Source organism: Hyperolius riggenbachi, chromosome 4 (assembly GCF_040937935.1).
Source record: "Hyperolius riggenbachi isolate aHypRig1 chromosome 4, aHypRig1.pri, whole genome shotgun sequence".
NCBI lineage: Eukaryota > Metazoa > Chordata > Amphibia > Anura > Hyperoliidae > Hyperolius > Hyperolius riggenbachi.
In genome coordinates this window covers 191,171,887-191,316,065 of record NC_090649.1, presented here as the reverse complement: position 1 = coordinate 191,316,065, position 144,179 = coordinate 191,171,887, and the positions used below count along the sequence as shown (strand labels likewise).

Below are 144,179 nucleotides of genomic sequence, written 5' to 3'. Positions count from 1 at the left end.
ATCTCTTCATGGGGGATTTGCAGGGTTTTCTTTGTTTTCAACAGCATTTCCTGAACAGCAGTTGTAAAGTCTAACTGACATAAAAGTGTGCAAGTGATTAGGGAGGCCGGCTGGTATCCTACTATTTTGGCAGTTAAACCGCTGTTCAGGAAATGCTGTTGAAAAAGAAAACCCTGAGAAACCCTCATTAGGAGATGTACTGGCACAAAACCTGTTGGTTCTGTCAGATTTTAACTGCCTACTTTTTTCGTGATAGTGGTCCTTTAAAGAGGAACTCCAGTGAACATTTTACTGTTGGCAGATGATGTAGCTGCTGCATGGTTTTTGCCAGTTGGAAAGAGCTGTAACAGCCATTTCCCACAATGCAACAAGGTTCACAGACAGAAAACTGCCAAAAAAGTATGTACTTTTCTTGTGGGAGGGGTTTCTTGTGGGAGGGGTTTCACCACAATATCAGTCATACAGCGCCCCCTGATGGTCTGATTGTGAAAAGGAATAGATTTCTCATGTAAAAGGGGGTATCAGCTACTGATTGGGATAAAGTTCAATTTTTGGTCGGAGTTTCTCTTTAAGGCAGGGGTCACACTTGTCTTTCAGTTTCTACACTTTTCAGAAAACTGAAAGACAAATGTGACCTCTACCTTACAACAGCTAATGTAATTTATAGAGAAAACTGACAAATTGCGCAAGATGTTTTTTTTCTGCATGCGAAATCTACATTCAAGTGTGACCTAGCTCATTGATTAACATGAGTTCTCAGTTGAAAACAGTTTTTCTATGCAGAATACGCGCACGAAAGCCGACAAGTGTGACCCCTGCCTAACTCTAACCGCATCTACCAGTCAGGCTAGTACAGTCCAGGAAAGCTGAGTAAACAAGGTTAGGTTCCACACCCTGCACAACACCAGCCCAAATAATTCTCAACATGGAAACACACATGTACTGCTTGCTACTCCCAATTCCGGCAGCTTAACAATTACTAGCCACTCCTTGTTCAAGACAGCGGTAAAAAGATTTTTGGGGTAATTATTGCCAAACACAGCACTTCTTTCCAGTCTCAATGATATGTAACCAACATCTTCAATAAAAAAAAAAAAAAAAAAAGAATAGATATGGCATAGTATTAGGCAGGGTTGTGGTTTTTGGTTATCTGGAGTCTGAGTTGGGACCGACTCCTAATGAATTTAAACAGTAATTAAAATAGAAAATATGATAAAATTTTCTGTTTCTCAGATAATAGTCATCATAAATAATTTATATATACAGTAACAGCTGTGCTTAGTCCACAAAAGTGACATAAACCAATCAAAAAATAGTTACTTGTGCTGCTTCAATAAAAGCAGTTTACGTATTTTTTTAAAGTCAGATATACATATCTGCTTGTGACTGTATATATTATGTGTACACAGGATTCTTTTATATATACTAAATAACACTATGCTGTAAGAATAAAGCCTGATGTGTAGCTGTGCCACTAATAGAGATGGTCAATGACATGGAAATAATTCTGTGCTGATGCTGGTTTTTGCAAATGTATGCACTCCCTTTGCTCATGAAATCAAATAATGTGATATGTTGTTCAAATTTGGTTTGGCGACTACGAATTAAAGGGTACCTGAGACAGATGAAAATAAAAGTTTTATACATACCTGTGGCTTCCTCCAGCCCCCTTCAGGCCAATCAGTCCCTTGCTGTTCTCCTCTGCCACCTGGATCTTCTGCTATGAGTCCCGGTAATTCAGCCAGTCAGCGCAGTCCGTCCGCGTGTCGCTTCCACAGCCAGGAGCGTTCTGCATATGCGCAATAGTGCTGCGCAGGTGTAGTACATTCCTGGCGGCAGAGTGTGTGCATGCGCACTGCGCCCGACTGGCTCAAGTACCTGGACTCATAGCAGGCGATCCAGGTGGTGGTGGTGGAGGACAGCGAGGGAATGATTAGTGTGAAGGGGGCTGGAGGAAGCCCCATGTATGTATAAAAAAAACTTTAATTTCCTCTGTCTCAGGTTTACCTTGTTACACAATAGTACTATACTCTACATATGCACTCTCCACAGAGCTGCAGGGAATCCACTGAGAATGTTGTGCACAATGAACACAGAGGTGTTGTGTATCACCCATAAACCTGGTTCAGATTGTGCAATTACAGCCTAAATGCTGTTCGTAGCCTTGCGCTCAAATATCCACGGTTCAGATTGTACATGAAGAATGTGTAATAGAGGAAGAATCTCCTCATTCCCCTGCAGAGTACCTGCACCTCATTCTTACATGCACCCACACTTACATTGCCTAGGGTCTGATAGATGTTCTTTGTTCCGGCCTGTACCTTTTACAAGTACTCTTACCAAGGACTAGTTTTAGTCCATGACTAAAAGTATTAGAGACAGAAGATCAGCCGGCTAGCCAAGTAACTGGTATTGTTTAAAAAGGAATAAATACGGCAGCCTCCATATCCCTCTCACTTCAGTTGTATTTTGAAATTCCTAAACATTGGCAGTTAAGAGATGCATTTCATGTTACATACTTTCAATCAAAAAAATTGTAATATGCAAATTAGAGGAGTCGGAGTCGAGATCAGTTTAATCCTAACCTGAGGAGTCGGTGGATTTTTGTACCAACTCCACAGCCCTGGTATCAGGCATCCACGTGTACTACTGCCGCCATACAGCTACACAGCGCTTCAGTGCGGAAGAACACGGAGACCTAATGCAGTGTCGGGATGGGATACCAACAGGTCCGGATAGCATCCGATTGATGAAGTAGCGCGAGTAAGTGCATGGTGCACAAACAAACCACCTCCTAAGTGACTAACTGGACAGGTGAGATAACTACAATTGAAAGTTTTTTGTTGGCTTAAACGAGCATCTGCTTCTTTATATCCACTGGCTGGGCTTCTCTGCATGATGCAGACCTTCAAAATGCAAGGCAATCTATGCCGCAAAAACTGCCTATTGCTTTGCTTTACTATGGATATTACTTCGATACTATTGATTCTGCCAGCAGAAGTGAGCTATAATTAACCATCACTTTGCCAAGGATTAAAGTCTATCCTGCATTGACTTGAGCTAAATCTTATCAGTTGTTTGAATAGCAAACAACTTTTTTTGGTTTGTTTCAGCAACAAAAGGTGTTTGATAATTGTGCAATTGTGCATTTAAAAGACATTAGTTGAGTGTGTGTATGAGCCTTAGGATATCTGTAGCAAGGAGATCACACAGTACTCAGCTGAGAAATATAAGCTCTAAGGTTGTCAGAATTATATTATCTAAAAGCAATATCAAACAACTCCAGTTAAAGAACTTTGTACTTCGTGGAAAATCAAGGCTAGGTACAAGAAAAATCTTATTGACGAAATCACAAATGAATGTATTTGCTCAATCTAGCCAACAATAGAAATGACATAATAAAGAGCATGAATACATGGAAAATGCGCACAAAGCCCCATACTCTTTGCTCAATTTATCACTTCCCATCTGGGGACTTGTGTTTTGAGGCAGCCTTTTGTTTAGTGTTTAGACTTTAGGAAGACTATTGTGTTTGAGGAGACCTAGCCACAAATATATTTACATTTCATGAGTGCCGAATATTACCTACAAAAGGGAAAAAGAAAAAGCTATAATATAGCTTCCTGCTTAGCAACAGAAGAAACAGTAAATGAGTGTGTTGCCTGGCTTATACATAAACAGAACATTTCATCAGATGATAAAAAAACAGAAATACTATAAACTGGGAGACATCTAGATGTAGTTAGGCTAATATTTCTAACAAATTACCATATACTTTTCTAAATCCATATCCATCAACATAATACAACATTGACTCTAAAAAGGTACCCACACACTATGTCGATTTCCCACCGATATACAGCAGATTTGATCACTGTGATCGAATCTGCTGTAAAATCATTAAAGCAAATGTTGACAGATTTCCATCCAAAATCATCGATCTGTCCAGGCGGAAAATTCTGCTCAATCGCCGGCGGGTAGGGAGCGCGTCGTTAGCAGCGTTTGATTCGTGACGACCAACGTAACAATACATCACCTGTCTGCTGGCGCGAGTCCTCGGGTCTGTGCTGTCCCTTTCTCCAGCTGGGCTTCTCCATCTCCTCTTCACTATCTGCCCAGTCCTGTGAGAAGGGGGAAGTTCAAACAGTAGAGCGCCCTCTACTGTTTGACCTTCTGCTTGGGACAGGAAATGAAGATGGAGAAGAAGGCCAGCCGGAGAAAGGGACCCGGGGACTCGAGCCAGAGGACAACTGATGTATTGCTGCTGGCCAGGGGAGGCGAGGCAGGCAGCGGCAGCTCCACAGGTGGTGAATCGATTTCATGCTGAAATAGTTTCAAAATCTGTGTGCTGTGTATGGGCAGCCAAATAGATCCTTCTCTGATCAGATTCGATCACACAGGCATCCATCTGTTGATTGATCTGGTGGCAATCGACCAGTGTATGGCAGCCTTCAGTTATGTACTCCTATAAAAGGATGAACACCTGTAGTATTGATATAATGAAATGTATGTGTAGTATAAATACTTAATAGAACATTATTATTTTATTTTTATAACGCTGCATCATTCTCTGATATTTGCAGTGTACAAACCACACTCTGCATTTTAAACTATGAAACAGAGCAGAGCCAATTACCCTTTGAACTTCTCTACAGTCAAATCTTATCTGAAGTTGTCCTTTATTGCTTATTTGATGTAGAAGTGCTCCAGAAAATAGCATTGCTCTCTGACTAAATTAGTCGGAGAGCTCAGAGACGTTCTTTGGCATAGATAAGTGAAGTTTCTTAACTCTTCATATACTGGAAACCATAGGAGACTTGTATCTGTGATACTAATGTTCTATTTCTTAGCTGTACTAGAAAAACAAAAAATTGCTTTCCTAAAACAGAAAGAATTTGCGATAATTCAGGTTGGAGTGAGCTCGATATGTCTCCCAGAGCACCACTGCTGAATATATGCAAATTAACCATTGTACCCCTAGAAGCTAAACACACCTCCAGAACCGCTGGAATGCAATGATGTGTCAGCTTGTTAATATGTACAGAGCCATAATAATCCAACATGCATACAGACTGTTTCGGATTGTTTGATCCTCATCAGTGCATGGCATGGATTAATTTGGCTCTATGGAGTAGGGCTTGTAAACCGAGAGGTACAGACTAACCAGCAAGCTCATGGTGACCCAGAACTCATTGGAGTGTGTAAGGGACTACAATGGTCTACACATACAATTCATTATATCACAATTTTATTTTCACTTCAGATTCTCTGTAAGAGAATAGTTGGACTGTACTTAGCACTATAAATCATTTTCCAGTGCCAGCATGCTGTTTTAAAACCAAACCAGCTTCTAAAAAGGAACTGGACAATGTAATGCTCCAGAATGCATCCCTGGGAGGCATTCACAGCTGAATTCTACTGTATCTACTTGGTCTGAAAATCCAACCTGGCACTATACAAAACTGTCTATGGAACAGACTGAGCAGGAGACAAAAATCTGAAAGGCTATACTCTAATCCTATGTATAGAATTCAATATTCTAGACCCAGGGACCTATATAAACACCACAAGGAATTACACATTAGCGTAAAGTCAAAAGTACCATTTAAACTGCAATATATTTGAATTAGTTTCAGATGCAACAACAAGAATTTTGTCCGGGTCCTTTCAATTTTTTATACCGAAACATTTACTGTATATTTGGCGTTTTCACAAATTTTGTAAAGTTCACGCACATCTCCATTTTGCCAAAGCAAGGAAAGAAATGGCAATCCTCACGAAGTTATCTCCGTATAGTTGTGCTATAGCACAGACATACCTGGGAGCACTATTGACTTTTCTCGGGTCACTGCTTGTGAAAGCTGCCTTTCATGGCTGTGACAGCCGTTACAGAGGCGAGAGTAGTTACTCCCAAATACGTGTACACAGAATCAGCATCTCTGCAGTTGTGATGGATCCCTCATGCCTGTAATGAATGTGTCATTGCAGTAAGTCCAGGGAAGTAGTTGGAGTGTGAAGGGATGCAAAAAGTTATTTAGCCCTTTGTGCAGACCTATAAACCAGTGAGAAAAGCAGGAAAATGTAAAGTCTCTCTGTGACACGTTGTCGTGGTTAAAAAAAAATGGTGTGTGTGTTCATCAGTGCAAGGACTGGACATGATTCTACACATGGGGTCAGCAAATATATGTGTGCTATAAAAAAAAAAAAAAAAGGAAATGGACCAAGACATACATTTGTTTTACAAGGGCATGAAAATGATTTGCATGGCTTCAGACACTGTTCTTAAACCATGCACTGTGATTTGTTGTGGGTGAAGTGTGTACTTTGTACAAATTTAAAACAAGACAGAATACAAATGCTATCCTCCTGCTGTCAGTTAAGTCACTGTCCCTCAGAGGAACACAGTATAATTCCAACACAGATCTGATTAACGGTGTGTTTTGGGGATGTGGAAGAAAACCTATGCAAAAAACATATAGATCATACTGTAAAAAACTCCATGCAGGCAGTGTACTGGCCAAAAAGTCAAACCTGGAACTCTAGAACTAGCTAATACATCATTCACAATGACTTATATGCTACCCACAAACTCCTAGTTCAACTTCTCACTTTTCTTATCCATATTATAGTAAATTGCCAATACAGACAGTTTTGTGCATTGCAAGTCTGTATTTTTTGCAATAGACATTTGAAATTGTTCGGCAGCCTTTTACGCTTTATTTTCCTGTTGAGATAACACTACAGTTAGGACTCTGGTCGCTGTGCAAACCCCTTCCCCATCCATAATCAACCACGTAAGGTAGTCATGGAGGAGCTAGGGACTGAGCTATATGAAAAAAAGGACGCCTGGAAATTTGGGCACCCAGAAATAGCCAATAATAGAATATCAGTAAATTTACCAATATTCTACTCTTTCAGCGGTAATGACAGTAAAATAGCAGTATTAGATAACCTTTTACTACAGCTAAATATAACCCTACTCTCACGCTGAACCGTCCCTCTACTGACGCCTAACTACCCCCCCCCCCCCCACTCAAAAAAGCACAAGTGTTCGGGCGGGCAGGGCCAAGGCGCCCACATAAATAGCAACTAGAACCGGCGCCGGGGCCGCATGCAATGCAAAATACGGCTACAAATAGCAGGCCCAAGCAGGGAACACAAAATTCCTGTTTCTGGGACTGCCTGCTCTGCTGGCAGCTGCCAGTTTTGTTAAGGAATCCTGGTCTGGAAGTTTTTAATCAAAGGGAATTTTTCTGGAAAGGCATCAAAATATAAAAATCAGGGCTGTGGAGTCGGTACAAAAATCCACCGACTCCGAATCCTCAAGTTAGGATTCCTCCGACTACCGACTGACGCCTAATTTGCATATTACAATTTTGTTGATTGAAAGTATGTAACATGAAATGCATCTCTTAACTGCCAACACTTAGGAATTTTAAAATGGAGGCTGCCGTATTTATTCTCTTTTAAACAATACCAGTTACCTGGCTAGCCGACTGATCTTCTGCCTCGAATACTTTTAGTCATGGACTAAAACTAGTCCTTGGTAAGAGTACTTGTAGAAGAAAGGAACAAAGAACATCTATCAGGCCCTAGGCAATGTGACTGTGGGTACATGTAAGAGTGATGTGCAGGTACAATGCAGGGGAATGAGGGGATTCTTCCTGTATTACCCATTCTTCATGCACAATCTGAACCAGGTTTATGGGTGATAGACAACACCTCTGTTGCATGTGCACAACATTCTCAGTGGATTCCCTGCAGCTCTGTGGACAGTGCATATGTAGTGTATAGTACTACTGTGTAACAAAGTAAACCTGAGACAGATGAAATTAAAGTTTTATACATACATGGGGCTTCGTCCAGCCCCCTTCAGGCTAATCAGTCCCTCACTGTCCTCCTATGCCACCTGGATCTTCTGCTATGGGTCCAGGTACTTGAGCCAGTCGGGCATAGTGCACATGCGCACACACTGCCTCTGGGAGCGTACTACACCTGCACAGCACTATTGCGCAGGTGCTGAATGTTCCTGGCTGTAGGAGTGGCACACGGCCAGACTATGCTGAATTACCGGGACTCATAGCTGAAGATCCAGGTGGCGGAGGAGGACAGCGACTGGATTAGCCTGAAGGGGGCTGGAGGAAGACCCAGGTATGTTTAAAAACTTATTTTCATCCGTCTCAGGTACCCTTTAATTTGTAGTAACCCAAACAATTTTAACAACATATCAAATTATTTAATTTCATGAGCAAAGGGAGTGCATACATTTGCATAAACCAGCATCAATGCAGAATTATTTCCATCTCATTGACCATCTCTATTAGTGACACAGCTACACATCAGGCTTTCTTCTTACAGCATAGGGGTGTGTGTGTATATAATATTCCTGTGTACACACCATATATACGGTTGCAATCAGATATGTACAGTATATCTGACTTTAAAAAATACGGGGACTGCTTTATTGAAGCAGCACAAGTAAATATTTTTTTGTTTGGTTTCATTTTTGTGGACTAAGCACAGCTATTACTGTATATATAAATTATTTATGATGACTATTATCTGAGAAATTGAACATTTTAACATTTTCTATTTTAATTACAGTTTAAATTCATTAGGAGTCGGCGTATTTTCTCCCAAATTCAGGTACCCAAAAATTGCCCAGACCCCACAGCCCTGATAAAAACACTGCAAGTAAATGCACAGTCCCCTATTCTCCTTTATCAGCAGTTAAAATCTGAGAGGATGAACTTGTGGTATTTGTATCACTTCATAACATTTTTGCGCGAAAAATCGTCAATATTGAAAATTTGCGTTTGCGCGCAAAAACGTTATCGTTTCGTGTGCAAATTCACGAAAATTTGCCTGAAAAAACGGCCGTGCTATCAGTTAGCACTCTTGTGAATCAAGCCCCATGACTTTTAAAAAGTCTGGACAATCAGATTTTTGTGCAACGGATTGACTAGATCTAAAATGTATTATTTATCCCATTTGAAAAGACAAGCCAAGAGTACCAACATCAAATTCTTAGCTTTTCCAGTTCCCTTTTGCACAGATGACATCCCCTATTAGATCTACGGTATAATGCCATTGAAAAAATGCAACTGAATATGCATGGCTAGCACAAGTCTTTCTGTCCGAGTTATAACAGAATGAGCAAAGTGACATTCTGGACTATAACTTCCTCTTACAGACAAATTACTCAATAAGCAGAAATGCATTTCCATCTTTAACTGATTTAGTGTTAGGGCTGGTTCAGACGGGCGTTTTAGTGGCGTTTAACGCAGCGTTTCAGACGCAGCGTTTTTTGGGATCTACTGCCATCCCATGCAAGTGAATGGGAGCGTTTAGAGCTGGCTTTTGCAGGCTTTCATGAAAGCCTGGCAGTAGATCCCAGCGTTGCGTCTAGTCTCAAAAGCAACATGCTGCTTTCAGAGGCAGTAAGGGCTGGTTCACACGGGCGTCTGCTGAGCTTTTGCTTGGCATTGCGTTCAAACGCCAGCGTTTAAAAGCTAGCTTTTGAAAGCTTTTGAAAAGCGTTCAAGGCTAGCAGTTCTGGTCTCTGCTATTGTTTCCTCGCGTTTACTGCCTCTGAAAGCAGCATGTTGCTTTTGAGACTAGACGCAACGCTGGGATCTACTGCCAGGCTTTCATTAAAGCCTGCAAAAGCCAGCTCTAAACGCTCCCATTCACTTGCATGGGATGGCAGTAGATCCCAAAAAACGCTGCGTCTGAAACGCTGCGTTAAACGCCACAAAAACGCCCGTCTGAACCAGCCCTAAACGCGAGGAATCAATAGCAGAGACCAGAACTGCTAGCCTTGAACGCTTTTCAAAAGCTTTCAAAAGCTAGCTTTTAAACGCTGGCGTTTAAACGCTGGCGTTTGAACGCAATGCCAAGCAAAAGCTCAGCAGACGCCCGTGTGAACCAGCCCTTAAGGATACAATATAGACTCCGTCTGTGCGCACAGTGGAGATTATTTCCAACCTGAGGCAGCATGTACTTGCTGATAATGGCAAATATGTGAATGCAGGCCAAGTTTCAGGCCCCTTTCACACAGGGCTGTGGAGTCGTTCCAAAAATCCACCGACTCCGACTCCTCAGTTTAGGATTCCACCGACTCCGACTCCACGACTCCGACTCCTCTAATTTGCATATTACAATTTTGTTGATTAAAAGTATGTAACGTGAAATTTGTCTCTTAACTGCCAACGCTTAGGAATTTTACAAGACAACTGAAGTGAGAAGGATATGTAGACTACTATATTTATTCCCTTTAGACTAAAACTAGTCCTTGGTAAGAGTACTTGTAAAAGGTACAAACCGGAACAAAGAACATCTATCAGGCCCTAGGCAATGTAAGTGTGGGTACATGTAAGAATGATGTGCAGGTACTCTGCAGGGGAATGAGGAGATTGTAAACAGACAACACCTCTGTGTTCAATGTGCACAGCATTCTCAGTGGATTCCCTGCAGCTCTGTGGGGAGTGCATATGTATAGTACTACTGTGTAACAAAGTAAACCTGAGACAGATGAAATTAAAGTTTTATACATACCTGGGGCTTCCTCCAGCCGCCTTCAGGATAATCAGTCCCTCGTTGTCCTCCTCCACCACCTGGATCTTCTGCTATGAGTCCAGGTACTTGAGCCAGTCAGGCGTAGTGCGCATGCACACACTCCGCCGCCAGGAGCATACTACACCTGTGCAGCACTATTGCGCAGGTGTAGAATGTTCCTGGCTGTGGGAGCGGCATGCGGCCGGACAGTGCTGACTGGCTGAATTACCAGGACTCATAGCAGAAGATCCAAGTGGTGGAAGACAGTGAGGGACTGATTAGCCTGAAGGGGGCTGGAGGAAGCCCCAGGTATGTATAAAACTTTACTTTTCATCCGTCTCAGTTTCCCTTTAATTTGTAGTCACCAAACCAAATTTTAATAACATATCAAATTATTTTATTTCATCAGCAAAGGGAGTGCATACATTTGCATAAATCAGCATCAATGCAGAATTATTTCCATCTCGTTGACCATCTCTGTTAGTGACACAGCTACACATCAGGCTTTATACTTACAGTATAGATGTTATTTAGTGTATATAAGAGATTCCTGTGTACACATCATATATACAGTCACAATCAGATATGTATATCTGACTTTAAAAATACAGGGACTGCTTTATTGAAGCAGCACAAGTAATTAATTTTGATTGGTTTATTTCATTTTTGTAGACTAAGCACAGCTATTACTGTATATATACATTATTTTTAATGACTATTATCTGAGAAATAGAACATTTTATCATATTTTCTATTTTAATTACAGTTACAATACAAATTCATTAGGAGTCGGAGCATTTTTTCCCGACTCCGACTCCAGGCACCCAAAATTGCCCGACTCCACGACTCTGACTCCGACTCCACAGCCCTGCTTTCACACCTACCTAGGATTCCTGCATTGCATTCCTCTGTTGCCCTAAGTGGCTGCAAAGGCAACGCAAGGCTATGAAGCCTTGCATACTTAATTGCATTGTGCCGGAAGTGCCCAATCCGCCGCTCAGGATTACACTGGGGCAACATCGATTTACTACCAGACTTCCACAGCGGAAGGCGTTGAAGTCAATGGGCGGCTCACACATATAAGAATGTTGGCGGCGGTGCGCATTCACGGAACGACGGAAATCCTAGTGACCTACTTCCTGTCCAGCAGGGACTCTCCACAGCAATCTTATGGCCCATACTCACGAGGGACTTTTGTCGCCTCAACACGCGGCGCGCGCGTGTTGCAGCGACAGGTCGCCCGTGAGTATGGGCCGTTGCACGCGCGCGCACCCCGAACTGTCGCCCGTCGCTCATGTCGCCTTGCGATTGAAAGTTTCAATCGCATGGCAACAGTCGCCGCCGCACCTCCGCCGCAACTGTCGCTAGTCCGCGTGAGTACGCGGACTAGCGACAGCAACATGATAGTAAATAAACGGCGCTTCCGGCGGGGGGAGGGACAACGGCGACAGCTTCCGTCGCATCAGTTGCCAGGTCCCTACGCCGTGTGTATGCGGAGGGACCTGGCTACTAGCTGTCGCCAGCATGTCGCAAGCACGCTCCCGTGTGCTTGCGACATGCAAAAAAGTTGCCCGTGAGTATGGGCCATAAGTTTAAACTCTAGTCAGAGCTCCTCCTTCCACCTATAAAGCATACCAACCACCACACACACACACACACACACACACACACACACACACACACACACACACACACACACACACACACACACACACACACACACACACAGAGTCTAGAGAGCAAGCCCTCTTCATAAGTACCCCCAACTTTCAACTGGGAACAGTCACTAGTGTTGTGGCAGCCTGAAACTCAAGCCTTCAATAGAGTTGCTGAGTTGTTTTTTTTGTTTTGTTTTTTTTAAAATAAAAGAAGAGAAAAATGAATTGCTCTCTGGATACTCAGTTCCCATCATGCTGTGCAATGTAACACCAGAAAAATTGACACCACAGTAGTAGATTCAACTGGTGTCTGAAGCCTGGAGGTTTGGTTAACCACTTCCCACCCACCCGCTGTTTTAAAACGTCCTGTTGGACCCTACTAAAGGAGGTTTTAAAACGTCTCTCCTCGCCACCACTACCGGTCGCGATCGCTTCCACTTACCGACGCGCTCACCACCAGGGCCATGATTGGAGAAAGGGACGAAACCTTCCCTGAATCAGAGTGCTCATAAGCAAAATCAATGAATAACGAGAAGCTTATGAGATTTACTCTTACAACACCCTGTCTGAAGGTGCGTACACACACACACTACTTCCGCCAACGACGGGTCCGTCAGACCCTCCCGCTGGGCGGACGTTCAGCCGACAGTAGAACGTGTGTACGCACTGTCGGCAGACTGATAAGGCTGTTTCTGAACGATCTGCTTCGCGATTCCGATTTTAATTCCGATTTGCAATTTCCGATTTTCCCTGAATGCTATCAACAGAAAAACACAGAAAACGCAGCATGCAGTAATGATTAAAAAGAAAAAAAAAAAAATCGGAATTGCATGTAAAAAACGATTAAAAATCTGAATCGCAATCGCATGTAGTGTGCAGGAAGCCTAAGGCCATGTTCACAGTGGCGCAGTGCAACAGCTGCTTCGTACCACGGCACAACCTATGTGATATAAACAGTGCGGTAGTAGCACTGCGGTAAATTGTGTTGTGGTATCGCATGACATGTACAAGCATACTTTTCCTTATGTTAACATCTGCGTTATGCAGTACCACACTTATGCAGTACCACACTGAATGCTTTGCTAACGCACCTATGTTAACGGTACCATTACAATATAATCAGAATGCGATTATATTGTCCGATGCAACACACAAGTGTGAACGTTGCCTCAACTCTTCGCAATCCTATGTTGGACTATATCAGACATTGGCATTTTACCTCCATAGGACCAATGTTGGACATAGGAAAACTGGCTGCCGTTAGATTGCGATGTTGCCGAATAAAATCCATCACCGCATATCTAGTCCGACACAACATCACCCTATGCGGTTTAAAGTGTCAGTTTGATCCTCTCCAGAACCATGCAGCGCAGCATGCTAACAAAATCATGCTGGCCCACATGCAAGGGGCAGAGTTACAGCATGTGACCTGGTGCTGGCATAGCTCCTGATGCCGGGTCACCTCCTCGCTCAAGTGTGAGGAGGTACAGACCCTCTGGATCCCTGCCGCTGCACCTCCCGATCACTCACATCTTGCCCAGCACACTGGAAAAAATGCTGGGGGAGGGGGATCATGAATAAGGATTAGAAAGGGTTAACAGTCACAAATGCATTTCCTGAAAAAAAACTTAGTCTTGGGCAACAGTCTGCCCAACAAACTTTCATACACTCTTGGCATAGCAGAACTTCATGTTCTGTCCTATGGATAAGAGAAGCAGCAATCCATTGCAAAACAAAAAATGAATCAACGACACAAGGAAAAAAAAAATCTGATCTTGTCAATTACCAGTTGTCAGGCACATGACATGGGCAATGTCGGTGCACACATAATAATGTTGATTACTCTGAACACAAATAGTTGTTTCAGGTAAAAGTTTAACATCGGTATGGCCCTTGACTTGTAATTGCCCAGATTAGTGCACTTTGCTGCTCACATACTCGTTAAAGCAGCAGGGACAGCCATACTCCCAGGGAGGAAAAAAAACGAACACCTACACAAATAAATAAATACTTGGTCTACTTACATATGTATTGTAATGTCCATGTTTTTATTTCAGTGAATTGTATATAGTAAATAAAGAGAAAACCGTTGCAGGCATTTTCCATCTTTACTGCCTCTGACTGAAGGCAATCCTGTTTCCTCCAGCTTCTGCAGAGGGGTAAAGTGCATTCCCCTTCTCAGCCTTGACCACTGAAATGCATTAAGCCAATCAGTGAGGAGCAGGAATGTGGGAGGGGAGATGACAAGCTTCCCTCTCCTCCGCAATGTACCAGAATGGAGTAAGGCTGACTAAGATTCATTACAGCAGAAACATTTATGATTATATTGTAATGCTTGCAATGCTAGGTCAGGTTGTAGACTGAACAACAACCACAGACCAGTGAGTAAATGGAATTTGATTTTATGTCTGACGATCCCACTTTAGAGGGAACCTGATGTGAGAGGGATATGGAGGTTGCCACATTTATTTCCTTTTAAACAGGGCTGTGGAGTCGGTACAAAAACCCTCCAACTCCTCAGGTTAGTATTCCTCAGACTCCTCTAATTTGCATATTACAGTCTTGTTGATTGAAAGTATGTAACATAAAATGCATCTCTTAAATGCCAATGCTTAGGAAATAAAAAAAAAAAGAGACAACTGTACTGAGAGGGATATGGGGGCTGCCATATTTATTCCCTTTTAAACCTCCTTAGTGGTATGCCTGACACTGTCGGTCATACCGCTCTCTGTCCTCAGGAGTCCCCCAAAATTAAATAAATTTGCTCACATGGCTGTAAAACCTTTAGCTAGCATTAGTCTGGCTAGTAAAGGTGTCCGGCACCCCCGGATCGCCTGCGATCCCCCTGTTTATACATTACACAGCCTGGATCCAGCAATCGCGCAGCCTCCCTGCACAGCTCCGGTCTCTCTATGGGGAGCATCGGGTTTGCGCATGACATTGGCGACGTCATGTGCGATCCCCCCCATAGTGAAGACCGGAGCTGTGCGGGGAGGCTGCGCTGATCTCTGGATACAGGCTGGGTAATGTATAAACTGTCTGGATCAGGGGTGCCAGATACCTTTACTAGCTAGACTAGTGCTAGCTAAAGGTTTTACAGCCATGTGAGCAAATTATGGAGGCAAAAACTAACAAAACCTCCTGAGCGGCGTAACGTTCAGGAGGTTAAACGATACCAGTTACCTGGCTATCCAGCTGATGATCTGCCTCTAATACTTTTAGTCATTGACTTGGGCCTCGTTCACATCATACACGCTTCCATATGCATTTGGAAGAGTGTATGACGTGGTAACATGCAAGAACGGCAGAAGGGTATAGACAGCCCTTCTGCTGTTTACATCAAATGTGCTGTGCAGCAGTACGATGCGCTATGATGCGCTTGCGTACTGCTGCTTGCACAGCTGACCCATTCACTGTCAATGGATGGGATCAGCAGTGCAGAAGGCGTGCGATCGTACACGTTGCGTTTTGATCGCACTGCCATCTGCACTGCATAGATGAGAACGAGGCCTAAAACTAGTACTTGGTAAGAGTACTTGTAGAAGGTACAGACAGGAACAAAGAACATCTATCAAGCTCTAGGCAAAGTAACTGTAGATACATGTAAGAGTTCAGGTATCTCTGCAGGAGAATGAGGGGATTCTTTCTCCATTACACATTCTTCATGTACAATCTGAACCAGGTTTATGGGCGATAAACATCTCTGTGTTCAATGTGCACAACATTCTCAGTGGATTCCCTGCAGTTCTGTGGGGAGTGCATATGTAGAGTATAGTACTACTGTGTAACAAAGTAAACCTGAGACAGATGAATGTTTTAGGGAGGCCACGAACCATCCAATCTTTTTCATTCAAGCTTACGAAATCTATGTAGTAGAAGAGTAAACAGAATATATTGAATATATACTATAGGCAGTCCCTTATATTACATAGAAATGGTAAGATTGGATGAAAAAGATTGGATAGTTAGTGGCCACCCTTATACATACCTGGGGCTTCCCCCAGCCCCCTTCAGGCTAATCAGTCCCTCGCTGTCCTCCTCCGCCACCTGGATCTTCTGCTAAGGGTGCAGGCACTTGAGCCAGTCGGGCGTAGTGCGCATGCACACACTCCACTGCAAGGAACGTACTACACCTGCGCAGTAACTATTGCGCAGATGCTGAACGCTCCTGGCTGTGGGAGCGGCACGCAGCCGGACTGCGCTGACTGGCTGAATTACCGGGACTCATAGCAGAAGATCCAGGTGGCGGAGGAGGACAGCGAGGGACTGATTGGCCTGAAGGGGGCTGGAGGAAGCCCGAGGTATGTATAAGTTTTTTTTCATCCATCTTAGGTACCCTTTAATTCGTAGTCAAACCAAATTTTAACAACATATTAAATTATTTGATTTCATGAGCAAAAGGAGTGCATACATTTGCATAAACCAGCATCAATGCAGAATTATTTCCATCTCATTGACCATCTCTATTAGTGACACGGCTACACATCAGGCTTTATTCTTACAGCACAGATGGTATTCAGTATATATAAGATTCCTGTGTGCACATCATATATACAGTCAATCAGATATGTGTATCTGACTTAAAAAATATGGGGACTGCTTTATTGAAACAGCACAAGTAACTATTTTTGATTAGTTTATTTCATTTTTGTGGGCTAAGCACAGCTATTACTGTATATATAAATTATTTGATGACTATTATCTGAGAAATTTTATCATATGTTCTATTGTAATTACAGTTTAAATTACTCTGACTCAGCTGACTTAGGTTTTACTGGATTAGCCATATGCGTGTTCCAGGGTTTTAACTTGTACACCACTTATGCCGGAAGATCAACAGGCCTGCCAAGCGACTGGCATTGATTGTTTACAAGGAAATAAATATGGCAGCCTTCATATACCTCTCACCACAGGTTCCCTTTAACCATTTTAGTGTCCTAACTACCAACAATACCATCCTGGGCCTGGCAAAACACTGCATGCAACAAAATAAAGGAAGCTTCTATTTCATCACTGAAAATAGCTTTTTCCTGCTAAAGACCTGACCACCTACCAATTCTTTCACTTACACATAGACCTATGTGGACCTGATAACCCGTAAACTTTTTTTTTTTTTTTTTTCCACAAAACGTGGTGTTTTTTCTGCAAAAAATGTTACGTTGTCTACCCAGAAGGCAGTAAAAAGCATGCTTGTCCTGTCAGGACCCTATACTTTACTAAACATTCTGTACAAGTAGCTCAATATCATTGCTGATATTCCAGGAAAAACCCCACGGTGACAAAAGAAATTAAAATACAAATAGCAATTAAAAAAAAGGTAGATTTTACAGTACTGTACTGCCAAATTCATTCTTGAGCAATAACTATCAACTGTCACAAAGAGGATCATACAGTTTTTCACTGTGGAAAGAGTGAATGAACGGTATTTCACAATAGACTATTTTCTCTGTAAAACCCCTCCAACCCCCTCTAGTGGACAACAAGGTGGAAGGATTAAACAGATTATCAAGAAAATTTGAAATCCTATTTCTTGTTTCAGAAAAATCTACTAAGCCAGAACTCAAGACATCGCATTAGAAGCACTTTACCAGTGCCTGCCGATAGCCAGCGATCAGCTATGCCAGTGGATCCCTATGGGGATGGTACCACTAGCAGCAGTTGTGATCGCAAAATTTACTTGCAGCATATGGAAAGTGATCGCATCGGTGGCTACAGTAGCCAAATCATGATTGCTCCTGTAAATCGCAGCACTTCCACAAAGCATCTGTAATGGGTCCCAGCACTAAGGCCCCTTTCAGACAGGCAGAGGACAGGCTGTGAATTCGCCACCTGTTAGCTGCTCAACTGCACCGACCGGACACTTGTTAGCACTTGGTACAGTAAAGTGACCCCAAAGATTCCCATCTGAGCACTGCTGTGCTTAGATGCGACATGTCAGTTCTCTTCCACTGTAGGGTTCTCCGCATAATGTTTTTCCAGCCGGGTAGCATGAAAAAGTAGCCGGGTGGCTTGAAAAAAAATAGCCGGGTGGGGCAAGATGAGATAATGCAGGGCTGGCGCTTCTCTACTTACAGCAGAGGAGGAGAGAAGATGACAGCCGGGTGCTCGCCAAAACTAGCCGGGTGGAGCACCCGGCTAAAAAAGCCTGGGGAGAACACTGCACCGGTTAATACTGTTAATAATATCAAGTACGCAATACTGTTAATAATGTCAAGTACGCATTGTGCTACAAACGTTGCCTTTCAGCTGCATTTTAACTGAACCCAAATGACATTCCTGGGCGGCAGACAGGACGCTGAACTGTTCCGCAAGCATGCAGTTCTGTCATCTGCCTGAAGAAAGCCTAAAAGCAGCCATACACTGGTTGATTGCCACCAGATCGGACAACAGATAGGTCCCTCTCTGATCTAATCTGATCACAGAGGGATCTATTGGCTGCCCATACACTGCACACAGATTTTGATTCTATTTCCACGTGAAATAGATTCACAATCTGTGGAGCTGCCGCTGTCCGCCGCTCCCAGCAATACATAACCTCTCTGCCAGCGCAAGTCCCCGCTGTTCCTTCTGTCTGCGCTGGGCATCTTCTCTTTACTTCCTGTCATGTCCTGTGACCAGCACTCTGAACAGCGGGGATTCGTGCCTGCGGAGAGCTAATGTATTGCTTTGTCGGTCGACAGCCAATCGAACGCTGCTATCGACGCTCTCTCGAACCGCCGGCGATCAGAGAGGAATTTTCCACCAGGACAGATCGACAGGATCGATTTTGGATGTAAATCAGTAGATCGGTCAGCGTTTGCATTATCGATTTAATAGCAGATTTGATCACAGTGATTGCATCTGCTGTATATCAGCGGGAATTTGAAGCAGTGTATGGGCACCTTTACTCAGATTAAAATCCCACTCGGGTCTACACTGCAAATGCTTAGCAAATGTCATTGCTAATTCTTATCTACTATGAGGTTTCTTTCACACGGAAATGTCCTGTTGCCAGGGATCACAGCTTCAGGTTGCAAAACAATGTAACAGAATAGGAGCGTTTGTAACTCCACTCTTGTTACCGTTTGACATGCAGAGGATTTGAACGGTGGTAGAAAGAAAAAAAAAAAAAGTGGCCACGTTCGGTTGTGACTCAAATCGGTGCCTGTCCACGGCACTGCCTTCAGCCTCCAGCGCAAAAAAAGAACTTAGGCTAGGAACCCACCACAAGTCGCAAATGGCAATCGCTGGCGTTTTGAATTTGCATTATCTAAGCAATTTCATGAGCAGTGTTTGGCGATTTTAAAAAAGAATAAGCTTTTTGTCAGCAATTGTGATGATCGATTTTTTTTTTTTTTTTACGGTTTGCATTAATTCAAAATCACCCCCAAATCACTCTGTGTAGCGATTCAGAAGCAATTTGCCAGCGCTTCAATACCTTACATTGGAGCACAAACGTTCCCAAAATGCTGCATGTCCTATGATTGCAATTCCCATAATCACAATTGGTCCAGTGGAATCAGCCACATCCACTTACAAAGCGTTTTAGGACATCGCTAACAATTTAAAGCAATCCCTAAACACGCAAAAAATGCTCTATTGGGGTCCTACCCTAACACAGAATTATGTTAAGTGTGCAGCAGGTTTAGTGCAGTCAAGGAAAAGGCACATCATTTTGCTTCTGCTTTTTAATACAACCTCCCTTGTAATACAGCAAAAGTAAATTAAAGACATTGGAAGGGATGCCAAGTGTTACTTAGCACAAGAGACGGGTTTGCCTTTTGTTAATTCATCTATCAAAGCTTTTCCTAGTGATCAGAAGATCAGGCTTCTCTGTAAAAAAAAAAATAAAAAAAAAAAATTGCCTGGCAGTCGTCCTGATCCTGTGTCTCTGATACTTTCAGAAGAAGCGAACAAAAACACAAAACCCTTGAGTTTTCGATTTTAGGTGTGAACGAGGCCTCAAAGGTTATTATGCTGTTGCGCATCTTTTAGAGCGGAAGTTCTGAGTTCAGGTCCACTTTAAATGGTCTGTAGGGAAAGCCTGTCAGCAAATTTAAAGGCACAGCAAGTGCACCTGCAATACCAAATCTAGCAAGGTCTGAACCGATTACATTATCTCCTCTATCCTAGGAAGGCAGCAATTTCACATAACGCAATTATGTGTCTCATGCTCCTTCCTAGCCACTGCTATGTGTCTTGGGAGCTACATTACCTGTGGGGTGATCTAAAGCCCAATCTACACGATATGATTCTAAATAAATCCGACATGTCCGATCAGGATTCAATTCGATTTGCCATTGCAACAATGGCAAATCGGATTGAATCGTATCCCATGTCGGATTTAATTGGATCGTAAATAGAATCATAATCGAATTGCACAAAGAATCGTATCGTGTAGATGGGGCTTTAACTTCCAAATGGGGGTGAGCAGTACAAGCGGGATACCAAGCGCTCACACCGCCTGGTACCACCACCCGAGGGGAGTGTGAGCAGAGCAGGCAATGCCCCCAAGTGCCCTCACCACCTGGAAAACATCCACAACTACTCTCTAAAAATACAAAAATGTTTGTATTTTTCAGGGCTGTGAAGTCGGAGCAATTTTGGGTGCCTGGATTCGGAAAAAATGCACCAACTCCAAAAGAATTTAAACTGTAATTAAAATAGAAAATATGATAAAATGTTTTATTTCTCAAATAGTCATAAATAATTTATATATACAGTAATAGCTGTGCTTAATCCACAAAAATGAAATAAACCAATAAAAATTAGTTACTTGTGCTGCTTCAATAAAGCAGTCCCCATATTTTTAAAGTCGATATACATATCTGATTGTGACTGTACAGTATATATGATGTGTACACAGGAATCTCATATATACTAAATAACATCTATGCTGTAAGAATAAAGCCTTGTGTAGCCGTGTCACTAATAGAGATGGTCAATGTGATGGAAATAATTCTGCGTTGATGCTTTGCTCATGAAATCAAACAATTTGATATGTTGGTAAAATTTGGTTTGGGGACTACGAATTAAAGGGAACCTGAGACGGATGAAAAGAAAAGTGTTATACATACCTGGGGCTTCTTCCAGCCCCCTTCAGGCCAATCAGTCCCTCACTGTCCTCCTCCACCACCTGGATCTTCTATGAATCCCGGTAATTCAGCCAGTCAGCGCAGTCCGGCCACATGCCGCTCCTACAGCCAGGAGCATTCTGCACCTGCGCAATAGTGCTGCGCAGGTGTAGTACGCTCCCGACGACGGAGTGTGTGCATGCAAACTAAGCAAGACTGGCTCAAGTACCTGTACTCATAGCAGAAGATCCAGGTGGCGGAGGAGGACAGTGAGGGACTGATTAGCCTGAAGGGGGCTGGAAGAAGCCCCAGGTATGTATAAAACTTCATCTGTCTCAGGTTTACTTTGTTACACAGTATTACTATACTCTACATATGCACTCCCCACAGAGCTGCAGGGAATCCACTGAGAATGTTGTGCACATTGAACACAGAGGTGTTGTCTATCACCCATAAACCTGGTTCAGATTGTACATGAAGAATGTGTAATAGAGGAAGAATCGCCTCATTCTCCGGCAGAGTACCTGCACATCACTCTTACATGTACCCACACTTACATTGCCTAGGGCCTGATAGATGTTCTTTGTTCCGATCTGTACCTTTTACAAATACTCTTACCAAGGACTAGTTTTAGTCTATGACTAAAGGGAATAAATATGGCATATGTATGTCCACATATCCTTCTCACTTCAGTTGTCTTTTAAAATTTCTAAGTGTTGGCAGTTAAGAGATGAATTTTATGTTACATACTTTCGATCAACAAGATTGTAATATGCAAATTAGAGTTGAGGAGTCGGTGGAATCCTAAACTGAGGAGTCGGTGGATTTTTGTACCGACTCCACAGCCCTGGTATTTTTAGGGAGTAGTTGTGGATGTTTTCCAGGTGGTGAGTGCACTTGGGGGCATTGCCTGCTCTGCTCACACTCCGCTCGGGTGGCGGTACCAGGCGGTGTGAGCACTTGGTATCCCGCTTCTATTGCTCACCCCCATTTGGAACAGTCTATACAACCATGTTTAGGTAGACGGCAACCTTTTAAATGGTCTGCAGGGAGTCAGGTGTGCCTTTAAATTTGCTGACAGGCTTTCCCCGCATTTGGCTTTTAAATGGTTTGCGGGGAAAGCCTGTCAGCAAATTTAAAGGCACACCTGACTCCCTGCAGACCATTTAAAATTTGCTGTCTACCTAAACACAGAATCCAATAATTTAGTCCAGGAGTGCGCTGAAATTAAAAGTTTCTGGGAAGAGATGCTGCAGATATGCAGTGTACAGAATAGTATTGTAGCCTATAAAGAATTGTGTATTAAAATGTGCTTGATAACTTGAACCCATGCATAGATACCAGGGCTGTGGAGTCGGTACAAAAATCTTCCGACTCCAACTCCTCAGTTTATGAAAACACGACTCCGACTCTAGGTGCCCAAAATGGCTCAGACTCCTACACCTTGACTCCCACTCCTTAGTCGAATACTTAACAGGGCTGTGGATTTTGAACAAAAATTATCCTACTCAGACTCCCGACTCCTCAGTTTATGAAATAAACGACTCCGGGTGCCCAAAATTGCCCCGACTCCACAGCCCTGATAGATACATTCACACTGCATCTGACAGCCATAGGTGACGTATCAGGTTGTTTTTACATAAGCACACTAAGGGCTGGAACCCACAAGAGCGGTTTTGTGAGCATTTCTAGAGCGATTCAAAACGCTAGCGTTTTGCAAAAAAGCTAGCATTTTGCAAAAAAGCTCAGCTAATGTTAATGGATGAGGCAACTTCCACTGGAGCGTTTGCGATTCCTCAAATCACAAACGCAGGACATGCAGCATTTTGGGAGCGTTAGCGCTTCAATGTAAAGTATATAAACGCTGGCTTAATCCCTCATTAAAACCTGCATGGATCGATTTTGCTAGCGTTTTAACCTTACCACACACTGTAACAAAATTAAAATTAATTGAAAGGACCAATCAGACTTTAAAATGCTAATCGCTACACAATCGCTGGCAAATTGATACACTTTGTAAAATCACTTCCTAAAACGCTCATGAAACCGCTGACAAACTGCTCATACAAAATGCTAGCGCTTGTGATTAGCAATAGCGTTTTGCAGTGGGTTCCAGGCCTAATAAAGCATGCCATTTGTGTATTGGCAAAAAATGAGGTAGTGGGAATGAGACAATGCATGAAAAAGTAAGAAAAATTATCCAAAGATTTTACACAATATCAAATGGCACAAATTTGTTTTGGGTTCTAAGGACCCCTTCTATAATTATTACAAAGCACATTAGCATTGGGGAGGATCCTACAAGATAAAGTCAGGTGTAAGCTCACTGGTAAAGGAGGCTAAAGCAGGCCACACATGCTTTGATTTTCCCCAGCAGAGTCGATAGTGCAACAATTCACATAAATCCTAATTTCGCTCGGTTCACAGGTAAAACCAAGCAAAGTTATGTTTAGATGGGAAATTTTGGTCAATAGGAAAGATGAACCTATAATTGGATGGCCTATAGCGCTGCACTAAATCAAACATTGCATTGGGGGGGGGGGGGGGGGTGGCTTGATCTGCTTACCACAGCACAGTGGCAATCTAAGCAAGTTTGTTGATTATTAGATACATGGATTTTTTACTTGTTACTCTTTGTATGTAGTGTATCTATTGAAATGCCTTTGTGGGCTGGCTTATGTTGGCGAGACCACACGGCGGCTGCGTGAACGTATTTCCTCACACAAATCGGTCATATGGTCAAAAATATGGAACAATTGGTTTCTGCCCATTTTACTCAATTTTAACACACCATTTCACAGCTCCAGGTACAGGTGATAGAAGGGGTCCCTATGCAATTCAAGGGTGGTGATAGGCAAAAAGAACTACTCAGACGCGAAGCAGGTTGGATCAGACGGTAGAGTACGATTGGGAGGGGTGGGCTTAATATGGATTATGATTTATGCTTTTACATTTAATTCTCAATGCTTGCTGCGGTTATGTGGGTGGCTGTGTTCAGCGTGGGTAGGTTTTTTTTTTTTTGCTGTCATGTCTGGGTGTGTGTTTACCCCAGTGGGTTGCATTATTAGTCCACCATCTCTGCTGTTAGATGGTTTATTGCTTGTTATATTTACCACCAGCACCAATCTAAAGCCAGGATTTAGTTTTGATTGCAGTTGGGGTCTTTTCTAATTCTATTTAGATTTAGTAGGCATTTCCCCTTTAATTACAGCTGGGGCCTCCTTACTGTGTTATATGGGTTGGTCAAATGGCCATTCTTTTGTCCTATTGGGTAGTGGAATCTGCACAGTGGGTGTCCCGAGGATGGGATTTTTCCTGTGTCTCCTTATCTTATACGTTTTTATTGATGCAGTGGTTGTTGTCATATGCTCAGTCACCTAGCAGCAGGAGGCTTGATTCCGTTTGCAGGTGACAAGCATTGCGATGCTAGGAGGCGGGTTTACGCCCTTGATTCGTTGGTTGGATGCGGCTTGGGACGTTTGGTCGCATTGCAACAGGGCACGCAGCTCTGAGTGCTGGGAACCAGTGTCATTATGCTATACGCCATACACTTGTTTGCATGGGTGGTGACTTTCTCCCTGTCGGGGGCTTCCCTGTTCCTAGGCAACTGTTGCGCAATCAGGAAGGGAAGCTGCAGCGAGCGGGCACATCTGTGGGGCGGTTTTGCTCCTTACATCTAGCTAAGTACACGTTAAGGGCTTTCTATTGGATGGCATTTAGTTCCTCATCAGGTCTTCCTCAGTACTTACGTTTTTTGATTTGCTCTAACGGTTGCTGTTTTGCATTGCAGTTCCTTATCAGGTCCTCTCATTATTCCAGGTTCCATGATTGGTTGCTGGAGGTTTTTAGTGGTTTTGATTGGTTCATGTGGCCTGATTGTGAGCGTATATAAATGCCTGTGGTGTTTTGTAACTTCAGAGAGAACCTATACAGCTTGAAAGATACACTTTCCAAAACTGCGTCTGTCGCTGTTGAAGGCTACCTCTCTTTTCATGTGATAAAGAGCTTAAATACTTATACATGGTGCTGCTGACTCCTTGTTTTGCATTTTGGCTCCTAGGGGCTATAGGACTATATCAGCGCGGAGCACACATCTGTCCACAGCTGGGTGCTAGTCAAACTTTGCTTAGGTGATGTGTTGATCACCACAGGATATTTTTCTAATCGCCTTACTTGTCAAACAATAATGACATGCAATAGCTTTTAGAAGGCACCTTTACTCCAGGGTGCATTCTGTAGGTTTCTTTTCAGTTTACTGATAAGTTTCATAATTTATTTATTTTTTAACTATCATTCATATAGTGACATTCAGGGCTGTGGAGTCGGTCCAAAAATCCACCGACTCCGACTCCTCAGTTTAGGATTCCACCGACTCCGACTCCACCTCCTCTAATTTGCATATTACATTTTTGTTGATTAAAAGTATGTAACATGAAATTCGTCTCTTAACTGCCAACGCTTAGGAATTTTACAAGACAACTGAAGTGAGAAGGATATGTAGACTACTATATGTATTCCCTTTAGACTAAAACTAGTCCTTGGTAAGAGTACTTGTAAAAGGTACAAACCGGAACAAAGAACATCTATCAGGCCCTAGGCAATGTAAGTGTGGGTACATGTAAGAATGATGTGTAGGTACTCTGCAGGGGAATGAGGAGATTGTAAACAGACAACACCTCTGTGTTCAATGTGCACAGCATTCTCAGTGGATTCCCTGCAGCTCTGTGGGGAGTGCATATGTAGAGTATAGTACTACTGTGTAACAAAGTAAACCTGAGACAGATGAAATTAAAGTTTTATACATACCTGGGGCTTCCTCCAGTCCCCTTCAGGATAATCAGTCCCTCGTTGTCCTCCTCCACCACCTGGATCTTCTGCTATGAGTCCAGGTACTTGAGCCAGTCAGGCGTAGTGCGCATGCACACACTCCGCCGCCAGGAGCATACTACACCTGTGCAGCACTATTGCGCAGGTGCAGAATGTTCCTGGCTGTGGGAGCGGCATGCGGCCGGACAGCGCTAACTGGCTGAATTACCAGGACTCATAGCAGAAGATCCGGGTGGTGGAGGACAGAGAGGGACTGATTAGCCTGAAGGGGGCTGGAGGAAGCCCCAGGTATGTATAAAAAAAACTTTACTTTTCATCCGTCTCAGTTACCCTTTAATTTGTAGTCACCAAACCAAATTTTAATAACATATCACATTCTTTGATTTCATCAGCAAAGGGAGTGCATACATTTGCATAAATCAGCATCAGTGCAGAATTATTTCCATCTCATTGACCATCTCTATTAGTGACACAGCTACACATCAGGCTTTATTCTTACAGCATAGATGTTATTTAGTATATATAAGAGATTCCTATGTACACATCATATATACAGTCACAATCAGATATGTATATCTGACCTTAAAAATACGGGGACTGCTTTATTGCAGCAGCACAAGTAACTAATTTTGATTGGTTTATTTCATTTTTGTGGACTAAGCTATTACTGTATATATACTGTATATATACATTATTTTTAATGACTATTATCTGAGAAATAGAACATTTTATCATATTTTCTATTTTAATTACAGTTACAAATTCATTAGGAGTCGGAGTCTGTGCATTTTTTCCCGACTCCGACTCCAGGCACCCAAAATTGCCCGACTCCACGACTCCGACTCCACAGCCCTGGTGACATTGTTTTATTTAGTGCTGTTAGTAACTGGTGAGCAGAAAGGCTGCCTTTCAGCAACCTTAATAAAGACTACCACCTACTGCCTTCCCACTGATTCTCCTTCGAACACCCAGGGATACACCTTTTCACCCCAACTTTACTGTATTCATAAAGAGAAGAATGCCTCCCAATGCAGGGACATATAGGAAAAAACAGCTTTTGTAAAAAAAACTTTAAAAAAAAATTAAGTTTCAAAGCAACACTACTATAGTAAACTGGACCATTCTAAACTGATAAGTTCAGGTGACAGAACTCTACTTTCCATATGAGGCTGCATTTCTGACAAGCCTTTCAAGTCTATGAGCAGCTATAGTTATGTCTTATTTCATTTACAAATCGTACTGATCCTGACGATTTCATAAAACAAAAGCAGTGAACTTTTATTTAACTCTGATCATTAAATCTAGTCAGTTAAGCTTCTGTGCATATTTTATTATTTTATTTTACCAGTACCTGAATTGATTATTGAAGCAATGTTTACTGCACATTGCATTTCCTTTAAATTACTTCCATGGATTCTTTATTGTGCATACAGTCCCCAGAACAGCATAACAGTCTGCCCCTGCCACTCCTGGGCTTCATCTAAAGACTTACAGTAAAGTAGTACTGTAAAACTGTTGTATTTTGACACATAACTGTGTAGGGTTTTGGCACAAGTTGACTGTTGCTAAGAAGAAATCACTTGTGGCAAGGTGCCTGAATGCCCGACAGTACCCACTACAGGAAAACAACTAAGCTGTTTGTTCACTAGCAACTGACTTGTAAGCAGTCTGGGTAGTGATCAATTAACATCCCTCCCATCACTAGAAACACTACTGCCAACAATGACATAAGCATTAATGATAGAAGCAGAGTTGCCTTAGTGCCATAGCCACTAATAATTTGTGGACAGCTGGCAAGAGAGTGATAAGGAGGTTGCCATATTAATTTTCCTTATAAACAATACCAGTTATCTGGCAGTGCTGCTGATCTTTCTTGTAGTGTCTGAATAACACACCTGAATGCAGCAAATAAAGCCAGACTGCAAAAACATCTGATCTGCAGGTTTGTTAACGTGAACCTAAACTGAATGGAAAAAAAAACGAGTTTAACTTACCTGGGGCTTCTACCACCCCCCTGCAGCTGCACTGTAACTGCACCGTTGCAAACCAATCCTCCAGTCCTCGCAGGGACCTTCTGTCACTTGGATGCGCAGCCCTGGTTCACCCGCCTCTTGAGCACGCTCCCATGTACAGGAGCTCTCTGCACATGCACAGTATGCAAAAATGTCTCCTTCGCATGTGCAGAACGCTCCCGGTGCAGTGGCAATCGACTCGCCAGTCGGCCGGCAAGAAGAGGGTTGCTGCAGGGTACTGGAGGATCACTTTAGTGACAGTGCAGGCACAGGACCGGTAGAAGCCCTAGGTAAGTTAAACTTGTTGTATTCCATCAGTTTAGGTACACTTTAAAGAGACTCTGAAGCGAGAATAAATCTCACTTCAGAGCTCATAGTTAGCAGAGGCATGTGTGCCCCTGCTAAACCGCCGCTATCCCGCGGCTAAACAAGAGTCCCTGACCCCCCGAAATCCCCTCCGAGCAGCGGGGAATCTCTTCCGGATTGAGGCAGGGCTAACCACCGCAGCCCTGCCCCACGCGCGTCTGTCAGCGCGCATCTCCGCCTCTCCCCCGCCCCTCTCAGTCTTCCTTCACTAAGAGGGGCGGGGGAGAGGCAGCGATGCACCGATGATAGACGCGACTGGAGGCAGGGCTGCAGCCGTTAGCCCTGCCTCTAGGAGCAGCAAAATCTACGACCAATTTGGTCGTTGATTTTGCGGGGGGGTGTTTGGGGGTGAAGGGACCCCCATTTAGCCGCGGGACAGCGGCTATGAGCTCTAACTATGAGCTCTGAAGCGAGAATTATTCTCGCTTCAGTGTCTCTTTAAGGGTCTATAACTAAAAGTATTAGAGACAGATACTGGAAAGGCAGGCAATGTGCATGTTTTAAAAGTAAGTATATGTCAGCCTCACTATCCCTCTTACTTCAGGGGTGAATGCTTTAAAGGAAACCCAAGGTGAGAGGGATATGGAGGGTGACATATTTATTTCCTTTTAAACAATGCCAGTTGCCAGGCAGTGGTCCTGATCCGGTAGCTCTTATACTTTTAGCCATAGACCCTCAACAAGCATGCAGAAGATCAAGTACTCGGGTTTTATTGGAATAGCCATACGCTTGTTCCAGTGCTTTGACTCAGACACTATGTATGGCAGAAGATCAAAAGTGCTGCTAGGCAACTGGCATTGTTAACAAGAAAATAAATATGGCAGCCTCCATATAACTCCAAAAGTAATGGGACAGAAGAATAATCAAACTTTCACTTTTTAATACTAGATCCCAGAAAGCTTGCATCATTTAACTCTATTAGTTAGCCATTAAAAAGGTATTATTTTTTACAAAACTTTTTTTTCTACCTATATAATTTGTTTGGCTAACACGGTACAGAAACTTTTTTGCTACTAATACTTGGTTGCAAATCCTTTGCAGTCAATTACAGCCTGAAGTCTGGAATGCATAGACATCCCAAGACGACAGGTTTCATCCCTGGTGATGCTCTGCCAGGCCTCTACTGCAACTGTCTTCAGTTCCTACTTGTTCTTGGGGCATTTTACCTTCAGTTTTGTCTTCAGTAAGTGAAATGCATGCTCAATCGGATTCAGATCAGGTGATTGACTTGGCCATTGCATACCATTCCATTTCCGTGGAATTGCACAATAGGTACACCACCTGCAAGTCTCCCATAGCTTTATAAGACATCACAGGTCATTCTCCTGCCTGCACAGTGCTGCAACATGCTATTATTCAAACCTGGAAGATATTTTTTGGGGTGCTTCTAGCGGTGTAAGGCCTCACTTAGGAAGCTAAACTGCTGCACGCTTGTTGGGCGGTGCAGTGTCCCATCTTCGAGTCACATGCACCATTCGACACCCTTCCAAATTGCAGCATTTGTAACACCACACCTGTCTGCGCTTGAAATGTGGTAGAATTACCTGGCAGAAGGGAATCACAACAGGTTGCATCTAAGGACTGCTGCGGCCACTCTCACGTGACGCTATGGGGGGGGGCCCTATCTGTCTACCACCAATACAGAAGGCTAACAAGTGCCCGGCCAGTGAAGAAGAGCAGCCGACAGACTGTAAATTCACCTCCTTCAGCTGCACCTAAGAAAAATCCCTAAAGGTCAAAGCCATAACACAAAACCAATCAAGTTTCAGATAGAAGAAGATACACTGATTCCACGTTGGGTAACTACACCACTTTTGGTACAGTTTTCTTTGAACCTGTGTTGATAATAAAAAAAAGTCCAAGTGTATTTAGTAAACAGGGTGTCTATTTTTGTAGCAGAGACCAAAGTTCAGAGATCTCCAGAGCCCTGGATCTATGTAGCCTACATACCATATGTGCGCTTTTAAAGAGACACTGAAGCGAAACAATTATGATATTATGATTTGTATGTGTAGTACAGCTAAGAAATAAAACATTAAGATCAGATACATCAGTCTAATTGTTTCCAGTACAGGAAGAGTTAAGAAACTCCAGTTGTTATCTCTATGCAAAAAAGCAATTAAGCTCTAAAGGTGGCCATACACTGGCCCGATTTGCGCCCGTTTCGACAGCAGATTCGATCACTGGGATCGAATCTGCTGCCAATCGTTAACGCTACACACCAATTTCGATCCATTCCGTCCGATCCCGTCAATCGCGCCGTGCGGAAAATAACCGTCGATCGCTAACGGGTAAAGAGCGCATTGCTAGCGGCTTTCGACTGCCCGACGCAATAGAGCTGCATACATTACCTGCTCCGCCGGCGCGACTCCCGGGTCTCCGCTCTTCTCCGTCTCCGCTCTGGTCTCCGGCATGCTTCCCTTCTTCCTGTCCCGGCAGGAAGTTTAAACAGTAGAGGGCGCTCTACTGTTTAAACTTCCCCCTGACAGGAAGAAGGGAAGCATGCCGGAGACCAGAGCAGACCAGAGCGGAGACGGAGAAGAAGAGCGGTGACCAGGGGCAGTCGCACCAGCGGAGCAGGTAATGTATGCGGGCAGGGGGAGCACCGGCAGCACCACCACAACAGATTGTGATCGGTTTCAGGCTAAAATCAGTTCACAATCTGTTTGCAGTAAATCTGTATACGATCCCTCTCTGATCAGATTCGATCAGATAGGGATCTGTCTGTTGGTCGAATCTGATGGCAAATCGACCAGTGTATGGCTACCTTAAGGCTTTCAAAGTCGTGGAGAGGGCTGTTATCTGACTTTTATTATCTCAACTGTTATTGAACTATTTACTTTTTATCTGCCAGAGGAGAGGTCATTAGTTCACAGACTGCTCTGAAAGAATCATTTTGAATGCTGAGTGTTGTGTAATCTACACATATTATAGAATGATGCAATGTTAGAAAAAACACTATATACCTGAAAATAAAAATATGAGAAGATTTTCTTTGCTGCTAAACTTCTAGTAATTATTCATAGTAAACAACCAATTCATTATATCATATTTTTTTCCCGCTTCAGTGTCTAACTGTATTATCAGTACATACATATTCTTATGAATAAACTGTCATCAGGTATGAGCTCCGGATCAATTTTGCATGAAATCCGAATGAGTTTCATTCAGATTTCATCCTCTAATTAGTGCAGCTGAGTGGGTGTGTGCGGGGGGAGTTAAACTTACCCAGCAGCCTTCTTTAACCCGTCCCACAGTGCGTTCTAAGCCGCATCACGTGACTACTACACTTCCTCCTTTAACCTAGAAGGAGGCAGTGTTTGTAGTCATGTGACTGTGTCTTGGAACGCACTCTGGGACGGGTTAAAGAAGAAGGCTGCTGGGTAAGTTTAACCCCCCCCCCCCTGCACACACCCACTCAGCTGCACTACTTAGAGGATGAAATCCAAATATAACTCCTTCGGATTTCATCCGAATTTGATCCGGAGCTCATCCCCGGCTGTCAACCATGACACACCAATGGACTTTAGAAGCCCAGCAGTCAGTGGTTATAAACAAATGACCAATGAGAAGGTGCACTTTTACCAGGTACAGTATGCAATTTTTTTTTTTTAATTATAGCTACAAAAATTTGCAAACCTCCCCCCCCCCCCCTATGCTTCTTCCTGGAAGCCACAAAGCCTTGACATAAGCCTGCTATCACTCAGCAATTTGGTTATCTTGTACTATTTTATTATGAGTCAGATGTGCAAAGATACACAATGTCACACTGCCTCATGCTTGACATTTTACTGTATCTCAGCTTATTACACATTAATAATAAACACAGAACTCTGTCCATGGCTGAGGGGACAGGTAGCCAGTGCAGAGAGACTAGCAGTCCTGTGTGGAGTCCCACCATACATGCTTACACTGTGCGTAAGAATATAAAGTAGCTACAATAGTGTGCCAATACAGGAATGACAAAGTCAGCCTGCCATAGTGGACAAGGTGGGCCCTGAAGGTTGCACTGAATGATGTCCTCTCAATGGATTCTGATGGCGGCTGTGAGGGTATGCATGTTACAGGCGAGGAACTTACACCACGTGCACACCACACACACTGCACACTGACACATAACTGACATCTGTGCTGAATGCCTGTCCCCAGCCATGACAATACGTACTACTAGCAATGATGAGGTAATGGGCACATGTGCAGCATCACTACACCCAGCAACCCCCCACCACACAAGTAGCACACATACTATGACAGCATGTCACCCATGCGCACACCTGGCTGTCACCATTCCCGGACAGAGGAGACAGCAGGGGGAGGCTGAGAGACATGACTCTATATGCGGGAACTGACCCGGTGTTGAGGCCCCCGGTGCGGGCGGTGAGGCCCGGGATCCCCGCTCTCCGGTAGCTCTACTTCCCGCCCGCTGTATCCGGCGGCCCGCTGGTTTTATCACCTGAGGCCCATGGTGGCTGCGAGGCCCGGAGCCTGTGTCGTGCGGAAAGTGACAGGAGGGGACAGCACCGACACAGGCGGGAGACACACGGCAACGGCGAGGACCCGGGGAGGCGGAGAAACCATAGAGAGATGGAGGAAAGTGTGACTGTATCTGTCTGTGCGCTCACTGGACGGGGCGGAGCGGGGGAGGGGCAATGACACTGCGCTCACTGGACGGGGAGGGAGCTGTGACACTGCTCACTGGACGGGGAGGAGCGGGGGGAGGGTTCTGTGACGCTACGTTTACAGGCCGGGGAGGGGCTAGGACATTGCCCTGACAGGAGGGGGGGGAATAAGAGGTAGAGATGGGAAGTTCGGATCTTTTCAATGATCCGGATGATTCGAATCGGATCATTGAAGAGATCCGGATCTTTGATTCGAATCTCGGATCATTTTACTACCGGAAGCATTCGGGGTGAAATGAACAGCAGGACAGGTCTGTGGACAGGAGAAGGGGAGGGAGTGGACACACAGAGAAGGGGAGAAGATGGACAGAGGGCAGGGAGTGGACAGAGAAGGGAGGAGGGACGAGCAGAGAGCAGAAATGTTTGCACGTAATACCCACATGCTGAAGTCATATGCTTTACATATATTTCACCTATATGCTCATCTGTACACTTTGAAAGAAAAGGTCGCACAGTGAAAGAAACCATTCCCAGAAGATAAGTGCAGCTGTTTAGTGCCGAGTGCAGGAGGATTATATTGCCAAGGCTTTCAATCACACTGTCTGCAAAGTTACTGAGCTGTGCTGAGCCAAAAGCTTCCAATGTGTTCACTGTGCAGCACTACGGAACAGACAGCCTGTAATGAGCAGCACACTGTAGCCAGTATGTGTTTTCTACACATATCTGGCAGTGGCACCCATGTCCCCTCTCTCTCATCTACCTGTCTCCCTGCAAGGCTGGCTCCTCTCCAACTCAGCAATCCATCCCTGCTCTGCTTCCAGGACCCCGCTGAGAGGGGGCGTGTCGCTCCTGGCCCCGCCCCTTTTTGCGATCCGAATCACTCATTTTGATGATTCGGATGATCGACTCATAAAATAGATTCGGATCAAAGATCCGAATCGTTCATGATCCGGACAACACTAAGATGCAGGTGGGAGGTAATAAATGGCGGGGCCGGGGAGGAGGGAAGGTAGACGAGGGAGATGGATGGAGTGCTGGGCAAAGGAGAGTGGAGGGGATAGGTTGGCAGATGGATGAAAGAGGAGGGAAGACGCTATGACGCTACGCTGGCAGGCCCGTCGAAGTGGAGCGAGAGGCAGTAAATAGAGTTGGAGGACAGGACTAGAGAGCTGGGGTGAGGGACTCAGGGAGGTAAATAGCAACAGGGCGGGGGGAGGACTGGAGTAGTTTGGGGAGATGGATGGGCAGGGGAAGACTGGGACCTTTTGGCCTGGAGGGAAAACACAAACTAGAGGCCTGTTCTCACCGCAGCCCAAGCCCAAATGACAACACACGTGCCCCACTGCTATATGCCAGTAGTCACATGGGAAATACAGTAAGAACACTTGAGGGACAACGGGTGGGGTTTCTGTCGCATTCAGAATTTATCATCAGAATTCACCTGCAAGCAGCCCTTTTGGAGTCTAAGGACTGTCTGCAAGCAGCACTTCTGGAGTCTAGGGACTGTCTGCAAGCAGCCCTTCTGGAGTCTAATGACATGCAGTCATTTTAACAATGATGAGAAACTAGACAGATTTTTTTTCCCATGGGCCCTGCAAGCAAGCCTCTGCTCTGCATCATGCTGTGTATATTTACCAGCTTGCCGGCCCTCTAATAGCTCTGAAATTGGGCGTTTATTTCTCTTAGGCAGCCTAGTGGTTCACATTGCCTTATACAAAAACATCAAAGCACCAGGCACTGTACCAGCCCTAAATCATTAAATGAGAGGCAGCCTGGGGGGAAATCTCCCCCTTTCCCCCCTGGCCAGTCCTCCCATGTGGATGGGGAGGGGAGGAGTTGGATGGATGGAGAGGGTCAGGAAGAAGGGGTGGTAGTCTGGTAGAGGGCAGGTGGGACTGGGAGATGAAGGAGGTATGTGGAGAAGGACTGAGTGGAGGATGGGTAGATAGCTGCAAAGGACAGGGAGGTGGATGGATGAAAAGAGGGCAGGCAAAGTGGAGGCTAGAGGAAGTATATTGATGGAGAATGCATGGGTGGAGAAGAGGGTAAGTACGGTAGATAGATGGAGAGGACAAGTGAGGAACTGATGGAGGGGAATTCATTGGATTGGATTGAAGGTCTATGAGATGCAAATATTTTGAAGTTGATACAGAATAATGGGAAATTAGAGGGGAGAGGGATGAGGCTGACATATTTATTTCCTTTTAAACAATAACAGTTGCCTGACAGCCCTGCTGATCTTTCAGGCATCAGTAGTGTCTGAATGACACCTGAAACAAAGAACTGGTCTACAGGTTAAAAAAGCCATGCACAAACTGCTTTGCTGTATGGGCATGCACATACCTTTACTCATACATGTCTAGTCCGGGTGTACACCGTGGGAGTGCGGCTACAAGAAGCATATTCGACAAGCTCTTGTTTAATACATTTATTAAAGGGACCCATCACGAATGGTGAGCTGCAGGAGGATCCAGGAAGCCTCAGGACTATCCAAGGGCATCTCACTTTTTTACATTTTAGGTATGCTTGCGTGGAATTTCGTGTTAGCAACTCACTGGTTTGATCATCCCAGGCCATCCAACAGTGGCAGATGGTGTCACGTGACCCAAGCCTGAGAGAAGCATCAGAAGTACACCGGGTAGTGACGCTCAGAGCAAGCAGAAGCAGATCTGTAGGAGGCATGGAGAGACCAGGAAGCTACCGAGTGATATGCTGGCACTGGTGAGGCTGAGTGGCAAGAGAATGGATCTGGTGACAGATATGCCTGGCTGCATAAGTATTGTGACCGACTTGTGTGCAGTTTCTGGCCAAGGTACAGTTAAGTGCACAGAGGGAGATTAACTGCTTCTGGACCAGCAGTCTCTGGACCCTTATGGACCAGAGACTTTTTGGTTAGAAAACGGGGCTCACTGATGTCATGCCTCATGGACCTGTCTGTATCGGTGTTTGCGCCGATCTCCCATTGCTGGAGTCCACTTGCTCTGCTGTCAGCAGTGCTCCGTAAGCCAGTCAGGAGCCAATTAAATCAGCCCTGGCAGGGATAATGGCAGTGGTGTAGCTAGGGAGCTCTGGGCCCTGGAGCAAGTTTTATACATTGGTCCCCCTTCAAGCACTCCATATATAACTGATATGGTGCACCAAAACCTGCCAAGGACAACCACAGTGTCAGAGGTGCAAGAAACGGATGGGGAACAGTATTGGGAGCGCCAGAACCTTTCCATTGCGCAAGATTGCCAACTCATTGTTTGTTTTTTTTCTTCACTGTTATGTGGTCAACCATTTGCATTTTGATTTTAACTTTAGTTGTGCACATCACCAGGTTATTTCAAAACTGAAGTGAGGGAACAACGTTCTGTCCCGTTGTTCCTGTGCTGTCCCCATATGAAATTATTGTACTTGCTAGGATAAAGTTATTCACCCTGCTCCATACCGGAGTAATTCCAAAGATGAGCACATCTGTACTGCGTGTGTCCTTACCCGTGTGCATTCTGTACAAATGCGCTCATCTTTGGGGTTGCTTGAAAAGTCCTGAAGAGCTGTTCGACCTAGTAGGTCGAATAGTTTCAACCGGGGCTAGCGCAGGAATAATGGGAAGGCTCTATGGTATTCCGAGCCTTCCCTCTACTTAGTCTTAGGTGCTAAAATGAAATAAAATAATGTATTTAAAATCAGTTTAAAAAGAGGTAGTAGATATGAACTTACCTCCTCTCAGGGAAAACACTCAAGAGTCAGTAAATAATTTTAGTTTTGGTGTTCCAAAAACAACTCTTATGCATGCAACATTTTTCTCAGGACTAGGTTACAGTATCATTTGGCTAATATAAAGAGCAAAATCTCAAAAAGTGAGAGATTTGTATGGTGGGGTAGGGATAGGAGAGCTTTGCAGCTCCACTTGCTGTGTGTGTGTGGGGCGGGGGGGGGATGAGATTTTATTGGTAACGCTTGTTATTGGGGGGGGGGGGGGGGGGCGGCATTTCTAGCACCCGATGTGGGGGATTCAAAATGTCCTCCGGGGGGCATATGGTTGGCAGTTAAAGTGTACCCGAGGTGTAAATCACTACAAAAATCACATACTTGCCTAATGAGGCTTCCCTTGCTGTCCTCCTGTCCCCCATTGCTGCTTGCGGACCCTCCAAAAATTATCAACAAGGGCTTGTCGGTAATCGGGTTGTGGCCGCACTCCTCTCCAGGCACAAGCATGGCTGTACTCTGCCTGTGTGAGTACGACAGTGCCTGCGCAGTAAGCCGGAACCGCTCGTGCATGAGTAGCTCTGTGCTACTGCACAGACACCACCTTACTCGTGTCAGAAAAGGAGCGTGGCACCAATCAGCTGGAGGGTCTACAATCAGCAATCGGGGACCAGAGGACAGCGAGGGAAGAATCATTAAAGTGAACCTAAACTGAGAGGGATATGGATGTTTCCTTTTAAACAATATCAGTTGCCTGGCAGTCCTGCTGATCTCTTTGGCTGCAGTAGTGGCTGGATCACAGATCTGAAACAAGCATGCAGCTAATCCAGTCTGACTTCAGTCAGAACACCTGATCAGCATGCTTGTTCAGGGGCTGTGGCTAAAATCATTAGGAGACACAGGGTCAGCAGGAGAGCCAGGCAACTGGTATGATTTTAAAAGGCAAAATCCATATCCTTCTCAGTTTAGGTTCCCTTTAAGATCTAGAGGCCTCCCTCTCCTTAGATAAGTATGTGATTTAAAAAAAAAAAAAAATTTGTAGTTCTTTACACCTCAGGTTCTCTTAAAACTCCTGTTTAATTTACTTCAATTGTGTTTATTACAGCTTGAATCAGAAGGAGAAAGGGATTTATTCTGCTGTGAAGAATTTGAGAACCGTTACATCTCTCTGTTGATTTCCACTAGAATAAAAAATACTCTTCCAAACATTTCTTTGGCTTTTCTTGTTTATACATTTCATTTATTTTCCAGCCTTCCCATTAGACTTTCAGTTTGTATCCTAGAAAGAAAAAGTGGCTTCATATTGTGGGTCCAAACACTTGCAGGTCGGTGGCAGGTAAGTGATCCTCCAGCAAAGTAGGCTCAGGTGCGGGTAGCAGGCTGCAGGTGTGGGTTGGGTGCAGATCTGAAAATTATCTCTACTACATGTGATAAAACAGTTGACCATAACCATATACAGCATACAATATTTAATTTCCAACAAGTTTAACTGAAGTGAGCTACAAAGCTCTTCATCTGAGCCAAGAATAGAAGAATATAGAGGGTTTGATGCATTAAAGTGGTTAGGTTCTCAATTTGTTGGCGTTCATTGGCTCTTGTTTCATTTGTGTTTCGACTTGCTTTTCAGACACATTGGGCTAGGCCAGGCATGGGCAAACTCGGCCCTCCAGCTTTTTCGGAACTACAAGTCCCACAATGCATTTGCCTTTGAGTCATGACTGTGGCTGTCAGACTCCTGCAGTGCATTGTGGGACTTGTAGTTCCTTAACAGCTGGAGGGCCAAGTTTGCCCATGCCTGGGCTAGGCTATCAAGAGGGGTACCACATGCCACATAGATTTCTCTTGCATGCATACCAACAGGAAATTTGTTACCTCATCTTCTGAGGGAGCTGACAAAAGTTATTTCTGTAAGGAGTCATTCTCAAAATCATTGATTCAACATGAAATCACCCAGTTTCCAAAGAACCAGGAATTCAGGGAATCCTTGATTCACAAACCTTTGGGTAAATTACACCTCATTATCAATCTAAGAACATGCAATTGCTCTCATACAAAAGAAATTCATATTGGAGAGAATCTACTATGTCAAGCCAATACTTTTTAAAGATGCCTTTATGGTGAATCTAGACTTGCCAGATGTGTATGTGCAAGAGACATCAAAGATTCTCCATAAGAGGATAAGATAAAAGTACATCACTGTAAATTCCTGATACTTCCATTTGGCTTGGTGGCAGCAGCCAGAATCTTTACACCGGTTATGTCAGAATGTATATTTCCATTCACCTTATGCACATGAAAATAATTCTTTAGACATAATATTGGCATCCTCAGGAGACATGTAAAGTCTGTAGTTGTAGCAACTCTGAGGAAGGTGTAATTCGGGGACTGACAATCGCCGGATCCTCTTATTACTTTTGCATGGGGCACTCAGCATAGCACTAGTGCTATGACAGCCCAGAAGTAACCTGCTTCGTGTTTTAGAGAACTTCCAAAAATTGGGCTGGTTGATAAATCGGAGAAAGTCCAGTCTCTTTCCCACGTAAGATCTGTTTTCTTGGTTACATCATTTCTAAAGAGTGTCAAGATGTTCCTTACCAAAAAGAAAAAAAAATGACAAGATGAACTCCAGTCTCCAGTAAAGTCATTGGGTTTAATGAACTAAGAACTGTTTGGTAAAAAAAAATTATTGGTTGCTAAAGTACCACATTCGATATTTCAGACTTTTTTTCCAAATTCACTAAGATTTTAGACTTATTACAGTTCGGTAAGTTACTGAAAAACATTACTTAACTAATACCTGTTCGGTAAAAAGTAGAAATCTACCCAGCTTTGGAGTATTTCACGGTAGTAAGCTGCATTCTGCTATGGTGATGTTCTCCAACTTCTGGCCAAAGTTGTGATGATTCTTCATGTGGTCTGCCTAAAACATGAACCTTACTTTTCAACAGCCGCTTGTGACAGCCTACAATAGTAAATGGTATCCCTTTACATCAGCATGCATGCCACTAGAGGGCCCTCTCTCTGTATCAGTCTATACATGTGCACATCTAAAGTGATGCAGAGAAACCTCAATGATGTGCCCTGCTCCTGCATCCCATGTTTTTTATTTTCATTTTTTTAATTTCTGATGTCCGTTTGGTACTAATGCAGTGAGTAGTAGGGTGGAGTGGCTTTCCCAATTGGCTGTTTCCTTTGCCTGCCCATTTTACCTCCCCCCCCCCCCCCCCCCCCCGAGACCCCGTGCGCTGCCTGGCCAATCAGTGCCAGGCAGCACTGAGGGGTGGATTGGGAATCCCGATGACGTCACGACGGTCGTCGCCATGGCGACGGGGGTTTTCCGGACGGGTCTTTGCGCCGGCGGCGATCGGAGGGGTGGGAGGGAGGAAGCAGGGAGGGGGGAATCATGTAGCTAGCGCTAGGCTAGCTACATGATTAAAAAAAAAAAATTTGCAAAAAACGTTCCCGGGAATCAGAACGCCAGGCAGGGGGGTTTAAGTATTTACCACTCAAGTCTGCAATTTACCTAACTGGTCGGTAATTATTTTTCATGCGGTAACAGCCTTAGCGATGTTCGGTAAAATCAGCTTCTTTCTTTATGCTTTAATGCTTAGTTACGTGAGCCCTAAGTCCTTTAAATATTGTATCACTTTTGGGCTTAAAGGGATACTGTAGGGGGGTCGGGGGAAAATGAGCTGAACTTACCTGGGGCTTCTAATGGTCCCCCGCAGACATCCTGTGTTGGCGCAGCCACTCACCGATGCTCCGGCCCCGCCTCCAGTTCACTTCTGACTTTAAAGTCAGAAAATCAGAATCAGAATCAGAATCAGAATCATTTATTTCGCCAAGCATGACTGGGTCATACCCGGAATTGGTTTTAGCAACAAAACAGGCCTCACTGGTAGTCAAAGCGAGAAAACAAGACAGTGAAAGACAGATGACAATGCTCTATAGGTACAATGATGCAATGACATTACAGAAACAGCGGGAGACCACTGAGACAAAAAATAAAAGATATAAACACACATAACAGTAGTAGTGCAGAACCCACTCGGTGACATGGGTGCGGCCCCTAAAGGGGTGCGACTATAGGGGGGGTCCTGGTTTGGAGGGAGTTCAAGAGTCTCACCGCTGTGGGGAAAAAAGTGTCCCTGTGCCTCGATGTCTTGGTGGGGAGGGCCAGGAACCTCTGGCCCGATGGAAGTCGTTTGAAGAACCGATGGCCTGGGTGCGACTGATCATTTACAATTTTCATTGCTCTCGACCTCATCCTGGAGTTATGAATGAGCTCCAGCGGGGGGAGGGGTTTACCAATTATTTTCTCTGCTGTTCTGATAACCCTCTGTAGTTTGTATCTGTCGCTGGCCGAGGCGCCGGCATACCAGACGAGGATGGAGGAGCAAAGGACCGACTCGATGTCTTGGTGGGGAGGGCCAGGAACCTCTGGCCCGATGGAAGTCGTTTGAAGAACCGATGGCCTGGGTGCGACTGATCATTTACAATTTTCATTGCTCTCGACCTCATCCTGGAGTTATGAATGAGCTCCAGCGGGGGGAGGGGTTTACCAATTATTTTCTCTGCTGTTCTGATAACCCTCTGTAGTTTGTATCTGTCGCTGGCCGAGGCGCCGGCATACCAGACGAGGATGGAGGAGCAAAGGACCGACTCGATGGTGGCAGAGTAGAAAGACTTAAGTAGTTCATGGGTCATGCCAAACTTTTTTAGTTGGCGCAGGAAGAAAAGTCTCTGCTGAGCCTTCTTTTGGGTTGAGATGGTGTTTGCTTTCCAGTTCAGGTCCGCGGAGATCGTGGTGCCCAGGAGACGAACACTTGATACTCTTTCAACTTCAGACCCATCAATATGGATCGGACGGGGGGTGGTGTTTTGCCTTCTGAAGTCAATGAGCATCTCAACGGTTTTGGTAGTATTGAGGACCAGCTTGTTTTTCCTGCACCAATGGCAGATTCTTTCCACCTCCTGACGGTAGGTGCGCTCATCGTTCTTGCTTATGAGGCCAACAATGGTGGTATCGTCAGCAAATTTGATGACCTTTACTGAGTCGGCCATGGATGCGCAGTTGTTTGTGTAAAGCGAGAACAGGAAAGGTGAAAGGACACATCCCTGTGGGGCTCCAGTGTTGGTGATTTTTGGACTGGAGGAGATGTCACCCAGCTTCACAGTTTGGGACCTGTTTGTGAGAAAGTCCGTAATCCAACAGCGGAGGGTAGGGTGGACGTCAAGTGCCATGAGGTTGTTGTGCAGTATGCGTGGGCTAATGGTATTGAATGCTGAGCTGAAATCCAGGAGGAGCATTCTGGCGTATGAGTCCGGTCTGTCCAGGTGGTCCATTATGTACTCCAGGCAGATATTAATCGCATCGTCAGTGGACCTATTTGCTCTATATGCGAATTGGAACTGATCCATTCGGTGCAGTGTGGAGTGCTTAAGAAGGGATAGGACCACTCTCTCAAAGGTTTTCATGACAATAGAAGTGAGGGCCACTGGTCTGAAATTGTTAAGGTCTGAGACTCCTTGCTTCTTTGGAACAGGGATAATGGTGGACTTTTTAAAGCATGTGGGAACCTTGCCTTCCTTTAAGGACTTGGAGTATATGGAAGTGAGGACGGGGGCCAGCTGCCGTGAGCAGGTTTTCAGACAGGCTGGAGACACACCATCCGGGCCTGAGGCTTTCCTGGCATTCAGCGTGGAAAGGTGCCGCAAAACTTCAGCCTCGCTCACTGCTAGAGGGGGAGCGTTCGGGGTTGCGGAGAGGAGGGCAGAGGTTGCTGTCTGCCTCTGTGAGTCTGCCGGGTCCTCGAACCTGCAATAGAAGTTGCTGAGTTCCTCGGCTAGCTCAGCAGTTGGTGTTGCATGTTGAGGGGAAGGCTTATAATTTGTGGCCGACTTGAGCCCCTTCCAAACGGCCCGTGGGTCGTTTGAGCTAAGGTTCTGTTTTATCCTTTCTGCGTACGCCCTTTTTGCAGCTCTTAGTTCCTTGTTGAGGGAGTTCCTAGCCTTCCTGAAGTCCTCTAAGGAGCCGGACTTGTGTGCAGCTTCTTTACTCTTACGCAGCTGGCGTAGCTTATTCGAAAACCATGGTTTATTGTTCGGGTAGATTTTAAAGGACTTTGAGGGAATGCAGGATTCCTCGCAGAATCTTATGTAGGATGTGACAGAGTCTGCCCACTCGTCCAGGTTTGGTGATTCCAGAGCTTTCCAGTCTGTGCTATCAAGACAGGCCTGGAGCTGGCTTTTTGCCTCGTCTGACCACACTTTTGCAGACTTTAGGACCGGCTTTGCTGAGTCCAGTCGCCTCCTGTAGGTGGGGACCAGGTGGATGAGGCAGTGGTCGGATGAGCCCAGTGCTGCCCATGGGATGGCTTTATAAGCGTCTTTCAGGATTGTATAGCAGTGGTCGAGTGTGCTGGCATTCCTGGTGGGGCAGGATACATGTTGATGAAACCGTGGCAGCTCCCGGCGGAGGTTGGCTTTGTTAAAATCGCCCATAACTATGAACAAGGAGTCCGGCAGGGTCGTTTCCCACTGCATTATGATATCACTAAGGTCACGTTCAGCAAGTTTGACGTCGGCATCAGGCGGGATGTATACTCCTGCGAAGACATAGGAGGCGAACTCTCTGGGTGAGTACGTCGGCCTGCAGTTGACAAGTAGGAGTTCAAGTTCGGGGGTGCACTTCCTGGCCAATACCGATGTGTTCGGACACCATAAGGAGTTAATGTAAAGACAGACCCCTCCGCCTTTCCGTTTCCCTGACAGTGTATGGTCTCGGTCCGCTCGGATGAGGTTGAAACCCGGGAGAAGTAGAGCATTATCTGGAATGTTCTCGTGTAGCCATGTCTCTGTAAAACAGAGTACTGGGGTGTTGCTGCCGATCTCCCGCTTATCGCCAAGGAGGCGAAGTTCATCTAGTTTATTGGGAAGGGAGCGGACATTTGCCAGGAGGGCTGCGGGGATGGATGATCGCATACCCTTTTTCCTCAGCCTAACAAGGGCGCCCGCCCGACAGCCACGACGTCGCTGGGCTGCACGGACCGCTGGAGCAGGGCCGGTAATTAGCTGGATGTGCCTCCAGACATAATTGGATAGGAGCCTGTCTTCAAGTTGTGGGGCCCAGCAATGCTCCCACTGGATAAGCTGAGACCTGGTGTAGGAAGTGCGTGGGGTGTGGTATGACATGGGGGTTCCTGCGCTTGCGGACTTAGTGTGGGGATTTAAGGTGGCAGGCATGACAATTTACACAGTCTGTAAAATGGTACAGCAAAGAGCATATCCAGCAACCAACCAGATTGCATGTGCTACAACAGTGCTACAACAGCATAGCTGATGACATCCAGTCCACAAGGAAGAATTCAGTTCAATAGTTATATACGTGGTACATAATTAAGCGTAGAAGCAGCAAGGCAATATGTAGCAGTTCAGGTTAGTGCCCATTTTAGCTGGCTAATCAAGCATAGGGGTACCGGATAAGCAAGCAGGTAAAACCCAAAAACCGACCTTCAGACTCTTGTAGAGGCAGCAGACAGGCAGAGCAGCCGCTGGAAGCAGCATCAGGAGCGGTGGAGCAGTCATCAGGCGGGTGTTGCTGGAGCTTGGACTGGAGCCAGAGGAGGCGGGTGATCAGTGATAGCTGCAACTGGCGGTGACTGTGTCTGATGGTGGCCACGGCTGGCTTCGGAGGAGGAGCGGCTGGCGGGTGCAGCAGGGAGCTGGAAGTCTGGACCACACGGAAGGAGCCAGAGGAGACGGACGTCCAACGAGCCTCGTACCGGGAGCAGTGGAGTGGAGTCGCGTGCAGCTGGAGATGAGCGGGGGGGGGGGGGGGGGGGTCCGGCGCTATTCTGTGCCTGCTCTATTGTCGGCAGACTGGCAGCCGGTGGGTTCCTGTGGCTGGCGAGCGGCGTGCAGATGCGCGCATATCCCCGGTTCCTGCTTGTTCGGGTCTCACCACGTGGGTGGCCTGTTTACTTCTGAGTTACCGGAGGTCCTGCTGGCTTGCCTACAGCGCTACCTACACCTGGCTAAACTTAATTAAACTTATTTAAACTAACTAAAACTAAGCTAACTTAACACACTAAAGTAACAAAAGAAAACTAACCAAACTAATAGAAAAAGAGGAGAAGTTGTGGAGCCTGTGTGCTGAGGCAGCCATCCATCGGCGCCTGCACGCCCGTGTCCTCGCTCCCGCTGATGTCACCAGGAGTATACTGCGCAGACACAGACCATACTGGGCCTGCGCTGTGCGCTCTTGATGACATCAGCGGGATCGAGGACACGGCAACGCAGGCGCAGTGGTTTTCAGACTTTAAAGTCTGAAATTCCAGAAGTGAACCGGAGGCGGGGCCGGAGCATCGGTGAGTGGCTGCGCCAACACAGGATGTCTGCGGGGGACCGTTAGAAGCCCCGGGTAAGTTCCGCTCATTTTCCCCTGACCCCCCCTACAGTATCCCTTTAATGTTATAGCTTCCAGGAGCTTGTCTTCAGTTCATGACTGGTGGGATATAATGTGAAATCCTGAATTCAGGGATGGAACTGCTCTCTAATCAGTCTATTAAAATTACCGCATAGACATGCTCCAGTAGATACGTTGCAGTTTGTTCACGTTAGCATACCTAAGGTATATGGCCCCAGGGATAGGAGATCTTCCTTCAAAAATAGAACTTAAGCCATAAGCCCCTTTGGATCCCGTATTGAGGGGAAAGAAGTCTTGATTCTGTTAGACCATAAACCTAGCATAACATTCTTTGGTGCCTATTTATGTTTCCTTATATTCTCCTAAACCTAAGTAGGATGTTAGCGCCACATAATCTTGTGATCCTCAACATTTTTTCATCAGTTCCATTCCAGATTATTATAAATATGGCACACTGTTTCAAAGTAGTGGAAACTACCTAATCCTACTAAATGGAATCTTTTACCAAATATCTGAGGGTATTGATGTTTACTGTTGCTCACAGTAGAGTCTGTTCAGAATAAACCAGCACAGTGTATGTAGTTGGATGGGTCATGGTTTTCCTTTTTTTTTTTTTTTTTTTTTTTGAGACGCATCCCATTTAGCCAAGGAAATACAAATTCACAGCTTCCTATTCATCTCTCACTTGCTCTCAAACATCATTATTTTGTAGCAGTTTAGCAGCTATTGTACTGTAGATATATTTAACACAAATGCATTACATAGATGGCATGTGGAAACCGCATGTGGAAAGACAGAATTTAGCTCTTTATAAAAAATAAATAGGCTTCTTTTCATGGTTGCCTGTTACGTTTTTCTGTTAGTATGAAAATGTTACATAACTTACAGCAAACTTGTCAAAAATGTTTAACCACTCGCTGCCAGTACATTCATCTGTCCCGGCCTTGAGCATAGATCTACATTGTACTGTCACCACAGTGACTCTGTTAGGCCCAGGGTTATCATTAGAAATTGCTGTGCACCTCAGCAAAACTTTGGATGCCCTCCCCCAGTTACCTGTATAAGGCCTCTTGCACACTGCAAGCAATTCAGATTCAGATTCCGCTTTTTAATCAGTTTTTACCTCCGTTTCAGATTCAGATTTGCAGTGTGCAAGGAGCAAACTGCAAATCTGAATCTGAATCGGAAGTAAAAACAGATTAAAAAGCGGAATCTGAATCTGAATCGCGTGCAGTGTGCAAGAGGCCTTAGATAGCCTTTGTGCCCGAAGATATCAGTATTAGGTAGTCTTTGCCTCCCCCTCTCCCCCAGATAAAAGTACAAGGCTGTTTGTAGCGCCACCCTGGGCGTAACAATAACCACCACAGCCCCTGTGATTGCGGGGGAGGGGGGTTTGGGGGCTGCCAGCAGTTTGTGAGCAGCAATGCATGCTGGCAGCACATGGTACTACTGCCTTCAGGTCTCTGTCAAGTAAGACCAACCTCCCTGTTTTCAGACTAGCTAGGGGAGGCAGGGCTAGTAATACCACATTGTGAAAAACTGTGCCAGCAATAAGTGAATGTCATGCTGTGGCTAGTGTTGAATAACTCTCCGGCTGTGGCTCTGGCTGCCTTAACCTGCTCTTCAGTTACACAGCTACTCACATGACTCTACCCACCTGCTTGTTGCCAGCCGGCACTCTCAGCCTCCACCCAGAACTCTCAGCTAGCAACATTACATCCTTATCTGTCTCTATCCATCCACCCAGCACACTTAGCTGGCTGTCCTCACCTACCCAGTGCCCTCATTTGCTTCTCATGCCCTTCAGCACAGCCATTTGCCTTTCCTCACCCACCCAACATCCTCATATGTCTCTATACACCCTTCCAGCACCTTCAGTTGGCTGTCCTCACCCAGCCAGCACCCTCATCTGCCTCTCCAAACTCGCCCAGCTCTACCCACCCAGCACCCTTATCTGCCTCTCCCCACCCACCAAGCACCCTCATCTTATTCTCCACACCCACCCAGCACCTTCATTTACTTCTATCCTCCCACCCATAACCCGTATTTGCCTCTCCAAACCCACCCAGCACCATTATCTGCCTCTACCCACCCATCCATCACCCTCATCTGCCTCTCCAAACTTTCCCACCACCCTTATCTGCCTCTACCCACCCACCCATCACCCTCATCTGCGTCTCCAAACCCACCCAGCTCTATCCATTTAGCACCCTCATTGTGTACGTATTATCGTGCCACTGTTGAGCTGGGCGCAGGGTGAGCCAAATGACGGTTCACCCTGCTGCCGCTCAAATACCCAGCGGCGTTAAATACCATTCTCTATCCGAGTTGTAGCAACTCAGAGGGAGATGTAGTTTGGGGTCTGGCGATCACCGGATCCCTGAATTACTCCTGTGCGGGGCGCGCAGCATAGCACTAGTGTTATGACGGTGCTCAGTTTCAGCACTGAGCAATTCATCCTCATCTACCCAACCCAGCACTCTTATTTGGCTCTCCCCTCCCACCCAGCACTTACACCTACCTCTCTCTGTTGCCTCACACTCATCACAAGCAAATTAACCAGGCCCTCTGTTATGAGCACTTTGCTAACGGAAGTGACACATTTATTTTCCTTTATCCACCCCCCAATACTCTCATCTGCCTTTGCCACACACCCAGCGAGATTTGCCAGAGATGGCAGGGTAGCCATACAGAAACGTGCTTTAATAAAAAGCAACATGAATCCCAGAAATCATAACCTACGGGAACAGCTGAGTCTCTATGGCAATTTGCTGATGCCATTGTACAGCAGTGTCTTTCTTTTCTAAATCTGTAAATCTCTCTGCACTTACCCAGCAAAATGTATGAAACTGAACTACTTGCATTCCACATTTTGACTGTATTGATCTCAGAGAAATGTGTTTATCTAGTGACATGAATATAATGTTATGTTAAGGCCACATTAAATCTACACTCCGCACACATTTCATGAGCCAAACATAATACAGCAGACTTCATAATCTCACTCCAAAGGCTGGCGAGCGACAGAACAGCATGCTTCTTAGTGACAGCCATAACATTGCTAACAGGATTTACTGCTGCAGAAAAATCAACTATTTGCTGCTCAGCAATTTTGGGTATTCAAAATATTGAGACGGTACTTTCGGATCTTCCGTTCATTGCAAAAAAAAGTAAACTGTCTAGGGGTGATTACAATAACAGGCTGTCCTACTATTTGTAGCATTTGTATCATATATTTTGTTTCCATGCTTGATTTAATTTGACTCTTGCAAACTAAATCTCATTCGATCAGCCTTTATGTAAAGTAAATGTGTCACTTCCGTTAGCAAAGCTCACTAACTGGAGGGCCTGCTTTATAAAAACAAGATAATGCATTTTGCAACCCCTTAGCTTGGTGTGGCTGTGATGTGTACATGAACAAGGGTGGCGGGGAAATTGCTGATAGTAGACTATCAGTACATTTATTATTATTATTATTATTATTTAGTATTTCTATGGCGCCAACATCGTCAGCAGCGCTGTACAGAGTATATAGTGTTGCCATAAATTATTTAGTTTTATTGTCCCACCTATTAGGTTACCTAGACATACTATAAACTGCTCTGATGCTGAACAGACTGACATTTGCTGTTTCACTTTGCTGCACAATGTGGTTGGCCAGGTTTTGCTGCAGCTATCCTATATACTAATCAAAGGATGTAAGTATGCACAGATGCAGGAATACACCTCCGTGGGCATAACAAGCTAAGCTGTGCTACAGTTGTGGTGTGCGTTTTTTTTTTTGTTTTTTTTTTTTGAGAATTGCAGATTTACTGGCTTCAATGTAAGTGATGCCTGACTAGACTGCACCAAGGGAGCATTTAGGGCAGCTTCTAAAACTGCTATCAAGGTTTATTTGCTGCTGTATGTGACATTGAAGTTTGCATTGTAGTAAAGTACTGTAATGATAGCTTCCACTTAGCCATTCAGCCCTGCAACTAATATCTTTGTTTGTAATGAAGTTTAGGAACAAATTTGCAGAACTGAACCTCATTTTTAGGTCTGGCAGATCTCGTCTTCCTTCAGCCTCTATACGCCAATCTGACACCACACTCTTCACCTAAAGCCAAGCTCCTGCGTGAAAGGGAGACAAGTTGCGCCTACCAGACTAATGTTACCCCCAGGAATTAACATGCAAGGTATAGAAGCAGAGGCCAGGAAGACAAGAGTACTACCGTAACCCACTAGGCAAGGACAGGTAATTCTCGGTAACATCAGGAAGTAGTGAGGGATGCACTGTGGAGGAGCCAATTCAGACCACAGCTGGAGTAGATAGACAGGAAACATGAAGGAAGATTGTAACCTTCAGATAACCAGTACAATAAACAAGACAAACAGGAAGGTACATTTACCAATCCAATCGCTACTAAAAGTGATGGCAAACGGCCACACAGAAACAACAATACTGGACAAGACAGGAAGGGGCTTTATCAATAGCATCCGCAGGTATTGTAATGTCCATGCTGCAAGACTGGAAGGAGGGTCTGCCAATCACAACTGCAGTGATGGCAACATCCAGACAGGCAAGACTAGAAGGAAGGTTACCAATAGCAACCACAGCTATTGTAACGTCCACAAAGCAGGACTGGAAGGAGTGTCTGCCAATCACAACCTGCAGTGATGCCGATGTCCAGACAGGCAGGATTAGAAAAAGCATCACCAATTGCAACCGCAGCTATATGTCCACACAACAAGGCTGGAGAGAATGCTATTATCCACCAGCACAGGAATAACACGTTTACACATTATTGATTTATAAAGCGCCAACATATTCTGTGGCGCTGTACAAAGTAAGAAACAAACACGAGGTACAAAATAATACGGACAATGGTGTACTCCAGTATACAAGATACAGAGTTGGTACAGAGTTGTTACAAGATACAGAATTGGTAATTACAGTAACGACAGTAATATGAATAAAATGTGTAACAAATTCCAAAACCCAAAGGGTGAAAGAGCCCTGCCCTTGTGAGCTTACAATCTAAAGGAATAGGGGGAACAAGAGGTGGGGTAGTATACAATATTCATACCTAGAGACAGTGTGTTTTAGGTTATCTAGTAGGAGTACAACTTGGCCAGAGATCAAAGGGGAAATGGCCTAAGGTAGAGCATATGCTTGACAAGAAAAGTGAGTTTTGAGGGCATGTTTGAAGATATCAAAGGTTGGAGAGTGCCGGATGTGTTGTTGCAGGGCATTCCAGAGGAAGGGTGACACATGAACAATGCAAGGTAACAAACAGTAACCACACAAGACCCAAAAATGAAGCTATGGCGTAAGATAATCATTATGACAGGCAAAGAGATTGAGCAGCAAGAAACGTTTATGAGGACATCCACCAATGAGAGCAGACATGCAAATTCCAACACAGCTGAATAGTAATTAATCAATCCTGTGCTACTCTAATTGAAGACTGCAGGCTGATTGCAGATGACACTCATTGCAAATGCACCTGCATGCAGGCATCCGTAGCGTTTTGCTGTCCAGTCTTTTTGGCAGAGGGTGGGCTCACCCTGCTACCGCACAAATTCCAGGGCAGTGTTAATTACTATTCCCCCTCCAAGTTGTAGCAACTCGGAGGGAAAAGTAATTTGGGGAGGATCCGAATTACCCTTGCACGGCCATAAACATAACATTATGTCGGTGGCGCGGCCCAGGTCAGGCGCAGCACCAAAGCGACCTGCTTCGCACATGCAGGGAATTTGAACTGTCTGGCTGCAGCTCAGCTACAACAAATCAGAGGATTCCCCAGGTGAGATTGTGACACTCATTTGATACATGAGGTCATTGTTATTGCTGTAGGGCCTGTGTCAGTTTCATGAAGACACTACACTCTTTGCCTTGGCAATAAAATATTGTGAATGTTCTGACTCATTCTGGCCCAGACTTCAGGGTTCCATGTGATAATCAGGAGGAATTGGACTACACAGTTAGAATAGTGCGCTCTCTACGTATGTCTGTTGGATCTGATGAAGGTGTAAGCACGCTGAAACACGTCATGATGCTACAGGTCCTGTGAATGAGGAACCCGATGCCCCGTCTCACCCCGATTGTCTGTGAGACACCTGGACACCCTTGCTACTGGCCACAGCTGTGGGATTCAGAGAGAGGAGAAGGGATTCCTCACTACCCCATGTCGGGTTATATGCTTTTAATACCATTTACATCTTGTAAGTGCAATTTTTTTTTTTAATCCTTTAAAACCACAAATAAAGCGTTAATGCACCGTAGAGCACTACTTTTTTTTCCTGTTTTTTAGCTTCAGTCATTCACACTGACTCAATGGTCAAGGGATACGATGGCTACCCATGGAATCTCAGCACCACACCCGGGTACTGTGATACTCACATTGAAAACTACTGCATCAAAGAGTCACTTCAGTATAAACTTTGTATTTCATAGTTGTAGATACAGTTGGCATGGGCTAATCTGTAAAAAGGCATTAGACGGTCATAGCTCTAATTGACTACTTGTGGTCATGTTGGGAAATTATTACATATCTGTATGGTCCACATCATTTCCCATGGATATCTCTTCTTGTAGGGGAAAGATGGCTCTGCCAACTTGTTTTTACTGAGCCAATCACTATTGCTCCCCATCCAGATATACTGGCAGTAAATTGACTTCAGTTTCCTCATGATCAAGGTCTTAATTACACTCACAGCAACCAACTAGTGCCAACCACACTTGTATGTTTGGACTATGGACCTCACTGCAGAGGTGTGATATGGGAGCTGCTAAATGATTGTCTTAGCTTAGGCATTGACTGCCAGCTTTTAAACATCTGAAAACTGGAAAAACTAATCAGTGAAAAGAAGATCTTAATACATTTTTACATACAGTTAACATACACTGATCAACCACAGATCAGAGTTGATCGCTTTACCAAGTAGAACTTGTGTAACTTTTCAATACTTTGGGGGTTAGTGCATTGTTTTACACATTGCATATGTAACTTACTAAAGTGCTGAATCAGTGCAGACCTGTGTGACACGCACTCAGTTGGGTCAATGATAAATCTGTGATAGGACAAAGCTGATGTGACCTAGGTTTTCCTAGTATTCTGTGACACTGTTATTTAAAGTACAGTACATCATATTTTATACTGACATAGAATAGAAGATTAGCCAAGGGAGGGGTGGGAGAGCCAAAATGTAAGAGTCAGCATTTTTATTTGAATTATACTGTAGGAATGCATAAAAGGAATGGATAAATTGTGTCAAAGGAGAAAGACAATAGATGATAAAATATTACATGCAGCTATAAGTCCTATATGATCCGTAAGATTTGGCTAGCTCATCTGAATACAGATGAATGAATGGGATATTTTTGTTTGATTTTTAGGTATGGGAAAGGATGGGTAGATTCCTCATCATGAATAGAGGTGTTTCCTGTTGAAAAAGAATGGGAGTATGGTGCAGCAGACATCTCATTGTATGGGGATGTTATGCTGGGAATACACGGATCGTTTTTTCTGCTCTATCGATTTTGCAGCTCCATTCTCCAGGTAATTCTCTTATCTTCCGCTTGTTTTTCTTATCTTTTTCCATTCGAACAGGAGATCAGACATGTTGGAAATTATCTAACCATCTATCTGTCGCAAAAAACAACCAGTGTATTCCCAGCAGAAGCAATCCAGTGCAGCAGATCCTTAAAGCAGACCTGAACTTCCTCTTTGGTCTAAAATCAAATCTTATCGCGCTACTGGTTAATTAACTACCTGCATGCCAGTTAACTGATCAGCAGCCAATGACTGAATTGGCGTAGTTTCTTTCTCTTTCTGGGTCAGTAGATATGGACATTCTGGGTCAGTAGATAGGGACCTGTTTGGAGAATGTCCATTACTGCTTGTAAGTATAGGCTGTTAATCTCCCCACATCTTTGCTGGCCTACAGTGGCTCATGAATTACATAAAAAAAAGTTATTGTATTTCATTTAAAATGACATCAATCACAAACAGCCAGGGAAACACTCTGGCGGATTGTGTGGTAGGAAATTATGGCAAGCTATGGTAGAAGTTTTTCTTCCTCGTTTCTTGCTTATGTCTGTTGTGTGCTGAAACATCAGTATTGCACTGCCTCTGCTGTTGGTAAGGTAGTGACTAGACAGGTTAATGCAGATAATGCCTTGGGCCTGGCTCTGAGCTGAATCCAAGTGATGCAAATCCCTATTAATCCCCACTTTAATCTGTAATACTGAAGGCCCTCAACACAAGCTTGTTATTGTCTGCTTTCTGGCCTGTATCTGGGATGATTGTCTCATTTTCTCAATTTAACCAATCAAATGTAAGCTCCACAGACAAATGTATGCGGGAGATGTGTTCCATAGATCACAGTGATGAATAATACAAAGGTCTTTTCACAGGCATCCTGGGCTTACTTTTTTAATTCAGTTAACTATTGGTTTACATATTTTCTTGTGAAAATGTTTTCTTAAATGATTTGTTGCTCACCAGTCGGATTTAAAACAAACATTAAAACAAACAATGTTAGCTGAAGGCTCATACCAATGTTGCGATTCTGTGTGCAATTCTTCCAACTGGTGATTTTTTTTGAGCTACGAGCAATCTTTTTTTTGCGATCTCATGACGTGGGTATGAGTGTACGATTAGGCAAACTACGCTTTGCGATGGTCAGCAATACTGACTGTCACGCTGGATCAGATCTTTAAGATCTCCTGTGTCCTGTTTGTCCACTGTGATCAATGGAATTCTGGCGATGAACCCATAGCAGCTTCCTGGTCAGCACACTGTTAAACTGTAATATCGCCCACGTAAGCCAAAGGAAAACATGGACATTACCTAGCTCATCAGTTGTCCTTTCAGCTATAACTGACAGCAACTGATATATTTTGGTTCTGAAAAAATGTTGCCAGAAATGGAAGGAATCGTTGTTAGAAGAAAATGGTGAGATTCTGAGAGGAACTGATGGCATGGTAAGTATATAATATTTATTTACAACTACATCATGTTTTTTTTTACGGCACTGCTCTTGCTAAAACATAGTTTTATTATCGCTGGCTTAACATCGTACAAGATGCCATATTAAAAATCACATACCCTTCCTTTCTGATGTAGCTGTGGGGCCGTGTGGGAGCGTCTGGCGTCTTCACAGGCTATGCAGCTGGCCGCCATGCTTGCCCGGCGGGTTAAATAACATAGGAGACTTCCTGAGGGCCGGCCCGCTCATGAGGCGGGGTGAAACTTTTGCCTCAGGCGGCATCCGCCCATCCGTGGGTACGGGGGACCGGCCGCCGAGCTGGAGGGGTAGCGGGCAGGTCGGTATTGGGCCTAGTGGTGGGGAGGGGGGTCGGACCCCCCCCCCCCTCCCTCGCCTGGGTCCCCCGATCTGCGCTCCCCTCCAGCTTTAAATAGTGAGTAAGCAGCCGACAGTAAGAGGCACGGGCGGGGGATCACTCACCTCTTCCTCGTTCCAGCGTGCGCTTCACTGACGTCACTTCCTGCAACGCCGCCCACTGTATTGTAAGTGGCCGGCGTTGCAGGAAGTGACATCAGTGGAGTGCACGCTGGAACGAGAAAGAGGTGAGGGATCCCCCGCCCGTGCCTCTTACTGTCGGCTGCTTACTCACTATTTAAAGCTGGAGGGGAGCGCAGATCGGGGGACCCAGGCGAGGGGGGGGGGCGCTAAGCCCAATACCCCCGTCCTGCCCGCTACCCCTCCAGCTCGGCGGCCCCCCACAGTTCGGCAATTTTTTCTAAATTTGCCTCAGGCGACAAAAAGTTTAGGGCCGGCCCTGGACTTCCTCTTAGTCCGGCCCAGCCCACTGCACGTCTCCGCATTGCTTCCTGGTGTGGTACGTCACATATGATGTCCTCCACCTCCAGGAAGCATGTGCGTTCCACCGCTGGTTAGACCGGAAGTAACCTTCCGGTCCTTCTTAGTATCCATCTAAAACGTGGTATAAATGTCAGCCACTAGGCGCATAAAGAGAAAAAACCTAATGTGCTGGAGTACAGGTAATACCTGTTAATCACCCGCAAAGAGAGTACCTGCAAGAGAAAAAGGGTGGAAAGGGTATCTTTTAGATAACTTTCAAGTTATGCCACATATATTTTCAGTAATTATTAGCAAATAGCAATACAAAGCCTTTTTTTAATCTTTTCATGTTTTATGACATTTACAAAGTGCTGCTCACTGAGGGCATTACTATGGAGGACAGTGCCCAGCACATCCAGCATACAGAAACAATCTTAACTGTCTCTAATACTGTGAGTGGAATCTGTTCAGAATGAAAGCAAAAATACAGCTTCAAATGTGTGTAAATAATCATCAGCTAAAGCTCTGTGTTCCTGTCTGTGTGTCTCTCTCTGCCACGCAGTGTAAACAGTTTACAGCCAGGTTACAGTTCAGCTCTACCTCCCCCTCCCACCAATGCATATACAAAAGTGTTACAAAACAGCTGGTAAACAGTTTTTTTTCTGCACAGGCTGTGCTGAGAGACCTCTGAAAAGCATTTTAATATTGCTGGCTAAAAGCTCTATAGATATGTGGGGTTTACAGAAAACAGTTTCTTTGATAGTTGTTCTTTAAGAACACACATGCATAAAGATGCATAAAAATTGGGTAAATATATTTATTAATTAAATCAGCTAAATAATTATCAAAAGTCCTATTGTTATAATATTTATAGCACCACGTGTGTTGTAAGCATATATCAAAACGTACAGAGGATTGGAGAGTATATGATAAATATTGATATTTGGGTGTAACTGCAAACATTGCTACATTACAAAAACTTCATGTTTTCAATCCTACTATAGGCAAAAAAATCACTCCAATACAACACTCAGCATACATCAAAGAGTAGCCCTCCTTCTATATTAGTCCTACCACCTAATAAAACAATTACATTTTATTTCCTTCCTCTACTAGACAAATAACATTTATATCGCGCTTTTCTCCAGGTGGACTTAAAACGCTAGAGCTGCAGCCACTAGGATGCGCTCTATAGACAGTAGCAGTGTTAGGGAGTCTTGCCTAAGGTCTCCTACTGAATAGGTGCTGGCTTACTGAACAGGGAGAGCTGAGATTCGAACCCAGGTCTCCTGTGTCAGAGCCCTTAACCATTATACCATCCAGCCACGACTTACACTATCCAGCCACTACCTCCAGGACAGTTACTAATAAAAGACACCAAACAAATCTAGGGATTTTTCCTGTCTATGCATCAACTTCTAAATCATGGAAGCATGTTAAACTGTTTACTAATTCCTATGAGTCCAAATAACAGGACATGTCCACATAATCATTAAGTCCAAATGGGCCCATTGCTTCGCTCTTAATTTTAGGGTTTGAAATGTGTAGGCTTGTGTTAGTTTATGAGTTAGCATTGTACTTATGTATGATTTATCAATATTTGGTATGTTTTACATATACAATCACTGTCTTGTATGTGAACATTCTTCATTTGGAAAACTTGGCAATTTAACAGCTTTATTCTAGGAAACAGTCTATTGTCATTTTTACAAATGACCATTGAGCTTGAACCTCCGATCAAGGTCCACTCAAAGGCCATCAGTCAATGAGGACATTAGCATTGTGGTAGATTAGTGTGTGAAAATAAATGAAGTATCCTTACTATCTTATCTTAATGGGAAAAGGCAATACAGGCAAAGAATTTCCTTCCATTGTGTACTCAAATCTGTCTATTGTCTTATTTTTCAGATTTCATACTAATGTAGGCAATCCATCTTATGCTTGTAAAGGAGCAGTGAAAAGTATGTGAGTGGAGTTTCCTAAATATATATACTGTATGTATAACAGTTTGCAGGACATACCATCACCTTCATAAATGTCTCTGAAACCATTTCATACAAAAAAAATTAAATCGGGGCTGGTTTAATAGGAAGACAAAAAAGGACATTAGTCCTTGGCCCAAAACATTTTGTATTGACCACTATTAGTCTGAAACAGAACCTGGAAATTATTTAAAACACCACTGTTGCGAAAAACTTAAAATATGTTACCATAAACAAATAAGAAGTATGTTTCTTCCAGAGTAAAATTAACCATAAATTACTTTTCTCCTATATTAATGTCATTTACAGTAGGTAAGTTTAACGATTGGTGTCAGCGAGAACAGATTTCTCTGATTATTGGTGATCTGCAGTATCACCAATATTACAGATGCTATACCTGATTATGTGTGATCTGCAGAATCACCAATAATACTAGCATAGCCAGAACCAGGATAACCAATGTAAGAACAGATGTTTGGTGCAACAGTAATGATAGAGATACCCCAGAGGAGCTGGTGGTGATAGGTATCTCAATAGAACACAAGAGTATTCACCCAGCAAGCTGGATATGTGATTCAGTACAGCTAAGATCACCCGAGGAGCGAGAGACTCAGACTGTACTGCAGCCAGGGCTTACACCTGAGGAGTAGGTGTTAAGACTGTACTGCAGCCAGTGGACACCTGAGGAGCAGGCGTTTAAGACTGTACTGTAGTCAGGGCTTGCACCTAAGGAGCAGGTGCTAAGACTGTACTGTAGTCAGGGCTTGCACCTGAGGAGCAGGTGCTAAGACTGTACTGCAGCCAGTGGACACCTGAGGAGCAGGTGTTTACAAAGATGCTGCAAGTAATGATCACCTTAGGGGCAGGTGATTAAGACTGTGCTGCAGTCAGGGTTTCACCTGAGGAGCAGGTGATACAATACTAGAATCCCTCACCAGTGGCTGACCCACTGGTGAGTACAGGATAGTCAGACAGGCAGGAGCGGCAACGTACAGACAGATACAGTACAAAGATAGAAGGCTAACTCAGAGTTTAAGTTCAGGCAGAGTCGCCAACTGGATCAGATAGGCGAAAGTACAGAATCAGAAAAGCAGGAGAATAGTCAAGGCAAGCAGAAGGTCATAACAGATAATACAATGCAATTAGTACTTTAAGCTATCAACAGAATCTGGCTAAGTGTGGATCCCCAGCTCCAGCTGGTTCTAGCACACTTTGGGATCTGACTAAGGTCTGAGCGCTAACACGTTAGCATTCGCAACAGCAGACACGGAGCAACTGACAGGCTGGTATATACAGAAGTGCTCCACAGCGCCGCCCCAGTCATTCAGCCAATCCAGCATAATGTTGGAGTCAGCTGACTCCCTTTCTATTCGCATAAAGGTCCTGTCGCCTGGCGCGCGTAGCCCTCAATCTGTGTGCAATAGAAGGACCAGGCAGAGCACCAGCATGTAACTGCGCGGCTGAGGCCGCCGGCTGATACGCGGAGATAACCGCCATGCCGCTTGCCTCTGTGGCGGTATCTCCGCTAACCATTACAGTAAGTAGTAGAAATCTGACAGAACCAACAGGTTTTGGACTAGCCCATCTCCTCATGGGGGATTCTCAGGGTTCTCTTTATTTTCAAAAGCACTTTGTGAATGGCAGTTGCTCCGTTCAACTGCCAAAAAAAGTGTGCAGCGAGCACAGAGGCTGGCCAGCATCTTTTTATACATTTTTTAAGAAGTTTCTCTATAAAGAATAAAGGCCATAGTGATAATCCCCTAAGGAGAGATGGACTAGCCCAAAACCTGTCGGTAATGTCAGATTTCAACTACCTACTGTAAATGACAGCAACATACAAGAAAAGTAATTCATGGCTCATTTTACTCTGGAAGAAATATGCTTTATATTTGTATCTGTTTACATGTATTTTAAATTATCAGATTTTCGGGTCAGTGATCCTTTAAAATGGGCCGATTCTATTCACTTTTTCTCCTAAGTTTTCTCCTAGGTGATATGTCACATCTTGTCAATAAAATGCTTTTTAAGCCACCAACAAGCAAGAAAGTACTCAATAATTCTAACAGTACTTTTTCACCTACTTCTCCGTCCTTTTTGAATTGCAGAGTGCTGAAAAGTAATTCTAAATAGAAGATAAAAAAATTACCCCCCCAGGAGAAAACTAAGGAGAAAAATTGAATTTAATCTGACCCAATGTAATTAACTTTTTCTACCTAGTTTTCTCCTAGGAGATACATTTTCATCTTATCTTTAAAATAACTTTTCAGTACTTTGCAATTAAAAAGTATCAAAAAGTAGGTGAAAAAGTACTATCAAAATTATTTTAAGTATTTTCTTGCTTGCTGGTGATTTAAAAGGCCTTATATGGACAAGGTAAGAAACTATCACTTCAGGAGAAAAAGATAATTGCATATAGGCCAATATCTTTAAAGGGACCCTGATCAGGTCAAAAAAAGCCATAATGAACTTACCCGGGGCTTCCACCAGCCCCTAGTAGTCGGTGACATCTCTCGGTGTCCTCTGGGCTCCCTCCGTTCTTCCCCCAGCGGTTCCGTTAGAGCAACGACTTTGGCTGCAGTCGCCGCTAGTGCACTTGCGTGGCCCCTCCGCACGCCCATCTCACTCGCATACCTGTCACCATAAGTGTATTGCCCATGCGCGGTTTAAGAAAAGAATGAACCCCGTGTTTGCAGTACGCTTACGGCGACGGGCGCGCAAGTGAGATGGGAGCGCACAGACAGAGCACTCACATGCGCAGTAACTGAGACTTCAGTCAAAGTCGCCGCTCTAATGGAGCCACCAGGGAAGAATGAAGGGAGCCTGGAGAACAACGAGGAAAGTCATGGACTACAAGGGGCTGGAGGAAGCCCCAGGTAAGTTCATTATAGCTTTTTTTGACCTGCTCAGGGTCCCTTTAAAGGCTCGTACACTTATTTAATTCACTTTTTCTCCAAGGTTTTCTCCTAGGTGATATTTTCACAAATTGTCAATAAAATACTTTTTAAACCACCAGCAAGAAAATACACGAAATAATTTTGACAGTACTTTTTCACCTACTTTTTGGTACTTTTTCAATTGCAAATTGCTGAAAAAATATTTTAAATACAAGAAGAAAAAAATATCTCCAAGGAGAAAATTCAGGAGAAAAAGTTAATTGCATATGGACCATTTTCTCTTGCGTTTTCTCCTAGGAGATAATTTTTCATCTTCTCTTTAAAATAATGTTTCACCACTTTGTAATGAAAAAGCACCAAAAAGTAGGTGAAAATGTTATATAAAAATTATTTTGAGTATTTTCTTACTTGCTGCTGGTTTAAAAGGCATTTAATTAACAAGTTATGAAAATATCACCTTGGAGAAAAGTAACAATAACAACAATAACAATAATATTTTTATAGCGCTCTTCTCCCAGTCTTTATACTGTACGGTATCGCCTCAATTGCTAGTTTAAGGTGGTGAGCATTTTGAACTTTATCCATCATGTGTGGACCACCTACCACCAACACCTCTGTTTTGTCAGAGTTCAGCCTCAACCAGCTGGTGTTCATCCAATTTTGTAAATCCACTAGACACGCATTTATGGATGCTGATGGATCTTGGGTGCCAGGCTTGAAGGACAGATACAGTTGTGTGTCATCTTCATAACAATGGTATCCAGATTCCTAAATCTGACGTCGAATTAACATCAACTGGCAAGCCAGCTGGACACTGGCAAAAAAAAAAATCCCTTGGATTATTTCTCACAAATCTCCATCTTGGACTTTTCACCAAAACTTGCAATTGCCGCAAGGACTACCAATAACTGTATTTGAACTGTACATTAACACACTCTGTTTCTCTTTCATCTCTACTCTCTTTCTATCAAACCAATCTGTTCTGCCGGACAGCTATACTTATCTGTGGGTTAAATTTAAACTGTGTGTATGTAGCTAGCTAGGTTGTAAATAACAGTTTCTTCCTTCTAGGATTAGCTAGTACCCGATTTCCTGTGCGAAATTGATAACTTTAGTTTATCAATTGGACATACAATTGAGATTGCATCATATATGGACCCAGTAACCTTTCTTTAAACGTCACATTGCTCACAGTCTTTAAGCCTTCGGAAGTGACTATTCCCCGAACGGTGACTGGAGCATGTCGAACGTGATCTGGCTGGCTACCGTATTATGATAGCGTTGGGGTCTCTTCGCCCTATCAAATCAGAGAGTGGTGGCAGTGAAATTACCCGATTTCCAGCGCAAAATTTATATTTTTGTTTACCGATTGTACATACAATCGGGATTGTACATGTATGGGCACCTCCAACCAATCTTAACTGTTTACTACGCACACAGTGAATCTGTCTCCAGAAGTCTCTAGTGCTCGAGACCTGCATGGCAACAATAGCCTAGTAATACGGGATTGGGGAGTGATTGTCACATTACATATTGTCGGCAGTTGTGCGACCAATCTTTGTCAGTCTGCTCACCGTACTTCCTGCTAATGCTAACGGGAGCAGATTAGATGGGATTGGCACGCTCTGTCACATTGTCGCATTACTACCTTCTTCTGACGATCCAGCAAACGGTCTTTTACCGTCTTGTAGACGAGATCGGGGGCTGGATTGTCGCATTGGGACAAAAAGTTAGTTGCATATGGGCCCTTGTCCATAAAATGCCTTTTAAGCCACCAGCAAGCAAGAAAATACTCAAAATAATTTTGACACTACCTTTTCACCTATTTTTTTGGTACCTTTATCGCCTATTTTTTGGTACGTTTTCAATTGTTAGAATGCTGACAAGTTTTTTTTAAACAGAAGATGAAAAATTATCACCCAGGAGAAAACTTAGAAGAAAAGGTGAATTGAACAGGGGCCTGTGTGTGTTGCCCTTGACAAACGTTGCAATTGTTAGGGTCAAACTGCAATATATGAGTGCTGTACAGACACGCTTCTAGCTATAGCTAGGAAGTATCTAGAAAGGGGAGAAGGGATAATGAAGAGGAACACAAGTAAGTGGGCTACGTGAAAATACAATAGTGATAATACAACAGTGCTTGGCTGTTGCTTCGTCATCTGTTTTATTTAGGCATCCAGAGTGTTGTATCAACCTTCATATCCTCAGCAATTTTTTATGGTGATATTGTAACATTTTATAACTTGATTTACTAATGATTTGTAGTGTGGCTATAGATCTATTTTCACAGTAGATTATTCCTTATATTTAGTTGTTCTTTTTCAAAGGAAGTTAAAAAAATACCAAATTTCTGTTTTAAGCGATGAAAGGACACCATAAACAGAAGGAACAGAATGTGAGGAAATAGCATTAAGAATGCAGGTATTGAGACAGGAACAGGCTAGGAGAGACCAGACTTCATCCCTTGTAATCGGATGAAAGAAAGAGAGGGGAATGTGGGAAGTCTAGATCTTGAGAGCATTTGGGGTGGCAAGTGTAGAGTGATTCAACTTCCTGTTTTGTTCTATCGATTTTATCTCTAAAAAGGCAGGCATATTCTTAGACAGCAAACGTGCAAAGGTACCACACTGCAGGGACACGAGAGATTCTTTTAAAAAGTATAGTTCACAAAGACCTTACTGGATTGCTAACAGAAGCACATACCCACTGTCCTAAGTAGGACATAATATACTAATGATTTTAATTAATCAATAGGTACCACCAGCAAAACTGAATGGCCAGTAGATTTGACAAGTTGTGAAGAAGTAAACCATGAACCGTTACAAAAGGCTGTACTAACATGATCGAGAGTCGGCCACCTGTGTCCTTGGATCACGCTCCCACGAGCATCCTGTGCTCTGTCGTCGAAATCGAAACTCAGCCACCGCGGGGACCAGAGGATCTTTTCAGGATGGCGCAGGCACAGCAGGGGGCTGGTAGAAGCCCCAGGTAAGTGAAACTTTTTTTTTCAGTTTAGTTTAGGTTCCCAGGTAGGTTTGCCAGTAAAGTTTATGACAAAGAGGATCACTTTTCATAATCCAGGGTTCACATCATATCAGACGTTGTGTCACATTGGCCAGTTCCCAGTTAGGTTTGCCAGTAAAGTTTATGACAAACAGGATCACTTTCCATAATCCAGGGTTCACATCATATCAGACGTTGTGTCACATTGGCCAGTCTTTCAACCTGGTGAGCAATCTGCTCACTCAACTGATGAAAGGGTCCATTAGACTTCCTACTAGCTCACAAAAGCTGAAAACCATGCAGTGCCAAAATAAAGGCTCCACCTTTACCTTTGGTGATCTCTGGTCATCTGAGAAATAGTTAAAGGAAGCATCGGAGATAGAAAAAAAAAAAGAGAGCTACTTACCCGGGGCTTCCAGTAGTACTGTGCCTGTGCAGAACACTCCAGACAACGTGAGAGTGATTGACAGCGGTGCAGGCGCAGTAGATGCCGACTTGGCAAGGTCGGCATCTGAAACGGAGGCGACTCCAGAGCTGTAGCGAGGGACATATCGGCTGCCAGGGGCTGGAAGAAGCCCCGGGTAAGTAGCTCTCATTTTTTTTTTCTACCTCGGATGTTTCCTTTAATGAATAGCAATTTTGTAAAGGCAGGGCAAGGGAACGTCCCACTCTTTATTATTGATGATATTTGTATCATGCAGTGTCCTCATGACCCTGACATCTTGAGCATGTAATAAATATCACATGACATGAGAATTCCATCATGTGATATTTACACACATAGTTTAAACATCAGTACCCACTTTTAAGATAACGGTGACATTTGATGAATGAAGGTTTCCCAGGTTTATATTTTTTCCTTCAGTGAGACAGCATAGGTAATCTGGTAAGAGATATGAAGGAGCAATATGTATTCTTTTAAGTGAAAACAGGTTTGGCCCTGACTGGACAGACTGATCAACTGGAGAACAAATGTTTGATCAACACTAGACAGGAACTCTTAAAGAAGAATAGTAAACCAGTTAAGAGGAATTACATGTAAGCTAATCATTAGACACATTTATGAGCAGTGGTTCGGGAGACTACAGAGAGCACATGCCAGAATATGAAGGAAGTGGTAGATCATTACAAAAGAGATAATGAGTAAGCTTGGTATAAACAAGCCAATAACAAAGTCTGAAGAGAGCACAGCATTAGTATCTTGGCTACATAGGGTAGAAAACAAATTACACAAGTCCTGGAGGTAATGTTCAGCATACATAGTAGAGGCCTGACTGGTTCAGTCAGGATAGACTAGCATAGTTTGAAAACACTGAAAGATTGGACTGGCACAAAAGGAACTGTTTTTCTTTATTTTGAAATTAACTTATTACAAAGATGAGTACAAAAGAAACCAAGGTGGTCAGGAGCACCAAAATGAGCAATCAACGGTGTGCCTAGGTCACACCCCAGTATCCAAGGGGTCACCACAATCTCCAACTCAAGGACCGGCACCACACTGCAGGATTGAGGCCGGTCCTTGAGTTGGAGAAAGATGAGTACAAATAAATAAATGCCCTATCCACCCAGAACACCATAGCCAAATCAAAAACTAATCTAAAGTTTGAGTGGTGATTCCTTTGGTTCTTCACTTTTGTTGAAGGATTGAGTTTACATTTACATATTATTGCTAAAAATGCTGTTTTATTATTTAAAGGAGTCATCAAGCAAATAAACACTTTCCCCCTCTACTTACCTGGGCCTTCCTCCAGCCTCTCACAGCTGACATGTCCCACACCGCAGCTCCGCTCTCAGCCACCAGCCCGAGGTCCCTGACGGTGTCTCGCCAGGCCGTCCTCTACTGCGCTTGAGCGAGCGCCGCTGTCAATTAAGTCCACGTTGTCCGGGCTGTACTGCGCAGGTGCAGAACTAAAGCGTGTTTAGCCCCCAAAAATGCTCATAAGTTTTCTCAGGTAAAATTCACTATGCTTATGTACAACCATTCTCATTCTCCTGTAACTGTATAAAAATTTCTAATGTAGTTTCCACCGGTAAAGAAAATTTTACGTTCACCGCAAAATGGCTCACACTTTTAAAAGCATTTAAAGAGAACTTTAACCAAGGATTGAACTTCATTCCAATCAGGAGACAATACCCCTTTTCCCATGAGAAATCTTCATCTCTTCTCGAATAGATCATCAGGGGGTTTGTGTGGCTGATATTGTGGTGAAACCCCTCCCACAGTGTGATGTCATGACCACGGTCCTCACAGTTTGCTGTCTCTGAACCTAATTGCATTGTGGGAAATAACGCCTGTTACCAACCGCTAAGCAAGCAATATCTCCCTCTGTGCATAGAATTCTCATTAAACGTACATTCTGCAGAGATCACCTGCCAGTACGGGAGATGTTGCTGCCTGTGATTAATTTTAGCAAGTAAATCAGGGAGAGGAAAGATTTTGCAATGGGCAAACACCGACTAAATACTTTCTAAATAATAAGCTATTTTATTCATTACATTATTTTCACTACAGTTCCTCTTTAAGCAGAGAACCCATGTTAATCAATGGACTAAGTCACACTTTAATGCGTTTTTAGCATGCAGAAAAGAATTACAACATGCAGCATAATCTTAAACACTGTGTGCTTTTTCTCATTGATAATTATTAGCTAGAGGAAAAACGCGCATCTTTAAATGCAGATGAAAGTGCATAGTGTCTGAGAGCAGCGCACTTAAATGCAGATGAAAGTGCATAGTGTTTGAGAGCAGCGTGTTTAAATGCAGATGAAAGTGCATAGTGTCTGAGAGCAGCGCACTTAAATGCAGATGAAAGTGCAGTGTCTGAGAGCAGAGCGTTTAAATGCAGATGAAAGTGTCTGAAAGCAACACTTGTGTTTTCCACACAAACAAGTGTGAACCCTCCCTTATAGTTTATCACTACTGTATTGAGAAGAACAGCTTAAAAGTGATTCCACTTACATAGTCTGTAGTGTTCTCTGATGTTCTTGCGTCCTATCCTGCCACACATCGCTGGATGCTGCTCACGTCATGCCCAAAACACATGGCAAATACATTCATGACAAATTCGGGTCACACAGCTCCAGGATGGGCCTCACCTGAAAGTGGGTGTCATGGGATCTGTGACTTATGAAAACGCATAACTCTCTCTTCTACCAGTAAAGTGATTTTCATATGGCTATGTGCATTCCTTCAGGGTGTTGCTATTTCACTTGTGAGTGGTGCATGATATTGCAGTTGCCAGGGCCGGGTTTAGGCCAAGGCCACCTAGGCCATGGCCTAGGGCAGTACAGGAACAAGGGCACCAAAGTGGGCTAAATTGGTGCAGCATTTGCAAATGCTGCAATGCAGGGAGATCAGGTGAGCGCCTAATCTCCCTCTGCCAGCCACCTGTGCGGAGGCCACCTTGCTCTCTGTTCACGTTGGTGTTGTGTCGGGCAGCTATAGACTTGGGCAGCATTGGAGATGGAGGGGAAGAGGAAGCTTCTGCACTGGAGATGAGGTGAGAAGTGAGCGACACTGATGGCTGCAGCAGTGTGGAGGCAAGCTGTACTGAAAGAGGGGGAATGGGAGTCATCCAGCTACCTATACGGGAGGGGAAGGGGTCATCAGGCTACTTACATGAGAGGGAAGGAGGTGTATATCTGGCTACCTATATTGGAGGGAACTGGATAGGGGTTATCTCGCTAGCTATACTGAAAGGGGGGGGGGGGGGGCGGCTGGTGACATTAGTCTTGGGCGGTAAAGAGTACAAATCCGGCCCTGGCAGTTGCACTTAAAATATATATTTGCTTCTTTACACAGAAAACACACTACAAGAGACAAAATAGACAGTAAACTTTTCTTTAATTGTGATGACAAAAGTAAATGGTAAAAGTCTTCTATGAATAATAATATTGTAACTGAACATTACCTTAAAGTGGTACAGATAAATAGGGGGGTAGAAGTTTAATTCTTGTAAATTATCATGTACTGTACTGACCTGTAAGTATTGCTTATCATGTTGGCTAAAAATATGTATATATAAAAATTGATCCCAAAAGCGTGTAATAGCATTAATAAATGTATTTCCAGCCAGCGACACGTGTAAAAAAAACATCTTTGCACCGAGTACAGAATAAAGATTTTTTATTTTCACTTCTGTTCTGTTTTTGTCATAGCTGTAGATCGTCCTTTCTTATTGTTTTTAATGGTTTTAAAATTTTTGAAGCTTGGCCATGGAGTGGACGGAAGCGTATTGTCAGAATTAAAATGTACGACATTCACAACAGAATTATCTGTAGGCTGAATCGTTGGAAAATCGGAGTCTTTGTTCCAGTTTTGATCTAAATCTTCAAAGTCCCACTGCAAATACAGAAGCATCAGATAAGTTTGTTGGAAGCTGGGAATCAGTTTGAAAAACAGTGTATGGCATACAAAATTGCTGTCACAATGATAATTATTATACTGTACATTTATCTAGCAGCACTACCACGTTTTTAAGCCAGCTATAGGTAGAAAGCTGTTAAATTACCATTACGTTTTTGGGCTATGGAAGAAAAATAAGGCAAACATTGGGAGATCCCACAAAGTTCAAAAGCTGGGGCTTGAGTACTGCCAAGCAAAATTTCTAACCACCAGACATGTATAATTCCAGTTATTGTGTCAATTTAGTTTCAAGAAGGTATATTGAGCAACATCTTCATAATTCTGCAATAACGACGCACACAGGGGGGAAGGCATCACAATAACAGAAAATATTTAGGCATAGTGAGAGGGATCACAACTTTTCAGGTAAATAACAAACACACTCTTGTGGACCCTTTTTTATGCCCCAAAAGTAGAATAGCTGGATGCCTATTGAAAGGACATTGGAGAACCTGAAAAGTTAAATAGCTTACCTTATTCCAACAGGTAATGGCACATGGACGCTCCCATCAAATATAATATAGTGTCCCAGCCAGAGAGGACCAACTGTATAGGTTTTTTTTGGGGAAGTGACAAGCTCTGAATATAATATGATATAATTCCACCCTCTAGAGGTGTGTTAGTGCCCCAATTCTCAGTAGATAGTGTATAGATCAAGGTGTCCCTTAGGGATTAGTAATGATAAACCTGGGTGAATAGGAAAATCATATTAAAGGAAAGATCAGTTTGTGTAACTATGGACTGCATGGGTGTGAGCTTGTCACCAGCCACAAAATGTTGAGTTGAAATTGCTTACGGTCAGCTAGCCATTTCAGACCTGAGCCCGTATCCAGCATGAAATCAGGATTGCCTCTTAAATCCACTAATAAAGAATGTGGAACTTGAATGGACAGTTTAGATTTATATTTCTTCCATAAGTTTAGGAAAAGTAGGTGGCAGGGAGAATCCTGAGAAAGGCATGTATGTTGGATAGGGAGGACCAAACCATAGAAGATTGGGAGTAGGGATATAGGAGGTCTGTCTCTATTTGGATCCAGATCGGAGCATGAACCCCAGCTTGCATAGGTGGGATGTGAGCAAGCCGGGCAGCTCTAAAGTAATTTATCAGAGAAGGGACCAACAAACCGCCTCTCGGCCTAAGGTGCATCATATGCTTCTTAGAGCGCCCAGACCTTCATCATGAAAAAAATATGTAAATTGTATGCAGATTGGTAATGGGAAAGTGAAAATGACCAGGAAGTGAATTTGATTGTCCTACCTCAAATTTGCATACAATTTTTAATTGCATGTGTATGCCAGAACTATTAGCATTAGTTGCGTGAGCTTTTCCTTAAATAGTACCTTATGAAATATATGTGTAAGAAGATCGAGGGTCCCAGTGCAGTGCTGGAGGTATGTATGAAAACTGGGGAAGCCTCTGGACCATCCACAGGCTTTCCCCTACTGAGGTAAATATCTAACTTTTTCATCTTGACTACTTCTTTTTTTCCTTTTTGGGCTGAAAGGGCACTTTATTTATAAAGGATTAAATCTCAAATCTTTTTTATTGTTAGCTAATAAACGTATGCAGGTAGAAATGACTAAAATGTTTTACAAATCTTTGTTTTCTTACCTACATAACATCCTATGATGGAAAAATCTATTGACATGCTCTGAAGCGACTGCCCGATGTTCACATCAGTGCACTGCATTATAGTACAGTGCGATATCGTACTGCTTTCTACACTTTATGCACAGTCGCATGGCAGCCACACAAAACGTAATGACTCCAATGCCACTATCACAGCACTCAGCAAGTGGCAACTAGTCAGTGAGATACTAATTTTTCTTATGCCATTTTAAATTGTATGCAGCCTGAAATTGGACCTATCAAATGCACTTTCTGCACATTTGCTTAGTTCCAAACAACGTTAAGTTTGCATGGAAGTTGGAAAAAGGATAATTTAACTACTTGCCAACTGCTCCACGCCAATTGGCGTGAGCAGTACGGCAGCCCCAGGACTGTTCCACAGCCATTGGCGTGAACGGCCATCTATAGGGCTAGCAGGAGATCACGCGCACGATGGTGGGGAGAAAAGGGGGGGGGGATAACTTGTGTGCTGAGTTGTATGGCCCTGCAGCTTGGCCTTAAAGCTGCAGTGGCCTATTTAACAAAAAATGGCCTGGTCACTGGGGCGGGGGGGGGGGGGGGGGGGTTGTTAACACTGCAGTCCTCAAGTGGTTAAAGAAATATTTAAGTCTAAAAAAGGATGATTTTAACTTACCTGGGGATTCTTGTAGCCCTCTGGAGTCGTCCTGTGCCCACAATGTCCTCCTGACCCCCTCGGATTTCTGCAAAGTCAATCTCTGCAAAGCTGGCCCATTGCCAACAGGCCCAGAGCCGCGCGCACCCTGATCGCGCTCCCGCAGCCAGGAGTGTTCAGCGCAGTACGTGAAAATGCGCAGAGCGCTGCTGGCAGCGGACGGCTCAGGGCCGTGCCGGTGCAGTAGCGGGCAACTGATGGTGACGGGCCAGCTTTGCGAGGGTCACTGCTGCTGGCTGGAGGGTATAAGGAGGACATTGTAGGCACAGGATGACTCCAGGGGGCTGCAAGGAGCCACAGGTAAGTTAAAATACATATATATTTTTTAGACTCAAATATTCCTTTAAATTTATCATCTCGTGTGGCAGCACATTGCATTGCCACTATTTATACCAATAATGAAAATGAATCAGAGTATCAACCAAAAATCCGGAAAAAAATATATACTGTATGTTACTGCCAAAATCAGAAATGGCACTGGGAACTTCCTCTCTGCTCTGAAAGATACAGCTTAATAATCTTTTTTAAAGAAAAGCATTTCTTAGTTACAGCTGATACAAATCCTGCAATAAATCTGCAGTGTGTGTACCTCATGCTTTCTTGGGAGCAGACATATTGTTAACATCCTGTGCTTTTAAATTAGCTGCTTTGCTGTGGCAGTTAGGTGACACAGGGGAGAGATCAAATTACAGTGGTGATTAGTCACAGGTGAGGGGGAATGCATGGGTTTGCTTGGCGCTTTGCATGGTGGGGGGGTGGGGTCTTTGCTGGGAACTTTGCATGGTGGTGGGGAAGGGGGGGGGGCGGCTTTGCATAACTGGGGGGTCTTTGCTGGATGCTTTGCATGGCTGGGGGTGCTTTGCTGTGCACTTTGCATGGTCGGGGGGGGGGGGGGGCTTTGCATGGCTGGGGGGGTCTTTGCTGGGTGCTTTGCTGTGCACTTTGCATGGTGGGTGGCTTTGCATGGCTGGGGGGTCTTTGCTGGGTGCTTTGCATGGTGGGTGGGTGGCTTTGCATAGCTGAGGCAGCTTTGCTGTGCACTTTGCTGGGTGCCATTTAGGCTGGGGGTGCTTTGCTGGGCTGGAGAGGAGGGCTTTGCTCGAGGCTGCCAGCGCTACTCAGACATTCGATCAGGGCGGCCAGAGAGGCGGAAAGAGGCAGAGCAGCGCGCACGCTACCCGCCCGGACCCATACACTTCATATGCGGAAGTGATCAATGATGTCACTGCTTCCCCGGTCCGGTCGCCCTGATCTGAGGTCTAATAGTAACAGCAGCAGGGAAGGAGCGGTGAGCCGGGCTTCCTGGCGGTGGGGAGCGGTGCAGGAAACTTCGGGACTTGGCCGGCCACGTTCAGTCACAACGCGTTCTGGCCGGCCAAAGTCCAAAATTCATGGCCGTTTTGTATATTGGCCGAATCAGCTGGCTACTTTGCGTTGTAACCGGCCAGAGCCTGAAGTGGCAAGACTTCGGGTTCTGGCCGTAACATATATACATAACAGTATTGTGAGTAAAAGCTCAGACTGGAAAGGTAGATCTAGAAATGTACTTGAACTACCAAACCCTTCTATCCTGCAGGAGTTTGACTCTGAGATATGATAGAGTATTAACATCTTGAGGACCGCAAGGCTAAACCCCCCTAGTGACCAGGCCATTTTTAGTAAAATAGGCCACTGCAGCTTTAAGGCTAAGCTGCAGGGCCACACAACACAGCACACAAGTGATTACCCCCCCTTTTCTCCCCACCAACAGAGCTCTCTGTTGGTGGGGTCTGATCGCTCCCCCCCATGTTTATTTATTTTTTAATACATATTATTGTTGTTTTTTTTTATTAAAAAAACCTGTTTCTTTAACTATCTCCCCTCCCTCCCTCCCACAGCCAGCCAATTATGGCGATTGGCTGTCATAGGCTTCTGCCTATGACAGCCGATCGCTCTCTTTTCCCCCACGGCTGTCCCCAGTGCAGCGCTGCTGCCGATCGCAGCGCTGTACATGTAAATAGACGGCGACCACGCCGTCTAACAGTCTCCCAAGCGGCAATAGCCACTCGGAGACTGAAGGTGGGGCGGAGCTCCGCCCCCCAAGCAGGAGATGCACGCGCACCATGCGCGCGATCTTCTGCAAAGCAGAGCCCCAGGACTTTACGCCAATCGCCGTTAGGCGGTCCAGGGGCTGCCGCCGCGGCCACGCCCATCGGCGTGATGCGGTCGGCAAAAAGTTAAGAAATTGGTAGCCAGGCAATGTATGGATAAGACACTACGGGCTTGATTCACTAAGCATAACACGGCGTAACAGCGCGAGTTAGCTACTGTTACGCGCCCTAGTGAATCAACGTGCTTTAATTCTCCCTGCTAATTCTACTAATAGTCCCCGTGCACGCAACGTGCGCTAGTGGCAGGGTAGGGTGTGTAATAAGGAGACTGGGCACTCAGCACAAGCTATGCTGCTGTATTGCAGCATAGCGAACGATAGTAACTTAATGACGGCTCCACTCCTCCCGCCCTGAGCGCCTTCTGGTCCAGTCTCATTAAAGGACGTGATCACTGCAATCTGATTGGCCCAATAGGCTGCCTGTCACTTGTAATGGTTTCACTCAACTCTCTGCTTTTCAGCTACATCTCCACAACACTTCATTCACCACACCAGTCATAAGATTAAAAACGCCTATAACAAAAGGTTAGGGATCATGAAATAATGCTGAACAAATCTTTAAACATTTTCCATTCAGTATTTGTCCTAGGGGCAAACTTAACAGAATCCTCAGCTTCATTTCATTTTACTTGGGCCAGTGAATGGAACCCATTCTATCCAGAGAACGCAAGCCTGTGGAGCATGGAAACTGATGGTCTCAGTGAATTAACTGCATAAAATAAATGTAATGGGATGACAGGTCTGCGGCTTAGTTTTCCATTATACTAATGTATTTATAGACCTAAGCGTTTGTCTAACACTTGCTCCATATTTAATCTAAAAAAAAAAATAAGAAAGAAAATAAATCCCTCTAAAGTAGGTGTGTCAAACTCAAATACAAAGTGGGCCGAAATGAAACACTGAGACCAACCTCGATGTCTAGTGACCTCCTTTAGAAAAGTTCCCTGGTGTCTAATGTGCATTAGCGGGTGATTGCAGGCGACAGGCCAGCTTTGCGGGGGTCACCGCTGCTGGCCGGAGGGGATAAGGAGGACATCGTGGGCACAGGACAACTCCAGTGGGCTGTAAGGAGCCACAGGTTTAGGGTCCTTTTACACTTAATGTGTTAGTGTGCGTTGGTATGCATTTTTTCCATAGCAGAACATTGCAAAAAAAAACCTTTCAGTTAAAACGCGAATTGCGGGAACTGAGCCATAGGAAAACATGGACATTACTTTGAAAATCTGTCAGGCTTGTCTGGTCAATGACTATAGGTCAGGCTGTATGCCCATATGACTGACCTATAGCCCAGCCCATAACACCTGCACAAAACTCCTACCTAACTCAGAACTACAATAACCCTTTCACTACAGGTCTCCATAAATCTGGTGCCTGCTCACAACTTAGTGGTAATTTTGCTTTACTAGCCTCCAAGCACTATTCATAGAGCTCGAATTTCCAATAGCTCACATCATTTATAACCAAAATAACTAAAACAGCTTTATCACCTGTGTAATAAATGGTTCCTTACTAACTGTACTATAATCCAGCGATTCTTGATGCCACAGAAGCACAACAGAATGCCGAACCTGAACTGAGATCCTTATGAAATGTAAGTTTGCAGGCTTCACCTTTTTGTATTAATAACTAATACAAATTCACTCAGATTTGAGCATTCAGGGTAATTATTATTATTATGTAGAATTTATATAGCACTTGACATCTTCTGCAGCGCTGTACAGAGTATATCTTGTCACTAACTGTCCCTCAAGGGAACTCACAATCCAATCCCTACCATAGTCATTTGTCTGCTAAAATCTAGAATAAATTTAAGGGGAAGCCACTTCTTTTATCTGTATGTTTTTGGGATGTGGGAGGAAACTGGAGTGCCCAGAGGAAACCTACATAGACACAGGGAGAACATACAAACTCCTTGCAGGTAGAACCCTGGCAGGGATACAAACCGTGGACCCAGCGCTGCAAGATGAAAGTGCTATCCACTACGCCACCTTCTAATGTTTTTTTATTAGCTTCATTGAGCTAAACAATACACTCCTTAAAATTAAGATTCATTTTGGTCTCTCTTTTGAAAATGCTACTTTCCTACCATAACTATTACTGTTTTGTATTATACAGCATCCAAGTCATCTTCTGTGTATTAGTCCTTTGCTGTCAGAAGATCTGACTTCATACTACTGGATACTTCTCATAGTCCTATGATACACACGATCAGCTGATGTATGTCTGTATTACTTTGGAATGTTTGTGGGAATATGCTGATTCATAAGCTAAAGTTTTGTCCATACAGTGTCATTGCTAGGTTCCAGGTTGCTGAACTTCACACAAGATTAGCTTTTCAGTGTTGGCTGATAAGGAGTGTTCATCTACCTCTTTTAATGGATTGACCTTTTGTACTTATTGGCAATGGTTGCATAATAACTGTTTCGTTATTTTTTCTAGAAAGATATGAACTTATCTAATTGTTTCAAATCAACCACTGTACTTCTGGGTTGTGCCCACTTCTGTAGTTTACTAGCTTTTCATTAATGTATTTATTTTTGTACATATTTGTCTTAATTATATATATTTTTTGTTTATATAGTAACGTGTATTCTTTAGACCTCCATTGTTAGCTCCAACATTGTTTGGTGGTTACATAGTGATTATATACAAAATTACAATATATACAGAAGCAGGTAAGCCAGAGCAAAATCAGAACAAATAAAAAGGCCAGAAACCGTGCACTGGGTCAAAGCCACAAATAAAATATCAGGAATTAGTAGTTCTGGGAAGACAGTATGTATCAAGCAGAAACACACAAAATGGTCATTAAAAAAAACAACACACAACCGAATACCGGTCATGCTCCGGATCATGACGCGCCGCTTCCCCCCAATCTGTTGTCTATTTACAAGCATTAGAAAAGCAAAATGGCCGCTACCCCAGAACTATTTCCAGGTCACACACACACACACACACACACACACACACACACACACACACACACACACACACACACACACACACACACACACACACACACACACACACACACACACACACACACACACACACACACACACACACACACACACACACACACACACACACACACACACACACACACACACACACACACGAGGACCTGAGCTTCAGGCATGCTCAGTAGGTCCTCTCATGCACTTGGGTTTTTATTAAGCTGGAGATAGGGAAGGGGCGTTTCAGAGACTGTAATAGGCATGTAGTGGGAATGCTTCTCACACTAAGGATGCCCCTTCCTGTAACACAGGACCGACAAGCAGCTTGACAATATTTTGGGGGAGCTGCAGGGGATGAATTGTTCTGAGGGGACATAGAGGTACCCGTGAACAGCCTGCGAGCCTCCGATCGCGGCTCGCAGGCTAATTGTAAACATGCGGGGAAGAAATCCCCTGTGTTTACATCATACGGCGCTGCTGTCGCAGCAGCGCCGTAAAGGAGATCGGCGATCCTCGGCCTCTGCTTGGCCGGGGATCGCTGGCGTCTGATAGGCTAAAGCCTATTAGAGGCGGTACAGGACGGATCACCGTCCTGTGCCGCCCACAGCCAGAGCGAGAGGGAGGGAAGGAGAGGGAGGGAGGAATATCGCGGTTGAGGGGGGCTTTGAGGAGCCCCCCCTGCTCAGCCACACAGAGCAGCGGCGATCAGACCCCCCTAGCAGAACATCCCCCTAGTGGGGAAAAAAGGGGGGAAGTCTGATCGCCCTGCCACAATCACGATCTGTGCTGCAGGCTGGAGAGCCCACACAGCACAGATTAGCCAAAAATCCCCTGGTCCTTAAGTGGTTAAGGTGTAAGGCACTAGCATGCAAACACTCCAGATTGAATTACTGAAACCCCTAACAAGGTAGGTAGGCACATCCCTAGGTTGCTTGGAGGCATGGGTGGCCCCATGGGGTTACTTTCCAGCATCTAGGAGCATGGCCACTGTGCCCAGATGACCAAGAAAAAAAAAACAAGCATTTCACACCTTTAAGAGGCCACCATGGTAGCAAAATCAACAGGGCTATGAGACACATCTAAGAGTAGTAGCAGACCAAGAGAACGTGGGTCAGAACTGGTGGATGTGGTAAGATTACTGATAGAGTAGGTGACATTAATCACTCTGTTCCCTAGAAGGAAACCAAGACCTCGGGCAGCATGAACCACAGGACCAGGGTGACCACAGGCACCTAGACTATATGAGATTCCCTGAAGATAAATAGGAAGTGTGGAGACTAGCCAGGAGACATCAGAATTATTCATAGACGCTGGCAGGAGCAACTAAAGTAATCTGAGGAGGCTGGAACTCAGATGCTGGGGGCAGAAACTCAGAAACCAGATGCTTGTTAATCAAAAGGTCTACATGTAGTAATTCAGGAACTGAAAGCTCAGTCTTCTGGTGAAACTCACCAGCAGTGGCAGAAGTCATCTGGTGAGGCTGAACATAATGCCTGGTACACACAATGCAATTTCCCATCAGATTGACGGTTAGACTGCCAATTTCCAATAGGTCAGTTCAGATTTCCGATCGTTTTTCTGAGGCTGGGCAGCAATACACCGAGGCATCTGATAAGGTTGGGCAGCAATAGCACAAGGCATCTGATGAGGCTGGGCAGCAGTAGCACAAGGCATCTGGTAAGGCAGGGCAGCAATAGCGCAAGGCATCTGGTAAGGCTGGGCAACAATAGCGCTAGGCATCTGGTAAGGCTGGGCAACAATAGCGCAATGCATCTGGTAAGGCTGGGCAGCAATAGCACAAGGCATCTGGTAAGGCTGGGCAGCAATAGCACAAGGCATCTGGTAAGGCTGGGCAACAATAGCACAAGGCGTCTGGTAAGGCTGTGCAACAATAGCGCAAGGCATCTCGTAAGGCTGGGCAGCAATAGCACAAGGCATCTGGTAAGGCTGAGCAACAATAGCGTAAGGCATCTGGTAAGGCTGGGCAACAATAGCGCAATGAATCTGGTAAGGCTGGGCAACAATGGCACAATACATCTGGTAAGGCTGAGCAACAATAGCGCAAGGCATCTTGTAAGGCTGGGCAGCAATAGCGCAAGGCATCTGGTAAGGCTGGGCAGCAATAGCACAAGGCATCTGGTAAGGCTGGGCAACAATAGCGCAAGGCATCTGGTAAGGCTGGGCAGCAATAGCACAAGGCATCTGGCAAGGCTGAGCAACAATAGCACAAGGCATCTGGTAAGGCTGAGCAACAATAGCGCAAGGCATCTGGTAAGGCTGGGCAGCAATAGCACAAGGCATCTGGCAAGGCTGGGGAGCAATAGCGCAAGGCATCTGGTAAGGCTGGGCAACAATAGCACAAGGCATCTGGTAAGGCTGAGCAACAATAGCGCAAGGCATCTGGTAAGGCTGGGCAACAATAGCGCTAGGCATCTGGCAAGGCTGGGGAGCAATAGCGCAAGGCATCTGGTAAGGCTGGGCAACAATAGCGCTAGGCATCTGGTAAGGCTGGGCAGCAATAGCACAAGGCATCTGGTAAGGCTGGGCAGCAATAGCGCAAGGCATCTGGCAAAGCAGTAGGAGAACAGAGGCGCCAGCAGGATAAAAGTGGATAAAAACTTTAAAATTTGCTTGGAGGAAGTGGTGGACTTACCTCCATAAAGCAGACACGAAAGACTGTCTTTATAATAGTAATCACATTTATTATATGGTACCCCAAAAGTGCAACGCGTTTCGCAGGCCGAGCCCGCTTCATCAGGCAATAAAGTGGGGACAAAACAGAATTCCAGCAGTAGCAGGTGTAGTGCCTCTGAGGCGCTACACCTGCTACTGCTGGAATTCTGTTTTGTCCCCACTTTATTGCCTGATGAAGCGGGCTCGGCCTGCGAAACGCGTTGCACTTTTGGGGTACCATATAATAAATGTGATTACTATTATAAAGACAGTCTTTCGTGTCTGCTTTATGGAGGTAAGTCCACCACTTCCTCCAAGCAAATTTTAAAGTTTTTATCCACTTTTATCCTGCTGGCGCCTCTGTTCTCCTACTGCTATATGGTGTCCACCCCTGGTGGAGGGGTGATCTACCCCTTTTTCTTATCTACAGAGAGCGACTTCTTAATCCTGAGTGAGGACAGGTCTAATCTCCTCACCTGCCTATACAGTGGTTGCCTGTGTGGTAACCCACGTTTGTGAGTATATTCTTCTCACTGATTTGCCTTACTTCACTTATGTTTTGACATACTACACTATATTGGGCTCTCGGTTTCTCTATATTTTATCTCCCTACAAGCCAAGGCATCTGGCAAGGCTGGGGAGCAATAGCACAAGGCATCTGGCAAGGCTGAGCAGCAATAGCGCAAGGCATCTGGCAAGGCTGGGGAGCAATAGCACAAGGCATCTGGCAAGGCTGAGCAGCAATAGCACAAGGCATCTGGCAAGGCTGGGCAGCAATAGCACAAGGCATCTGGTAAGGCTGGGGAGCAATAGCACAAGGCATCTGGCAAGGCTGAGCAGCAATAGCGCAAGGCATCTGGTAAGGCTGGGCAGCAATAGCACAAGGCATCTGGCAAGGCTGAGCAGCAATAGCACAAGGCATCTGGCAAGGCTGAGCAGCAATAGCACAAGGCATCTGGCAAGGCTGGGCAGCAATAGCACAAGGCATCTGGCAAGGCTGGGCAGCAATAGCACAAGGCATCTGGTAAGGCTGGGGAGCAATAGCACAAGGCATCTAGTAAGGCTGGGCAGAAATCGGAGAAGGCATCTGGTAAAAACACAATTGCCTCAAAAATATTGTAAAAATAACAGTAAAAGGGAGTCTCCTGAGAAGCAGAGCATCTGAAGGAGAGCACCAGCCCAATGAAAACAGTAGCAGTCTCCAGGCTGAGACATGCTGCCAGAAACATGGCTACTAACGCAGATCCAGCATTACATTATTCACTATCAGTGGCATAACTAAGGTGCTATAGGCCCCGATGCAAGTTTTACATGGGGCCCCACCCAAGCACTCTACATAATAATTGATACGGCGCACCAAAACCTGCTAAGGACAACACAGTGCCAGAGATGCAAGAAGGGGATGGGGAACAGCTGGTTAATCATTATCATCATTCAAAGCAGGGCTGGATTTACCATAAGGCACTGTAGGCACGAGCCTACAGGCGCCTGATGATAGAAAGGCATCTCATTCTGCTCCTTGAGTTCCTTCCTCCCTTCTTCCTTTTGCAACTTGATAGTGAGGGTAGCTCTGGCTACCTAACACTGCTGGGTCAGCCAGCAGACTTGCGGTGCGGTTCGGTTGGGGGTTTGTAGGCTCATGGAGGGCAAAGTCTAGGGTGCCAGGACATCTGTGCCTATAGGCTCCTGTGACCAGGCCTGATTCAAAGCATTTATAGCGGCGGTTGAGGGAGGGCCTACTCTGGCCCCAGGGCCCCAGTGCAGTTGAGACCACTGCCATCCTATTGCTATGCCACTGGCCAGCATTGATCCAGGGGTAAGATAATGCTTTCAAAAATGCAGCTGAGAGCTACATTTAAAAAAATAAATATATATATATATATATATTTATTTATTTATTTTTTATTTGGGTAACAGCTGTAAGCTGAGTATAAATTGAGACGATAACTGACTAGTTAACAACTGAATGGTGAAATAGCTCTAGGACTATGTGTACTCTGAAGAGACAACCTGTCAATAAATATCAGGCTAAAGACAGAGCAGCACAATATGATTTTCCTTGCCAATGGCTTTGTAGTTCCCAGCAAAAGGATCATGCTATGCTAGACAACTATTTACAGTGCACAAGCTAAAGGTGGCCATACACTGGTCGATTTGCCATCAGATCGACCAACAGATACATCCCTCTCTGATCGAATCTGATCAGAGAGGGATCGTATGGCTGCCTTTACTGCAAACAGATTGTGAATCGATTTCAGCATCTCAGATCCCCCCCTGCATACATTACCTGATCTGGCCGGCACGAGTCCCCGCTTTCCTCTTCTCCGCGCTTGGCTCCAGCTTCACTGAACTTCCTGTCCGGGGGAAGTTTAAACAGTAGAGGGCGCTCTACTGTTTAAACTTCCTGCCGGGACAGGAAGTTCAGTGAAGCCAGCCGGACTCGGAGCCCAGCTCTGAGAAGAGGAGAGCAGGGAATTGCGCCGGCCGGATCAGGTAATGTATTGCCGCTGTATTGCGTCGGTGGTCGGGCATTCGAATGCCACCATCGACGCACACTCCCGACCCGCCGGCGATCGAGACAAATCTTCTGCACGGACGGAACGACGGGAACGATTGATTTCGGACCGAAATCGTTCGTTCTGTCAGCGTTTGCGCAACGATTTCACAGCAGATTCGATCACAGTGATCGAATCTGCTGTATATCGGCGGGAAAATCGTTAGGTGTATGGGCCCCTTAACATTCTCAGCCAATACAAACATGCATGTTTATGTCACAGTCAGTGACTTGTGTCACCTTGTGTTCAGGCAGCTCTAAATGCATTCTACTAATTCTAGAAGCACAGTACCCAGTTCAGTAGCTTTGATAAGAGAGCCAATAGCTAGCTCAAGTGTGAGCACTTGTCTGGTGCCAGCAAGTTAAAGAGAAACTCCGACCAAGAATTGAACTTTATCCCAATCAGTAGCTGATACCCACTTTTACATGAAAAATATAATGATTTTCACAAACAGACCATCAGGGGGCGCTGTATGACTGATTTTGTGCTGAAACCCCTCCCACAAGAGGCTCTGGTACCGTACGGTACTCTGGGCAAACTGCCACAATGTAACAATGACACACACAGGAAATGGCTGTTTATAGCTGTCTGTTAAAGCCAGAACAGCTACATAATCTGCCCACAGTAACAATGTCACCATGTAATACATGTCAGAATGTGAATCTGGGAGAGGAAAGATTTTACAATGAGCAAACTCTGACTAAATCATGTATACATAATTATTGTAAAAATTAAGCACCTTTTTATATTAAATTATTTTCACTGGAGTTCCTCTTTAAGATAGACTCCAGTAGTCACTAGAGGAAGTGCCGCCTTCGATACTCGTAGTGTTGAATAGATTATCTATAATAGAACTTCCCCAACAACCAATTAGAATGGCTGATTTTAGATAAGGGTACAGAATCAGATTTTAAACAGCACTTCACTTGCATTTGGCTTTGTAGTTAGAATCTCTATTGAGTTCCTGTTGGTAAGAATGTCACTAATTATGTTTCACATACTGAGAACTGAGAGAGAAGGGTAGGAAAATCTCAACAAGATTTCAATAAAAATAAAAACACCAGGGCTCCGTAGAAGCACAGATGCGCAAAACGGCCATCAGGCCTCCCTCCACTCTGCACCAACCATAACCTGTATGCTCACTGACTGCAGGGACATCCGATAAAGCTTGCATATTCGTTTGTAGCTTACAGATCCAGCTAAGAACAGTCATGTGTGCGGAGCTAAAGGAAGAACTTTACTGAATGTAACTTCATGAATAAAATTGCTTATTTGTTTACAATAATCATTAATAAATGATTGAGTTAATGTTTGTCCATTGTAAAATCTTTTCTCAACCTAATTTACATTTTTCAATTGATCACAGATGAGAGTATCTTTACTGCTGGCAACGTGGATCCCTGGAATGTTTTATTTTTTTTGTCCCTCTGTGAACTGAGCGGGAACACCACCCGGTCTCCCAGAGTGCTTTAGGGCAGAAGGCTATGTGACATCATAGCCTAGGCCAAACATTACTTAGAGGGCAAGGGTTTTAAACCAAGATACAGCAATCTATAGATATAAAATGTGTTGCTGATGCTGAAACTAAGATAAGAAGCTCTATATGCCACAAACAGTAAAGAGCTGGGGCACATCTTCCGCTGTCATGTCATTGCTGCCCATAAGCATGGCATTCATCATAAAAATAGTAAAATGTAAATTTACCTGCTGTGCTGTGAATGGGTCTGAGGCATTGTGCGTGTCTATTGTCATCAGTTGAAGTACAATGCAGTATATAGTATGTGAAATGGCTCTAAAGCTTTGTTGCAATGACCATGAAAAACATAAAATAGCTCAGTAAAGTTTAGTGGATGCTGTGGATTGTGGTTTAACTTCTGCTGTACTAGGACTAACTGACTTTTTTTACAGGCATGTTTATGTATGCTATTCGTTTTAAATGCAGATGTGACCTCTAGTGGCCATACAGTCACATGGTATGTGTAATCATACAGAAAATCTATATAGATAAAGCTTCCTTCCTTATCTCAAAAAGAAAAAAAAACCCGATAACTGAACAAATGACAAAATGAGACAATGGGATTAAGCAACAGCCTTTGCACAAATGACAGTAAACAATCCTACCCACAGCTGTCCATTCACTTGAATGGACAGCGCTTAGACAAGTGCGTCCATGATAATCATTTAATGTCGGTTCAGCGCCCGTCTCTCTCAGGAAGAACCTGGCCAATTAATGAACGTTTTTAACTCATTCTTTTATTCTCCATGTACACTACTGCATTTTAGCTTACATATGCTGGGGTTCTAAACCATTAATTTCTTCTGCCATAGTGTATAAAATTGTTGGCACCTATTAAATAGCAGGAAACCCCCAATTCTCAAAAGAATTATGCATGCAGAGTGCACACCACAACTGCTGTACTAAGTTGCCACTTAACTAAGCCACTGGCCACAACTGTGCTGCCCACACTGCGCTGCCATCTACAATTGTGCCACCACTAAAATGCTGCTCACAACTGCGCTGCCAACACTAAGCCACTGATGCAGGAAACAGCCACCCACTCTATTTTGCTGCCCACCAGTGCTTCTGACTTTGTGCATATGTACAACCTTTGGCTATGATAGGATCACAGGGCAGAAAGCCCAGCAGACCAAAGATTTAGTTGGACACATAACAGCCTCTCTCATATAAGCAAAGGAACTCCACAGACAAAAAGTCAAAAATTTTAAAGGAAGTAAAGAGAGATTATTTCCTATTACATTTCTATATGTACATAACATGATAGTTATATTTTTGATAGTTAACTTTAAACTCAAATAAATGTAACCCTGATTGTAGAATGTAGACAGGGAAGTCAGGCCACATACCTCTAGGTCAGTTGTGTTAGAGGACCAGTCAGAAGAGCTGGAGGAGGCGTGCGTAATGCGAGGAGGAGCATCTATTGGAAGATCTAGGTAATAGAGTGGCTCCTTATTATGACTTGTCACGGGATTAGTCTGGCCGTCTCCAGGCAACCTCACTGCTCCGACAGCATCCTAAATATTAGAGAAAAATCAGGCTAAATGTTGGTGCACATTTTAGCAGAGATCTTACAGGAGATGGACAGCTCTACAGAGCATACAATAAACAGGAGGTGTAGTCTTTTATTGTATTCATGCTAAATATTTGTGTTGTACTGCTCACACTTTCTTTGCTACTCCTGTAACGATTATTTTTATAAAAAAAAAGTAAAATAATAGGCCATGTTATGACATACCTCTTGCACCTGCTCAATGCTGAGCCTCACATAACGTCCTAGGGATGCCTTGGTGCTAAGACTTCTGTTAGGAGCCATATTTAATGGAGTCCAGTTTGAACTCTGCAAACACAGGAGTAAAAATAACATGCAGAAAACATGAAGACCTCATCTTCACACAGGTAAGTCAGGCAATGGGGGTATGTGTGTGGGCACTTTCCTATATTAGATAAAACAAAAGGAAAGAACTGCACTTCAATGGAAAAACACACACCATTCTGGTTTTACTCCAAAAGAATCACCAATTCATAGACAGCAGATTTAAAGAGTTGTGCCTTAGATGGAACTCCCTCCCACTCTCCCTCAGACTCACCCTTTCCTTCCACACCCTCAAGCAAGCCCTCAAAACACACCACTTTAAGATGGCCTACACTCCCCCCCCCCCCCCCCTCTACCGCACCTTAACTCTCTTAGCCAAGCACCTTAGCTAGCCCTACCTAGTGTGTCCCTCCCCTTTAGATTGTAAGCCTTTGGCAGGGTCCCCCCTCCACCTTCCTCCAGTGGGTCATCCTTTATCTCGCGACCCCAACAATTACACTGTTCCTACAGACTTGGACCTGAATTGCTGTAAAATCACATGATCATGTATCTTATAACCTGTGATATGTTGTGTAACTCTGTGCTACCACTCTGTCTGACACCCCTTGTTAACATCCTTATTTATTTATCAGCGCTGTGTAATATGCTGGCACTTTATAAATACAATAAATAATAATAATAGATGCAGTTGTCTCCAGTTAGGCCCTATTTACACTATTTTTTTCCTTCATAGCAGTGCATTATGAAAAATATTTCAATTAAAACGTGTAAAGTGTAAACTGAGCCATAGGAAAACATGTGCATTACTTTGAAAATCAGTTGTCCTTTCAGTTATAACTGATAGCAACTGATTACGTGTAAATGGGGCCTTAGGTTAAAAGTAGATATACAATAGAGTACTGTGGGAACACCCATCTACAGGGCAGTCACATTATCTTCGGTTGTAGGGTCATAGCTATAGTAACTGCCGTAGCTGTTGCATTGAGGACATGGGCCCAGTTTATTCCTAATTAATTTCCTAACTTTATCAATATCCATTTCCTGACTTTATCAATCTCCATTCCTCTTTTGGACATACACATTATTAGGATTTTGGTAAGTTGAGGACGGGTGACACCAGTGAGTCCCTGCACATGCAGAGGGTGTGTGGAGGAAGCAGAGTGTCATAAAGCAGCACATCTCCTGAATAGACAGACTGGGTTGGTTGTGTTGGAATTTAAGTATGAAATGCTTGAATTCGGAGCCCGAAGTTACTTTAGATAACTGTTTTAGCAAAAGGACTTGCTGAGTCTACAGAGTTTCTCTTAGAGGGGATTTCTCTTAGAGAGAAATAGAGGCATTTATAGAAGCACGATGTAGAACAGTGTGCTGTCTCTCACAAGGCCGGAGAGCGGTATCAGCTCGAAATGTACCGACATCCGGGCGCTGCAGCAGGATAAACATCAAGTATCATGCGGATTACTCCGCATGATAAACGTTTGCGCTCGATCACGCAAGCATGCAAACGTTTGTTTATCCCGCGAAGTAATCTTTTACGTGCGAAAACTGCTGCGTGCGCAGATCACGTGAAAACTGCTGTGATAGCAGGTATCACGCTTTCGTGAATCGAGCCCATTCTGTAATATGGTGCCGAACAAAGGTGTAGTGTTGTTGCCCATAGCAACCAACAAATATTTATTATAGGTTGGAGTTCCTATTCCTCCCCAGTAGGGATGGTCAATGAGATGTTAATAGGGTATTTACTTATTATCCCGTCTGGAAAGTTTTTGCAGCTTTTTGTTAAAGTTCTGTTTGCTCCCCCAGGAAGATCTGACCATTTTTGGAGAGCTGAAAGTCCTGGCTTTCTGTTGCACCAGGTCCCGAGTCGGTATGATGCTCAGTTCCCAAGTTATGGGGTATCCCCTGAACTTGGCTGCAGAAAGTGCAATTACAGAAGTATGGGACGAACTCAACATGATAGTTACAGTCATTTGGGTTGAAAAAAGACACATGTCCATCGAGTTCAACGAGAGAACAAAGTAAAACACCAGCCTGCTCCCTCACATATCCCTGTTGATCCAGAGGAAGGCGAAAAACCCTTACAAGGCATGGTCCAATTAGCCCCAAAAGGGAAAAAAATTCCTTCCCGACTCCAGATGGCAATCAGATAAAATCCCTGGATCAACATCATTGGGCATTACCTAGTAATTGTAGCCATGGATGTCTTTCAACGCAAGGAAAGCATCTAAGCCCCCTTTAAATGCCGGTATAGAATTTGCCATAACTACTTCCTGTGGCAATGCATTCCACATCTTAATCACTCTTACTGTAAAGAACCCTTTCCTAAATAAATGGCTAAAACGTTTTTCCTCCATGTGCAGATCATGTCCTCTAGTCTTTGAGAAGGCCTAGGGACAAAAAGCTCATCCACCAAGCTATTATATTGCCCTCTGATGTATTAATACATGTTAATAAGATCCCCTCTAAGGCGTCTTTTCTCTAGACTAAATAAACCCAGTTTATCTAACCTTTCTTTCTAAGTGAGACCTTCCATCCCACGTATCAATTTTGTTGCTCGTCTCTGCACCTGCTCTAAAACTGCAATATCTTTCCTGTAATGTGGTGCCCAGAACTGAATTCCATATTCCAGATGTGGCCTTACTAGAGAGTTAAACAGGGGCAATATTATGCAAGCATTTCAAGTTTTTATTTCCCTTTTAATACATCCCAAAATGTTGTTAGCTCTAGCTGCAGCGGCTTGGCATTGAGTATGATTATTTAACTTGTTGTCGATGAGTACTACTAAGTCCTTCTCCAAGATTGATGTCCCCAACTGTATCCCATTTATTTTGTATGGTGCTAGACCATTGGTACGACCAAAATGCATGACTTAACATTTTTCAACATTGAATTTCATCTGCCATTTATGTGCCCTTATAGCCATCCTATCCAGATCCCGTTGCAATATGTCCCTATCTTCCTGAGAGTTGATGATTCTGCACAAGTTTGTATCATCTGCAAAAATAGCAACATTGCTTACTACTGCATCTACTAGGTCATTAATAAATAAATTGAAGAGCACTGGACCCAGTACAGACCCCTGTGGGACCCCACTGCTAACAGTCACCCATTTTGAGTATGATCCATTGACCACAACTCTTTGTTTTCTGTCCTTTAGCCAGTTCCCTGTCCATGCACACAGACTTTTCCCCAGTCCTTGCATCCTCAACTTTTGCACCAGACTTTTGTGGGGAACAGTGTCAAAGGCCTTTGCAAAGTCCAAGTATATCACATCTACAGCATTCCCAATATCCACATTAGCATTCACTACCTCATAAAAGCTGAGCATGTTAGTCAAACAGGACCTGTCTTTAGTAAACCCATGCTGATGCTGAGAAATAAGATTATTTTCTACTATGAAGTCATGTATAGTATCTCTTCGTAACCCCTCAAATAGTTTGCATACAACTGATGTTAAGCTTACAGGTCTATAATTTCCTGGATCTGAATTTTTTGCCCTTCTTAAATAATGGGAACATTTGGGCTGTACGCCAATCCACTGGGACTCTGCCAGTTGAAAAAGAGTCACAAAAGATAAGATAAAGGGGTTTATCTATAACTGAAATTAATTCCCTTAGGACCCAAGGATGCATGCCATCTGGGCCAGGTGCCTTGTCTATTTTTAATTTATTTAGTCTTGCCTTCACTTCTTCCTGAGTTAAGTATTTAATATTACAGTTGGAAGATTGAGACTCTTCTGCATCTGTAATTTGCAACAGTGATGTTTCCCTTGTGAAGACAGAAACAAAGAAAGCATTTAATAACTCTGCCTTACCTTGGTCATCTACTATTCAGTTCCCACCCTCATCCTTTAGGAGTCCAATACAGTCAACCTTTCTTTTTTCAGAGTTGACGTACTTGTAAAACTTCTTTGGGTTAGATTTGATATCCCTAGCGATTTGATTTTCAGCTTCAATCTTTGCCAGCCTAATTTCTTTTTTTACAACTTTTATTGCACTCCTTATAATTGCTTAGTGCAGTCTCGGTCCCCTCCTGTTTTAGGTTCTTGTAGGCATTCTTTTTCCCCTTCATTTTATCTCGAACCTTTCTATTCATCCATAGAGGCCTTTTTTTATTCATATAGACATTTTGTTTCCATATGGGATATACATACTACAATATTGATTGAGAATAAGTTTAAAGGCTTGCCATTTCCCTTCAATGTCCTCCCCTTGTAGTACATTATCTCAGTTCACCAAACTTAGTGCCTGCCTGAGTTGATTGAACGTAGCTTTTCTAAAATTCATAGTTTTAGTGGTCCCGCTGCCCTGCGGCCTATCAGTCACCAGATCAAACGTTATCATGTTGTGATCACTATTTACCAAATGTTCTTGAACCTGCACATTTGATACATTATCTGGTCTATTAGAAATGATCAAATCCAGTAACGCATTCCCCTAGTTGGTTCCGTTATTATTTGAGTCAACTAATTGTCCTGTAGTGCTGCCAGAAATCTGCTGCTTTTACCAGAATGGGTAGCCTCAATACTCCAGTCAATGTCTGGAAAGTTGAAGTCACCCATAACTATGACCTCATTTTTACTTGCAGATTTTTCAATCTGCTGTAGTAATTGCAGTTCTGCAGCTTCATGCATATGTGGTGGCCTGTAGCATACCCCAATAAGCAATTGTCAACCATTATTTCCACCATGAATATTTACCCAAACGGACTCCACATCTTCACAATCTTCCTCCATCTTATCTTTCAGGACAGCTGTAAAAAAAAATCTTAAGAAAGAGACAAACCCCTCCACTTTTTTTTCCCTATTCTATCCTTCCTAAACACATTGGGCCATATGCAATTCACTTTTTCTCCTGAGTATTCTCCTAGGTGATATTTTTACACTTGTGAATAAAACACCTTTTAAACCATCAGCAAGCAAGAAAATACTCAGAATATTTTTTGTAGTACTTCTTCAACTACTTTTTGGTACTTTTTCAATTGCAAATGTTGAATAGTTATTTAATAGAGAAGATGAAAAATTATCTCCTAGGAGAAAACTAAGGTGAAAAAGTTAATTGCATATGGGCAATTGTATCCCTCTAAATTCACTATCCAGTTATGGCTTTCATCCATCCATGTCTCGGTTATTCCCACAATGTCATAGCCTTTGTCAATCAGAATGAACTCTAGTTTGTTCATTTTATTTGTAAGGCTCCTAGCATTGGTTACCATGCACTTTATGTTTTTACCACCACATTTTCCAATTTTGGTTACATGAAATTGGCTATTTGAAGTTTTACCAATCTCCTTACTCTTTACACTGACCCCACCCCCCTCTCCACCCCCATAATGTTAGGCTCCCACCGTGTTTTTACCTTATCTTGTCTACATATTGAGACTTTACCCTCCCTCCTCCCCCCAGATCCTGATGATAAGCAGCACACCCGATAGGACTTCTTCTTCGCCCTGGGTCTCTTATTACAGATGAAGGAACAGTGCAGCTATGCACCCTCGTCTCCTCTCTGTCTTACTGGTATGGGCTGGAGACTCAATTCCACTGTGCTCTTTGCAGAAAAGTGTAGGGGACACCCCCCCCCCCCCCACACACACTTTGGGAATGGGGCATCGCGTTGACTCGGGACCCAGTGCAAAGGAAAGCCGGGACTTTCAGCTTTTCAAAAATGATTAGATCTAGCAAGGGTATCAAACAGAACTTCAACAAAAAGCTGCCAAACTTTCCAGACGGGATAATACGTAAGTATCGTTACTAGTTCTATGTTGATTTGGGATTTCACAAATTTTGTATGCAGCTTTAAAATAGATTAATCAGATCTAGCCGAAGTAGAATTAGATTGGTCTATTTTCAAGCTACATAAATTTATTTTCAAAATTTGCATAATATTGCATCAACTCATGGTTTGCATCTCATTGACCAAAGTGATGCCACTGACTATAAGAATAGGCAGGAAAGTATTTGGAAAACACTATCTAGCACAACTTCTATGTAAGACCTTAACCTTAGCGGTATGCCCGACACTGTGTCAGGAATACCGCTCTGTGGCCCCAGGAGTCCCCCATAAATAATTAAATGTGCCTAATGGCTGTAAATCCTTAAGCTAGCACTAGGCTAGCTAGTAAGCGTTTCGGGCACTGCCTGATACCCGCCGATCCCCCGCGATCACCTGGTTTATATGTTACCCCCCCCCTGGATCCATCGATCGCGCAGCCTCCCGGCACAGCTCTGGTCTCTCTATGGGGAGGATCGGGTTTGTGCATGATGTCGGCGACGTCATCTGCGATCCTCCCCATAGTGAAGACCGGAGCTGTCCCGGGAGGCTGCACCGATCGCTGGATCCAGGGGGGGGTAACGTATAAACGGGGGAGCGGCGGCGATCAAAGGGTGCCGGAGACTTCTTCTAGCTAGACTAGTGCTAGCTAGAGGATTTATAGCCATTAGGGACAATTACTTTAGAATCAGGCAAAATATAACAACACGTCCTGAGCGGCGTAACGCTCAGGAGGTTAATACGTCTCAGGGCCCTTACACACTGGTGCTTTGCATTACCCTGTTTTGCAAAAGGGTAACGCTACACCAATGAAAGTCTTTGGGGCATTTCGTACTTGTGCAGTGCGATGCGCCAGAAGTCCTCAATTTGCCGCTTGGATAATGCTAGAACGTCCAATCGTTGGTAACCGGCTTGCGTGGCAAACAAGCGTCGAACTGGAAGTCATGTAAGTGTATGATGACGTCAGGTTTTGTTTACATTTTCAATGTTCGCATTGTGGAAGTGTATTTTTTCAATACACTTCCACACAATTGGAATTCCGGCCACAGGAAGTGCACATTAGAGAAAGTCTCACTTCCTGCTTGGCCTACAGCCAGAATGGAGATTACCGCACACTGCCTCAGTAATCTCCGTAGGCTTTTTTGGGGCGTTGCGGTGCTATTGGCCAATGGCACCGCACTACAACCACAGGTCAGCAGTGTGAAACAGGTCTCTGTGTTCAGGCACTGTATGTGCGGAGAAGAATATTCGGTGAGGAGGGGTAAGAGAGGGAAATGCTATAGTTAAATATTTGTATTTATGGGCCTTAAAGCGGAATATAACCCAGCATTTCATCTTTGCTCTAAAACATTATTTACAGCATATTAAATACAACCAGCATTTTTTTTTTTTCACTAGACCAGCATTCGAAGGGTTATACACAGAGCTTGAGAGTTCAGTGTAGTGAAATGTGGACACATCCGGACTTTAGTTAGAATCTTGTGTTTACTTAAATGTATTAAGTGAGGAATAGAGATGGCCCGAACGGTTCGCCGGCGAACGGTTCCCGGCGAACTTCCGGGGTTCGCAATCGCGGAGAACCACAAACTTTTCGGGAAGTTCGGTTCGCCCCCATAGTGCATCATGAGGGTCAACTTTGACCCTCTACATCACAGTCAGCAGGCACATTGTAGCCAATCAGGCTGCACTCTCTCCTGGAGCCACTCCCCCCCCCCCTTATAAAAGGCAGGCAGCGTCAGGCTTTGGACTCACTCGTGTGCCTGCATTAATTAGAGAAGGGAAAGCTGCTGCAGACTCTCATAGGTAAAGCTTAGTTAGGCTCTTGTAGGCTTGTTAGCTTGCTCCTTGCTGATTCTTATAGCTAAAAAAGCACCCCTCAACAGCTCTTTTGAGAGCTAATCTTGTTCTTGTGATCTATTTTTTTGTGTGTGTCCCACTGACACTTGTGTTGCATAGACAGCCTTGGTAATTCCTACTGTGTGTGCCACTGCTAGGCCCAGCACATTCAGTGACTACCTGTGTGTGTGACAGGTGCACATTGTAATACCCACTGCATATACCTACCCTGTTGTTCACTGTGCACCCACCCACCTACGTGAGCACACGCAGTGTCACTGTGCCTGTCCGGTACCTGTCTGTGTGTGACAGGTGCACATTGTAATACCCATCACTGCATATACCTACCTGTTGTGTTCGGTGCACCCACCTACCTACGTAGTGATATACCACTCCGTGCATACCTGTTAACTACACCTGTGACTGCACATTGTATTAGTCAAGTCAGTGAATACCTTTCACTTCATTCCCCCCCCCCCCCCCTCCCAATATGGACAAAACAAAAGGCAGAGGCAGGCCACCTGGCAGTCCTGTTCAAAGTCGCACTGTTGTGATTTTGTGCGGCCCTCGACCAAACTACAGTGTTTAGAAGAAGGCACGTGCCATCAACCCCCAATATTGTCAGGACGTAGTTGACTACTTAACACAGAACACCTCATCTTTCTCAGCTTCTGCACGGAAGCGTGACATATCTTCCTCCTCCTGCTCCGATTCTGGCACCCCACTTAACACTCAGTCGGCCGCCACCACCAAAGTGCCATCACCCCAGGGCTCAGCGGTGTGGAAATGTTTGTGTGTGTCTGCCTCAGATGAGAGCAATGCAATCTGTACTCTCTGCCACTGAAAATTGAGCCGTGGAAAGACCAAGACCCGCGTAGGGACAACTACCTTACGAAGGCACATGCTTACAAAGCACAAACTGCTGGGATGGGATGGCCACCTGAGTAAAAGCAGCACACAAAAGCAAAGCCACACACCGCAGTGGAAGATACCAGGCCGCAGGGGGGTGCTTTTGGGTGCTCAAGCACCCCCTAGAATTGTCCAAGCACCCCGAAAAAAGCACCCCCTGGCGTGAACTGACTTCAGGCGTTTAAGAGACGCCCAGTCAGTTCACAGCGGCAGCCCGAAGCAGCAGAGCAGGGCTACGGTAAGATGGCTTCCGAAAGCCCTGCTCTGCAGACTTCGAGTCGGAACTGCAGGGCTTCGGGCGGCCATTTTTCCGTAGCCCCGCTCTCAGCACGGGGTAATGCAGGCAGGAAGTCACGTGACGTCGGAAAGGAAGAGGTCGGGACAGGAGGAGGTCGGGACTGGAGGTCTTTCTGACTGTAGGTGAGTAAATGGGTTTTTCTTTTTCAACAGGTGGTGCTGATTGTGGTCAGAACTGCTGAGGATTGTGCATATTGGGGTCATATCTGCTGAGGATTGTGCATATTGTGGTCAGAACTGCTGAGGATTGTGCATATTGTGGTCAGAACTACTGAGGATTGTGCATATTGGGGTCCCATCTGCTGAGGATTGTGCATATTGGGGTCATATCTGCTAATGATTGTGCATATTGGGGTCATATCTGCTAACGATTGTGCATATTGGGGTCATATCTGCTAACGATTGTGCATATTGGGATCATATCTGCTAACGATTGTGCATATTGGGGTCATATCTGCTAACAATTGTGCATACTGGGGTCATATCTGCTAACGATTGTGCATATTGGGGCAGATCTGCTGAGGATTGTGCATATTGGGGCAGATCTGCTGAGGATTGTGCATATTGGGGCAGATCTGCTGAGGATTGTGCATATTGGGGCAGATCTGCTGAGGATTGTGCATATTGTGGTCAGATCTGCTGAGAATTGTGCATATTGGGGTCATATCTGCTGAGAATTGTGCATATTGGGGCAGATCTGCTAACGATTGTGCATATTGGGGTCATATCTGCTAACGATTGTGCATATTGGGGTCATATCTGCTAACGATTGTGCATATTGGGGTCAGATCTGCTAACAATTGTGCATATTGGGGTCAGATCTGCTAACAATTGTGCATATTGGGGTCAGATCTGCCAAATTATTGAAAGTGTTTTGTGTTCAAATCTGCTCACATTACGTGTATTTTCTTGAGAAAACCTGCACAATTATGTGAATTTTCTCAGGAAAGGGTCACCAAAATTTGGGCCCTCTGTCTTTGCGTTGCACTTTTAAAGGGAACCTGAGGTGAAAATAATATTAAGGCTGCCATATTTATCTCCTTTTAAGCAATACCAGCTGCCTGGCTGCCGTGCTGGTCCTCTGCCTCTAATTCTTTCAATCATAGACCCTGAACAAGCATGCAGCAGGTCAGGGGTTTCTGACAATATTGTCAGAACTGACAAAATTAGCTGCATGCTTGTTTCTGGTGTAATTCAGTTTACTACTGCAGCCAAATAGATCAGCAGGGCTGCCAGGCAACTAGAATTGTTTAAAAGGAAATAAATATGGCAGCCTCCATATCACTCTCACCCCGGGTTCACTTTAAATTACAGTTAGCTCTACCCTCATCTGATCATGGCCACGCCCATTTTCTTGCCGCGGCACACTTTGCGCGCCGCATGTTGTAGCCACACCCATTTTTGTCATGCCCATCAGCTACCCCAGAAATTGGCCCAGCACCTGCATAGCACCCCCCGAACTCCCCCACACACACCGAAAAAAATCTTGGAGCCGCCACTGCCAGGCCGCAATTTTTTCTCAAAAAAGGCGATACCTAAACTGTACCGTGATGTTGAAAGGCAAGTGGTGACATCTCTGGCACACAGCGTTGGGTCAAGGGTCCATCTGACCATGGATGCCTGGTCTGCAAAGCACGCTCAGGCCTGACCAAAGACTAAGTCAGTCCCCACACACAGCATCTCTGCCTGCACACCGTGTGACTGCCTGCCCCAAAACTAAGTCGCTCCCCACACAACATCTCTGCCCGCAGGCCACTTGACTGCCTTCTCCACCACCACCAACAGGTTCCAGGACTCCAGGTGGATTCCTGAATGTTCAGGAGGGGGGGCACGCGTAAGATAATAAGGTTGTTGCTTCATTGTGGACAGACCAAATTTGATCAGCTGGACAGTCACCGTTCTGTCATTTAGCTACCTCAGCACTGCGACCATATGGATTGGAAAGCTGCCATCACCTGCACTCTCGTCATGGTGCGCACCAGTCCAGCATGGCCGTCACTACACAAACAGCTGTTTGCGGTGTGTTACACAGTGAGTTTGGTGTGTCAGTATGAAGCAGTACTCTAATTACACTCCCTGATTGATGTATACACATGCAAGATGTTTTAAAGCACTTTAGGCCTGCAATTTAGCATTCAATGTGATTTCTGCCCTTAAAACACTGATTTGCGTCAAATCCAGATTTTTCCCCGGGACTTTTGGCATCTATCTCACTCCGCCTTGCCCCCCTCCAGGTGTTAGACCCCTTGAAACATCTTTTCCATCACTTTTGTAGCCAGCATGAGTGTTTCTAGTTTTCAAAGTTCGCCTCCCCATTGAAGTCTATTGCGGTTCGCAAAAGTTCGCGTGAACTGAACTTTTGCGGAAGTTCGCGAACCGAAAATCGAAGGTTCGGCGATCTGTAGTGAGGAATGTGACACATTCTCTGACTGTGGAGAAGCAGCTCAACACAGACTCAAAGCATGTCTTGCCTTCACTAAATAATGACTAAAACCAGTTATTAATAGTCAATGCAAAGTCAGCTCACAAAATGTACTTTTGGGAACCTATAATATCTAAATGAATAATAGTACTTATGCACAAATGCAAATATGATAACCGTATGGCATATAAAAAATAAGAAAACATGTTTTTATTGAATATTATTTTAACTTTTTAATCCGCTTTAACGTGCTAGTTAAAATGACTAAAATAGGCCTTTGTTCGATCATGCGATTTATTTCTTGAATTTTCTACTAACTGAAGCCTTGTATGCCTGCTGGACATACTTTGGCCAGAGCGGATGTTTGTGCCAGTCATGTCAGAGAGTTGCCCGAGCTCATTTAAAGTTCCAGCATGCTGAATCTTTCAATAACAACACCACCTAAGTACATTGTCGCCCTTCTCAATGCTCTCACCCTATGTTGCTCCATTGCACGCCGCACATTATTCCCTCTTCTCCTTCCCATAGCAACAGTACATGCCGCTCTGCTATAGCATAGTAAATGTAAATGTGTCTGTACAGGGATCATTTCTCCCAGGATCGAGCTTGGTGGTGCATGGTACCCACACAATTAGAAGCAACTGTAGAACCAGTTTCAAAGCCCATTATTCAAGGAGAGATCAGCATACACTGTAGCTATTTACTGTCAGTATAATCCCACTGTAGCCATTTACTCTGCATATAATCACACTGTAGCCACTTACTCTCAGTGGGCTTGATTCACAAAGCGGTGCTAACCTAGTTAGCACGCCTAAAGACCTTGAGCTAACTAGGGTGCTAAGTACTTAGCATGCACCAAAGTAAATCATATCGCGTGCAAAATGACGCACCCGATGCGCCTAAAAGGTCGCATTGGATGCGCCCTAAAGTCGCACCCATGCAAAGTTTAGGGCACATCCAATGCGACTTTACAGGGGCTAATTACCGCGTGTGAGGATATATTGGGGTGAGGATGATATGTACGGTAATATGCAGTATATAGCCGCCGTATGGTATCGCACAGAAGCGTATTTTTCATTTTTTGGGCTGTATCACAGGCGTATGTTAGCCAGTCTGGCTTTGAAGGTAGTGGCAGTGAGCTTCATGGACACCGGTAATGTAATTCTGTATGTAGATGTACATTACCTCTGCCCTCATTGTCCAGCAGGGAAAGAGGTGTCTACTGCTAATTAGCTGCCAATTGAAGAAGAATAGGCTGTTCGGCATGGCTTTTGAACTCTGCAGTCAGCCATTGTCCCATTATACAAAGCAAGACTACCAGAGTCTTGGGAACAGGGGAAGCTGACACAGGAAGGTTTGAAATTTACATGACAGCCGGTTGGAAGGGGTTTTGAAATCTCTGCAGACTTTAAAAACTGAGACAGGAAAGCTTTGATATGCTAGGAAATAATGTTGAGGAAGCCTTAATCAAGTTTTCACCTGGAGTAGAGAAGCCTTTTGATGTCTGTTAGGATACAATCTTACCTGTGGAAATCTGCAACCTTCAAAAAGCTATAACCGGAACCCTTTGAAGTTCGCAGATCACAGGAAGGATATGACAAGCGTTCTGTGATGTCACAATCTAGAAGATTGCATTAGTTCCTTGGGGCTGGACATTAAATTCCCCAGGGGACACTTCTGACTATTTAAGTTGGTCCAGGACCGTCACAGGGATCTTCTCCTGGAGGTAGCGCATAGCTAGGAATGATCTCGACTCCTGGTCGAAAAAACAGCGTTCTCCCGTCAAACAACGTTCTAACCTACGCTGGTAACGTTCTTTTTTTTCCCCCGTTTATTTTACGCAACTGTCCTTGTGTGTAACTTTGTTCCTTAACTCTGTAATGTTTATTGTTTTTTTGTAATCTTTTGTATATATCCTTTTCTGCATTGTTCCATTTTTTTTCCTGGCATATTAAATTGTTATTTAATAAGCTTGACTTCTGCTGTACTAAACTAACACTCATAGCCTAGAAGAGACTAAAGTGTAACTGTGTATAAGTCCATGCCTAATTGTATGTTTGAGCATACCGTATAACATTGTGATTGCATTGTGTGTGGGGCGTTTGTCATACGTTGGCCTAAAGCGCGCAGCTGACCCAACGTACGAAAACGCCGGTGCGAGTAGCTTGACAGCAGAGTGGCTAACAGTATTGTTCGGAACGACTGTCAGTGGTTTTGCTTCACTACAGTGTAAGATTGCAATTGTGCGTGTGCGTGCGTGGCGTTCCCGTATTCGGCCTAAGCGCAAAGCTGACCGGAATACGAAAACGCGGATTGCATGAGCACTCGACCGCAGAGTGGACATTTCTAGCAACAGCTAGTGGTGGCAGTAAGGACCGTTAGAGGGGTCCCAGCCTTGTCTGTAGCTTGAATAAGGCTGTTCCCCGCTTGATCTGGTCAAACCCGCAGTCGGGAACCGCATATGCAGGCGTGCCGCGGGCCGGTTCCTGACATAATTGGCTGGCAGTGGTGGGAACGTTTAGTACATTAGTACGCAGTTTAGCTCGCTATTCTGAGTACTAAAGGCTGGAAGCGTGCTAGAAGCGACTAGCCTACAGAAGTCTACTCAGTGCAGAATCTATATACTTTTTTTACCTCAAAGATACACACTTGGTATTTTGCTTTCCCTCCCCCCTTTTTTCTTTTTATGTTTGCAACACGATGGCTCAGAAAGCATCCAGCTATGCAAGGCAAAGCAAAGAGATACTACTCAACCTGTGTGAGCACAAAGCATCGAGACGGCGAGCGGCCAGACTAAGGAGCAGTTAGTTCGTGCCCTGAGACAGGAAAGCTTTGATATGCTAGGAAATAATGTTGAGGAAGCCTTAATCAAGTTTTTACCTGGAGCAGAGAAGCCTCAGGCAGGCAAACCTCAGGCAGGCAGGAGCGATCAGACCCCCACTGCACATCATCCCCATAGGGGGGAAAAAAGGGGGGCGATCTGATCGCTCTGCATGCACCCTGATTTGTGCTGGGGGCTGCAGAGCCCACCCAGCACAGATCACAAAAACCAGCACTGGTCCTTAAGGGGGGGTAAAGGCTGGGTCATCAAGGGGTTAAGTTGGTCCAGGACAGTCACAGGGATCTTCTCCTGGAGGTAGCGCATAGCTAGGGATGATCTCGACTCCTGGTCGAAAAAACGGCGTTCTCCCATCAAACAACGTTCTAACCTATGCTGGTAACGTTCTTTTTTTTCCCCCGTTTATTTTACACAACTGTCCTTGTGTGTAACTTTGTTCCTTAACTCTAATGTTTATTTTGTTTTTTGTAATCTTTTGTATAAATCCTTTTCTCCATTGTTCCATTTTTTTTCCTGGAATATTAAATTGTTATTTAATAAGCTTGACTTCTGCTGTACTGAACTAACACTCATAGCCTAGAAGAAGTGTAACTGTGTATAAGTCCATGCCTAATTGTATGTTTGAGCAACCCTACCGTATAACATTGTGATTGCATTGTGTGTGGGGCGTTTGTCATACGTTGGCCTAAAGCGCGCAGCTGACCCAACGTACGAAAACGCCAGTGCGAGTAGCTTGACAGCAGAGTGGCTAACAGTATCGTTCGGAACGACTGTTATTGGTTTTGCTTCACTACAGTGTAAGATTGCAATTGTGCGTGTGCGTGCGTGGTGTTCCCGTATTCGGCCTAAGCGCAAAGCTGACCGGAATACGAAAACGCGGATTGCATGAGCACTCGACCGCAGAGTGGACATTTCTAGCAACAGCTAGTGGTGGCAGTAAGGAGCGTTAGAGGGGTCCCAGCCTTGTCTGTAGCTTGAATAAGGCTGTTCCCCGCTTGATCTGGTCAAACCCGCAGTCGGGAACCGCATATGCAGGCGTGCCGCGGGCCGGTTCCTGACACCGCGCGCAAAGGATTTTCGGGCATGATAAGTGGCTTTTCACAAGTGAGCTAACAGTTAGCACCGCTTTGTGAATCAAGCCCAGTATAATCACACTGTAGCCACTTACTCTCAGTACAATAACACTGTAGCCACTTATTCTCAGTATAATCACACTGTAGCCACTTACTCTCAGTATAATAACACTGTAGCCACTTATTCTCAGTATAATCACACTGTAGCCACTTACTCTCAGTATAATCACACTGTAGCCACTTACTCTCAGTATAATAACACTGTAGCCACTTACTCTCAGTATAATCACACTGTAGCCACTTACTCTCAGTATAATCACACTGTAGCCACTTACTCTCAGTATAATCACACTGTAGCCACTTACTCTCAGTATAATCACACTGTAGCCACTTGCTCGCAGTATAATCACACTGTAGCCACTTGCTCGCAGTATAATCACACTGTAGCCACTTACTCTCAGTATAATCACACTGTAGCCACTTACTCTCAGTATAATCACACTGTAGCCACTTACTCTCAGTATAATAACACTGTAGCCACTTACTCTCAGTATAATCACACTGTAGCCACTTACTCTCAGTATAATCACACTGTAGCCACTTACTCTCAGTATAATCACACTGTAGCCACTTACTCTCAGTATAATCACACTGTAGCCACTTGCTCGCAGTATAATCACACTGTAGCCACTTGCTCGCAGTATAATCACACTGTAGCCACTTGCTCTCAGTATAATCACAATGTTACAGTTTATACTTTTATATACTGCAGATGACTTACCTGCATCTTAAAAAAGGTAAAACAAATAAATATTGCATTATTGATCAAAGCCCCATTTAAAGTAATTTTAAAACACAGTGAGGTTGAAAACATCAGTGCTTAGAATCAGAAAAGAAGATGATAAATGATGTTGGTAGGAGTATATTGCTACCTATATCGCACCCCTGCACAGTAAAGTATTAACGCTGACGTCAGTTTGATCAGACCGGACCAGGTACATATCCATAAGTGGCAGATGTCTGATAGATCCTTCAATTACATGAGTAGTAACGAGAATGAATGAGTAGCAGGGAACAGTGCACAGAATCAACAGAAGTGTAATATCCAGTTACTGTACATTTTGGTCCATTTTACACCACTTCTTTAACTTGTAACTGTGTTACATGAACATCTATGTGGCTTTCCTGTGCATTTTATCATCATGTATTTGTCACAACAAACCTCTCTGATAGAATTATGTAGGCCTTTGCTTTCTGGTTTAGGTTCTTCTTTCATGTGTGCCAACAGCTCGCAATGGTCAGTGTCCAGAGTAGCATCAAAAGCAAGACCCATCTGAAGACACATCTTATTTTTCATTAGACAGGAAAAAAACAACAGCTGTAAGAATCAGCGTTCAGGAATATGAACAATGAAATAAGCTGAAGCAGTTAGGTTATCTTCTAAAAGTGGCCACTAATGATACAATTCGGCAAACCATTGTTTACAAACAATTACTTGTATGACCAATCGGAAATTATCATTTGGGACCACTAATGGATGAAAATGTCCTAACCAATCTGTTCAGATTGATAAAATCGATCTGATTTTCATATCAATCCCATCAATCTGATTGGATTGGTTAGGAGATGTTTTTCTATTAGTGGTCCCAAACATTAATTTCCAGTCCTTCACACGAATAGTCATTCGTAAACGATCGTTCAGCAAATTGTATCATTATATATTATATTTATTTAGACAGTGGCATGTGAGACTGTGGAGCGAGAGACTGTGGCCTGAGGAACTGTGGCATGAGACTGTGGCGTGAGAGACTGTGGAGTGAGAGAGTGTGGCGTGAGAAACTGTGGCGTGAGAAACTGTGGCGTGAGAGACTGTGGAGTGAGAGACTGTGGAGTGAGAGACTTGTGGAGTGAGAGACTGTGGAGTGAGAGACTGTGATGCAAGAGACTGTGATGCGAGAGACTGTGGAGTGAGAGAGTGTGGCGTAAGAGACTGTGGCGTGAGAGACTGTGGTGTGAGAGACTAATGTGGAGTGAGAGACTAATGTGGAGTGAGAGACTAATGTGGAGTGAGAGACTAATGTGGAGTGAGAGACTAATGTGGAGTGAGAGACTAATGTGGAGTGAGAGACTGTGGAGTGAGAGACTGTGGAGTGAGGGACTGTGGAGTGAGGGACTGTGGAGTGAGGGACTGTGGAGTGAGGGACTGTGATGCAAGAGACTGTGGAGTGAGAGACTGTGGAGTGAGAGACTGTGGAGTGAGGGACTGTGGCGTGAGGGACTGTAGCGTGAGAGACTGTGGCGTGAGAGACTGTGGCGTGAGAGACTGTGGCGTGAGAGACTGTGGCGTGAGAGACTGTGGCGTGAGAGACTGTGGCGTGAGAGACTGTGGCGTGAGAGACTGTGGCGTGAGAGACTGTGGAGTGAGAGGCTGTGGAGTGAGAGACTGTGGAGTGAGAGACTGTGGCGTGAGAGAGTGTGGCGTGAGAGACTGTGGCGTGAGAGACTGTGGCGTGAGAGAGTGTGGCGTGAGAGACTGTGGCGTGAGAGACTGTGGCGTGAGAGACTAATGTGGAGTGAGAGACTAATGTGGAGTGAGAGACTAATGTGGAGTGAGAGACTAATGTGGAGTGAGAGACTGTAGATTGAGAGACTGTGATGTGAGAGACTGTGGAGTGAGAGACTGTGGAGTGAGAGACTGTGGAGTGAGAGACTGTGGAGTGAGAAACTGTAGTATGAGAAACTGTGGCATGACAGACTGTGGCGTGAGAGACTGTGGAGTGAGAGACTGTGGAGTGAGAGACTGTGGAGTGAGAGACTCTGATGTGAGAGACTGTGGAGTGAGAGACTGTGGAGTGAGACTGTGGAGTGAGAGACTGTGGAGTGAACACAGATTCACAGGTCTTCAGCCTCAGTGTTTACACAGGCTGCCACCAAGCTAGTTTTCATTGTTGTACTGAAAATGAAATTGCACAACACCAGCTGGATATAATAATTACCGTATTTTTCGGACTATAAGACGCACTTTTTCTCCCCCAAAAGTGGGGTGAAAAAAGTTACTGCGTCTTATAGTCCGAATGCAGCTTTTACTTATATGGGGGCGCATGTGTCCGATGATAGCAGCAGCCGCTATGAAGTTTCCCCGCATCAGCCAGAGTGTCCGCAGCGAGGAGGCAGCAGCTGGATACAAAGTTTCCCCGCATCAGCCAGAATGTCCGTGGGAGAAGGCATCCACTCGATACAAAGTTTCCCCCCATCAGCCAGAATGTCCGTGCGAGGAGGCAGCCACTCGATACAAAGTTTCCCGCATCAGCCAGAGTGTCCCCGCAGCGAGTCAGCAGCAGCCCGACCTAAAGTATTTCCTGAATCAGCGTGATCTGAGCTGTACAAAGACACCTTCAGCCGCTATATCGGCAGAGTCCTCTGAGGCTTCCATACTGCGTTGTTTATTGGTGTCAGCCCATGACCCTGTGCACGTGCGCTGCAGGCGCCAGTAAACAACACAGTATGGAAGCTTCAGAGGACTCTGCCGATATAGCGGCTGAAGGTGTCTTTGTACTGCTCGAATCACGCTGATTCAGGAAATACTTTAGGTCGGGCTGCTGCTGACTCGCTGTGGGGACACTCTGGCTGATGCGGGAAACTTTGTATCGAGTGGCTGCCTCCTCACACAGCCATTCTGGCTGATGAGGGGAAACTTTGTCTCAAGTGGATGCCTCCTCCCACGGACATTCTGGCTGATGCGGGGAAACTTTGTATCGAGTGGCTGCCTCCTCCCACGGACATTCTGGCTGATGCGGGGAAACTTTGTATCGAGTTGCTGCCTCCTCCCACGGACACTCTGACTGATGCGGGGTAACTTCGTATTGAGCTGCTGCCTCCTCGCTGCGGTGAGAAGCTCATTGCTGATGCGGGGAAAACTCATCGGGCTATTGCTGCGGGGAGAGGTTTATTACTGAAGCAGGGAACAGATGCCACTCAGGCTGGATAGGTGAGATAGATCTCATTTATATTGTAGTGGTTAGCATAGCTAGTGTTTTGGAGGAGAGCAGGGGTTTGTGTTGTGTAGTGTAGTATAGTGTAGCTGGAGAAGGTGGTATCAGTGGATTTGTGAAATGTAGTATAGTTAGTGGGGGCAGCAGTGGTTAGTGAAGTTAGGCAGTGTAATTTAGAGACATATTGGGGAGGGGGTAAAGGTCCATAAGACACTCCTGGACCATGGATGCACCTAGGCTTAGTATTTTTTAACTGATTTTTGCCTTCTAAACCTGGGTGCGTCTTATAGTCCGGAGCGTCTTATAGTCCGAAAAATACGGTACATATGAACAAAACAATATTTTATATTTTCCTGCAAAAACAAAAAAAATCCTGACGCTTTAAAAGATTACACCAGTACTCATGCAGAGTCAATAAAGCAAGCAGTGATGAAAGTTTATTAAATTACTCTTTAAAGGGCTAGAAAGGTGCTATAAACTATACAGAGGGTATGATTTGCATGAGCCCATCTACTGTCCTGATATGGCACATTATGGTCTAACCTGCTATACCTTCATTATATAAGGCATTACTGCATTTTGTTCTGTAATGTAATCACAGTATCACCATACACTCTCTTTACAATGATACAGAATTGAAGTACTACAATTGAGCTTAGACACTGCCCCGAAAACAACAGTATTCATAGTATGCAAGTTTACTTCATTTAGTGATTGATGCTAAGCAGTAAAGGATACAGCCACATCCAGGGCAGCAGACCCCAGCGAGATAAGGAGCCATGGAATTGCTCTCACAAAGTACTCCTGACGACGGTCATGTGACATGATGGCAGCTGCATAGGTAATACTTGCCAAAACAGAGAAGAGGACAGCCCAGACTTGAATCACTGTGAATGCCATCCCTTTACACTGTAAGTAATAAGATTATTAGTGGTAGACAAAGGTACTGGAAGATTTCAGCTAAATGAGGAACAGATTTTCTGTGGTAAATTTTCTAAGGTTGTTTGTACGGTGTGCTATACGTAGCAGTGGTGGCACAGAGCACCCCATACCCATACACATTTATAAATTAAAGTTTATATACTACTAGTAGGCCTAAGCCTGTTACAATAACGAGCACTAGGCCTTTCCCCTAACAACCCAACCTCCCCTCCCGCCCGTCGCTGCTGGTCAGCACGTAGGCGCGCACATGGCCGCGACACATATCCGCGCACGCATCGCGACGCACACTCACGCGCGCACACTCACGCGCGCACACTCCCGCTCCTGGCCCCGTCCTCTTCCTGTCCCAACGTCCACCCGCGTGCCACACATGCGCAGTAGCGCAAAGGCACGGACACAGGGACCAGGAGGATGCAGGTTTATTGTATAGGATTACATCTTATTTACGGTATATGTTTTATGAGATCGTTTTTGTCGTGATAGTGTCAAAATCGAACATACACGTGTGGTACATTGGTTACAAGATTGTAATTTTTGCATATGAGCAAAAAAAAAAAACTATCAAAATTGTAGAATCAATTTTTTTTTTTAAATTGTAACGTGTGTGGCCACCAAAAGCCTAAATACTGGTCAGTGGTCATGCCTTTGTACGATGCTGTGAAGGTATTTTTCTTCACAATGTAAATAAATCTGCTTTAATTCTGAGCAGTTATCTTCCACTGTCGATCAGGCCTTTTTGTGTTGCTTAATTTATCAGCACATTTAAGAATGTATCATATTGTCATCAGGGTTCTGTCATCTATGATGGGTTGTTTTATCTGCCTAAAGGTGGCCACACACCATATAATAAAATGATCCGATTTTACAGTAATTCAACAAAATCGTATCTCTCGAAAAAATCGAAAGCTATTGTTTCATTCGACTGAAAAATCCAATCGGATTTCCCGTTTTTTTCCATTTAAATCGATCCGGAATGCCAGATATTTATCTTCAATTTCTACTAAAGATTGTATGGTTTGTGTTGGTTTGTCAATTTATTAATATACACACCCTATCAATTTTCTCAGTGACCAATCATTTTTATCATAATTAAGGAAAAATTGAACATAGGTGTGTGGTACATTGGTCATATTTTTGAAATGTTACAATCAGTCAGAAAAAATGATTGCAGTTCTGAAATTGAACAGATATTTAAAAAATTGTATGGTGTATTGATATCTCTGGACGATTTGATGAGCTTGATAGAATCTGCTGGTGGTAATTGCATCCAACATTGCATCCAATTTTGGGCAATGTGACTGGACATGTTGGAAGATTTCTGTGTGAGAGGGCGTGGGAGGAATGGCAGGGGGTTGATTGCTGTATGATGCTGCACAGCATCCAGTGGTACCATTACTGCAGGTCCATTGATGCTCGATAGTTTTCTGCTTGAGTATGTTGAGACTGAGTGTGCTGTTTAGTACAGAAATCAATCACAACCTGATCAATTATCAATTGGAAGATGATTGGCATATTGGCCTGTAATTGACCTGTGTAGAGCTCCGTACATAAGTACACATCCTCCATTGGCAAGGTTATCTCCTCCATGGGTTTCAACTATCATCTGTATGCAGATGACACCCAGATCTACCTCCACACCCCTGACATATCCACCACTACCATGGACAAGGTCTCCTCCTGTCTATCAGCCATCTCCTCCTGGATGTCCGCTAGGTTCCTGAAACTAAACCTAGACAAAACGGAATTTATGATCTTCCCACCCCGGACATCCATAAACCTCCCAGATGTGCATGTCACTGTTAACTACACTACCATTCGCCCTACCTCTCAAACCCGCTGTCTGGGTGTCACCCTGGACTCTGCACTCTCCTTCACTCTCCACATCCAACACCTCACAAAGTCCTGCAACTTCCACCTTCGTAACATCTGTAAGATTCGCCCTTTCCTGACCTCTGCCACCACCAAACTCCTCATCCATGCCCTCATAATTTCCCGCCTTGACTACTGCAATGCCCTGCTGTCTGGTCTCCCTATGACCCGAACAGCCCCACTGCAGTCCATCATGAATGCAGCAGCCAGAATTATCCACTGCTCCCATCGCTCCACCATGGCGGATCCCCTCCTTGAATCCCTCCACTGGCTTCCTATCCAGTCCAGAATCAGATTCAAGATACTGTGTCTGACCTACAAATCTGTCCACAAAACCTGTCCAACCTACATTTCCGATCTTACTCAGAGGTACACACCTAGCCGCTCACTCCGCTCTTCCAATGAACTTCGCCTAACTGCCCCCCCGCATCACCCAGTCTCATGCACGCCTCCAGGACTTCTCAAGAGCTGCTCCAACACTATGGAACTCCCTACCTCCACCCATTAGGGCAGCCCCCTCCTTCAACATCTTTAAGAAAGCCCTCAAAACTCACCTTTTCACTCTGGCTTACTACCCCTCACAAGTGCTCTAAACCCACAGCTGAACTCTGGTCTCCTACCTCTCGTGTCCCTACTTCTCCCTTTAGATTGTAAGCCTTTGGGCAGGGTCCTGCTCCTTTTGTGTCCAACCTGATCATGCACCTCCATTACTGTGAACCCATGCTATGCATCTGAGTGAACCTAACTTGCCTAATCTCCATGCTCCATCCAGTGACTGACTAAGCATTACCTTGTACTCATACTGTGCTGCATGATCTGATCTTTCTTGTATTCAGGTATTGTCATTTTGCTGTATGTCACCCCTAAATATTGTATGTATCCCTATTTATTGTCCAGCGCTGCGTAATATGTTGGCGCTTTATAAATACAACAAATAAATAAATAAATAAGTATCAGTTGTATATAATGGTCCTCCCCTTTCACAGCAATCAATTGCTATATAACGTGATATGCCCATCATTTATTTTATTTTTTTGGTGGTGGTAACTAAGTTATATAGCAATTGACTGTGTAGTTTTACTAGGGTTCCCAGTTATTTTGATCTGGTTTTACAGCAACAGCAATCAAATAAAAATTCTACACTAAATATCAGTCGCAAACTCTTGACCTCCATAGCTGTCAATGACATAATGAGAGAACTGCCCACAGCCGGCTATGAACAATACTCAAGACAGTCACCCAGGTACCTCTGGTCACTTGAAACACAAGGGATTACATATAAAAGTGATGTAATTCATAAAACATTCACTAATACAAAACAATTGTCTAAAAGGACATAACAAGACAATTACAGGTCAAAGACATAATTAAAATAAAGCTTGTAATCAATTCAAATATAGGCTTTAACTCATAAGACCATCCGTAATCTGTATAAAAGCATAATTGAGATTGTAAGTATTTAGCAGGGCCCTCCCTCATACTTGATTGTGCACTCTGCCCACAGAATAATGTTAACTTGAATTATTGGAACTGCAACTCCAGTGTATAATCTGGCTTTGTGTATCTTATTGCTCATTACCTGTTTTTTGTTGTTTGTCCCTCTCCCCTATTGCCATTGTAACCTTATTTATTGTCCAGCGCTGTGTATATGTTGGCACAATATAAATTCAATTAATAATAATAATTTGTTCATAGACATCAGTCTTCAAAATAGTAGTGAGGCATAATAGTAGTGAGCATAAAACATGAAAAGTATGCTAAAGCACATAATATATAGTGTACCCAGTACACAAGCATTACGGTAAGTCCTGATGTTTATGAAAAAAAAAATCTTATGATATATTGTGTACCAACCACAGTATATGTTTTGTGTTTCTGCAGTCCACGGAGTAACCAAGCAGCTCGGGGTGACCCAAACCACTAGGAAAGCATAGAGGACTAAGAGAGACTGAAAAGCCCTCCTACTAAAAAGCAATGCTTGGTGTGATTTGCCTTCTTAAAGAGGAACTCCAGTGAAAATAATGTAATAAAAAAGTGCTTCATTTTTACAATAATTATGTATAAATGATTTAGTCAGTGTTTGCCCATTGTAAAATCTTTTAAATCCCTGATTTATATTCTGACATTTATCACATGGTGACATTTTTACTGCTGGCAAGTGATGTAGCTGCTGCTTGCTGTTTTGGCAGTTGGAAACAACTGTAAACAGCTATTTCCCACAATGCAATAGGGTTCACAGACAGGAAACTGTCAAGAGTACGTACTCAGAATTTCTTTGTGGGAGGGGTTTAACTACAATATCAGTCATACAGTGTCCCCTGATGGTCTGTTTGTGAAAAGGAATAGATTTCTCATGTAAAAGGTGGTATCAGCTACTGATTGGGATAAAGTTCAATTCTTGGTCAGAGTTTCTGTTTAAAAAAGAAACTACTTGCGATAATTTGGCTTTAAGTGAACATCTGTGGTTATCCTCAATGCATCACTACTGAATATGCAGACCACGCCAATTTTTGGTTTAAAATAGTGCACTCGTGCCATATCATTATATGGTACAATGCTTTGGAAAGCTGATGGTGCTATATACATCATTAACTTTAACCATTTACCGGCAAACTAACGTATTAAAATGTCATGCTTTTGCCTGTTAATGGCAACATGACGTTTTAATACGTCGCGCATTCCCGCCGCCGCTCCGCACGTGTTCGCGCCGCTACCGCCGCCGTTTCCGTCGGGTTCCCGTGCTGGGTGATTGGGGAAGAGGACCGAGCGGTCCTCTACCCAATCGCACTCTGGAGTGAATGGACGCGACCACGAACAGCGGCCACCTCCATTCACAAAAACAGGAAACTAACAATTTAATAAAGTGTAAAAAAAAAAAAAAAAAACTGTGATCACTTCCTATACGGGAGAGTGATCAGTAGTGCCATCTTGTGGCCAAAAACTATATTACAGGTACAAAGTACATACATACACAATTACATACACACTATTAATAAAATTGATGAAATTACACTTCCAACCCTCCCCCCCCCCCCCCCCCCAAAAAAAAAAAACACTTGTAAAAAAAAAATCAGCTTCAAATAAATAAATAAATAGTTGCCTTTTTTTAATCTATATTTTATGGGGGGAAATTAATTTTAATTTATTATATAGGGGCTTGTAATTATGGCCAGAAGAAAAAAATAAAACAGAACAGAAAAATAACACCTATATTACAAAATAATATATTGTCGCCATACATTGTGATAGGGACATAATTTAAACGGTTTAATAATCGGGACAACTGGGCAAAAAAAATATATTTGTTTTATCCACAGGAGAATGTTTAATTTTAAAAGTATAATGGCTGAAAACTGAGAAATAATGATTTTTTTCTATTTTTTTTTGTTTTTTCCCATTAAAACGCATTTATAATAAAAAAAATTCTCAGCAAAATGTACTACCTACAGAAAGCCTAATTGGTGGTGAAAAAAACGAGGTATAAATCATTTTCTTGTGATAAGTAGTAATAAAGTTGTTAGGGAATAAAAGGGAGGAGCACTGACAAGTGAAAATTGCTCTGGTCCGTTAGAGTAAAAACTCTTGGGGGTGAAGTGGTTAATTCCATTTTTTGTAAAAAAAATAATAAAAAAAAAAGTTTAAAAAAGATCGACAATGTCCAATTTTTTTCTGGACCTATTTGTATAAAGCACTTGATTATTGTTTCTCTGGCTTCATAATGTGCCAGTGTCACTGTGTAACTATTATTTCCCTAACGAATGCACTGTCTGATAGGATAAGGCAGTGGAGATTCTTTGTTTTGAGTTGCAGCTCTGCTCTTGCTATTAATGCAGTTCCTGTATCTTGACAACTGCGCTGTTCTGATGCAAAACTCCAGCAATCCTAAGCAGGAATCGGTTACATCTATTTAGTAAAATTTAGCAGTATATCTGTAACATATATTTTGTTACATATATTTAGTTCTTTATTTTTTTAAGAACTGAAAAGTAACTTTAATGAAACCAGAGAGTCAAGGACAGTATCAGACTGTCTCCAAATGCACCCCAACATTGCAATTCTGTAACTTGCTGTCAGATAATGTAACAAAACAATCATACTGAAAACTATAGGTAATAGCTCTATTTGTTTAACCTAAAATAAATCAGCTCTATATTGTTTAAATAATGTGTTGCATGCTGTGCAGTATAAACCATCGCACCTGGATGTAATACGTCATGCGAAATACTGGTTAAAACATCAGATTGTCAACAAATGCAAGTGGCACTATATGGTGATTTACCTACCACTTTTGAGATGACTGGTACTCTGAGTGTCCAGCATACCAGTACGGCAATAATCCCCAGGATAAATCCTACAACGTCTGTACTTTCCTGGAAGAAGCAGAGACTGACATCTATCTGTTCATATGTATGATTAGCCTGACATGTCCATGTGGACAACATATAGATATATGAGATATACGGTAGATATGCTATGTACATTTATAAGAAACTTATGACCAGAAGTAATTCTATCTACAAAAACTACATCAAATTCTAACAAAATAAAGTAAACAGAAAGTCAACTTGTAAATAGTCCATCTTTACACAATTATCACATTTAATATTTTGCTCTAATGCAGTATAAAAGACATGGCACAATGGAAAAGGATCTGACATCGCAAAACTCTACAGCAAAGCCAATCGCCAACAGTATTGAGCACTCAATACTATTGGCTATTGGTACTGTGGCACTTGTATTGGCCAGAGGAAGTGGGCTTAGACCCGTGAAACGCGTTGCCTCTGCATAATAAAACATATTATCTGAGTGTCATCATTGAGGTAAGCCACCTAATTTTTCTAAGTTTTATTGCATTTTACCCTAACTTTATCTTTACCTGGGTGCCTCTTTACCCCTATTGTGTGCATTACACCCCCCATCCCATTGAGGTTGGAGGGGTTTCCTCTAGGGTCACATGGTGGACGCCATTGTGATATCCAGTTGTTTTTGACCTAAGAGAACGACCGTATCAAGTCCCGCTGGGACTCCCCGAGTGGAGTCAGGTTCGTTGTCTCTACCTGCATCACGTGGTTGGTTGCCCCAACTGCAACCCACCTTTGTGAGTAGCTTCTTTTTGATTTTCTTTTTGGATAGCATTAGCCACTAAGGTGCCATGCACTCTTCTACATCACTACAGAATATTTTTGTACTCTGTGTTTCTAAGTAAAAGTAGGTATCCGGAATAATTTACTACATTCTTCTATATGTCACTGTAGTGTCTCTACGCAGTTTTTACAAATGCATTAAGTAGGCTATACATTAAAGGGACTCCGAGCAGTGCAGAAACTATGGAAAGATGCATATCATTTTAAAGCTCTCTTTCTCCTCTTTCCAATGATATATAAACCGCCACCATACGCCTTTTAGTTTTCGCTATTTTCGCGATTGAAATTGCCGCGGCCGCGATTTCAATCGCGAAAATAACGAAAACTAAAAGGCGTAGAGCGACGATTTAGGTGTCGCCAGAAAGAGGAGAAAGAGAGCTTTAAAATGATATCCATCTTTCCATAGTTACTTGTATTACACAGGACGACACTTTCCCCAGTGTCAGCAGCTCCATTCAGCAGAAAAAGTCGGCCTGTGTAATACAATGTAACTATGGCAAGATGGATATCATTTTAAAGCTCTCTTTCTCCTCTTTCTGGCGATACCTAAATCGTTGCCCTACGCCTTTTAGTTTTCTTTATTTTCGCGATTGAAATTGCGGCTGCGGCAATTTCAATCGCAAAAATAGCAAAAAATAAAAGGCGTAGGGCGGTGGTTTACATATCATTGGAAAGAGGAGAAAGAGAGCTTTAAAATGATATGCATCTTTCCATAGTTTCTGCACTGCTCGGAGTCCCTTTAATTAATGGCAGTGTTAAAGAGACACTGAAGCGAAAAAAAAATTGATATTATGATTTGTATGTGTAGTACAGCTAAGAAATAAAACATTAAGATCAGATACATCAGTCTAATTGTTTCCAGTACAGGAAGAGTTGAGAAACTCCAGTTGTTATCTCTATGCAAACAAGCCGTTAAGCTCTCTGACTAAGTTAGTCGTGGAGAGGGCTGTTATCTGACTTTTATTATCTCAACTGTAAGTGAACTGTTTACTTTTTCTCTGCTAGAGGAGAGGTCATTACTTCACAGACTGCTCTGAAAGAATCATTTTGAATGCTGAGTGTTGTGTAATCTGCACATATTATAGAATAATGCAATGTTAGAAAAAACACTATATACCGGAAAATAAAAATATGAGAATATTTTCTTTGCTGCTAATCTTCTAGAAATTATTCATAGTACACAACCAATTCATTATATCATATTTTTTTTTCACATCAGTGTCTCTTTAAGGGTGAAGTACCATTCAAGCTACTAAACGGACCACTATAATCTATGCTTTCTAGTGACATTATCCACTCTGGTTATAAGATCGGTGATGAAGTCACAAGGAGGCACTTCATGCTGAATTGCAGATACACTATGTACAACTTCACTAACTGGCTGGAGGGAAACCTTTTTTTATTATTTTATTTTATTTTATTTTTTTAAGGCTGGAAATCCACTTTGGATAAGAGTAGCCCCAAAATGATATCACTTAAGTGAACCTATTCTAATTTCCCCCAAGTTGTCACTTAGGGTTAGTCAATGAGATGCAAATAGTTCTGAGCTGATGCAGAATAATTCTGCATGAACTTGACACCGCTGGGGGGAATTAAAATAGGTGTCACCAACAGCAAACCATTCCTTTCAGGCAATTCCACCCATTCTAGAGCTCCCAAAGCGGGAGCCTATAAATCCTCACTTTTTCCATCAAGCACACACTCTACCTTAGGCCACTTTCCCTTTGCACTCTGGCCAAGTTGTACTTCTACTAGATAACCTAAAACACATTGCCTAGGTATGAATATTGTATACTGCCCCACCTCTTGTTCCCCCTATTCCTTTAGATTGTAAGCTCACAAGGGCAGGGCTTTCTCCCCCTTTTGTGTCTTAGAATTTGTTGCACATTTATTCATATTCATTTTGTCACTGTAATTACCAGTTCTGTATTTTGCACCAATTCTGTATTTCGTATATTGGTGTATACCATTGTCTGTATTATTATGTACCCCATGTTGGTTTCTTACTTTGTACAGCGCCACGGAATATGTTGGCCCTTTATAAATCAATAATAATAATCCTTTTTTCTCCAGAACGGCCAATGTGTGCATTTCAATCTCCCAGTCTGATTTCTACGGTAGTTAGAGAGCTCACTGAGCAGAAGAATTAGGAGTGAAATACAAGTTTCCAGCTGATTTATACGGGAGAACACAAATAGATGTAATATAGAAAGCACAGCTTGTATTCTCCCTAGAGTACTCTTTAATAAATGGAGTTATAATAATGGTACATATTTAGGTAGATAATCCACATGCAGGTTTACCCAGCATCCCACTGGACAGGAGTACAACAAGAGACCAGTGTGCTGAAGGGCAGCAATGAATGTGTTCTTCATTAAATAGCGCTGACAGCTGCTGTAACTAATAGGAGGAAGGTATGTCTCACAAGAAGAGCTGCCTGCTTTACATTTCTACTACACGATTAAAAGATTGCTCGAGGCATTTCATCAAAGCATAATATATACAATATATATATACATAGCATTCATTTACAGCAAGGGGGTTAACTTACCGTAATCGCTTGTCTGGTTATACATTACTGAAACTAGGAGTTTTTAAATTACTTATAAAGTTAGCAACAATATTATGAGATCAAATGGTGATAACATTCATACAAAATCATGCAGAAAAAGACAACTCGTGGCTATTATTTCTCATTCATAATGCCTTATTAGAAAATTAAACCAGGACAACAAATTGGCAAAATTGAGGAAACGCTGACACCACCACTGCATAGTCCAAGGGAGCAGGAATCACGGGTCTCAAAACATGTATACAGGAAAGGAGTATTCCGCTACACCAAGGCTGGGTATAAAATTTTTCTTCAACTTTATTTGCACATCAGTAGACACATACAAAGGCTGACGCGTATCAGAGCTCTGAGAGGCTCCTTAATCATAGCCAGCATACACAAACTCATCACAGGTTCAAGTAGTCAAAAGCCCGCCCACAAAGGGCGTGGCCATCATTCCCAAAGAGACATACATAAATATTGCATATAAAAATATAATAAAACCTCAAGAAGAAACGCCGGAAATACAAACACAACAAAAAAGGGGGTGCAGGAGGAGGGCGGGGCGCAAACACAAGAAATTAAGCGTCCTGGCCCACGCTTCTGATGAGTCACGTATGACGAAACATGTAAGGACACGGAAGAGACTACGGACGCACGAGGGTGACGGCGTGTACCCAGGGCAGAGGGAGGACGTGGATGACCGAGCGCGCGTCGGTCAGCATCCCATCAGCTTCTGGTGACACCTACGCCAGCCGGCCACCAAACGGGGGAGAGCCCGTGGGAAACTCTATGCGTGTTTTTAACCTGGAGATTGTGAGTGCAATATTTTTTTTATAAATTTTAATAAAGTCACAATATTACACTATATAAGCCTTTTTATTGAGGTTGATTGGCAAAGAAGATATCTGCAAAGAGGAGAGGATCTGGAATATAGTGAGAGTGGTGGAGGACGACCCGATAACAGTCCCAAGGTGCCAATAGACCTAACAGAGGGTCTTACCACACGGTGAGTGTCTCTCACTAGGGTGTGGTGGAGGCTGTCCTGTCCAGTGGTTTAATTGCAGAACTATGTATGAGAACTTCTGGGGTATCCTAGAGGGAACTATGACATAGGAACCCCTGTGAAATATACTAGTACTGTGTGGAATTTGGCCTGGAAATTGTTCTGGACTCTGTGGGTTTATCTCACGGGAGAAAAAGTGATGGACTATAACCTGGCTGTGAACTAGGAAACTGCCATTTTGCTGCAAATAATATTGTGTTCTATATATGTCATATAGCACTGTGAGCGCCAACCTCTGGGTACAAATAATTGATTTACTATACAGAGGAGGCGAACTAGTGGGGAGTCAGCTGAACTATATTAGCCAGCGCGTAGTGTGTAAACTTGTACAAGAAATTAAAAATGTCACAATAACCACTCCAACGTCATTAATCTTTCTAGTGTACTACTCTCTGATACCCAGCTTTCCCTGCTTTCGAGAGGCCTTTCTTTCTCACCATCGTGTCATTTTGACGTTTTTGGTACAATGTTAGATATTAATAAATTCATTAGGAATCTCATGGTGAAGAAACACTTTTTGGAACTAGGGGAGGCTGGGGCCGGAGGGGAGGTTTTGAAACGGCCGCGGGGCCCCAATTTGCTGCCCCAGCACCTGGGGAGGTTCCCCATTCCGGGAGGCCTCGACCGCCCTCGGTCTGGAGCAAGTGTCCAGTGTGAGTGGCGGCCCAGTCGCCGGGGCGGCCCTGGGCCCCGTGCCCGTCTCCAACATCGGTCTCAGACATCGGGCAGGATTGTCACTAAGACTTTCAGGAAAACTGTGTGCAGGCAATTCACTTTTACTAGCCTCCAGTTGCCATCCAAGCCATACTCTCAGAGCCATCCACTATGGAGAGATGGTAATTGTTCTGACCCTAATTTGCTGGGGCAAGAGCTGGATCTGGTGGAGGAGAGGCTCCGGGAGCGGGGATATGACAGTCAGCTGATTAATAAGGCAAGACAACAAGTACTGCGAAGGAATCGTCGGGACTTGCTGGACTCGGGTGCCGGACGTGGAACTAGGCAAAAAAGAAATGTTACCTTTACGACTCCATATAGTTTGGAGTATAATAGGATTATTAATATTATTAAGAAGTATTTGCCTGTCCTACATTTGGACCCCAAGCTCCGCACAATCCTGAACGAAGGATGTGTCTTTTCAGCACGCCGTGCCCCTACTTTGGGGACTCGCCTCTCCCCGAGCTTTTTCTCTACCTCGTCCAGACCGAAACCTACCTGGTTGTCCAGTAAAGGTTCATTTAGGTGTGGTTATAGCACCTGCAGGTACTGTTGTGTCCACAACCAAACACGGGAGATTTTTTCTATCTCTAAGAATGAAAGGTTTGAAATGAAACAATACATTAACTGTAATTCCAGTAATGTTGTTTATCTTATCACCTGTACTACTTGTGGCTTACAGTACGTGGGGTGCACCACCCGTCCTCTGAGACAGCGCATCTCGGAACATTATAACGGACCCGGGAGGTGCCTTAGGAATGAAACATATGTCACACAGGTGTCCAGTGTGTCAAAACATTTTTTGAGGGAACATCAGGGTGTCATGGCTAGTTTCACCTTTCAAGGCATAGAAAGAGTGGCACTCTCAACTAGAGGGGGTGACCTACGCAGGCTATTGCTAAAACGGGAGGCCTTTTGGATATGGAAATTGGGCACAAGATTGCCCACAGGATTGAATTCTAAAATGGATATTAGTTTAACATATGATGTGAGAACATAACCTCCCCTATGTAATAGATGTCCACAATGGTCAGATTTTTGCACTTTCCATATTATACTGTATAGAGTTCGGTCAAAAAAAGTATACGTTGTGCTTATACATTCTTGATGCTTAACCATGTCATCTTTGGTTTTTTAATTCATTGCATTTTATGTATTGGCTTGTGCTATATATTTTTATATGCAATATTTATGTATGTCTCTTTGGGAATGATGGCCACACCCTTTGTGGGCGGGCTTTTGACTACTTGAACCTGTGATGAGTTTGTGTATGCTGGCTATGATTAAGGAGCCTCTCAGAGCTCTGATACGCGTCAGCCTTTGTATGTGTCTACTGATGTGCAAATAAAGTTGAAGAAAAGTTTTATACCCAGCCTTGGTGTAGCGGAATACTCCTTTCCTGAGGACAACAAATTCACAGATGCTAACAACTGTCTGTAAGTGGGCTCTCTGTAGTCCATATAGTCATCTGTCAGAACGGTCACCGATCCCACGGACACCTACTGACACCAGCACAATGCTCTCATGCATTAGCACAGGCTTACTAGCATGGCTGACAGGAAAAGTCGCCCATGGAAATTCAGTGACCGTCCACACTCACAAACACAGGGAACACTTTCATAATCCACGTACATATCAGCATATCGTCCCTGGAGGGACTGAAGCCATAACCCTAGCTCTTGATGACAAGAGTGACATTGCCACCAAGCTATCCTAGACAGCAAACATTACATTGGACTTTTTCTACACACAATCTTTTCCTCAAGACAGAAATGCAAAATGCCAGAAATAGTTTTCATGCTTACTTGCAGTATAGTCCCAAGCAGCCTTCTGTGAGGACCAGCAGACACCTCAGGGAGAGGGGGGTCATATTCATACACAGAGTAGAGCCCCAGGCTTATCATAGCACAGAATGACAGGGCAGACAGGATTGGCTTATGCTGTCTTTTTCGTCTGGAATTCTGTAAATCTGTACAACAAACTTTTTTACTATTAAATAATGCCACAATACTCTAATGTCAGTATGAACAAATGTTTTATTATAACATTACTGTGTCTTTAATGAACCACTATACTCAAAGCAGCAGAATAGAATATAGTACTTAATATACTCTGCGTTACAATCGAGCGCTGTAAAAACAGCGCAGGAGATTTGGGCGCAGCCGGAGCCACCATAGACCGTAATAGGAATTACAGCTATAGCAGCGCTCAGTGACTGATTTGGGCGCCGTCAGAAGACGGAGCACAAAACGTTAAAAGAAAACTGTAATTCAACCGCCAGCAATAGCTGGAAGCCGAATTACGTCTTTCCCTGCCATCCATGTCGACCTGGAGGGGGAATAGTAATTAACACCGCCGGGACTTGTGTAGGAGCAGGGTGAGCTGTTTATCAGCTTTCCCCTGTGCCAAAATCTCCCGGCGGCTATATTATAGGTACGCGTTACAAATGCAAAGAAAAGACACTATTTAGGACCAGGCAGCTCCACATCTGTCAACAGGGCTTATAACAGTATCAGGCACCCCTTTCACGTGGTCTCCTCCACCTGACAGGATTTCTAAGAACCAGTACTTCACTGTACTAAATAAAAAGTCAGTCACTGTAAGCCCCGAAAGAGCTGCTTATTCTGTCAGGTGGAAAAAAAACACGTGAAGAGGGGGATCTCCCTTCTCATGAATCAGTAGTGATGACTAGCAGAAAATGATCTCAAAATGCATATCTCAGCTGTCCTAGAAATAAAATTTTTCCTATCAAAGTAAATAGCTGCCAAACAATTTTTTGGGCAGCTGGTTTATTTTTGATCAGCTACAAGCTTTGATTGGCAAGCTCCGTACCACTCCCTGGATCAATGGAAATACAACCAGAGAATATTTTAATCACTGCGGATGGTCAGTGAGATGATGTAAATAATTCACAATTGAGGCAAAATTTGTATACAAATGTATGCATATTAGAAATGAACCAATCATATTACACCATGGCGGGATTCGATTGGTCCATTTACAAGCTGCATAAATTTGCATAATCCTGCATCAACTCGAAATCATTTGCATCCCATTGATGGTCCCTTATTTTTTCTAGTCAGCAGCCCTTCTGATAGATGAGGGGCTGTCAAGAAAAGGGGCATCCCCATGGACACATGGGCGTAGCAATCATCCCTGCGACCTCTGCCATAAAGATTTTTGGGCGTGATAAGCATTGCACTAAGTAGGTTAGCACCGCTTTGAGGGAAAAACAAGTCCGGTGCGCGTGAAACATCGCATAGGGTTTAATGGCTTTGCGCGCGTAAACTTTGCGCACATTAAACTTTTATTTTATCACGCCTAAACTGAGTTTAGGCGTGATAATGGGCTTTTCACCAGCGTGCTAACAGTTAGCACGGCTTTGTGAATCAAGCCCCATGTCTTCAGGAAAGGGTCAACATTAAGGGAAAATGGAGTGGAAAGGTTGAGGTTAAGCACTGGGAAGGAGTTTTTAATTAAGGGGATCAGTTAGGGCCTGAGCACATTGCCGGTTGCTGATCGTATTTCAGTCTCAGCTCGTGCGATACACTAGGACATCAGATGCTGCATAGACACAATATTGTCTAATGGGCACTCTAACTTGCTGTGCAGCAGTGCCGCCCAACAATGCACTGCTGCATGCATTTTGAACACAACGCAGACCTACCTTATAAAGGATATATAAATAGGGTAGTGCTGCAACAGAGAGGAGTGCAGGTGCAATATCTTTGTATACAATGCATGGCCACCTGGCCCAGGGGCATAACTAGACTTAACAGGGCCCCCCTACAAAAATGACAGCATGGGGCCCCCTTGGTCCTCGAATCCCATGCAGGTCACGTGATTGGGAGTCGGCAAATGGCAGCAGGGAGTGTTCTGCTGTAAAGCAGCATCTGCAAGCCGGAAAAAATTACACATGCTCCTGCACACGGTTCTTGTGAGCGAACAGGGAGTATTTTTTTTTTGCTAATTGGCTGCACTTGCAGTTGGGGAGAGGGAGGGGCCCCCAAAGCCTCTGGTCCCCCTGGCAATGGTAGAGGTCACTGGGGTGATTGCTATGCCCATGCCACCTGCATTTCAGACTGAGGTGTAGTGAGCTCAGGCCCTTGGGCTAGGTAACTCAAGGGGACATATACTGAATACACCGTCACATACAATTAGTGTTGTTGTTTGAATTCAGCATTACTGTGTTTGGGACCTGAACACACGCATTCATCACCATTTCAGCACCGAACAAGCAGGACAGGGAGCGTTTCATTAACCTCCAATACTTAAATGATAAGCACCTCGTCCTGCTGTTCAGAGCTGAAATGGTGCTGAATGCCACTGCAATGCTAAACTCAAACAGCAACACTACTCATAATAGCAGCAATCGTTTCGCAGATACTTGGCAGATTCAGCAAATCCATGAACGCTGCATTTACCTGTGTTGTATTCCAAACCTATGTACTGGAATACAGACAAGCTTCACATTGCAGCTGTTGCAGGCAGGGTATGGGGTGGTCTGGTCACACAAGGTAAATAATGCTACAACCTGAAGGTAAGGGCTGAAACAGATGGGGGTTTTGTTTGCAGACGTCCCAGTGATGGCGTACACTAATAGGGACTGTGCACAGTAACCAAAGCCTTCACTTCTGCACCATGCTATGCAATCTGTTTAGTGTTTCTGTGGCAGAACAGTTTTATTTACACCACATTTAATGAGCCACTTAAGCGGGAAAAAAAATATGATATAATGATTTGTATGTGTAGTACAGCTAAGAAATAAAACATTAGCAGCAGAGACATAAGTCTAATATTGTTTCCAGTACAGGACGAGTTAAGAAAATCCTGTTATCTATGCAAAAAAGCCATTGAGCTCCATAACTTTAAAAGTTGCAGAGAGCTCTGTCTTCTGAAGCTTGTTATCTAAACTGTCAGTCACTTTATCTTCTTTTTCTTTCCAGAGGACTGGACAATAGTTCACAAGACTGCTCTGTAAAAACATTTAGAATGCTGAGTAGTGTGTAAACTGCAAATATTAGAGAATGATGCAATATTATAAAAAAAACACTATATAACTGAAAATAAAAATATGAGAATATTTCCTAATATTCTAGTAATTATCCATACTACACAACCAATTCATGATATCATATTTTTTTTTTCATTTCAGTGTCTCTTTAAGTTTCTGCATTGTGGGTGTGATCACACACATGATTTATGTATAAATAAAATGTGATACCTACTTGATTTCACACGATTCACGTGACATACTGGAAATAAAATAATTATAAAATGTGTAACATCTGATACAGCCATATACGCTCCAGTGATCACCTGTGAAACCATAAAGAAATAAAAGAATTAAAAGAGAAAAGAGCAATAGTCATTTTAAACTGAATAGTTTTTTTTGTGTGCCTGAATGCAGAGCAGTGGTAGCGGACCATCATACTTTACCTGCTGTTGGTGACAGGACAGGTCCTCACTCCTCTGTTTAGTGTAGCCATGTGCCGTACAGCCTACCAACTTGTGGCACTCGATGTCACATGACATGCAGCGGTGGGAGCTGAAAAATGATAGGCTGCACAGACCGGATCTGCACATAAGAGGACTGAGGAGGACCTGAAGCTATGTAAATACTGTGACTTAAGGAAGAGTTTTGCTGGGGGCGGCCGTCAGATCTTTGCAGACTATAGTTGTGCCCCTGGTATGAATACTATTTAGCTCAAGCAAAAAATTGCAGCACTTGCTCTTAACTGAGCTCACATAATGCAAATCCAATAGCTGCTGAAAGGCTGCAATCATCCTTGTTTTCTGACTTAAAGTGGACCCAAACCAAACATCTTTTTAATTCAAAATATTTAGTTGCACCACTCTGACACATACAAAGATAAATAAACACTCCTTCAAGCCTATGAGCATTTCAGTGCATGCTTTTCACCCTTCTCTTTTCATAACTAGGGTTATACAGGTGGCAGCCATTAGCAATTCCTCCATTGCTGGACACCATCTACTCCACCAGTTTGCCGGATTCTGTCCCGGCAATATGAAAGGAAGTGAGGGGGTTCTCCAATAAATGTAAAATATGTTATATTTGTCATCATGCGGCTGAAAAAAGGCTGATATTTATTATTATAATTTAGAAAACAGATTTTATTTCTGAAATCTTGTATTTTTAGTTTGGGTCCACTTTAAACATTGAGTTAGGGAAGAATTTTGTATGTACCCTTCTCTCCCGTCATGCACTGCTCCATCACTTTAAAGAGAGTCTGAAGCGACATTAAAAATCGCTTTTTACCTTATAATAAACATGGGCACGTTTGCCCCTGCTAAAACGCCACTATCTTGCGGCAGAATGAGGGGTCTTTACCCCCCAAATCCCCTCCGTGGTGCCCGGGGATCGCTTCCTGTTGAGGCAGGGCTAATGGCCGCAGCCCTGCCTCTCAGCGCGTCTATCAGCGCTGATCGCCGCCTCTCCCTGTCCCTCTCAGTCTTCCTTCACTAAGAGGGGCGGGGGAGGGACGGAGATCCGCTGGCTGATAGATGCGCCTGGTGGCAGAGCTACAGCCGAAAGCTCTGCCTCCATGAGCAGCAAAATCTACGACCAAGTTGGTCGTGGATTTTGCAGGGGGGATTTGGAGGGTAAAGACCCCTTGTTCAGCCGCGGGATAGCGGCGTTTTACCAGGGGCAAACGTACCCATGTTGATTATAGGGTAAAAAGCCATTTTTAATGTCGGTTCAGAGTCTCTTTAAGGCCATAAGGCTCATACAGAGGTTAGCTGTTCAAATGACGTAGCTGAAGGTGTGTACTGTTAAAATGTCTGGATAAAGATGTTCAGATGACATTGCTTGCTTGATGCTAAGTAAGTTCCAGAAGGTCCCTCTTTAACGACTCATACACAGGGGCATGACTATAGGGGAGCAGCCCCGGCGACTGCGGGGGGGGGGGGGGGGGGCGGCAGAGCTTTTAGGAGGCCCCTAGTACTACTTAACTTAGTGTTTTTGTGGCTACACATGTTGTGAAGGTGAGAAGTATGATGCTCATGCTTTGAGCCTTGCATGATGGGTCCCCAGGCTGTGAGGGTCACAAGGGGTAGGCAAGAGAAAGGGTGTAAACATTGAGGGGGGGGGGTATCAAAGCTTTGCTGGGGGCCCCATGACTTATAGTTACACCCCTCCTCATACAAACTAATTTTGTGAACCGCACCATCATCAAACGAGTGTTACTTCTCCTAGGGGCGTAACACATGTGGTCAGACTGGTTTCTCTTTGTCAGAAGTGTGAAATGTCATAAGTCAAATTTAAGCCCATTTGATCAAAGCATGATTGCTGTACACAGCATGAAAAGCTCCGGGGTAGGAGAGGTAGATCAGTTGTACCTTCTACTCCTTATTCCTACACTATGATCTGACACTGGCACATTGTCTTTCATTTTGATTCATATTATATTGTTTTATTTTATTATTGGGCAGCACGGTGGCATAGTGGTTAGCATTCTTGCCTTGCAGCACTGGATTCCCGGTTTGAATCCCAGCCAGGGCAGCATCTACACGTAATTTGTATGTTCTTCCTGTGTCTGTGTAGGTTTCCTCTGGGCACTCCGGTTTCCTCCCACATCCCCAAAACATACAGATAAGTTAATTGACTTCCCCTTCTAAAATTAGCACTAGACTACAATACATACACTACATGATACATACATAGGCATATGACAATGGTAGGGATTAGATTGTGAACTCCTCTGAAAGACAGTTAAGTGACAAGACTACATACTCTGTACAGCGCTACGGAAGATATCGGTGCTATATAAATACTAAATAATATTAATTTATAAAGTTGGGAACAGGAGAATCCTTCTTCACCATTTTTGTTCACCATATTTATTAAGTGCTAAAACTAAGTTTTAAATCCCTTCCCCCCACCCCCATTCTCCGCTTTTCATTAATTTTATCCAATTTTGAGAATATCTCCCTAGTTATAAAACAGTAAATAGACCTGTTTACTGAAAGCGTGGAGAACTGTTCCTCACATCTTCATAGTGGAGTAAGGAAAGGAGAGCAGAGGAACATTTCTCATTAGCTGCCTCTTAGCATTGATCTCTGCTCCTTCCTGGGGGGGCCCAGAGCTGTGGGGGGCCCCCCAACTACCAACCTTCCCTTCCTCTGATACAGGGAACTATACTTCAGATCAGGTGTTTCTGTGGCTACACTTGTTATGGGTGTGACGAACATGATGGCTACACTTGTTGTATGACCATAGTTAGATGGGCCCCAAGGCTGTGCACGTTGTTCCTCTTCAGTACAAATGGCCAATGAGATGCTGAGAATTCATACATGCAGATCTAATGCAAGTTTCAAGTTACATTCAGTTTGCATGGAATTTTCATGTAAGCCAGAATTATTAGCATCTCATTGAGCATCTCTAAACTGCTCAAGGATCTTTTTTGTCTTCAGTGCACTGACCAATTTTACAACCTCCATGTAGCATAGGACCAACATCAAATTCTATGAACAGATTGTGCAGGTAAGCTCTCATACTACATGGAAGTAGTAAAATTGGCCAATGTTTGGCCAATCAAAATTGGATGTGTATACCAGCAGTGTGCTCTAAGGGACCTTTTCCACCTGCAATCGCTAGCGTTCACGCTGAACGCTAGCGATTGCTGAATCGCAAAACCGGCGATTCCCCCGACGTTTGCGGCCGCGATTTTGCTATGCTATGCACTGCATAGCAATATCGCGGCAATTATCGCTCCGCCGCGCGTTCGCGTTCCCGACAAAAGCGAATCGCGGTAGTGGAAATGACCTACCGCGATTCCTATGTTAAAAAGCAAACCGTAGCGATTGTATAATCGCTAGCGGTTTGCGGTTTTGCGATTCAGCCAGCGCAAACGCGCTGGTGGAAAAGGGCCCTAAGTGGTAATTATTATTATTGTTTTTATTCTAAGAAAACAGGTGTAATCAGCAGCATACAATATGAAAGGGAATTGTGTATTTACCTGAATGGAGAGCTGCTTTGATAGAAGTGCTCCAATCGTGTTACACATGGAGCCAAAGAAGCCATAAATATTCCAGAACACCGATTCCTTATGTCGGGAAGCTCTCTTGCAGCTCAGGTAAAAATTCCTGAAAGATAATTGATGATAATCAGCCAGATGTAATATGGAGCATTTTGGTGACATTTGGCTCCAATAGTGTCTGAGCCAGTCTGTGAAGGAAGAGTCTGATCACTTATGGGTTAATGCCAACCTAGGATTACAGAAATGCAGTAGCTGTTTGCTGACTATCCTAGCAGCTGCCAGTTTCATACTTGGGATGCTCTTCCTGTTCCTTCAGTATGTAGTAGAGATGGGCTGAAAACTTTACTTTTCCTAGGTAGTTAATTTTCTTGCTCCACAGGAAAAAGATTTTTTTTTTAGCCAGACCAAAACTTAGCACAGGATTAACCAGGTTCAGAAACTACCTGACAGCTATTATTCAAATATTTTTTGTGAATTTGTTCACATTTTCTTGTTATTAGTGAGTCAGTGACTCAGAACCACCAGACAGAGAGTTTCTGACCAAACCACTGAGAAAACTAACACAAGTGGATAACTGACCAATCCAGCCTGTGCTCTGTATAATAATACCTGGGCCCTAATACCGAGGCCCTCATTCAATTCACTTTTTCTCATAAGTTTTCTCCTAGGAGAGTCATCTTCTGTTTAAAATAACTTTTCATTACTTTACAATTGAAAAAGTACCAAAAAGTAGGTGAAAGTACTGCCAGATTATTACTTTTTTCTTTCTTGTTGGTATTTTAATAGGCATTTTAATGGTAAGGTGTGAAAACATCACCTAAGAGAAAACCTAAAGTAGACCTGAAATAAGTAGAAATAAAACAATTTTACATACCTGGGGCTTCCTCGAGCCCCATTCAGGCTAATTGGTCAGGCACTGCTCTAATTGCATAACTAAAGGGAGAATACCCTGCATTTGCAGGGGGCCCAGAGCTGTGGGGGGCCCCCCAACTACCAACCTTCCCTTCCTCTGATACAGGGAACTATACTTCAGATCAGGTGTTTCTGTGGCTACACTTGTTATGGGTGTGACGAACATGATGGCTACACTTGTTGTATGACCATAGTTAGATGGGCCCCAAGGATGTGAAGTGCACCAAAGGGAGGCAAGAGAAGGGGTGTGAACATTGAGAGGCCCCATCAAAGTTCTTTTTGGGGGGGGGGGGGGGGGTTAACTGTAGTTACTGCAGGAAGAAATCAACCTTCCTTTACATATACAGGGTCTTCTCAAAAAATTAGCATATTGTAATAAAGTTCATTATTTTCTGTAATGTACTGATAAACATTAGACTTTTGATATATTTTAAATTCAAATACACACAACTGAAGTAGTTCAAGCCTTTTATTGTTTTAATATTAATGATTTTGGCATACAGCTCATGAAAACCCAAATTTCCTATCTCAAAAAATTAGCATATTTGATCCAACCAATAAAAGAAAAGTGTTTTTAAAACAAAAAAAGTCAACCTTCAAATAATTATGTTCAGTTATGCACTCAATACTTGGTCGGGAATCCTTTTGCAGAAATGACTCCTTCAATGCGGCGTGGCATGGAGGCAATCAGCCTGTGGCACTGCTCAGGTGTTATGGAGGCCCAGGATGCTTCGATAGCGGTCCTAAGCTCATCCAGAGTGTTGGGTCTTGCGTCTCTCAACTTTCTCTTCACAATATCCCACATATTCTCTATGGGGTTCAGGTCAGGAGAGTTGGCAGGCCAATTGAGTACAGTAATACCATGGTCAGTAAACCATTTACCAGTGGTTTTGGCATTGTGAGCAGGTGCCAGGTCGTGCTGAAAAAATGAAATCTTCATCTCAATAAAGCTTTTCAGCAGATGGAAGCATGAAGTGCTCCAAAATCTCCTGATAGCTAGCTGCATTGACCCTGCCCTTGATAAAACACAGTGGATCAACACCAGCAGCTGACATGGCACCCCAGACCATCACTGACTGTGGGTACTTGACACTGGACTTCAGGCATTTTGGCATTTCCCTCTCCCCAGTCTTCCTCCAGACTCTGGCACCTTGATTTCTGAATTACATGTAAAAGTTGCTTTCATCTGAAAAAAAGTACTTTGGACCACTGAGCAACAGTCCAGTGCTGCTTCTCTGTAGCCCAGGTCACTCGCTTCCGCCGCTGTTTCTGGTTCAAAAGTGGGTTCATGCTTCCATCTGCTGAAAAGCTTTATGGAGATGAAGATTTCACTTTTCAGCATGACCGGGCACCTGCTCACAGTGCCAAAACCACTGGTAAATGGTTTACTGACCATGGTATTACTGTGCTCAATTGGCCTGCCAACTCTCCTGACCTGAACCCCAGAGAATATGTGGGATATTGTGAAGAGAAAGTTGAGAGACGCAAGACCCAACACTCTGGATGAGCTTAAGGCCGCTATCGAAGCATCCTGGGCCTCCATAACACCTGAGCAGTGCCACAGGCTGATTGCCTCCATGCCACGCCGCATTGAAGGAGTCATTTCTGCAAAAGGATTCCCGACCAAGTATTGAGTGCATAACTAAACATAATTATTTGAAGGTTGACTTTTTTTTTGTTTTAAAAACACTTTTCTTTTATTGGTTGGATCAAATATGCTAATTTTTTGAGATAGGAAATTTGGGTTTTCATGAGCTGTATGCCAAAATCATCAATATTAAAACAATAAAAGGCTTGAACTACTTCAGTTGTGTGTATTTGAATCTAAAATATATGAAAGTCTAATGTTTATGAGTGCATTACAGAAAATAATGAACTTTAACACAATATGCTAATTTTTTGAGAAGACCCTGTAGAGTTCTAGAAAGAGCAGAAGTGTATCAGTTAAACCTGTTGGGGTGAATATTAAATCATTCTCAGATTTGATTAAACTAATGATTTGTCATTCTCTGCCTCCTAAGAGCTCAGGTTATCCTAATGCATTTTCTACAAAGCATTTCTGGGAAAGGTGTGCTACAAACAGATATTTATCTTACATCTCTACAAAACTGATCAACATCCAGTGACTGAAAGAAAAGTGACATTCAATGATCCTACACAGTCGATTATTCAGTGATTTGTACCGTGTGTGGTCACCTATTGGATGAGTATGACAGTTAGCCTATAATGGCAGCTTCTACATTATTGCAGTTATTGCCATACATTCACGGTTTACTTTTTTCTATCAATGTTAAATTCCACCACTCCACCTCTCAGGTATGTCTGCTTATGAATATTGCCCTTTTTATTCTTTCACAAATGGTGATCAAATATGTGGATTGTATTCCCCGCTAATGCCAACACATGCAATTACTGGCAGCAACAGAGGAACAGAAACAAAAGCTGCTGCTCTCCTCACACAATGCGGACCCACCCACTAGTGCGTTATGAGGAGTGTTTGCTTATCACTGGGCCAAGAGTGACTTCACTGAGCAAACCATCCACTCCAGGACACACGTTACCCATCAACCAGGAAGAATTAATGTGGCCACTAGATACAACCAGTCCTCAGCCAGTCAGTTACTCTCATTCTAGGGTATAAGACTGGCTGAGGTGCTGCTTTGCAATGAGCATTCAGTTAATCAGTCATTTCACAGATAACAATCCAGAGAACATTAATGTTCAGTGAGTAAAAAGAACATTTTGCATTACAGGGAAAAGGAGGTAAACCAGAATAAGCAGGACAGGAGCCACAAACCAAACGACACACAGATTTTCTCCTCGGCGAAGCAAGTGATTAAGTAATCCAAGTTCCACAGTCCGGTGTCATGACCTTGCTGTATGGTGACATTTCTGACTCCATCCATGTGTCACAAGAAGTTACCGGCACTCCCTGACAGGCCACTGTAGAGTCCAGACACTCAGCATCCTGGCTGTGCACTTCTTAGGGGGTTAGTAATATAGCAAGCAGTTAGTGTAAGTGAGTGCATACATGTAGGAGTAAATTGTAAGAACACTCCTCATGTGCCCGTTTCTGCTGTGAACTGCATATGTGTGCTGTATATACTGAAAGCTCGGGAGTCTGTAGAACCAGCTCTGGTTTACAAGCATACATTCAGTGATTCAGGCTCCAAGCCCTGCCCAGAAACCCTGCTGAATGAGGAAGTCTGCCTCACCTACTGCTGCTTCACCTGATTACACTTTCCCTGTCTGCCGCATAAGAAACATGAAAAAGAGAAAAGCATTTTATAGCACCTACTATACATATTGTACAGCACTACAGAATGTGCAGTAGAATTATCTGTTTAAAAAAAAATACTTCCAAAATATGTAGCAACCTAATACGTATATTTATATTGGTGAGAACAAGCACTAAGGAAACCCTGTTTTATTAGGATTATTATTTAGTATTTTTATAGCACCAACATCTTCTGCAGCACTTTACACAGTACACAGTCATGTCACTAACTGTTCCTCACAGGAGCTCATAATCTAATCCCTAAAATAGTCATATGTCCATTGTAGTCTAGGGTCAATCTTAGAGGGAGCCCTAATGAATTTATAGTATGTGTAGATTTTTGGGATCCGGGACAGAAAAAAACACCGTGAAAATGCAGAGAAAACATACAAACTCCATGCATATAGTGCTGTGGCAGGGATTCAAACTGGCAAGAGTGCTATCCACTACGCCACCTCTGTGCTGCCTATTTTCCACTATAAAGTACTGTATATTACCAAGCAACTAATTTATTAATATTACATTACAGTAAATGTTTTTTGTTCTTATCTTGTCTTCTCTGACCAGTCCTGTAACAAAGCAAACATGATGTATGGTTGCGGAGTTACGTTAATAGCCGCATTGTTGTACCTGCTCATGCAACTTTCACCTACCTATGACTGCTTGTCGAAATGTGTCTGTGTTTAACATTGTAAGCAAAATGACGTAAGTTCGTCATCTTCATGTTGTGCAAAAATCTTCATAAAAAATCTTGAAATTAAAAAAATAAAAATAGGTAGCTAATACAGTATAGTACAAACACTGTATTGCAACACACAGTAAGTTGGCAAATTCTAAAACAGGATCAACTTCTGTCTCTATAAAAACTTTAACGGGACCTCAGGTGGGGATAGATGAACAGGTTTAATTATCACAAAATATGCAATAAAGGTGCTAATTATTTATTTGTGCCTGCAAATCTAAACGTTTGAACTGCAGTGAATATATGCAGAGAACATCTAATGCTAAAGCCATACTATGCGCATTGCATAACGCCTGCACCACAATGCGGATATAACACAACAAACCTTGTGCATGTTATTTTTCACAGCACATAGTATTGTTATGCAATTTGCTCATTATCGCACACATTATACAGAAATATGCTGTACAAAGTGCATTAGGATAATGTGGTCCATTGCAGCAGAAATATAAACATGCCCCTACAGGTGGAAGGGCGGTGCGTTCACATGCAGCATCACAGCGCGCACCAACGTGCCTACTGTGAACATATCCTAACTCAGCATTTTAAGCTATGTACACACCAGAATTCCATTCCAGCGGTTCTGGAGGTGTGTTTAGCTTCTAAGGGCGCAATGGTTAATTTGCATATATTCAGCAGTGTTGCTCTGGTAGACATCTCAAGCTCACTCCAACCTGAATAATCGCAAATTCTTTCTGTTTTCAAACTTTTGTTTTTCATAGCATTTTAGTAAGGGGGCTTTTAGGACCATTGTAGTCCCTTACACACTCCAATGAGTTCTGGGTCACCATGAGCTTGCTGGTTAGTCTGTACCTCTCGGTGTTACAAGCCCTACTCCATAGAGCCAAATTAATCCATGCCATACACTGATGAGGATCAAACAATCTGAAACAGTCTGTTTGCATGTTGGCTTATTCTGGCTCTGTACAAATTAACAAACTGACACATCATTGCATTCCAGCGGTTCTGGAGGTGTGTTTAGCTTCTAAGGGTAACAATGGTTAATTTGCATATATTCAGCAGTGATGCCTGGGAGACATCACGGAGCTCACTCCAACCTGAATTATCGCAAATTCTGTTTTAAAAAAAGCAAACTCTTGTTTTCCTTTTTAGTAAGGGGGCTTTTAGGACCATTGTAGCCCCTTACACACCCCAATGACTTCTGGTTCACCATGAGCTTGCTGGTTAATCTGTTCTTCTCGGTGTTACAAGCCCTACTCCATAGAGCCAAATTAATCCATGCCATACACTGATGAGGATCAAACAATCAGAAACAGTCTGTATGCATGTTGGATTATTATGGCTCTGTACAAATTAACAAGATGACACATTGCATTCCAGCGGTTCTGGAGGTGTGTTTAGCTTCTAAGGGTAACAATGATTAATTTGCATATATTCAGCAGTGATGCCTGGGAGACATCTCGAGCTCACTCCAACCTGAATTATCGCAAATTCTTTCTGTTTTAAAAAAAGCAAACTCTTTGTTTCCTTAGTATTTTAGTAAGGGGGCTTTTAGGACCATTGTAGCCTCTTACACGCTCCAATGAGTTCTGGTTCACCATGAGCTTGCTGGTTAGTCTGTTCCAGAAAAAGAAAGATAAATAAGTTTGCTATGCTGAATATGTCCACTAGGGGTCTCCCCATGTCTGTTCAGGGTAATTTCATATTCTTATACTGTATACTGTATTTAGAATGCTGACTTCCTTAGAAAGAGACATTAAATACTTTTTAAAAACTGATATATTGGTGGCGTGTATACTATGTGGACGTTTTTTTGTGTCTCTGGTCAGAAAACATATTAGACCAAATTATATTTGTCTATAGCAAAAGACAATGTATATTGCCTTTTTTTTTTTTAACACTAATTTTCAATAAAAACTTGTTGCATATTCTATTTTTATGTATTGGATGAATAGGCGAGTAGTCCAACTGAATGTGTTGATCTAGAGAGGATGGACTATGCTTTCAAATTACATTTTGGAGGAATAGAGGTATATAATATAGATTTCTTTTGGTTTCTGTGGAAGGAAAGGTGTGCAGTCATGAAGGCTAGGGGAGGTGCAGGTAATACTTATAAGACAGAATTCCACATGGTTATGAGATTACCTGTAACCATAAACCTAAATATCGGTATCTAAAAAAAAGGTCCAGGTAGATTAACGCTTTCCTAACAGGACTGCTGACCATGTAAACCAGAGCATGCATGTGCACATTACACAGCACTAATCATTACTGTATTTGGCTGGCAGTATAAAAACAATGACCCAGGGAGTGCCTTTTCCCCAAGAAATCTAACAGCTGCAATTATTCAGCAAAAGGAAGGTTAGTGTAATGCTGGGAATACACGTTACGTTTTTCGTGTTCGATTCTCCGCACAATTAGCCATTCGATCTTCCGCTCGTTTTTCTTATCTTTTTTCCATTCACTTCTATGAGAAATCAAGCAGAACAGAATCAAGCAGAGAATTGGACATGTCGGAATTTTATCATCGAAGGCATCTATCGGAACGATTCTCTACAAAAAAACGTAACGTGTATCCCCAGCATAAGAGGTTGGGTGATAAATATCAGCAGGTATTGCCTCATGGGGGGGGCAGGGTCGCAAGTTAGAGATCAAATAGAATTGAGTTTAGTGATAGCAGAATATCAGTCATTCTTACAGACATTTTACTAAAGGACAACTGAAGTGAGAAGGATATGGATGCTTCCATATCTATTTCCTTTTAAGCATACCAGTTTCCTTGCTGCCCTACTGATCTTCTGCCTCGAATACTTTTAGCCATAGATATTCAGATATTACTGCAGCCAAATAGACCAGCAGGGCTGCCAGGCAACTGGTATGGTTTAAAAGGAAATACAGTGGGATGTGAAAGTTTGAGCAACCTTGTTAATCGTCATGATTTTCCTGTATCAATTGTTGGTTGTTACGATAAAAAATGTCAGTTAGATATATCATATAGGAGACACACAGTGATATTTGAGAAGTGAAATTAAGTTTATTGGATTTACAGAAAGTGCACAATAATTGTTTAACCACTTAATGACAACCAGACTTATAAAAACGTCCTGCTATAGCATCTTAACAGCTCCAGGACATTTTTATAAGTCGAACAGTGCTGCCGCCGCTCCGCTCGTGCGCACCCGCGCATTCCCGTGCACGAGATTAGTGAGAAAAAAAAAAACATCATCGAAAAAACACACCTTTATTTCCAAATAATATATTGTCACCATACTTTTTACTAGGGGCATAATTAAAATCTTGTGATAACCAGGACAAATAGGCAGACAAAATGTGTGGGTTTTATGTGCAGTAGCTATATTAAAACTATATGGAATGAAATTGGAGAAAGTGTATTTTTTCATTTTTCCCTTGTTTTTCCCCTTTAAAATGCATAGAAAATAAATTACTGAAAAATATAAACCCCAAAAAGCTACTGTAGGGGGGGGGGGGGGGGTGGAATGAGTTGAACTCACCTGGGGCTTTCTAATGGTCCCCTGCAGACATCCTGTGCCCGCGCAGCCACTCCCCAATGCTCCGGCCCCGCCTCCAGTTCACTTCTGGAATTTCAGACTTTAAAGTCTACGCCTGCGTTGCCGTGTCCTCGATCCCGCTGATGTCTCCAGAAGTGTACGGCGCAGGGCCAGTATGGTCTGTGCCTGCGCAGTATGCTCCTGGTGACATCAGCGGGAGCGAGGACACGGCAACGCAGGTGCAGTGGTTTTCAGACTTTAAAGTCTGAAATTCCAGAAGTGAACCAGAGGCGGGGCCGGAGCATCGATGACTGGCTGCGCGGGCACAGGATGTCTGCGGGGGACCATTAGAAACCCCGGGTAACTTCAACTCAATTTCCCCCAACCCCCCTACAGTATCCCTTTAAGCTATTGGCAAATGAAAGGGATAAGCACTGAAAAGAGAAAATCGCTCTTGTCCATTAGGGTAAAAAACGCTTTGGGGTGAAGTGGTTACACAAAATTAGGCAGGTGCATACATTTAAGCACCACAAAAAAGAAACAATATGTAGTAGATCCTCCTTTTGCAGAAATTACAGCCTCTAAACGCTTCCTGTAAGTTCCAATGAGAGTCTGGATTCTGGTTGAAGGTATTTTGGACCATTCCTCTTTACAAAACATCTCTAGTTCATTCAGGTTTGATGGCTTCCGAGCATGGACAGCTCTCTAACTCACACCACAGATTTTCAATTATATTCAGGTCTGAGGACTGAGATGGCCATTCCAGAACGTTGTACTTGTTCCTCTGCATGAATGCCTTAGTTGATTTTGAGCAGCATTTAGGGTTGTTGTCTTGTTGAAAGATCCAGCCCCGGTGCAGCTTCATCTTTGTCACCGATTCTCGCATACAGCATCTTCTTGTGTAAAGTGCAGCAAATGGTTGAACGATGCGCAGTGACTCCAATCTGCAGCCAGTGATGTTGTAGGTCTTTGGTGCTGGTCTGTGGTTTGACTGACTGTTTTCACCATTCGTCGCTTCTGTCTATGCGAGATTTTTCTTGGTCTGCCACTTGGAGCCTTAACTTGAACTGAGCCTGTGGTCTTCCATTTCCTCAATATGTTCCTAACTGTGGAAACAGACAGCTGAAAATCTGAGACCGCTTTCTGTATCCTTCCCCTAAACCATGATGGTGAACAATCTATGTGTTCAGGTCATTTGAGAGTTGTTTTGAGACCCCCATGTTGCTACTCTTCAGAGAAATTAAAAAGAGGAGGTAAAATTACAATTGACCCCCTTAAATACTCTCTCTCATAATTACAATACAATACAATACAATAACATTTGTAAAGCGCTTTTCTCCCATAGGACTCAAAGCGCATAGCTGTGTCTCAGATTAATACAGGGCTTCAGGCTGGGTTGTGTTACTGAGGAGATAGTAAGATGTTCATGAATGCCAGACTGAAAAGGTAGGTTTTCAGTTTAGACTTAAATGCTTCCAGGGATGGGCTGTCCTGATTGGGTGTGGCAGGGAGTTCCAAAGTGTAGGGGCAGCATGACAAAAGGCTCTGTCTCCAAAGGTTTTGAGGTGGACTCTGGGGGTGACCAAGGTGTTACGTCCTTTGATCTAAGATTGTGGGGGGTGTGATGCAGTTGCAACAAGTCCTTCAGGTATCCAGGGCCCAGATTGTGCAAGGATTTGAATGTCAGTAAGCCAATCTTAAACAGAATTCTCCATTTTATCGGTAGCCAGTGGAGTGAGCTCAGGGTTGGTGTTATGTGGCAATGGCGGGGTTGGCTCGTTAACAGCCTTGCGGCGGCATTCTGTACTAATTGCAGGCGGCGTAAGTCTTTCTTATGCAGGCCTGTGTAGAGGACGTTGCAGTAGTCTAACCTTGATGTGACGAAGGCATGAACTAGGGTTGGAAGATCCTCTGAAGGAATTAGGTGTTTAATCCTTGCAATATTCCTTAGGTGAAAGAAGGAATGTTTCACAACAGCTGAGATTTGATTCCTGAAGCTTAATTTCCCATCAATCAGTACTCCCAGGCTGCGCACACAGTCTGAGTTGTTCAGGTCTGAGCTCCCTATCCTTAGCGGTGTTGGTTGAGACTGGAGCTGCTTTGCTGTTGAGCCCTGGCCCTCGATAACAAGAACCTCAGTTTTGTCAGCATTAAGTTTTAGCCAATTATTATTCATCCACTCCTGAAGCTCAGCTAAGCATGCGTTTATTTGTGGAGTAGGGTCTGTGACATCAGGTTTGAATGACAAATATAGCTGGGTGTCATCAGCATAGCAATGATATGTCAGTCCATGTTTTTGTATGATTTCTCCAAGTGGCAGCATGTATATGGTGAACAGTAAAGGGGATAATATTGCGCCCTGAGGTACACCGTATTTTAGTGGTACAGAGTTGGAGAGGAAGGGCCCTAAGGCTACCCTTTGTGTTCTGCCAGCCAGGAAGGAGTTGAACCACCGGAGAACAATGCCATCTATGCCACAGTACTCTTGTAGCCTGTTGAGTAAGATAATTAGATTCACCTGTGTATGTAGGTCAGGGGTCACTGGGCTTACCAAGCATAATTGCGTTCCAATAATTAGTTCTAAAGGTTTTGGAATTAATAAAATGACAACAGTGCCCAAATTTATGCACCTGCCTAATTTTATTTAAACAATTATTGCACACTTTCTGTAAATCCAATAAACTTCATTTCACTTCTCAAATATCACTGTGTGTGTCTCCTATATGATATATTTAACTGACAATTTTAATCGTAACAACCAATGATTTATACAGGAAAATCTTGACGATTAACAAGGTTGCCCAAACTTTCGCATCCCACTGTAAATACCGTAGGTCATCCTCCATTCTTCTCACTTCAGTTGACCTTTAACAGCCACTGTAATCAACAATTACTCAGCAAAGAGAACAGAACTATCCCTTCCAACAAAAAGTGCAGACCTATAATAGCAAAAAGAAAATTTTAGGAATATAGATATGAACTGCGACCCGGAATGCAGATTAAATACATTTCCTTACTTTAACTGGTACATTTTTGTGTGAAGACTTCAGCAACAATGACACTGGTGCATGAAAAATGATAACCATGCCAGTTACCAAAACCACTTACATAATGCCGAGGCCTTCATTCTTACTGCAACCATACTAATGGTGCCCATAGACTATACAGTTTTTCATTTATTTTTTTATTTGAGACGTTTGATTATTCTGTTTGGTGGAATGGTTTTTAAAATTCTTTTCGAGGTACCATACATGAATGCTCAATTTTTCTCGAAAATCCGAAAAAAAACATTTGAATATGGACAGCACAGTGGCATAGTGGTTAGCGCTCTCTCCTTGCAGCACTGTGTCCTCGGTTGGAATCCCAGACAGGGCACTACCTGCATGGAGTTTTCATGTTCTCCCCATGTCTGCGTAGGTTTCCTTCGGGCACTCTGGTTTCCTCCTACATCTCAAATACATACAGATAAATTAATTGGCTTCCCCTAAATTGACCCTAGATTACAATACATACATAAACATATCACTATAGTAGGGATTAGATTGTGGGCTCCTCTGAGGGACAGTTAAGGGACAGGACAATATACTCTGTGCAGCGCAGTGGAAGATGGCGCTATATAAATACTAAATAATAATATTATTATGAAGAAAAAAGTAGTTTTTTGTTTAATAGTATTTCCTTGTACAACCTACACTGTACAATTTCACAATCATCCAGATTTTTCCAACATACGCATCAAAGCGTTGTGGTAGGGCACGCCTTTAAAGCAATACTTGGGTGCTTGATACTGTGACATAGGCAATGTCTCCTCAAATCAGCAATCCAATGTATCAGCACACCACTTCCAGTAAATCACGCTCTTTTACAGGGCTGTGGAGTCAGTACAAAAATCTTCCAACTCCGACTCCTCAGTTTATGAACAATAATATCAAGAAGTAGAGCAATTTATAAAATTCCATGTCCATGGACAATATGACACAATGTGTAACCTAACTAAGTATCCATGGTCATCAAGAAAAACCAAGCAGCAACTGACTTAATATAGACAAAGTATATAATCTTTATTAAGTACGTATCCAAACACATAAAAACAATTACAAATCTCCAGTGTGGCTGGGAGGGAACAATTAAGTAATCAGATGAAAAATAGACAATAAACAGATATCGGGGGTGAGGAAGTAAGTAACAAGTCACATATAGATGTACTGGTATACTGAACAGCACCCACTCCTCAATACAATAATCCTAAGCATGGTGCATGTTATATGCTGTCAGTATAGTGAAAATGAATGCCTCACCGTTCCAATAGCACAGACCCTCGCAGCCCCGCCGGAGACAAGGGACCTCACATGTATCGCACCTCCTACGGTGCTTCTTCGGAGATAAAAAGATTAAAAAAGATCCGTCTTAAATACACGCTGCAATGCCGCCGAACGCTACAGGAGGCGTGGCCACACCCCCTATGCGTCACTCCGCTATGCGACCTCACGTTCGCATAGACTGAGCGGCGCACACCCGATGATGCTGTCTGCGGAGGGTCAATGCGAAAGGACAGCCATTGCAATTTCAATAATAAATCACTACCCATATATAAAAAGAACAGTTGCTCATGTATTAGAATGATAATTAAAGATATGAATATAATTAATAATAAAAACACGTGGAAATATCAATATTCGTATATATACTCAATACAGCACCATCATGTGGCCAAAGTACATATTAACACACATTATCTAGATTCAAGTAAAAACAGAAAAGAGACTGAGACAGCAGTGACATCTAATGGTTATTTGACAATACTGCAGGTGGTATTTAATACATATATCTCTATTATAAAACCCACAGAGGGAAACACCGGTGCTAACTATTACATCAATTTAGTTAAAGTGCAAGGTGCTACAATCGTAAAACAAAATAATTTAGTACATAGTGATAGTGAATGATGAATAATATTATTATAAAGTGTCTTAAACTTGGATTTAATTAGAAATTCCTAGTATGAAGTGTCTTGATCTTTAATTTGATTGAAGATCCATAAATGTAGATACAAATATCAAAGTGCCATGTGTAGTGTATAATCGATAATTCCTGCGGACTAGAAAAACATCAATTAGCCCTCTAGTAAAACTAGAAACATATACAATATATGACTCCAAAGGCAGTATCACTCCATATGTGTCCTGATCTTCATACAAAAAGTGCCAAATAGTGCAAGGAGGACTCTGATAGTCAGTACTCACCTACTGACATTTCAGAGAAAACATGCAAAATTGTGAATAAATGTCAGTACTCACTTCTGACATGTAAAAAAGTGCAGTGAAAATAAAGTGACTCATGCAAAAAAATGTATATACTCATGTCGTACTCACAGACGACATGAATCAGAGAGTAAAGTGAAAAGCAAATCCTACAGAACAACTAGTGAACCCACCTAAAGTGTCACCATCAATCATAAAGTGGCACTACAACGTACCCCTCCCGTGGGGATAACACACAAGACAAGGGAAATACTTACTTGTCAAGAGCTTTTGTGTGTGTAGACATTTATATACACCCACACACACCTATATAAAAATATTTCTGTTGACCAATTCACAACATGTTTTGATAATACCGTCATATACAGTATGAGCATTTCACCTACAAACAAATGAGAGACAAGTCCATTAGTACAGTCACACTCAAAATCAAAACAGAGACAAACCCCAACATGGTCTATTGTGGCAGAAAACATGAGAAACTGACTTCCTCATTAAGACCCTTCGGACTCCTTGTCTGTAACTTAAATATCCACCGCAATTCAGCACGCAACAATTTATTGACAACATCGCCGCCTCTATTATCAATCCTGATAGTCTCAAGCCCACAAAACAGCCAATCCCTAAGAGACCCCTGATGTGCATTCAGAGCATGATTGGCCAGTGTAGTAAGAGTTTTTCCTCGTTCTCTGTCCCTGGCGGCCAATTTGACCACCGACCAGTGCTTCTGTAAGCGAATTTTCAGGGCATTTTTAGTCTGCCCGACATACTGCCACCCACACGGGCACTGCAGCATGTAGATGACAGCTCGAGTTTTGCAATTAATGAAGTCGTTAATATAGAAAATTTTGCCATTATGGCGATTCTTCACTGTCTTAGTGACCCTCATATTGGAACAAACACTACATGTACCACAAGGGTAACTACCCTTGATGGTCCTGCTCAAACTTGGTTTCTGAAAGTGGCTATGACATAGTATCGTTTTTAAAGTTGGTGCTCTCTTGGCTGTGAGGCTTGGACGGTCCGTAACAAATGGTCTAATGTCAGAGTCCAATTTTAAAATATCCCAATGCTTCCCTAGTATGTTATATATTTCATGCCATTGGTCATTATATGGTGTGGCTATTCTGATAGTGGGATCATGTCTTCTTCTCTTAGGTCGCAATAATTCCGTGCGTGATGATGCTCTTGCTCTTCTAATAGCTTGCTCAATGGGTTTTCTAGGATAACCCCTTGCTTGTAACCTCTCTTTTAAATCAAGTGCTGCTATTTCGAATTCTTCATTATCTGAACAGTTCCTACGTAAACGTATAAACTGTCCCAACGGGATATTACGTTTCACTGATTCCATGTGGTGAGACTGGTATTGCAGGATGCTATTAACTGCTGTTGGTTTACGGAAAACAGTTGTTGTGAGTTCACCACTCCAACCCTTTCTAATCTTCAGATCCAAAAACTCTACTTCCCGATCACTAATGTTATACGTCAGGAAGATGTTTAAATCATTATGATTCAGCGTATCGAAGAATTCCAGGCATATGTGTCGGGGTCCTTGCCAAATAATGAATAAATCATCGATGAATCGAAACCACCCCAAAATGTGGGGGTGGAATCGACTCATCGATTCGGACCAAACACACTCGCGCTCCCACCAACCAAGGAACAGGTTGGCAACCGAGGGGGCACACTTGGCCCCCATGGCTACCCCCCTGACCTGGAGGTAGAAGCGCGAGTCAAATACAAAGAAATTGTGCTTCAACACAAACTCCAGCAATGACAAAACAAACAATCTGCGAGGGTCAGACATATTACCCATACTCAAAAAATAATCAGCAGCCCGTAAACCCACATCATGTCCTATATTAGAGTAAAGCGACTCTACATCACATGTGACAAGAAGGGAATCATCAGGGACATTAAGACATTCAAGATGACTCAATAAATCACCAGTGTCACGTATATATGAGTCTAAAGATGTTACAAAAGGTTGGAGGTAATGGTCAATAAATTGGCAGGCCCGCTCGGTCAAGCTGCCAATCCCTGAAATTATTGGTCTTCCAGGTGGCCTATGGGGATTCTTATGTACTTTCGGCAACATATAGAAAGTTGCCACTACTGGCTTTTCTTTCCATAAAAATTTCTGTTCTTTGTCGGTGATGATCCCTTCATGTCTAGCTGTATCTAGAAGGCTCCGGAGCTCATGCTGAAAGGACTCCATAGGGTTCCCTCGTAGTCTACAATAAAAGGACTGATTATTTAGCTGTTTGAGTGCCTCCTCCAGATAAAGTTCGAGGGGCCAAATGACCACATTCCCCCCCTTATCAGCCTCCTTGATCAAAATGTCCTTCCTGGCCTTCAAGGACTTTATAGCTCGTCTTTCATCAAGATTTAAATTATCTGCAGAGATATTGCGTTTACTCCCCAAACTGTGCAGATCCCTACACACTAAATCAAAGAATATCCTCACTTCAGTACTGAAGTAGGGTAAAAATTTAGACGGAGGTTTAAAGGTGACATCACTCACCTGTTCTTCATTTTCATTCAAGAGACCTAATAAGTCATCAAAGGCCTGTTGGTCATTAAGATCCAATCCACAGTCCAGTATGTCCTGATCTTGCACTGAGCGAGGGTCATATATTTTTTTAAGAGTCAAGCGTCTGCAGAAAAAATACAAATCTTTTAGTGCCTCAAACTCATCAAAATGATTTTTCGGAGAAAAAGACAACCCCCTAGATAAAACATTCATTTCACCCTCTGTCAAGGGAACTGATGATAGATTAATTACCTGAAGGGCTGTTTGTTCAGGAGAACCTTTGTCCATTCTACGTCTCTTGACAAAACTTTTCTTAGCCTGGCCAAAAGTATTTGTGGCCAACATCCTCTGAACTGCAGAGTGAGATGTTCCATCTGACTCAAAAGCATCGCTTGAGTCTGATACACAGGATGACATAGTATTGGTCTGTGCCTGTCCTTGTCCAGTAGTGGGATTTTTTTTAATAATATTTCTGGGCTTCTTGTTGTTGATCCATGCTTTTCTACCCTTAGGGTTACCAGAGTGATGCCACAGATAGGCTCTTTTCAGACTGTAGTCTAGCCGATCTCTTGATAGTTTTTTGGTTTTGTTGGAAATAATATCCGTCTCGATCTTATCCAATTCGTTTTTGAGATCGGTCATAAAGGCTTCAATTCTATCAGTGGGGCCCATCTGGCCAATCTGTGTCTTTAAATCACTAATCTTCTGTTTGTACTGAATCAACAGTTCTCTATCATGTAGTAAGAGCATCTCCACAATGATGTGGGAACATTTAGATAAACCAGTCTCCCACAATTTTCTACCATCTTCATTAAGATACCAAGACGGAAAGATCTGGACCCGTAGGCCCCTGGGATAAATCCCTTGCCTGTCATAATTTTCAAGACTACTAACATTCCACCATACTTTGATGTAATTGATGTGGATATCCTTAAGTTCCAGACACAGCTGTTTCAACTCTTTGGAGATGCCACTCCCTGAAATGGCACTCTCCTTGTGTGCAAATATGCTTTGTAAATTGACTTCCCAACATGCTTCTAATGAATCTAGAAGATTAAGATCCATAGTAAAAAAGTGACAAGCTCTAGAAGAAATCAGAGAGATTTCATAATCACTAAACAATAATATCAAGAAGTAGAGCAATTTATAAAATTCCATGTCCATGGACAATATGACACAATGTGTAACCTAACTAAGTATCCATGGTCATCAAGAAAAACCAAGCAGCAACTGACTTAATATAGACAAAGTATATAATCTTTATTAAGTACGTATCCAAACACATAAAAACAATTACAAATCTCCAGTGTGGCTGGGAGGGAACAATTAAGTAATCAGATGAAAAATAGACAATAAACAGATATCGGGGGTGAGGAAGTAAGTAACAAGTCACATATAGATGTACTGGTATACTGAACAGCACCCACTCCTCAATACAATAATCCTAAGCATGGTGCATGTTATATGCTGTCAGTATAGTGAAAATGAATGCCTCACCGTTCCAATAGCACAGACCCTCGCAGCCCCGCCGGAGACAAGGGACCTCACCTCACATCGATGAGTCGATTCCACCCCCACATTTTGGGGTGGTTTCGATTCATCGATGATTTATTCATTATTTGGCAAGGACCCCGACACATATGCCTGGAATTCTTCGATACGCTGAATCATAATGATTTAAACATCTTCCTGACGTATAACATTAGTGATCGGGAAGTAGAGTTTTTGGATCTGAAGATTAGAAAGGGTTGGAGTGGTGAACTCACAACAACTGTTTTCCGTAAACCAACAGCAGTTAATAGCATCCTGCAATACCAGTCTCACCACATGGAATCAGTGAAACGTAATATCCCGTTGGGACAGTTTATACGTTTACGTAGGAACTGTTCAGATAATGAAGAATTCGAAATAGCAGCACTTGATTTAAAAGAGAGGTTACAAGCAAGGGGTTATCCTAGAAAACCCATTGAGCAAGCTATTAGAAGAGCAAGAGCATCATCACGCACGGAATTATTGCGACCTAAGAGAAGAAGACATGATCCCACTATCAGAATAGCCACACCATATAATGACCAATGGCATGAAATATATAACATACTAGGGAAGCATTGGGATATTTTAAAATTGGACTCTGACATTAGACCATTTGTTACGGACCGTCCAAGCCTCACAGCCAAGAGAGCACCAACTTTAAAAACGATACTATGTCATAGCCACTTTCAGAAACCAAGTTTGAGCAGGACCATCAAGGGTAGTTACCCTTGTGGTACATGTAGTGTTTGTTCCAATATGAGGGTCACTAAGACAGTGAAGAATCGCCATAATGGCAAAATTTTCTATATTAACGACTTCATTAATTGCAAAACTCGAGCTGTCATCTACATGCTGCAGTGCCCGTGTGGGTGGCAGTATGTCGGGCAGACTAAAAATGCCCTGAAAATTCGCTTACAGAAGCACTGGTCGGTGGTCAAATTGGCCGCCAGGGACAGAGAACGAGGAAAAACTCTTACTACACTGGCCAATCATGCTCTGAATGCACATCAGGGGTCTCTTAGGGATTGGCTGTTTTGTGGGCTTGAGACTATCAGGATTGATAATAGAGGCGGCGATGTTGTCAATAAATTGTTGCGTGCTGAATTGCGGTGGATATTTAAGTTACAGACAAGGAGTCCGAAGGGTCTTAATGAGGAAGTCAGTTTCTCATGTTTTCTGCCACAATAGACCATGTTGGGGTTTGTCTCTGTTTTGATTTTGAGTGTGACTGTACTAATGGACTTGTCTCTCATTTGTTTGTAGGTGAAATGCTCATACTGTATATGACGGTATTATCAAAACATGTTGTGGATTGGTCAACAGAAATATTTTTATATAGGTGTGTGTGGGTGTATATAAATGTCTACACACACAAAAGCTCTTGACAAGTAAGTATTTCCCTTGTCTTGTGTGTTATCCCCACGGGAGGGGTACGTTGTAGTGCCACTTTATGATTGATGGTGACACTTTAGGTGGGTTCACTAGTTGTTCTGTAGGATTTGCTTTTCACTTTACTCTCTGATTCATGTCGTCTGTGAGTACGACATGAGTATATACATTTTTTTGCATGAGTCACTTTATTTTCACTGCACTTTTTTACATGTCAGAAGTGAGTACTGACATTTATTCACAATTTTGCATGTTTTCTCTGAAATGTCAGTAGGTGAGTACTGACTATCAGAGTCCTCCTTGCACTATTTGGCACTTTTTGTATGAAGATCAGGACACATATGGAGTGATACTGCCTTTGGAGTCATATATTGTATATGTTTCTAGTTTTACTAGAGGGCTAATTGATGTTTTTCTAGTCCGCAGGAATTATCGATTATACACTACACATGGCACTTTGATATTTGTATCTACATTTATGGATCTTCAATCAAATTAAAGATCAAGACACTTCATACTAGGAATTTCTAATTAAATCCAAGTTTAAGACACTTTATAATAATATTATTCATCATTCACTATCACTATGTACTAAATTATTTTGTTTTACGATTGTAGCACCTTGCACTTTAACTAAATTGATGTAATAGTTAGCACCGGTGTTTCCCTCTGTGGGTTTTATAATAGAGATATATGTATTAAATACCACCTGCAGTATTGTCAAATAACCATTAGATGTCACTGCTGTCTCAGTCTCTTTTCTGTTTTTACTTGAATCTAGATAATGTGTGTTAATATGTACTTTGGCCACATGATGGTGCTGTATTGAGTATATATACGAATATTGATATTTCCACGTGTTTTTATTATTAATTATATTCATATCTTTAATTATCATTCTAATACATGAGCAACTGTTCTTTTTATATATGGGTAGTGATTTATTATTGAAATTGCAATGGCTGTCCTTTCGCATTGACCCTCCGCAGACAGCATCATCGGGTGTGCGCCGCTCAGTCTATGCGAACGTGAGGTCGCATAGCGGAGTGACGCATAGGGGGTGTGGCCACGCCTCCTGTAGCGTTCGGCGGCATTGCAGCGTGTATTTAAGACGGATCTTTTTTAATCTTTTTATCTCCGAAGAAGCACCGTAGGAGGTGCGATACATGTGAGGTCCCTTGTCTCCGGCGGGGCTGCGAGGGTCTGTGCTATTGGAACGGTGAGGCATTCATTTTCACTATACTGACAGCATATAACATGCACCATGCTTAGGATTATTGTATTGAGGAGTGGGTGCTGTTCAGTATACCAGTACATCTATATGTGACTTGTTACTTACTTCCTCACCCCCGATATCTGTTTA

At 43.5% G+C, this 144,179-nt stretch overlaps 3 protein-coding genes across 8 annotated transcripts in view; all 3 read right to left on the bottom strand.

Moving 5' to 3' along the window:
- ATP13A3 (ATPase 13A3) overlaps positions 1 to 33,125 on the bottom strand; it is a 176,932-nt gene extending 143,807 nt beyond the window's left edge. For 2 of the 3 annotated variants that reach the window (XM_068281156.1, XM_068281159.1), the window contains exon 1: positions 32,824 to 33,125. The gene's annotated coding sequence lies outside the window, so the exon portion shown is untranslated. Of the gene's footprint in view, positions 1 to 32,747 lie in introns of all 3 variants that reach the window. The other variant, XM_068281157.1, reaches the window with a different exon arrangement.
- Positions 33,126 to 66,769: 33,644 nt separating this feature from the next.
- Positions 66,770 to 127,781, bottom strand: TMEM44 (transmembrane protein 44). 3 transcript variants are annotated; one of them, XM_068279318.1, is made up of 10 exons: positions 127,363 to 127,781; positions 123,679 to 123,805; positions 119,926 to 120,016; positions 116,503 to 116,678; positions 109,506 to 109,592; positions 103,150 to 103,320; positions 99,642 to 99,797; positions 83,198 to 83,299; positions 82,809 to 82,976; positions 66,770 to 67,243 (listed from the first exon to the last, which is right to left on the bottom strand). In XM_068279318.1, the coding sequence occupies exons 1-10, from the start codon at positions 127,515 to 127,517 to the stop codon at positions 67,034 to 67,036; spliced, it is 1,443 nt and encodes a 480-aa protein (XP_068135419.1). In that variant the 5' UTR covers positions 127,518 to 127,781; the 3' UTR covers positions 66,770 to 67,033. The 3 variants fall into 3 exon arrangements, with proteins under 3 accessions (XP_068135419.1, XP_068135421.1, XP_068135420.1); XM_068279320.1 differs by having other exon boundaries at positions 127,409 to 127,495; XM_068279319.1 differs by having other exon boundaries at positions 66,771 to 67,243; positions 116,503 to 116,666.
- Positions 127,782 to 137,721: 9,940 nt separating this feature from the next.
- Positions 137,722 to 140,971, bottom strand: LOC137570615 (uncharacterized). 2 transcript variants are annotated; one of them, XR_011031113.1, is made up of 3 exons: positions 140,147 to 140,971; positions 139,886 to 140,018; positions 137,722 to 137,743 (listed from the first exon to the last, which is right to left on the bottom strand). XR_011031113.1 is itself a non-coding variant. In XM_068279317.1 (2 exons), exons 1-2 carry the CDS (start codon positions 140,957 to 140,959, stop codon positions 140,004 to 140,006), a joined length of 828 nt encoding a protein of 275 aa, XP_068135418.1. In that variant the 5' UTR covers positions 140,960 to 140,971; the 3' UTR covers positions 139,626 to 140,003. The 2 variants fall into 2 exon arrangements, 1 of the variants encoding a protein (XP_068135418.1); XM_068279317.1 differs by lacking the exon at positions 137,722 to 137,743 and having other exon boundaries at positions 139,626 to 140,018.
- Positions 140,972 to 144,179: the final 3,208 nt, after the last annotated feature.

Excerpts from the sequence above, each read along its gene's own strand:
- LOC137570615 (XM_068279317.1), bottom strand. The coding sequence starts at position 140,959 with ATGGATCTTAATCTTCTAGATTCATTAGAAGCATGTTGGGAAGTCAAT.
- TMEM44 (XM_068279318.1), bottom strand. The coding sequence starts at position 127,517 with ATGGATGGAGTCAGAAATGTCACCATACAGCAAGGTCATGACACCGGA. Across the intron at positions 123,806-127,362 it reads TGGTTTACCTCCTTTTCCCT|GAATTTTTACCTGAGCTGCA; the intron begins GTAATGCAAAAT and ends ATTATCTTTCAG. Across the intron at positions 82,977-83,197 it reads GCATTGAGCAGGTGCAAGAG|GATGCTGTCGGAGCAGTGAG; the intron begins GTATGTCATAAC and ends TCTAATATTTAG.